This window comes from Passer montanus, unplaced genomic scaffold, assembly GCF_014805655.1.
Source record: "Passer montanus isolate IOZ18808 unplaced genomic scaffold, ASM1480565v1 scaffold69, whole genome shotgun sequence".
Classification (NCBI taxonomy): domain Eukaryota; kingdom Metazoa; phylum Chordata; class Aves; order Passeriformes; family Passeridae; genus Passer; species Passer montanus.
In genome coordinates, this window is record NW_024372036.1 from 4423077 (window position 1) to 4567255 (window position 144179).

The window sequence follows — 144179 nt, forward strand, 5'->3', positions numbered from 1 at the left end:
AAATAAAATAAAATAAAATAAAATAAAATAAATAAAAATAACGGGCAAACATCTCTGCTTGATATTGTGGGCTGGTTGAGTCCTGTGTTGCCCAGAGGAGCAAGATGTTGTTATCCCCACCCATCCCAGGGGCTGGAGCTGTGGGGGCTGCCTGTGGTGGGGGTGGCAGGGCATGGACTGACAGCCCAGGCTCATCCTGCTCCCAGCCTGGAGCAGCCTGAGGTGAAAAAGGGCTGAAGGAATGAGGGCAGGCAGGAGGAAGTCACTCGCTGCAGAGGGTGTTTCATTTACCTTCTCCTACAGCTGCATTCAGTTCCTTCCTTGGGGAGCACTGCAGAGACCTCTGTACATGGGAAAAATAAGGAAATAAGGGAATGGGATGGAAAAATTGGAACCTTTTGAGTGGAGCAGCCTCTGCAGAAAGCGTTTGGATAGTCCAGTCCCTCTCCAGCAGGCAGGAGGAATCAGCTGCCAGAAGATGCCAACGAAAAGATGGAAAAGATGCTTCCCAGAGTGCTTCCACAGTGCCCAGTACCTCCCTGGCTGGGCTGGCCAGAGGAAACCAGAGAGGCAGGAGCTGTGGGAGCAGCAGCCTGTGCAGAATAACCACCCCTGGGAAAACGAGAGCAGTTCAGGGGCACAAAGATTGCAGCTGCCACCCTGCCCTGACACAGCTCCTGCCTCAGGCGCTTCTCCTGCAGGGCTTGTGCAGGCCCAGCTCCCACTGTGTCTGTGGGACACAGCCATCCCTGCAGGGGGCTGACAGACCCTCAGAGATCCTGCAGGCCTCCTGTGGTGCTGGGGGACACGAGGGGACCAAAGTGCAGCTGCCCTGCAGAGGCCACAGAGCTGCCAAGGGTGACCTTGACAGGACACCTGGAGCTGGGGCCTGGAGCAGGTCCTGCCCTGCTGCCATCCCACCCAGCTCCCCATGGACACCAGCTCATCCTCCAGCACCCCCCCTGCTCTGCTCAGCACCTGCTGTGCCCATTTGGATGTCCAAGCTCATCTTTGGTTGAGTTTCAGCACTCAGGGAAATTAAAGGCATGGCTGAATCCAGCTGGAATTAACCTGCTGAGGGCCAGAAAATCTGGTAGGGAGCCAGTTGGTGGCCATGTGTGTGTCCAAGCAGGCACCATCCCCTGGGGTTTGGGCTCTGTGGCCTGCCTGAGTCCTTTCTTCACCTCGAGGTGTCAAGGTTAATTCCTGCTTTTCCACACCATGGAACATGGGCAAGACACAGCCACACCCCTGGTGTTTTGCAGCAGCTTCTCTCCATGTGTGGGACAGAACCACTGAGGCTGGCAGGGACATGAGGAGCTCAGAGTAGATTTCCCTCAAGAGAAAACAGGCATCCCAAAAAAGCTGGTTATGCCTGTGCAGTGGGAGGCAACACCAAAAACATGACCTGATCATCCCTAATTTCTGACCAGTCCCCAAACTGCCTCACCTTTTTTTTTCTGTTGTTGTTATTTTAAAGGATTCAACATGTTTCCCTGCAGATGTTTTCCCTCTTGAATTCTTGAGCTCTACCCCAAATTGTTCTCATCTTTCCCACCTCAGACTGTAACTGTACCTCTCTAATCTGTGCAGAGATTTCTGGGGGCTTTTTCAGAGGTTACACAGCTGTGCTGTGCCAGAGCTTGGCCTTGCGTCCTTGCCTTGAACACAGGCAGCTGAGCTCCCTGGGGAGGCTGCAGAGACTGGAGTGCTTGTGTTATGGTGTGGGGATTTTGGGAGTGACAACCAAGCCTGTAAAACCATGGTTTGCTCCTCATGTCATACAGATGGGCACTGCCCCGACTCTTATTGCCTTGGGGGTGACAAGGCAATGCCCACAGCTGTTACCCATCATTTTTGCTGCTCCTCAGGAGCTATATGACATGCAAAACTGGTGTTTGCTGAGTGAAATTTGAGCACAGGTATTTCTTCAAATTGCTAAAAGTGACACCATTCCTGTGCTACATGTATTATTCTCAATTTTGGGCTGGGTTTCTTCCATCGGGAGACACACACAGTCCTGTTTTCTCCTTGCTTCTTCTTTGATCCCCTTCAGGACAAAGAGCAGTGATGGACTTGATCTCCCCAGAGCCTTTATCTAAACTGGAATGGTGGTGTGAGGCATCCACAGGTGTTGCATGGCTTTTCAAAGCCTGTCAGCCCTTCTCATGGACGAGCAGCAGTGCTGACTGGTTCTGGATGTCAGAGAGGGCTCCTGTTCCTTGAAAAACAGGCTCCATTCTTCAGAGAAGGCAAAAGGTGTTTTGTGCAAGAAGTTTCTTTCTGAAGAGAGGAGAAGACACACCCAGAGCCAGACACACACAGCTGAAGTGGCAGCATCAGTCCCACCCCAATGAGAAAACTCTCCTGAGTGATTTCCAAAATCAGTGTATTTTGGTTTTGTTGTTTATCTCCAGTGCTTTTCCTAAATTCCAGCACTGTAAGAAGCAGGAAGTCTGTGGTGTTATTACTCAGATTACCTAGTGTAACTTTCCTTGGCTCAGCAATCAGTGATCTCGGCCACTGCAAGTTCAATAGGGGATCAGAGGCACCAGTCAGTGAAAGCCTCCCAACATTTTTGTTGGAACAAAATTGCAAACCTTTATATCACTAAAATAATTTACAGATTGCACACAACGCTGGTAAATAAGAGTATCAATTTCATGTCTGACAGGTCACCTTCCAAAGGACTAAACCTCTGCTGCAGAGGGATAGAGATGGTTTTCAAGTGGTTATTCCTGTCTCTTTCTTTTATGAAAACTGCCTATTTTGTGGCCAAGTGGCACAAAAGCAAAATAATTTGGAAGAGTTATTTTAAAGCTGAAATCAGGTTTTCAGAAAATCTATCTCCCAGTCTTCCAGTAGGTACAAGGTTTTTATAAAGAGGATTATCATCACTTGCTCATCATGTCCATCAAAACAAGAACAAGAACAAATCAGATTTGAAGTAAAGAAGATTTAGGACAGCAAATACAGAAAACTTCCTAATGATGGGAATCATCCAGCACTGGAAGACAACCCAGGAATGCCCTTATATGCCCTTGACTAAAATCTGTATTGTTGCACAGAGGGATTTAAATTGCTAAATCACAATGACATAAGAACCTTTATTTAATCCTGGCATCTGCTATATTTGTAACTGGAATGTTTTATTCAGTCTTTTTTATTTATTTTTTTTAGATCCTGTATTAGTATGCCAATGAATTGTGTAAAGCAACGAGTGGCATTTGCAGTATCTCACTGTGATCTAGAAAAGAGGTGGGGAAGCAACATTTCAAGGTGACACAAAGTTATGTAGGTTAGGCTGAGCCAATGGAGAGAAAAGAATTCCCAGGAGTTTTGTCCAGTCTGAGCATGAAGGCAGTGGGACAATAAAGCTATGTTGGTTCTCATCTATGCAAAATCATGCCCAACAGATGGAGTGACCTGAAGCCCTCTGCACAGTGCTTGGCCCTAAATACAGACAGCAAAGTCAGGGACAGACTGAAAAGTCAGGGAAATTCACCTGGAAGCTCAGTGTAAACCAGTGGTCAAATCACAAACAGGGTGTTGGGGGATATTTGGAGTGGAATAGAAAACAGGTTCAATGTTGTGACATTTCAGTGCCACGAGTGATTCCACTGGAACAGTGGATCTGGTTCTGGTCAGCCTAATGCTCTGCAGAGACCTGCTCAGAAGAGCTGATTTAGCTTAAGGAGCTTACTCAGATCTCTCTGCAGACAGGAAGGGGCTCTGGCTCTCTCCTAGGGGATATTTTAAGGATCTCAGGGTAGGTGACTGTTCTCCAGCACCCTTCAGAACAACCAGGGTTTCTCCCTTAAAACAGGGACAGCCCTTTCTCTGTCAAGACACAGAAATGTAAGGCATGATTCATGAAAATTGTGAGAGAAGTTGGGGGGAAAAAACCCGAAATGAAAAGTGAGGAAGCTGATTTACACAGGGAGCAATCAGAACTGTACAAGCTAAGAAAACCAAGAGCAGGTAGACCTGGCACTTCTGAGTTTTTTAATAGTAAGACAGCAAAACCCCCCCAGTGACACAGAGGCAGGGGATGAGAGGAGAGGAAGGCTGCTCTACACAATGAGGGGATGAATTTTCACTGCCTTGACAGCCTTGCAGGATTAAAGAAAATATCATTCTCTCCTCAACTGATGGGACAACCAGCAGTGTGCTGGAAGGGCTGAAGCAGCTCCCGGGCTTGGGTTGCTGCACATCAGATCACAACTTCACTTAATGTTGAAGCTGGACTCTCTCCTTTACCCTTCTTTACCAAAAAGCAGTTTAATCACTGGGTACCTCCTCACACAGATTCTGTGCTTCTTCCCACCATGTCTGGCCCAGCTACCTCCAGAGACAAAATATCCCACCCTCTAGGTATTCCTGTGATCTCTTCACCCAGTTCTGAGTGAGAACACAGTTAGCTGTACAGAAGGAAAAGGGGACACAGGGACAAGCCTGAATGTACACCTTGGAGCAAATGACAAGCCAGATTGCCATGAGTGAAAGGCCATCCATCCCTTCACCTTTCCAGGCTCCTGCCAGGCCCTAACTGCAGAGATACACCAAGATATCCTGGGTGAGAAACAATGCACACACTCATTTACAACATCCCACTGACCCTATTGTTTCTAATTCCCTGGCGTCACAATTCCCTGCCTCTTTTAACAGAAGCACTAGATTTGTTCCCTTGTAGTCTTCTTTAGAAAGGGCACTGAGCTTTCTGAGCTTCTCAGCATCATCTGCTGATTTTAATTCTTCCCTTGTTTTCCCTTTTTGTTACTAAAAAAATACCCTGAAAGTGCCTTATTGGTATAAGCAAAGAATAGGAAAAGTATTTTATTTTGTGCTTTAGACTTTCTGATTTTGTATCTGTATGCTCATGCTGAGCTATTTTTTTACATTCATTTTTAGATATTTGACCTAGTTTCTATGTTCTGTACTCTCCCTTCTTGCACTTGAGATCATAGAAGAGCTTGTGATTTCACAGATATCTCCTACTGCATTTCGTATCCTTTTTACACACTGGGATATTTTGTGATTCTGCTGCTACAGTATTTGCTTTGTTTATTTATTTATTTACTTTTAATGAACCAGCAACTCATTCTGGAACTCCTTTCTTCCATGGATTTGATTCCCACAGGAATTTATCCTCTGTATTGTCTGCTGCCTTCAAGCCCTTTGCCTTGAGGTTGATGTTATCCTCGCCACATTCCCTGAGGCTTACAAATCCTGTTACTCTCACTGACACTGTCCTTCACTTTCACATTCCCAAGTTATTTCCCGTGGTAAGAACTCCAGGATCCCCACCTGGGAAGCTGCTTTCTGTGCTGCTGCCTGGCCAAATGCTGGTGACACCCACCAAGGGCTGTGCCCTACTTTATCCTGTCCTTCAGAACTAGCAGGGTGGTCAAAGACCCCCTCAAACCAACTAGCTCTGTCTCTTTATTGTTTTTGTTTTTGTTTTTTTTCAAATATCTGTTATCTGCTCAAGAGTGTGTCTCCCCTCTCTGAATTTCTTAGTTAGGGGTAAGAGGCAGAATGCAATGGATGTGATTTTTTGCTGCATTATTTCCTGCTACCATTTCGAGATCAGGTTTATCACGCTCCACACTCTCTGTCTGAGAAGGGATGTCTGTGTCTGCTTTTTCCTCACCAGTTCCTATTTCTCCAGTTCAGTTCACTGCTTTCCACTTCTCCCTGCTGCCCACAGCCTCATGCAGAGCCTGCAGAGCATCCTGGTGGGAGGGGAGGGCATTGCCCTGGCAGTCCCTGACCCTTCCCTGCTTTAGAGCTGCACAGGGCAGTGAGTGCCTCTTCACAAGCAAGACCTCTAAGGGAGATTACTTCACCCTTCCAAAAAGTCACATAAATTAGGCAGTAAAATTTTGCCCAAACCAGCAACCATGACTTGACTATCAGGACTATTTTATTTCCCCTTTCTTTAATAGGCAGCTTTTCTTCTTGAACATAGACCGCTCAAAATTTGATGCTGAGATCACTCAGTTCAGTCTGATTCGATCTTGTCATCTTCACTATGAACTGTCCCTACAATTTGAAACAGAAACATCACAGCTGCATTAAATACCAATAAAATTATGTGCAAATACAAAGATTAACTCATTCTAACTTGATTTTTCACAGCATGATCCAGTCCTCCTCATCCACATAAAAATTATTCAGCCGCAAAAGGCCCTTGAGCATAGCATGACATTTACAGCATCTCTGAGTGTTTCTTGTTTGTTTCTCATAAATTTCCTTTGGTAATAACTTAGTCACTCAGCAACACTCTACAGCACACACATACATTACATGATTATCTCATATTTTATACAACACACGTTAAAGTAATTAATTTTCCCTGGCAAATGTCATACCAGTTAGTTCATCGTTAGGAGCCAAATATTTGTGCAACCATTTGTTACAAATATATGCACAACCACAGAACACTTCAGCTCCCTGGTATTTATTAAGTGTAATTTAAAGGGACACTGTCGAGGCTGCTACAGTCTCAACTTTCACTATAGTTTTTGTTCCAGTTGAAATTCTCTTAAATATTGAACCTCTACTCATTTATTTATTTGTGGACTAACCTTGCTACAGCATTTAGCACACAAAAATAAATATGGTCTTGCTGTGGTGTGGAATGTGCTAGTGACCAGCAAATGTCTGGCATGGCAGAAGGGTTTCTTCTTTCTTCTTTATCCTTTCACTGACAGGATCTGGAGTTTGGCCTATCTGTAAGGTAGCAACGTAGCAAAATAGGTACCTCGTTCATAAAAAGAACTGATATTAATCACAAGCTCAAAATGAACTCTAGGTGAAGATATTTCTCTGTGCTATCACAGGTTGCCTCCAAACAAAGAGACAAAACCCCACCAGGACATCAGCTCTGATTTCAGTGGATGGGAGCCAAGTTAGCCATGAAGCATCAAGATCAGTTGCCTTGAAAAATGTTACAAGGGCATGAAACCACCTCTGATATATAGTGAAGTCTGCTTCTCCCATCCCTGAAATTAGGTCTTACCCATACTCCTCACACGCTGATACAAAAGCAAAGCCCTTCAAAGTGCATTTAGAGAGAGGAAGAGCAGCAGTGGAGCTGTGCAGAGGGAAATTGTGCTCAGAGACTCGGCAGGCTGAGCCAGACGTCTCCATTCAAGCTAACAGCCCAATAAATCCTATTCCCTGCAGATCACTTATTCTTCAGCACGTTCAATCAACAGGTTTGGAAAGGAGGACCCGACACTTTTCTCACTTATTTTGGCCTTCTATGAGAAAAGCAGCAGTGAAGAAAAGAAGCAGAACAAGTGGGAATGAGAAGGGCCAGGAGGAAGCACAAACCTAAGAAAGCAGGAAGGCAGGGGAAAGAAATATTGAAAAGAAATATTGAGAAGAGATAGCAGAGGAAAGCAGAGATGAGAGTAACTGGAACAGTGCAGCACATTGGTGAGAGAGAGTTCTTTCAGGTTATTGTGCATTGCTGCTTTTTATTCAAGGAAGACAAACTCGGACTGGAACAGGCAGAGAAAAAAGCAGAGCTGGGAGTTCAGGAGAAACATGAACTATCACACAGGCAGCGTGCCAAAAAGTCTGCTTCACTAAACTTGGCCAAAAGCTGAAGGGAGATGTGATTGCTATCTACCATTATGCAAGGAGAAGGCATTGGATGGCAAAAAAAAAAAGGTACATTATTCAAAGGACAATGCCAAAACAAGGATCAAAAGGATCTGTTTCCCAAGAGTGCCCTTAGGCTGGAAGTTAGAATAAAGTCCTAATCAGCAAAGGAATTAGGTTTGGGGTAAACCTCAGTTCCTAACCCATTCATAATTGACTGATGTCAGGCACTCTTGGGAAGCTGGTATTGACCAAGGCTTTTGATCCACACAGATGACCCAGCTACCATTAAGACAGAGCTTGATTAAGAAACGATTTCTGGTGTAGTGCCTGCAATTGCCAATATCTTGGTCTCTGTGACAGAGGGGATTACAGTCACTGCTGTTCTGCTATTATCCTGGCAGGCTTCACCAATTTTGAGACCACTTCCTGGAAACCCAAAATCCACTTGCTGCTTTGATAACTTATACTGCCTTAATTTTTTTTCCTACGGACAATGAGCTATCGTATCTGAAGGAGAATGGATGAATTCTCAAAGCAGCTTTGATCTGTCCTAGATCCTCAAAGCAGTCTGCAAGAATAGCTTGAAAGCTTTTTATTTAAAATAAGTGTCATTTCCTCCCCTCTCATTTTGATTGAAATAGATGATGAATGCAGGGCAAATTGTAATGTAAGCTTGATCATGAAAGCAAGTATAATTCTAAGCCAGCCTTGATCAATAGCAGTTTCTGGTAATTGACTGTAATCTATCTATCTATTTATTTATTGCCATGGGAATTTTAAATATTGCTGGTGGGGGTTTTTTGTTGTTTTATCCATCAGCTACCAAGATGAAGCTTGAAGATGGAGGATGGGAGAAGAGGGAGGAATTGATCAGTGATGCAGCCTCAGCTGATGGTGTATCCTCAAGGCAACTTACAAGACTTGGGGTAATGCTGACAGAATTTTCCTAGGCAGAAGGGAGCAGACTGGCAAATCTGGCTGAACAGAGCCAGGGCTGGGGTTTCTTAGGGCTTGAAGTGCCTCCTTGGCTGGATGAGAGAGTTTTTTTAATGGAGAGTCAGGCTACTGGCAAGTTACACCCCTGGTGGAAAGGAGGGAAGGTGTATTAACCCTTCTGCTGAGCAAAACTCCTCATTTCTGTCAGAAAAACAGTGTGAAAGTCAGGAAATGTTTGACCTGCATAAGTTCAGTCCCATTAACATCCCAAACAGGTCAGGAGTGAAGGAAGGAAAATAAATCCAGTCAGGAGGGTAATAGCTGCCTCCCTCCTTCCCTCATTTCTGTCAGAAAAACAGCGTGAGAGGAAAGTCAGGAAATGTTTGACCTGCATAAGTTCAGTCCCATTAACATCCCAAACAGGTCAGGAGTGAAGGAAGGAAAATAAATCCAGTCAGGAGGGTAATAGCTGCCTCCCTCCTTTGTTGTCCCCAGGAGAGCAGCTCCCCATTCGTTCTGCAGGGTGTGACAAGGATCTGGGTGCTGCCCTTGAGTGACAGCAGCACTTCCCTGACTTCCATGGGACTGTCTGGGCTGTGAGAGTCACTGTGCCTCCCTGCCTGGGGCTTTGTGTTCCCAAGTGATTTGTCCTCACCCTAGAAGTGATGTTATCTGGAGGGAGGAAGGCTGCTTGGCTCCTGCAGAGGTGACACACAACTGGGAGGCCTCAGCTGCACTTTGAAGTGTGGTTTCATTGCTGCCAAGCTCCATGTTCATACTTCATTCCCATCACTTGTCTTACTTACAAGTTTTTCCAACTCTTCCCATTTAATACTGCATGCTGTATTAAATGCATGTCTATAGCTTAATTGAGAGAGAAAAAAAAATCTGCATTCTGCTCTGAATTAAATTAGAGGCTTTTCTGTCAGGTTCATTTTACCAGTGAGCCTGCATCTCAAATCAGCCCACATAAGGAGGGTGAAGAGGAGCTGAACAGCTACTCCCTGATTCAGATCTCACTGAATATATGCAGCGGGGGCAACTCAAAGGTATCTACCAGGCCCAGAATATTTTTTATTTCCTGTACTTTCAGAAGTGTGGGGGACTTGGGGAAGTGGCCCCTCATAGTCTCCCTGACTTCCATGACACGGAAGTGAGGCTGATTGCAAATATCCCCTGAGAAGCTCACACCTTATGTAAAGGAGCTGGGTATCAGATGAGTAGGAACTTCAAAACACTTCAAACAGAAGCAGCAAAGTGGAACTTTCCCACTGAGCTTGTTCTGTGAGACAGAGCACTTCTTCCATCAAGTTTCCAGAGGCTGAGAAGTTTATGGGATGGGGTGATGGGGATGGGGACACAAGGACAGGAAAACCAGCCTGTGCAGGGCTCCTCACAGCCAGGCTGTGCCAGGCAGCACCTGAGGGGATGCTGTGCCTGCATCCCTCATCCCTGCCCAATGCCTCTGTCCCCAAAGGGCATGGCACACCTCACTGAGGGGCTCATGTGCAAATGGAGCAGGCTGAACAGGCTGAATCGGAGCAATTGCCCCTGGAAAGGTCATTCCAGCTAAGGAAACCTTCCACTGAGACCCAAATGGCTGTAACTGTTTTTCTGGTCTCCTCTCTCCCATGGCATTACCATGAGGAAAAGGTTTCGGGCCATGAGATGTGGAAATTCACCCTGGGGCAGGAAGCAGCTGCAGGAATGATGCACCAAGTATCCCTGTGGTACATGGCCAGCACAGATCCATGGCCACAAAGGTGCTGGATTTTCCCTGTGTGGATTGTATGCAGCACTCCACAGCTGTGATATCAACACAGTTTTCTGGCCATGGAGAATTATCTTCATGGGCTATATGTTCACTGACTGGTAAAAACAAAAGGAATGAGGTAACAGAAGACACAGGAAAACAAAGAATGAGCATTTCTAGGACTGTTCACTGAAGGTAGCAGCTGACCACAGTGCACCACAATGAACAGCCACACTGGGGTTTTCCCTCCTTCCCCAGCACGAGCTGGCCACAGGCAGGGCTGTGTTTGATTCCCCCAATTCAATCCTCTCCCTGACTTCTGCAATGCCTCTTACAGCATTCAATATTTTTTCTAAGACAGGCCTAAGGAAAGGGGTATTAATATGTAGTTATTTTCCATTCTTAATTTCTGGCACCTGATTAAGTGTATGCCACAGTACAATTTTGGTTCAGGTTTTAGTGTGCTGTATGATGATCCAGGTAGGGTCATAATTCACCTTAAACTGGGAAGCCTGGGAACAATCTGATTTTGGGCAGCCCAGCCTTAACATGGCCTGTAAAACCAGCCCCAGGAAGAGGATAAGTCACACATATGACAGAAGCAGAGACATATTTTCACAGACAAGCAACACTAAACTATGCTGATTTTAGTCTAACCTTCCTGGTTTCCTCTTATTTCTAAATTTTCCTGTTCTAAACTGACAGAACTTGGTCAGACCTGGCCTTTCACTCAGACAAATGCACTAAGCCTGGAGCCTGCAGCATTTACTCAGAGTGAAAGCCAATATATATTTTTTTTTAATTAAGCCTCTTTGGAAAGTTTTGAGTGGCTCACTTTACAATATGTACTCCCCTACTCATTTCAAGTTTGCCAGTAAAACTCAATCTCAACACAAAGAGACTATAATAGCTGTCTTTTTATCACAAAGACAGCATTTTCCATGTTTTCCCCAGCTTTAGCTTCCCTCCTGCTTTTTCTCTTCTTTGAACTGCACAACTAATGCAGTCCTATGTACCACTATCATCTGCAGAGTAGTCAGAACACATGGTTAATTTACCACTGCCAACTGCTTACTGTTGTCATTAACAATCTTCATTTAATAAAAAGCTTTTATCAAAATTGGTTTTCCTGGAGTACTTTCATTTTTCCTAGAAAAGGCATTAAAATTAATTTGTTTTCACTCAGTTTGTACTACTAAGTGAATACAGCAAGGAACAAAAAAGATAAACATGTGAGAGAAACCCCAAAGAGAAGGTAATGTAGAAAGAAGCAATTGTGTTCTAAAGTAGATTATACTATTTTTTTTTTTTCATTTGAAAGAAAACAAAAATGATTGAAGACTGGTAGAAAACATCAAATTGCAGTGGTGGTTTGGTGCACAAGGAAGATGCTCCCCTTCTCCACAACCCCCTGTGGCTTCTTTACTGGGGGAGGCAGAGGTGCAGAAAAAAATGACCTGAGGGTTTAGGGACAATTCACAGGATTTTCTGCTGAAAATGCACCAGGCTCTACTGACACTCTGCATTTCACTGACCTTCCTCCAGCAAGGCTCCTGTTTCCTTTGCAGGTTTTTCACATGCAGCCTCTGTCCCTACTGCCTGAAACCTTGGAGCAACAGTTTATTATTGATACCAGAGGGCATTTTAAGACATTTCAACCACCCTGTTATGCAATGAGCCACAAAATTGGAGATACCAATGCCTTCCTTCCTTCCTTCCTTCCTTCCTTCCTTCCTTCCTTCCTTCCTTCCACAAAACAACCCCAAAATAAAAAATAATTTCCCCATAAATGACAGGTTTGGAAATCAGAACATTTTTTTGGTGAAATTCCAATTCAGGGAGTGAATTGTGCACAAATGCTCCCTGGGGACTGGATGGGGAGTCTCTCCCAGGCTTGCTCAGACTGAACACATCTCCCATGCTGTTCCACGAGCCTCTGGTTGGGGGAGGAGGGATGACACATTATGGGAATTTCATGGTCTGATGCATCATAGAGTATGAAATATGGCAGGGGAGATCCACTCCATCCATGAGAATAAGGACATTCAGCAGCTGAACTACAGCTCCTCTGAGACAGGGTGATGGCAGATCAGAATATTTCAGGTTTTTTAGTTATTTTATCCATAAACTAATTTTTCTGTAAAAAGTAGTCTAATTAAAAAAACCAAAACCGTATTAATGAACAGCTTTATGTAAAATGGAGGAACACAGCACGGCTGCTGTTCTCTGGAACTGGCTTTGGAAGTGATCTGGAATGCATCTTCCCTTATTAACAAGGAAAATGTTACTTCCATTAAAGAAAAACAACCCTTCCCCCCACCAGCCATCCGTGAGAAACTCTCACTGTATTTTCTGTTTGAAATTTAAATTTTTGCGTAATACCGCCCACTGTATGAAATGAATGTGATTAAAATGATGGTTTCTCTAATTTTCAATTAAAATATATTTTAAATGTTTACCTTTCCACACTAAATGCAAATGCAGATGTGTGGTACAGTGCTGGGAAACCAGAAGGTGGAAACCCACTGACCCAGTTTCCCCATCCCAGTGGGCTAAAATGCAAAAAACCAAACAAAAAGCTATAAAAACATCCCACCTCCCCCTCCCCCTAGCCTGACAGGGCCCCAGAGTAAAATGTGCTGTGTAAAAGTCACAAAACGAAAACCATTAAAAATTAATTGGTGCAGAAAATGGCAAACGCAGCGGGATTTGTCCCATCTGTGACCCCAGTTCCAGAGGTATTTGGGGGGCTCCCTGTCCAGAGAAGTCACTGCTCCTCACCAGGTGAGGTAAATTTTCACAGAATCCTTTAGGCTGGAAAAGATCTCTGAGATTGAGTCTGACTTGTCACCAATCACCATGGTGTCACCCAGCCCATGGCCCTGAGTGCCACATCCAGGGTGACTCCACCACCTCCCTGGGCATCCCATTCCAATGTCTAATCACCATCCATGAAAAAATTCCTTCTGATGTCCAGCCTAAACCTCCCCTGGGTCTGCTTTAGACCATGTCCTCTCTCCTGTCACTTGTCCCCTGGGAGAAGAGCCTGGCCCCCACCTGGCCACAGCCTCCTGGCCTCCCGCCGGGCCAGCAGGTGGGGGCGAGGCGGCCCCGGGTGCGCCGAGCTGCCCCGGCCCCGGCGGCCGGTGAGGGCGCTGTGCCGCAGGACGGGGCGAGCCCAGGCCACGGCTGCGCCGGGGGAGGTGCAGGCCGGAGCCCAGGAGGAGTTTCTGCACGGAAAGGCTGATTAGACAGCGGGGTGGGCTGCCCAGGGAGGCGGTGCAGTCACCGTCCCTGGGTGACACAGTCATGATCCTGGTGTGGCACTCATGGCCATGGTCCAGGTGACACGATGGTGATCCTGGTGTGGCACTCATGGCCATGGTCTGGGTGACACAGTCATGATCCTGGTGTGGCACTCAGGGCCATGGTCGGTGACATGGTGGTGATCGGTCACAGGTTGGACTCAGTGATCTCAGAGATCTTTTCCAACCTCATGGTTCTGTAATCTGGCAACTGCTTTGGGATATTTTGAGCTCTTGGCGCAGCTCTAACAGAACAAAGCAGAGACAGATACCCTCTACATCAGTAACCAAAAAGGCTTTGCCAGAGAGGGCAGCGACAGAAATGCTGATGTGCTGTTTCAAGGTTTCCAATACTATTAATGCAGGCTAAATAGACAGGATGGTGATTTTATCACAGCAAACGTAAGAGGAGGCTGCCATCACTACTTCAAAAAATTTAATCAAGAATAGTTAGGAATTCACTGAGCACACTCTAATGTGAAGCAGTGCAGGGGGTGGGGCAGAGTTAGTGCACAGCACTCTAGCTGGTGCCTTCGGGAGACAAATGAAACAAATGAAACAGTGTATTTTAACATTGTTAATAATGTTAAAACACCTGGAAGAGAATCTGTCATTTTCACACCATAAACATGTTGTGGCCAAGGTTTCCCATAGAACGTGTCAATGCCCCATTGCTGGAAGTGTTCAAGCCAGGTTGAGTGCAGCTCTGAGCAGTCTGGTCTGGAGGAAGGTGTCCCTACCCATGAAAAGAGGCTTGGAACTGAATGATCTCTAAGGTCTCTTACAGCACAGGCCTTTATGATTCTAAGATAGACACAAGACAGGTAGACACAAAGCTGCCAGGTACAGGGAGCATGAAGTTGTGTAGAAATATGTGGACTCCCAGCCTCACTCTGTGTGTCAGCACTGCACACGTGTGTGCAAATATGGGGCCTCTTACAAGCCCAGCCTAGAGACAGGGAGGATCTTCTTCCCTGGAAACAGCTGGATGCTGGTGTTTCAGAAGGGGTACAAAAAAAAGGTCTGGTGGTGAATACTCAGTCTCTATCTGAATTGAGATTTGTTTTGTTGAGGGTTGGTTGTGTGTGTAACTCTTGAGGTGGCTGCTGAGTGAGTGTGGTGGAATTGCTGAATTGAGATTTGCTTTGTTGAGGATTGGTTGTGTGTAACTCTTGAGGTGGCTGCTGAGTGAGTGTGGTGGAATAGGTGTGTGCCATTGGTACCTGCTGGCTGGAAGCAGAATAGCTCAGCTCAGGGATATCTGTGGCTTTTTTGTTCTCCAAACATCAATTTAACTTAATTAATTTAATAACTTCACATGCTTGGGAAGGGTTACTAACAGTGTGGAGCACCCCATGCTGAAGTGCACACAGTGAGTATGTTATGAGAACTAAAGGTGTGAAAGCTGTCACAAAGTGCCACAAGACAACATTATAAAACCATGGTTAGACCCTTGTTAGGGCTCCAGGTTGTTCTTGTGTCAGTCCTTGAGACAGTGGAGTTAATAATGACAACTCACCTCCACAAATGAGAGGCTGAAAATAACACATTTAAAGGAGAAAAAAGGTGTCACTGCTATAGATAAATTGAAAAGAAAATGTTTCCACCTGTTAGGGCCGTGAGCATCACCATCAACACCTCTTACTGCCCAGAAACAACAGTGGCAAAGCATTCCCTGAAGGAGGATGCACAGGGGACAGGGGATTCTTGTTCCTATCAGCCCTTGGTTTATAATTATGGGTATTAATTCCACTCATTGCTGTTCAAGCTCCTAGTGAAATTCTCTTGTCTCTGCTCCTAATGCTTCCACCTGCCTCATCTGTAGACCCACAAAAGGCATGGAAGGGGAGTGCGTGTGTTCTGTCTACCTTGGATGTGTTTAATAAGGTGGCTGGGCTGCTTCCAGAAAATCAGAGCCTTAAGGTAGTGTTCAAAATCAAAATTAGAGTAGTTTGTGTACACAGAAGTACATTCATCAAAAAAACCCTCCACGTCTTTTAAATCAGAAGTCCAAAGATCAGCTGCTCATCAGCAGTGCTTGAGTTTTTTGTTTGTGAGTGATGAGGAAATGTAACAACACAGGTATTTTGGGCATGTGATGGAAACACAGCATATAAAAGGTTTGCTTTGTTACTGCAAGACAAAGTTTGTGCATTTGGAGCCTGGACTGTGTCAGGGATGGCACTGGTTGCAACACAACTACTCCATTTATTGGTGTTCCTTGTCTGCCTCCTGTTCTCAAAAGCAGCTGCTCCTTCTGATACTGCGTTGGTGTCCTTGCCTGTGTCAGGAGCTAAGGAGGAGGGTGACAAACCCGTATTCATATAGGTCAGATTTGCCAAGTGCTGGCTGACCAGTGTGTTTTCCTTCCTGATGTTTGAAATCCCTCTCAGAGAGAAAATTCTGTGCAACAGTTCTCCATGGCATTTCTTAGAGAATTGGACAATAAGTTTATAGATCTCAGGGGGAAACTACATCCTTGAAAAACTTGCAAAAAATTCTGTTGCAAGCTTTAGTGGCACAGCAGAAATTCCATATCTTCCTTGTTTATTGCAGCAGCTTGGAATTGCCCTCAACTGTGCTACTGTGGCTGTCTCTGTGTTTCCTGCCTGAAATACTTTCTGCTGCTCTGTAACCCACAAATAAGAACGTTAGTTTTTCTTGACCAAGAACATTTCCCAACCTCTTTATAAGTAATTGTGTCTGCTGTTCTTTCTTCTTTCCCTGAACCCCTTCTGCTACCTCCTGCCTCTCAGCCTTGCTTCCCCAGATCTCCCCCAATCCCAAATCTTCCTGTAGCTGCCCCTTGTGGCTGCATTTTGGGCCCTTTCCTTTATCCATCTTTTTGTCTTCTCCCAGGCAGTAAGAGCAGGCCAGAATCACAGAATGGTTTGGGTTGGAAGAGACCTTTAAAGGTTATGCAGGCTATGAGCAGAACACCTTCTGCTAGATCAGGTTACTCAGGGCAACCTGACCTTGAATATTTTTAGGAATGGGGCATCCACCACCTCTCTGGGGTGCCTGTCCCAATGTTTCACCACCATCATTGTTAAAAATTTCCTTCTCATACCTAACCTGCATCAGCTCTCTTTTCACTTAAAGCTACAACCCCTTGTCCTGTTGCAACAGGCTCTGCTAAAAAGTCTGTCCCTGTTATTCTTATACTCCCCCTTGAAGAAAGGTCACAGTAAATTCTCCCTGGATGCTTCTCTTCTCTGGGCTGAATAACCCAACTCTCTCAGCCTGTCCTTATAGGAGAGGTGCTCCAGGCCCTGCTAATTTTTCTGGAGCTCCTCTGGATCTGCTGCAATAGATCCATGCCTTTCCTGTACTGATCCACACTTATTGGTGTTGATGCACCTTGTTTTGTGATGTTTTTGAAGTGGCATCAGAGTTGCTGGCAACAATGTCTTAGGGTGTTCCTGCTTTGCCAGTACCACTTAAGCCCTGAACATCCTGAGACCTCTGCAGCAAGCAGGGGGTGATAAAAGAGTTGGAAATCAGTCACATGAATTTGACTGGCACAGTGTGTAGCATTTGCATTTATTTCTGTCACTTAGCCAGGAGACTTCATCAGCAGCTAGACTAGTTCAGAAGTGCCACAGTTCATCCTGATACAGGGTTTGAGCAGGACATCCAGGGCGCAGCTGCTGTTCCCAAGGTGGGAATTACAGATGGATACTGGGTACAGAGCTGTGCTGCCACTCCTGCATAGCTCCCTGTGGGATTGAGTTAAAAACGTGGCTTCTGAGAGCTCACTGAGGGCTCTCCCATCACTCCAGCTGCTGTGCTGGAAGGTTTCCAGCTGTGTTTGGTTCAGCTGGAATGTGCAGCTCCCTGGGGAGTTTGCTGTGACTATTCCAGAGCAAGACGGAGCGAGCACGAGGCAGCGTTCCCCGAGGACTGCAGGGGCTGAGTTTGCAGAGCCAAGAGCTGCAGTCAGAGAACCCTGACCTTTGTATTAGTCACTCTTGAGTGCATCCTCAATATTTTTCAGGCTCACCACACAGAAAATGTCCAGCTTTGTTCAGCAGACCCACGGCCTGTTCAGTTGAGCTGCATTAGCACAGCAGACACATTCAAGCTTTCCCTGCTCTCTGAAAGCTTTCTGTTAGAAGTCATTCAATGTGGAGGTGAATGATGAATGATGAATGATGTTCTGTCACTATTTTAGGCCGGATGTGGTCTGAGTTCATTAGCTGAAGTTTCCTAAATGTGATTTGTCCCTTTTGTGATCCTCAACTATAACTAATCTTTTTTTAAAACTTTCTATTTTTGTTGTTGTTGTTCTGTTGTTTGGTTGTTGGTTTTTTTTTTAAGATATACCTGTACAGATTTTGAGAAGGGATTGTTTTGTCTATGGATCTAGATGCTTTTTAGAAGAAGGGGATAAGTAATTATGTGATTGGGAATCTCAAATAGTCTTTTTGTCAAACCCTAAAAAGTTACAGGAATGACACAAAAGATTCTTAACAGAATTGAAGCTGTTTCATTATATATTTTTCATATAAAATTTTAAGGATGTTGTGATTTTAGCCCTAAATTCTGGAAATTCCAGCAGGGTTATTCCTGGATTACTTTGATGAGCACTTGGCCATACTTTTGCTGCTAAACCCCGAGGACATATGAACAGCAAATGCTTCTAGAAGAAGTTTTGAGAACATGAAAAGCTTTCCTTTGCTCAGGAAAACTGCCACCCTCACTGTGCTTCGCTAACTGTGCCTTTCTCCCTAACACATGCTTTGGTAATAGAGGGAAAATAATTAAATACTTGCTGTGCCAGAAAGTGGATCTGTTCTGTAGCAAGTTCAGTTTAAATCAGATGTTTCTGCCTAGAAAATCCCCTTTTAAAATTCAGCTTGACTGTAGTTATTGTGCATTTGAACTGATAAATGCAGAAAGCTCCCTTCCTTTCTGACTTCTCCCCAGCTCTTTCTGAGCCTATAGAGGAGCAAAATTATTTAAAAAAGAAACAAAAGAACAAAGAGAAGATCAGTAGCACCCAAAGGAGAGAGAAGGAACCATCCCAAGTGCAGATGTGCAAAGGTGCCAGCCCCTGTCAGTGCCTGGCTGTTCCAATCCCAGGAGAGCCCCTGTCCTCTCTTCTTGTGGGAGAGGTGGGATGACCACATGGAGCTCTGCTTCTGATGCCTTCAGTGCTCACACTGAGGCATGGCATTTTATGTCACAGCTCACAAATCTGTGCTGATATAAAATATTTAATTTTGGGCATAATTCCTGAAAATGTGACTGGTTAAATTCCTGGCTTGAGCAATGCTCTGTGATGGGGGCCATGAGCTCCTAGTCTGCATACAAGCATTTCCTTTTATTGGTTTTCTCTTTTATTCAGTAACTTTTGTTCTTGAGTTATATCTTGAGGAGAAATTTTCTGTTTCCTTTGTATTATTCTTTAAATTATGATACTTTCTGCATGCTCTTTTATTCACCTTTGTTCAGAAGGTGAATAATTGCTAATAAGAATTGCTTACCTTTAAAGTATCTTTTTGGGGATGTGTTCTCATAGCTCTGATTGTTTCTGACCCCAGTATGTGAACCTTATTCCTTTGCAATAACTGTTTGAAAGGGTACTGGCTAGCTCAGCTTTTTTAAACCTAAGCAAGGGTATAGCCATTGATTATCATGGTATTAAAAAGAATGATTTGTAAAAATAGTAAGTATTCTTTTTCATACTGCTGCCCTTGCAAAAGTGGTGTGCAAAAGGATTTTAAGCAAGGTTAAGCTAAAGCAGTGACTGGGCTGTTCATGTCAGCAGCTCTCTGTCTTGAGCCATTGGATTTGGAGCACCTGGAGGCAGGTGAGCAGTTCAGACTGTGACCCCAGTGTGCAGGAACAGATTTGTGTTGATAATTCTGTGCCATGAGGCTGGTTCCCTGCCTTTCAATTCCTGACTCTTTCATGCTGGCAGAATGAAATAACTGCTTGAGTTTTGCTGTTTCACTGCTTGCGCTTGTTCCCAGGACTGCTCTGCTGGGTGTATGTTGTGTTATCTTGGAGCACTTGAATGTTGCCATCATGAAAAAAGATTATTTGTACCATTTTATGATTTATGATATTAACTTAGAACTCTCTACACCTTTTGGGGGAGTAGTGGTTTACACATATGAATATGATAATCAGTGATGCCCAGTCTTCCAAATGGAGTGGGGAGGCATTTTTTCCCCACTGATACTTTACTGACATGCTGCTCTGGTGCTGCTGTGAAAAATTTTGGTGTCCAACCTTTTCCCTTACCTTTGATTTTCTCACCCCTAACATCAGTTCCCTCTTCAGCCTCATCTTCCCTCATGTTCCCCCAGCCCCAGGCCAAGGGAGGGCACAGCTCCCATGGCCTCTCCCTTAATGGGCATGCCAGGGTGCAGTGGCCCTCTCTGCTTTCCCAGATAAAATATTTTGAGGATTTGAGAGGGCAAGAAAGAGAAGAATAGCAGAGTGAGAGTAGCTAAGTCAGGATTGTTGTTCATGGAAGGAAGTGGAGTTTTCCATTGGAATTTTCTATTTCCCTGTCCTCGTCTGTGAGACTGATGTGTGGGGTCATGGGGGAATTGCTGCCCATGGGGGAATTGCTGCCCAAGCCCAGCTCACACCAGCTGCTTCTGGCCAGCTTATTAGGAGGGACATTCCCAGAGAGAGGAGTGATATTTATGTGAGCCCAGAAGCTTTCTGTGTCACTTGAAGACTGGCTCCAGCCCCAGTCAAGAAATTCAAGTGGGCAAGATGGTTTTCTTTGCTGTTGGTTGTTCCTATATTTTTAAGCGCTCCATCTTTAATTGCCTGAAAAATTAGTAATAATACAGAGGAGTCACTACAGAGACCTTCTTTTAAAATACTCCCAGATGAAATAAATGTCTGCCTTTATATTCAGGTCCAGCCTCCTAAAATTCAAGTGTATTCACTGGTACAGAGGAATTTATTTGCACTCAGGGATGCAAGTGTAAATAAGATCTTTGACATGAGTAAGGAGAGCAGGCTGTTCTCTGAGTGCTGCTGAACTGTTTCCATTTGTCCTCTGGAGAGCTGTAGGAAAGGCCTTTCCCCTTTACCTTTTACAACAGTTCTTGGGGGTGATTTGATTCTTTCTCTATCAAATACCTCAATCCTTATTGCAGGGAAGGAGTGTTGGGGGGGGTAAACATCTGGTTCCATCCAGTCTCTCATCCTAGGTAAATTATTGGGATATTATTCCATTTTTGTCTATAAGACTGGCGAATTGGCCACTGGAAAATGTCACTTCACTTGCAGCATTCCAGTTGTTACAGGTTTTTAGAGTCTGCATTAAAAGTAAATACAAAGAAACTTTTGCATGATTAATCCTCCTCGCCTGAATGGTCAGCTATCATGGACTTAAAAACAAAAATATGGATTTTTTTTTTCTCTTTTTCTTCTGCACTTTTACAGATTGGGGGAGAAAAGTTCCACAGATCACAGATCTGTGGGTACAGCAATAATGTTCGGAGGCTGTTTGAAGATAAACCTGGAATAGGAGGTGAGCTGTTACCTGGCCAGACCCTGCAAATTACCAACAGTGTGTTTCCTGAAGCAATAGGAAGTGCTCCTCCTGCTTGGATAGCATTTGACAAGACAGGTATGTAGAAATTATTTTTTTTTTAATGAATAGCTACAATATAACAGAGTATAATGATGAAATTCCATTAGTTAGATATTTGAGAAGATTATTTTGTGCATGCAAAAAAAGCTCCTTGTTAGACAAAAAGAGTGGTAGTGGGTATTTATTTTTCATTATATTAATGTATTGTACAATTAATATAAATATATGTCATGCCATACAACAATATATAAAAGTGTTTCTGTACTGGGATACATCTCCTACAGGATTTAACAAAAATAAGGGGGTGGGAAGCATATTTCTTTTTAGTGAAAATGATGACAGTAAGGGAATTATTTGGCAAGCTGGTAAGAATGAATGTCAAGTAAACCCCAGTCCAGAAGAAAGTGTGTCTGGGCACTTGGGAATCATTAAACTCAGTGGAGTGCTACATCTTGGGATTCACTCATGCCATCATACTTGTATGCTCAAAGTCCTGTTGACTTCTGGACTTCTGTATGATTTGTTATTGTATAATTTTGTATGTTTGATACAGACACAGAAATTTAAAATCAGGGTTTGTTTTTTTGTTTATTTTTGGGGTTTTTTTGGTTTTTTTTGTTTTGTTTTGGTTTGTGGTTTTTTTTTTGTTGTTGTTTATTGCAAGAATTTAGTGACACCTTTTAAGTTAAAGAGTTATCAAATAACTGTAACCTGTGATGACAGGAATTTTGTAGCACATTGTCATTGCTTGCTGTGTTTAAATTCACATTAAATTCTACTTAGAGATGTTTTATTTCTAAAGCAAAAACCCTACAATCAGGGAAGGAAAATGATCCAGAGAAAGGAATCATTCAGCAGATCTCAGAAATGTTGCATGACTAAATGATTATGGTATTTAAATATTGGGAAGAAAGGCAAATCTCATAATTTTTGCTTTAAAAGAGAAGCCATGCAGGTAATTGGAGTACAATTACACATTCATTTTTGGCAGAGCAGAACAACAACAAGAAAATGTAAGGTTTGAAGAGCTCACGTGCCTTTGGTTGGCCTTGCCTTTGAGATCCCTGGAATTGCTGACAGAGCAACAAGCTTGGGTATGACCTGGTCCAGTGTGCCCAGGTGTTAAAGCTTCAGCCAGACCTGGACTTGTTTTTCCTACTCCCTTCCTGGAACAAGGAGGCTGTGCTGCCACCTCAGGCCTTGGATCCAAGCCTATGGAATCAGAGGGGTTCAGTAGGAGACAGAGGGACCGTCCAGTGAGCACCAAGTCCTGGCCTTGGCTGGTGAGAGGAGCTTGCTGGCCTTTGGCCATTCCTGATCTAATCCATGTGTGCATCCACAGGGCAGTCCAGGACAGGAGTTTGCAGGTTCAGAACTGGCCTCTGGAGGGCTCATGTGCTTGTACTAATGGCAGTTTGTTGCAGGATACTCACTATCCAAGTAATTTAGCTTCCCCAGTTAAGAGCCAGGAATGCAGCTCTGTCCTCCAGCGCTGCAGTTTGGGACTCAGCAGAATGCACTTAATGAATAAAGGTTTGAGTAGGTGTTTATCTTTTGAAATGTAAGCTGCTTTCTTACCACTTTGGCTGTTAACTTTCAGTAGTACCATAGCAACTGGAAGAAGGACAGGCATAAAACTTCATTGTTAAGTAAGCTGAGAAGTAGTCTTTGTGCTTTCACTTGCCTAATAGGAAGCAGGTGTAAATTTAATTTCTTCTATGATTAAGTACACACACAAGGCATCCTGGGCTTTGGAATGATATTTATAATTTGACTGCCACAGGTGCCAGGGAAACTTTGTGGCACTTTGCAAAGTGTTACAGAGTTTATTCAATATTTGTTATTTTTGGTTTTCATAGGTAACATTTAATTTTTTAAGGAGTGGGATGGGAACTTTGTAGTTCTGTACTGCAGATGAGTCTCCAGTTAGGAAGTGTTACATTTTGAGTATTTTTAAGACTAACTTTGCTCCAAAATGAAAAGTAAGTAATCTTCATTTCTGTTCCTTCCCTCCTCACACTTCCCGAATCATCTGCTTTGATCTGCAAAATTTCAGTTGGTTGCTGCATATATTTCAGTCACACACTAGCATGCTGATACGAGTATAAAGAGAATAAAATGTGAGTGTAAAAGAACCTCCACAAACTCCTCAAATGGGATAAACCAGGGCATGGGTGTGTGCTCAGAGAAAAAAATAAATCCAGTGTATTAAGGATGTGATTGGGCTTGGAGTTCTGTGCAAACAGACTGCTTTGCCTAGCTGGTGTCTCACGAGACAACAGTTCTCAGAAGAGATCATTGACAAAATTAAGAACAATTAGTGATGAAGCAGAGCTCTTGAAGAGTATTCTAGTGGGACTGGCAGAATAGGGACAAGAGGGTGCAGAAGTTTCCATGTTTTGAGTGATTTCATGGGTTATCAGCAGCTGGGCCAGGAATGAAATCCTGATCCTTGCCAGCTGAAGCCCAGGATGTTCAGACTGGGATACAGTGGTTCTGTCATAGCACCTTTTATGTCCCCTGGAGTGTTCAAGAGACTTATACAGGGCTCCTGGTCATTCCAGAATGGCAGCTGGAGGCCAGGAAGGATCATTTGGTCACCCAAAATGGCACTCTGCACAGTGTTTAGACAAATGGAAAGAAGAAGAGATGTTGCAGGCTGATAGTTTGTGTTGCCTCTGTTGTATGTCAGGTGTTTTGTCTAGTGTTTTGTGTTTGATACATGAAACAGTGAAATCAACAGTTTAAAATGTGGGCAAGTATTAATTTTTAAATTTATTTTTAAGTCTGTATGTTGTTCAGAAACTTGCATGTTGTACTAATTAAACAAACTATAAATGAGTTTTCTAGATTCCTTTATGTGAAGATCTAATGCCATCAGTTTTAGCAGGTAATGGTTATGTAATTTGATTATAATTTAAATTTTATTTCTCTAGTGGTGGAGGGTCACAGTGCAGGAGAGTTGATGCCAAAAATGTGTCTGTCACTCTGTTCAATGTTTGCTGAAAATCAGTGGGATCTGAGCCTTTGAAATAATTTCTGGAAACAGAATTATTCTCATCTTGCACTTAACCTGCCTGAGAGAAGGGAATGTGACTGAGAAGTCTGAGCAGGACACAAGGTTGGCTGTTCTTGTGTGCCCCTGGGCAGGCTGCTACTTCTCTCTTCCCAGATGTAGAAAAGGAGGTTGTTCTTGTCCACGAGGTGTTATAAAATCTCTGGATGACAGAGTACTCATGAGTACTCCATGAGTACTCATGGAGGTGCTTTGAGATTCCCAAAGGCTTGTGCAAAAGGAGTGCAGACTATTAACCAGTGTGTTCTGCCATGCAGGGAGCTCAGCTTATTAGATTCAAACATATCCAACTCATGGTCTGCTAGATGCTTGTTGAAACATAGGGAATGGCTAAACTGTCTTTTTTTCAATGCTTCAGGTTGTCTGATGAATCAATAGTAAAGGTAATTGCATTTATTAAATATAACTAGTGTGGAAAATTAAGTATAAATTAACAGTCATTTGACTCAAATGTGTTGGGGAGACAGGATGGAAACCTCTTTTAATGAATGCCTTCCTGCACATACTTACCAAAGCAAGCATCCTGATAGATAATGCCCTGGGAAGTAGATACATCTCTCATGTTCCCTTAACATTGGTGTTGGTGGTTAAAAACTGATGCCAAGAAGTGCCAAATTTGTGCAATGGTGTCTGAGTTTGAGCTGGGATCTCCAGGTATGAGGGCCAGTGAGTACCTACCCTGTGAAGGAGGGGTTTTTTTGCATTATTGCTGTTACAAGAGACCATGAAGAGAAGTTGCTGCACTCTGTGAGATTTCCCCACTCACTGAACTGCAGAACCAGGGAAATTTTGAAATGCCAACATCGCACAGCTGTAAATGCCTCCTGAAAAATATAATTTCTATTTGATAGTCTTCAGTACCATTCATTTGAACATTTGCAGGATCTGCTTAAAAAGAACTCTTTCCACTTACCTTGATGGTAAAGCCATTGCTGTCATCATGCACTGTATTTTCTAGTAATTCATAGAATAGCAGTCTAAAATTTGCTTCAGTACCTAGGCAGCTCATTGTGTTATCAGAAATGCTTTGTTTGGAAGATTTTCCAAGCAACCTGCTGATAGTTTTGTATTTGATTTATTTCTTTACTTTAGAGTTCCATCTCTGCTTACATGTTGTGATAATAAAAATGCCAAGCAAAGAATTTTATATTTATGTGCTTTAATGTGAATTTCTGTTCTTACATTTCTGAGAAATAAATCTACCTCCTGAAATCCATACATTTAGTTACTTATGACCTTTACAAGTTTATTTGACATATTTTGCAAAAGCATTGGAGATTTTGCTGCTTTATATTTATTTATTGTTTTTCATAGGTGTTGTGTTTTTATGCCTATTTTGAAGAAGAAGTGCCTGAAAAAAATCAAGAGCTGTATAGAATCAGACACTGTAAAATATATTTCTACCCTGAAGATGATACAATTCAAGTGATTGAGCCTGTAGTGAAAGACAGTGGCATAAATCAAGGTATCTGTTTTTATTGGCACCTTTTTTCCTCCCCTTTATATCTCTCTTCTCTGCAGTCTTGGTCCATTCCAAAGGATATATAATAAGCTAAAATGGGGTGTAAGTGCACAGGTATAATTGTCTTTTCTTGTTACAGATCATGATGTGAACTTTTTTATTGTATTAGGTTCTCAATATGTGGGTTTTGTAAGGCTGGAACCTCTCCCATACTCAAACATACATTTTTTTCCTCTAATAATGTAGTTTGAAATCATGGTGGTAAGGTCTTTGTCAGTGTTGTGTCAGTCCTGCAAAAACAATTTGTGTTCTAGATCTCCATTCCTGAGCCTGGCTCATCCCCTCTTGGCACTGACAGGGAGTTCTGTGGCAGCAGCTCTGTAATTGGTCATGAGCTACTTCAGTGTCTCTGCCATTATTGAATACAAGAGTCTTCTGTGCCTCTGGCTTTTGGTTCTTTTATGATTAAAGTGCTTCTTGGCACAGTAATTCTTCCTTGATGCCTTTTAAGTTGAGGAGCTGCCTTGCCTCAGTGTCACAGCCCTGCTCTGGGACCAGCCTGAGGACTTCAGGAGGAGGGTTTGCTGTGCTGATTTACTGGGGTATTACTGGACTTGGTTTATATTAAGAAAATGTGATCTAGCAGTCAACATCCTGTTGCAGAGGGGGAACACAGCTGCTGCCTCTTGGTGTTTATGGGTCACTGCCAGAATTAAAAGTTTTCAAGGGATATAATCCAGAGAAGCAGGATGTCTTGGGATGACTGCACCTCCCAGTCCCCAAAGATGTTTTGTACATTTTATACATTCTTAGTACAGCAATTTTCAAAAATAAGTTAACCATTTAACTACCCTATTCTTTTCCCAGATCAGCAGATGCTATCAAATTTCTTTGTCTGCAGAATATGATCATATTTAAAGGTGTTATGTGCATCATTACTGTTAGGACAAATTGCCTGTGAATCCCTTAAAGTGGTATTTCAGGCACTGCTGTTCCTGTGTTGAGTTGTTCACAGAATATGATCATATTTAAAGGTGTTAAGTGCATCATTACTGTTAGGACTGGGATAAAATTGCCTGTGAATCCCTTAAAATGGTATTTCAGGCACTGCTGTTCCTGTGTTGAGTTGTTCCTGCCAGAAGTTTTGTAGGCTCATCAACAGGGATTTTGAATGCAACAAAACCTCATCCTACTCCTATCTGGACACGTGCTTTTTCATGTGAAGAAAATAATGTTGGAGCTCTTTCCCTTACCCACAGCCTGCACCCATATGTAAGATGTGGGAGACATCATCATTTCCTTGACTTGTGTGCCCCAAGTGTGGGAGCAGCTGCTTCTGGGGTTTGTAGCTTAGAGGAAATGTCCACTGACAAAGGAAGTACAGAGAGTCAGAGGTGATGCCTTTGAGAGAGAAGGTGGAAGCCACATTCTTTAGAGCAGGATAAAGCAAATTCAAAGCTGATTCCTTTGAAGGAGTTGTTTTCATTGTTTTTGTACTATGGGTTGTGCAGGCTGCCTCTTCAGCCCTAATGTTCCTGGCAGTCTAGTCCTGTTCTTTTGGTGACAGGAAGGCTACAATTTCCTCCTGTTTCCTTGGTTATATCTTGTGTTAATGGTTGTTGGAGTCACGTTTGATACTAGACCTAAAATTAACTGAATAGTATTAGAGAGAAAGAAGAATTTTCTCAATCTTCCATGCAAGGATGTTTTGAAAGTCTCTATGAGATTTTCTGAGTATTTCATGTGGGTTAAATATATATATATGCAACATATTTACCTGATGGATTAAAAAAAAATGTTCTAGGATCTCCAAAGTGTATTAATTTATTTGTTACCGATTCCTGGGCTGGTAAGGGAGCTCTGTGTATTGGTTATATTTAGAAAGGAAGAAAAACTGTAGATTGAAAGGCCCAAGGACTATTTGGAATGTGTTTGGGCTTCACAGTTGATGCATAGATACGGAGCCTATACTTTATCATAAACATCTACATAAATATTCTTGTTGTCCTAGAAATTAATATGATGTGGTGTGAAAGAGGTGATGGAGACACCCATCAGAGGATTCTCTACTCACATGCACTTGGAGTTTGACCTCATGCTCCATAACTGAAGACCAATGACAAAGTTATTATGTTAAAGCTCTAAATACTTGTTGTTGAATACATGCAAAAGCAATTTCTTAAAAATACATACTAAATAATGAACTGCTAATCTTATAATTTTCAACAAAGTATTGTCCCATTTCCTCTTTTAATATCATTCTGTCTATCTATCTATCTATCTATCTTACATTGTTTAAATTTTTTTTTCCTGACTGGGAATTTTTAAGCCCAAGAACAACAGGAGTGAAACTGTGTTGCCATTTTCAACAAAGTATTGTCCCATTTCCTTTTAATATAATTCTGTCTATCTATCTGTCTATCTTACATTGTTTAAATTTTTTTATCCTGACTGGGAATTTTTAAGCCCAAGAACAACAGGAGTGGAACAAACTGTGTTGTGAAGCTGGTAAACTGAAGCACAAAGGAATGAAAATCTTACCCATAATCTTACAGAAAAGGTCATAACAGGGTGAGGAGCTGAACTGAGCTGAAGTTCAGGATCTTGACCATTATGCTGCTCTCTGCACATCTGCTGAAATACAGCTTTTCAGTTAATTAAAATTCCAGGGATTTGTAGAGGAGAGTTCATCTGTAGGAGAGCTTGGGCTGCTAAAAGGCAAACTGCACTGAACAAAAGAGCACAGGTGCCTGAAGAAAAATGTGTGAGGACATCAGGAGCAGGATGGGCTCGGTCTGTGTGAAGAATTGGAGAGTTGCAGTGCCAGGAAATGGGTTGTGTAAAGGAACAGCAAAAACCAGTGATGGGTAAAGTAGAATTGAACTGTTGAAGGCAGAAGGTGCTGGTCACATTAACTTGGATGTTTGCCCTATCAAAAAAGATCTAAACCTGACAGCTGGGATGGCTGTTTTAGGGAGGCTTCTTGGAGAGAAGGTAGAGCTGTGACAGGGTAGATCAAGGATATCTTTGGTTAATGCCTCAAGGCCATGGGATTACCAATGCTTGTGCCATAACCCACAAATGACACTTTGATTGTCTGGGAATGGTGGGATTGGAGAAATGCAGTAGTTTCCCATTGCACTCTTGTAGTGCTTGTGGTTTTGTGGAAAGAAATTTGGACATGCTTACAGACTGCAGGAAGATCTGGTGAAGGAACAGTGGTCAAAGAAGTTAGAAGAATTTCTAAATTGAATTATGATTTTACAAAAGTAAAACAAATTGGCTTCAGAGAAAAAAAGTAAGAAAAAGTGTTTTTACCATTGATCAAAATCTCAAAGTAATGAAGTAAATGATCTGTGGGAAATGTTTCAGTGACTTTAAAAACTGCTTTGTGAAATTGGCTGCTGTTCTTGGACATTAATTTGGGCTTACAAGGTTGCTACTAAATAGCTGAAATTTAAACTTATTTAATTTTGGATACTGCCTTGCTATTTAGCAAATATCAGAAACATTGGAAGAAGTCTGTACTGAGGAGGGAATGCAGAGACCTTGAACTTGAGAAACCAGAATCAAAGCAAGAAACAGCAGGAAAATCACAGTGCACAAGGCCCAAGTCAAGATAAGGAGAAAAGGACAGTAAACTTGACCACATAACAAACTCCAAATGCTTCTTCCACAGCCAGAATGATAATTACTCTTTCAGTATATAAAAAAAAATAAAATTCTCCCATAGAGAGCCAGACTATGTATGGCAGTTGCAAGTGTTTTGTACATATAATTCCCAGTTAACAGGACTGTGGCTGGCTGATACTGTCTTATCAAAAGGTCATTTCTGTTCCTGTGGGGATGACTGTAGCTTCCAGTGCAATCCAGACCCTGCAAGCCAGAGCAGAGTGGAGCAGCTGGCTGGTTTCCCCAAGGTCAGCCAGCTGAAAAAGAGAGTGGAGCTGCCTCCTGGCTGGGTTCCCAAGGCTGGCTGGCTGAAGAGGAAAGTACAAGTGGGAAAGTGAAGTTGCATCAGCTCCTCCAATATAACAGATTATCTAAGAGTTTAAGCCTCCCCCAAGGCCTTGAAATAATTGTGATTTTGCCATATTTGATGGTGGCCAAATCATGACCTTGCTATGTTCTGGAAGGGTGAGTAAGTGAATGTAAGAAGCCTCCTTGTTTATTGGGATTAATTCTTTGTGTTGCAAGAATAATAGCGGTGGCTTCTCCTCCTTTCTGTGAAGCAAAGTGTGTACAAACTTCAGGTGTTACTCATTCCTCTCCTCTCTCTAATGCACTCTTGAGCTGTGCAGAGTCAGAGAGCTGTGCTGAGGAAATTCTGGATACCATTTAATATCTTCTGCAGAGAAGAGAAACAGCAGACACCAAACCATTTTCTGCCCAGCTTCCTTGTCAAAAGGCCTTCACTGCTAGTGAGATCTCCTCAAGCAGCTGCTGGGGTTGCCAAATCACCCAAAGCCCCAAGACCAAAGAAGATATGCTACAAATTATGGTGTGGGAGCTCAGTGACACCACCACTGTCAGAGAAAAGCAGTACCTCAACTCCCTTTCCAAGAGCACAGTAGAGCAGAGCCTTAGTCTGACCAGATGCAAATATTTGGTGCAGTAGAATGTCCTGCTCAATAAACTGACAACCAAAGAACCATCAGGATTCTGTATGTCCTGCTCAATAAACTGACAACCAAAGAACCATCAGGATTCTGTATGTCCTGCTCAATAAACTGACAACCAAAGAACCATGAGGATTCAATTCATTCTGAGCAACCTGAAAACTGCACAATCAGATGCTCCTTTAACATCTTGCAACAAATTTCTAGACGAAATGTATTATTTTCCAGAAGGAAGAACAATTTTAAAATGATGAGACCTAACCCCAGCTGATCAGGTTTTATTAAATTTCAAATTCAGCATTATGAAATGTACCCTCTACAAACCCAAAGCCCCAAGAGCAAAGAAGATATGCTGCAAATTATGGTGTGGGAGCTTAGTGCCACCACCACAAGAGCACAGTAGAGCAGAGCCTTAGTCTGACCAGATGCAAATATTTGGTGCAGTAGAATGTCCTGCTCAATAAACTGACAACCAAAGAACCATCAGGATTCTGTATGTCCTGCTCAATAAACTGACAACCAAAGAACCATGAGGATTCAATTCATTCTGAGCAACCTGAAAACTGCACAATCAGATGCTCCTTTAACATCTTGCAACAAATTTCTAGACGAAATGTATTATTTTCCAGAAGGAAGAACAATTTTAAAATGATGAGACCTAACCCCAGCTGATCAGGTTTTATTAAATTTCAAATTCAGCATTATGAAATGTACCCTCTACATGTGTACATGAGGCACAGTGATACCTAATAAAAGCAAAGGATAGCTACAGATAATATCTTTACAAGACATTTTCTATTAGGAAAGAAATTCTTCTCCCTCAGAACAAAATGGATATGTGTCTTTCATCCTTAAAAGTGATATGAAAAACAAGCTGAGGCTGATTCACCAAACCTGAAGTGAATATAATCTCTGAAAACACCTCATATTAGAAAATCATCAACCATTACATCTTAGTTAGAGTGATGATTCAACAGGATTTGCATGCTCTGACTTACCCCATTATCTGTTGATTGACCTAAGAATTAGCCAAGATCAGGTAAAATATTTTAAAGTATATGTTTTTTTTTAAATCTAATGCAATGCAGTTTTACATCCCATTAAAATGTGCTACATCCCACATTTTCTAACATCTTTCCTGAGGATACATCCTAAATAGAGGTATAATATGCTAAAGCAGATAGAAGTTCAAGTTTATTTTACAGTCAAAAGTCAGTAATCAGAATGTTGGATTCAGTAGATGTGAAACATCAGGATGATGAATGGGTCTTAAATAATTATTTTAATGGGAACATAAAGTAAATCTGCTTTGTTGCTTTATTCCCCTGAAAAATTAAGGATTTATTTTCATTGTAGGAATTAGAACTTAACAAACAACTCTGATAATTTAGTAAAGAATGGTATTTCATACAAATTAGTCTATAGGGAAATAAAGTGAACAATAAAGAATTTCCATGGACTAACCTAGGAACAAAGCCCTTCAAACACCAAAGCACACAGAGGTATCTTTCTCCCATCTGCTCTCTCTCTCTCTTTATCCCCTCTCTTCCCCAGACCCCTTAAGTTGGTTCTAAAATTCCTGTAAGTTATTTCTAAAATATTTACGGTATCCCTAAATCACTGAGGTTGGGAGGGATACCTTAAGATTTCCTAGTCCATGCCCCTGCTCCAAGCAGAATCAGCTGGAACCAGATGCCCAGGGCCATGTCCTTTTGGGTTTCTTTGAGAATGGAGACTTTGTAACCCTTTGGAGAGCCTGTTCCAGTGTTTGATCACTCTCACAGTAAAAAAGTGGGTTTGTGTGCTCAGCTGGAATTTCGTGTCTTTTAATTTGCTGTCATCCTGCCAGTGGGCACCATGGAGAAGAGCCTGGCTCCATCTTCTTCATTCCCTCACATCAGGTATCTGTAAACTTTGATAGGTTTTCCCCACCTCGAGTCATCTCTGTTCCAGACTGAACAGACCCAGCCCTCTCAACCTTTCCTCATTTGAAAGGTGCTCCAGTCTCTTGCTCACAAGCAGTGAGTACTTTTGAAGCATCACCCAATCCATCAGTGTATTTGAGAGTTTCCAGCTGATAGGCCAAGAGCAGTTTCTTTGTCTTTTAATGTCTTTTAATCATCAAAAGGTGATTAAATTCAATGCTCTCAGGAAAACAGTCCTTTCATTTAAAGACTATGAATAAGAAAATTGAAGTATTTGATTACTTTGTCAAAGTTAAAATATCTCTCTTTTTTCTCCTCTCTCCTCTCCTTTCTTTCTCTTTTGGATAATGTTCCTTTTAGACTGGGTTGTGAGGTTGTGGCACTCTTTGCTTCAGACCAGCAATCAGCCCAACTCACCTCTCTTGTCTCTACTTTCCATGTGCTCCTTGAGGTAGCTCAGTTCAATATCCCTTGATAATTCATACTTTTTTCCCTGCTAAAGCAGGTTTTTCTTCTCTAAACCTAGTTCTGTCAGGATGTTTAGAGCAAATATTGTTTACTAATGAATTTACTCTGTTTTTCAGGAACTATTATTCGACGGCACCAGATTCCACTTCCACCTCCTCATGAGGATCAGTTCTATACTATGTATCATTTCAATATCAACACAGAAATAACCCTTTATGGCCGAAAATATAAGATTATAGATTGTGACCTGTACACAAAAAATTTCCTGAGGAAAATAGGAATCAGACTAAATCCTCCTGCAAGCCGTCCAGACGACCCATACACCACAGAGAGGCAAAAGGTCAGGAGGGGCAGCAGTGCTCAAAACTTGATTTGAGGAAAACTTGATTTGAATGCATATTACTTATATGCATTACATATGTTATTTCTTTAATATCAAATAGAAAGTAGCTATTTCAATATAGTAAATCTCAAGAGAAAACTTGGATTAAAGAATTTTGGTATGTGCCTCATACTATAGACATAATTTTCTCTGGATGTGTTTGCATATCTTTTAAAACAGAATAAAATTAATTAGGAAAAATAATATAACCCTTTAAGTACTAAACTGAAAATAAAAGAAAGATGTACCTATTACACATTCTACTGTGATTTACATGTTCTATTAGGATTTTGCTTGAGCTAATCTAATGATAATAAACACTTTTAAAGTGTTTAAAGGAAGATAGAATTGGAATTGTGGTTCCAGCCCACCCATGGCTTCCTGCAGACTCCTTTCTTCTATTCATATGCAGCTTTCATCTCTACTCCATGTTTTTAACAGCTCTTTACATGTGTAAAGCAAATTCTTCTGCCTCTTTCATCTGTACTCCAACATGTTTTTAACAGCTCTTTACATGTGTAAAGCAAATTCTTCTGCCATACAGAACCCAGTGTTCTGCAGTTTTAAGACTTGAGAGGTTTTATTTGCCTCCCTCTTTTGTAAGTGTATGGGATCACATATACACAAACACACACCTCCAGAAGTCTCACTCACAACTCCTAGATTCTATGTGGATTTCCCTTTGCAGGATTGGTTGTTTGTTTTTTTTTAATTTTTTCCCCCTCTGGGAATAGTAATAGGAATGATGTTTTCTGTTGGGAATAATGACAAGTTTCTTTCAGTTCTGTTTTTCTTGATTAATATGAGTGCAAATGGCACTTGACCTGGCTCTCAGGACTCTTGGCCCACCACATGCAGCCTGTTGTGACAGATCCAGCCTGGTCCTCTGAAAGCAGCAAATATTCCCTGTGCCTGTGGCATCCTCAGTACTCCCAGTGAGAAAACTGCTGTGGGCCTCAGCAGCAGTAATGGAAGGTGCCTGTGACTGAGATGTGTAGGACAATCTCTGTGTCTCTGAGGCACTCTCAGGCCAACAAGTTGATTTCTCTTCATTCATGCTGCTGGGCTTGTGCAGTCCCCAGTGAAAAGCAGCATTTGTAACACATCTGGTTCTGTGTTGTGGTGACTCAGCCTGGCCGTGGGTTTCTTTTCCCTTACTCAGCCCCTGTAGGTAACAGCTGTGTATATAAACACATGCTGAGTTGTCTTGATGCTGTCAGGCTGTGTCATGTGTATGATACTGCATAACACACTTAGGTTTTAATATTTTTTTTAACAACAAGCAAAACATTCAAGAATTGGGCATATCAATCCCTAAAGAGAATGGAGAGGGAAAAAAGGTTTGAGAAATAAGATCTTCAGAAGACAAAAAATTACAAAAACTATGTCTTCTTGTTCTCAGTTGTTGAGAAATTCCAGAAAAGTTATTTAGCAGATTCTGGCTGCCTTATGCTTTCACTTTTCTGTGAAAAAATTACCACCTAATTTGTGGAAGGTAATTTTTTTTTGATTGCTCTGGGCTACTTTGAGCAAAATTAAATTGGTTTTCACTGGACTCCTAGTACATGGCCAGAAAATGAAGATATGAAGGAAGGTAAGGAATGGGATAGGATAGAAAATGAGGCCAGTGGAAAGTGCAGGAAACCATTCAGACTCATATTTCACAGAATTACAGAAGCATTTAGGTTAGAAAAGACCTCTGAGATCATCAAGTCCAACCTGTAACCAATCCCCACCTTGTCACCCAGACCAGATCACTGAGTGTCTCATCCATGTGTTCCTTGGACACCTCCAGGGATGGGGCCCCCACCCTTCCCTGGGCATCCCCTTCCAATGCTTAAGAACCCTTTCCATGAAGAAATTCCTCCTGTATTGTTTGAGATGGTATTCCGTGGATGACAATGGGATTACCTGGTTCTGTGGCTGTGTTTTCTTGCCTATTGCATCTTCAAGGGTCAATATGGAGGAAAGAGAGCACTGGGAAGGTAAATAACTTGGTTCTGCTCTCTTTATTTTAAGATTTGATGCTCTGAAAGAATGGGCCTTTTGCCTCTCAAATTTTTAAGGCCAGAAGGTGTGTTAGTGTATAAAGAGAAATTTAGACAACAATATAAACTCTCCACAGTCAACATTGTTTTCTGTTCAGACAGTTCAGCTCACATTGTCTCATCAATGTCTGTCACAATTCTTCTTTGGAAGCAATTTTGTAGATGAGAAGGATTATCTTGTCCCTTTTAATGCACTTTGGTCATGTGGATTTGGACTTATGAAAAACACTCTGTTCAGGTGTTTTTTATTTATAGAAGTGAACTAACAGTATAGAAATGCAGTCCTTGGACTGGATGATCATCCTGGGACCCAGTTTAACCCAGTGCTACTGGTTTTGCAGGAACCATGACTGCAGGAAGCACCTTGTCACATCAGCTGGAATGTATCTTTAGTTGAACATTTGCTGTTCCTTATCAGACATATGGGTGTGTTTTGAGAGGAGAATAAACACACCCAGTACCTGCCAACTGTGTAGCGTGAACCAAAAGTTAAAAATCTATGTTTTAAAGCTGAATAACAGAAAATACCAAAGGGAAAAGAATAAATTGATTCTTTACACCACATTATCTGTAAGAAATCATTTTTAAGGGAGTAAATCAGGAAGAGTGATGCTATTTGGTGTTCTAGTCATCTGATTACCACAGGCAGTTTCTTGAAAATATGAGCTATGCTGTAAATAATTTAACAATTCTCTGATCTAGAGGACCTCATTGCAAAAAAAACAAGGATTAAAACCAATCCAAAATTGTTTAATGTTTTTTTATGAGGGAAGATCAACATTGTAAATACTTCTCTGATAATGGCATACATCATATTTCATATATTAAAATGGTGTGGTGTCATTGGAAAATCCTAAAGCCATGTCCTAAGGTTAGACAGCACCATGCAGTTGTGATCCTGTTTTTAGGAGTAAATAATTAAAAATACATTTCTCTTAATTTCTCCTTTACCAGAGATATCTGGAGAGCACGAATCCTTTTCACCCTTATGAGCGCTTTGACACTTTGAAACAATTTCTGGAGTTTGATGGACAAGTTTTGGGGTTTTCTTGTGTGTGGAATGACCCAGAATCACAGCTCTCTGACCCACGGGAACTTGTTCTTCGCTATTATTTGTCTGATGACACTATTGATATAAGAGAAATTTTACCATCAAACTCAGGCCGGGATGTAGTTCCATTTTTCCTCAAAAGAGATAAGCTTCCAAAGGTGAGCAATGAAAATTTCAAATTCTTCCACTAGTTAAGAAAAGTTGAATGCCTTGATTTGGACATCCTGCATTAGAATTGTAATGATATTTAGAAATTTTTTTATAGTATTAATCATAATTGCATGATTTAGGTTTTGCACACATACTCATGTAATAAATTAATAAGTGATGGAAAAATATCTTTAGGCATGTCATGCTTAAACTAAAAGGAGCATTTAGTCACAGACATGTCTGATGATTTTCTTTTTCCTATATTAATGTATTAAGGTAACTGTATTAATAAAACTCTGCAATAATGGAAGACAAGAAAATTAATATTGAGAAACTTATGTAAAACTGAGGTAAATTCAGATTTGATCTATGACTTACATTTGCAGCCTTTGGAAAAGTCAGTTTTAGTATTCTATAACATGACCTCTTCATAGCAGATCTGGTGTGATTTCTTAAAATTGAGTTTCTGGGTTAGGGATATTAAGCAAAGCCAATTAAAATCAATAAGAACCCATCAATAAGCTTTCTTGGGCATTAATCATGAGAAAGGCTCCACTCAGAGAAATCTTCAAAGGGTTTGTATCCTCTGTAACCTATTATGATTATAAAATTACTGATTTGGATACACTTCTGTATCACTCCTGACAGATCCTGATGATAGCTTAATATCAGCCAACAGATGGAATAAAATACTGGGAGTAATTTCCTCCTTTCCTTCTAGCACTGATAATCTATTTGTGATACCAGAGATGTACATGAGATTTTATAATAAAAACCTACCAGCAAAATATTACACTTTTCTCACTTTGTGAGTCCTGTGTTCTGAGATGCTGATTTAGCAGTGGCTCTGTGATATCAGACCACTTCAACCACAGAGGTGCATGTTGTAATTTTAAGGACTGGATTTTTCCTCTGAGAAAGGAAACATTTTCCATGTTGAGAATGGCAGCAGAGGAATCAAAAGTTGAGGGGTCAGGAGAGGTGGTAAGACAAAGTAACTAATTTTGATTACCCTGCATCAGCAGTTTATTCATAATTTTAAAAAAATGTGACATAAATATATATTAAGTTTGATATTACTGGGATAAATTAGTTCTGTAATTTTAAAACCAACAATAGAAATAAAAACACATCTTTGCCAACAAAATCATGCTGACTTGAATCTCCTGTGTTTGTGTAGTGGATAGGACCAATACTGGATGGCTCTTTGCATGTTTTTATAATTATTACCAATCAAAATAATATCCTTTAGAGCAGATGTTGACAATGATGTGGTACTTTGGGTATGCTGACCTTTGCTTTCTGTTTGCTTCCAAGAGAAAAGAGACTTTACCCTTGGAGAGAGAGTAAGATTCTGAATGCTGCTTCTGACATATATACATTCTGGCTTCTGGAATATACACTTTTGGCTTTTAGGTTTGGTAGTAGAATCTTAGAATTTAATAAAAAATCTCCCAGAAAATACTTCAATAACATGCAATGTATAGCAAACCTGCTTGTTCTAAGGTAGCAGAATTCTCTTTCTTCACTGTCACCCATATTTCTGAAGAGTTGGTCTCTTTCCTTGCAGAATGCTCCTGCTGCTCTATATCATCCAGGCACCATCACCAATTACACTCTGCTCAATGTGTTGGGAAAGTCAGAAAGAAACAAAAGCTATTACATTCGGGATGTTCTGCAGGTCAGAAATTATTGAGTGCCTCCAGCTGTTGAATATCTTTATCATAGTTTTTGTAATTTCTATGGTTGTTATCCTCTGCAACAAAGAAGTTATTTATAAAATTATGTTGTCACTAGAGAGTAGCTCAAATGAGAGCTACTGAGATTTACTGTATGTAAATCCCACATTTGTAAAAGTGAAGGAGCTTAACTTGGGGTGAAATACACTTACCAATGGACTCCAAAGGTTGTTAAATCTCAAACACTAAATGACCTGGGTTTTAACAAATATAGTGTGATTCAGAGGTTTGTGGAACTGCTGTATAAATGTTCATTCTTTTATTAGACAGGAGCAGTGCGTCCGGAATTTTACAAAGACAGTGACTTGAAAATAGGGGCAGTAATTAATGTTTGGGGAAGGCAAATATTACTCTGCGATTGTGATGAATTCACTAAAGAACATTACAGGAAAAAGTATGGAATTGGTAAGTAGTGATCATTATCCTTTACTTATGAGCATTTTTATACTTCTGAATTTAGCAGAACTGTCTTCAAATTTTATTACTGACAAAACATGTTCATTAAAACCTTTAGCAATAACAATCTGTAGTAGGCTGTTAGCAGCAAAGCAGTAATTTTGCAGGTAACCCAGAAGGGCTTTCTTATACATCGCTCCCTTCAAAACTAGCACATAATGTATGTGTTCTGCTCCTAATGCCTCTATTTGAAAACTACAATGACAAAATAGTCAAATGGATAGACTGGCATTTCTTCTTCTCTCCTTTCCCCTCCCCTTCCAATAGATGTGTTTGCAGTCAGAAAATAATAAAGAGCATGTAGTAAGTGGGTAAGTAGGATGAGCTCAATTATTCCCCCTTATATTTCATTTTATATGGATGTCAGAATCCTCACATAATAAGATTTTTTGACATGACAGTTTTAGTCTATCACATCATTGGTTTTTACAATGCAGTTTTGTGTATTCTGGACCATTAGAGTGTGTATCTTGTGAAGTTTCAGTACTAAATTCTAGAAACATTTAGCAACTATGTCCATTATGGAAAAGCATTTTGGAAATGAATAACAATAGAGGCTTTCATTTATCTGTCTTTGAATGTCTCCAGTCAGACTTGCTAATAGTTCCACCATGGACATCTTCTTGCAAAAATGACTTAGTTATTTTCTGTCAGTTTATTCATTCAATAAATATAGCTGACATCTGACTATTCAGAGATGGTTGGAAGAATCTTGCTATGGCCTTTCCCTGCCACTGTGAAATAAAGCACCTGAGCAGACAATTTCTGTTACCTTGTGATCAGATAGATGTGTGTGTGTATCAGAGAATTCGGGAAATTAAATGGTGTAGCATTGCCATTCAAACTCTAGATTTATTATTTGGCAAAATATTTCTCATTAGGACTTTCTCAGTAATACCTTGGCATGTCTGCACCAAAGTAAACCTGATCTTGCCAGTGTGTGAGGAAGCCATGTTCAGTAACCATGGTAACACCCGAGCAGACTATTTCTGTTACCTTGTGATCAGGTAGATGTGTGTGTGTATCAGAGCTTGTCTGCTGCATTGGGGGATTGAAATGGTGTAGCATTGCCATTCAAACACTAGATTTATTATTTGGCAAAATATTTCTCATTAGGACTTTCTCAGTAATACCTTGGCATGTCTGCACCAAAGTAAACCTGATCTTGCCAGTGTGTGAGGAAGCCATGTTCAGTAACCATGGTATTACCTGTAATAATAGCAAATTTAACTCTAGAGATGCAAAATAGGGGGTTCTGCTCTGGGAATTTCTTCAGCCAAGACCACTGCTGCTTTTTGGCAGCAATATCCTCTGTCTGAGCAAATTATCCTGAACAGAGAATGGGGATTTCTTACTCAGGGCAGGCAATAAATGAAATGCAGCTGACCATCCTGGATCAAACAAGCAGTGCAACCAAGTGATACACAAATGCAAAGGCCCTCCCCCTCCTCTAATGCTGGCTCAGTAATTACTGCTTATGTCTCTGGATGTTAAAAGTTAGGTGGTTTGCAAGTTAGGGGAATTCAGAAGTTGCTGATGTGCAGAATTCTGGAGAACTGTAGGTGGTCTAGTCTGTTCTTTTCTGCAGTAAACGAGATTTCTTTGCCTCCTGAGGTATTTTGTCCTAACCTCATAGTTAAAAATGCTGCTTGAAAGCTACTCTGAGGCTGGTTTGTGTAAAGTGAGAGAGTAAATTTTTTCTCTTATCTCTGTTGGACTTGGGGAACAACTGCTCAATACTCTCTTTTAATAACCTTGTACATATCTGAACATTATTCCAATACAAAACCTTACTCCCCTGCCCCCATCCCAGGGCATTTGCTGCTAAGGGAAAACATTTCAGTCTTTCTTCATAGTCCATTCTTTTCTATCTCTGATAATTTTTCTCAGTGCTCTCTCCAGTTTCTCTGCCTTGTTGACACCAAACACACAAAGATGTGCTCTAGCTGAGACCTTTGGGAAACTGGGAAGTGTTTTACACATACCTTTAAGGATATATGATGGCAGAGACTCTGGCTGACATGGAAAACCATCCATCTTGATGCAACCTGTCTTGTTCACAGACAATACTTTCCTAGAGCTAAGGGATTCACACATTTGGCTGTAAAATTCTTTCCTGCTTTCCCCACAAGGATTAAAAAAATGTAGGTATGACTTTTTAACTGGAAGGAACCAGGACTAAAATCAGGAGACCAGGGTAGGTTTTGGTTAAAAGCAGGTTTTTAGAGAGAATTAGTGAGTGTTCACTCTTAGTGATTTACACATTTTGTGTGTGTCTATGGATGTACAAGGTACTCTCAGTGGACTCAGTCCCACAAAGTGCTCAGAATTCCACTCCCATCCAATTAAAACTGGAATGGACTTAATTGCAGTTCCAGTCCAGGGAGACCATTTACTTGAGCAAGAGTAAGCAAGTAGATAAATTAGTACTTACATCAAGGCACAGTACTCAGCACCTCATGGCACCAATCCAGCTGTTTTGTTATTGTGTTTTTATATTACTCCCCTTCAATTTATACTCTTCTGCCAAAGCCATTAAAGAAGACATTTATTTTTGAGTCTGCAGTTTCAGCACAAGTTGCTTGCCCACAGAATTTGCCTTTTAGGAGAATGAAAAGTAGTTTAGATTTCTCTTGAAGAACGTGATATATTTCTAATGTGGGGTTTGCCTATTTTAATATGTTTGTGAAAAGCAGAGTTTTTGCATGAATGAGTGTAACTAATGCTCTTTAGTAGGAAGCTGATGGCATTACTGTCACCTAGAATACTATGAATGCAAGAGAAAATGCATTAATGTGTGAAGTTACCTGTCCACACTTGCTAGTGCAGCCTCAGAGGAGGAGAAAAAGACTCTGTAGCCATGTAGGTGTTGTGGTCACCCTGGTGAAATGGGAAGCAGGCTGATGTGCAGCAGGGGGAAGCTGGTACTTGTCCTTCTCACTTAATACAATATCTTAGCACAGAGTATAAAGTATTCTTTCTTAAATAACAGATTACTCAAGATGGAACAAAACCAGGAAAATCTGGTTTCCTACAGCTTTTTCTTCTCTGTCCCAGCACCTCCCAAGCCTGGCCGTTGAGGCTTTTCAGAGCACCGTGCAATCCCTCTCCTGTGCCGGCTCTCCACCCCTCCCACCCCCTCATTTCTCAGGCTCCGGCCCTGACCCGCTGCCGGGGCAGGGCCGAGTGCTGCTGGCCAGGCAGCTGCTCAGGATAACGGGGATAGCAGCTGGCTCCTTGCTTTCCCCTCAGCGGGGCACTAAAGCCTGCTGCCAATTTTCACTAGGCTCGGCAGAGGTCAGTGTCTCTGGTGTTTAACCTCTCCACTACGCGTGGTGGAGACTGAGCAGCAGCTTCTGAATATACTTGTGAATATATATATTCCTCCTTTTCGCCCAGGTAACAGTAATAATCATTAACTAGTACTGTAAATGGAGAATTTCTTTGATGTCCATCTGTTTCAAGATGGACATGTTCTGTGAGCATTTTCTTTGAATCAGGATAAAGACTGTTTCAAGATGGACATGTTCTGTGAGCACTAGGTTTTCTTTATTCCTGCATGTAAAAGTTGTGGATGTAGTTTTTTTTTGCCTTCTTATTTTACTTCTTACCTGAGTTGCGAAGCAGACTGTCGCTAGAAGGTCTCAGCTGTTTGTCATACATCTTCTCTGATATAGTCATTATTCCTGCATGTAAAAGTTCTTATTTTCTTCTTATTTTACTTCTTACCCGACTTGCGAAGCAGACTGTTGCTAGAAGGTCTCAGCTGTTTGTCATACATCTTCTCTGATATATTGAGAACACTATGCTAACTGCCATCTCCCAGGTTATCACCACCTCTTTATATTGTCCAGGTCTAGTGGGATTTCTCTTTCCTGTTCCTGGCTTTAATGCTCAGAGGTGCCTGTCCTCTTCCTCTGAAGGTAGAATTTCTTTCCTGCTTATAAATCCTGATATTCAGTATAGTTATCATTCTAATCCAAAGTATGTAGCACTTGGCTCTTCCTTGAAATATGGTCTTATCTAACTCATGAGGGTTTTCCTGCAGTTCTTCAATGAGGGCAGAAGGTAATCTTACATTCTATACCAAAATCTCAGAATATATATTGAAATGGAAAGCTGACACACTCATTCAAACTGGTTTAATGCTGCCTCTCTGGCAACAAATTCTTCATGAGGAATTTAGTTTTTCTTACTAAGAAGGCTTTGCTATCTTCAGATTGTTTATATGCTAAAGATGTGGCTGGAACTGTTTTGATTCTTGCTGTTCCCAGTGCTTGTTCCAATCTCACTCAGGCTTTGAAGTTGTGAGAAATCTACAAGTATGTGGTCCATGCTTGATAAATGAGGTGAAATAACCCCCCAAGTTACTGCAGTAGCAAGGGATGAAAATATACATGGCAAAAATACCTGTGCTATTCTTTCTGGAAGTAAAATTTGTAATCCCAGACTTTCATTTTACCTTTACCCACTGTAAATTTACTCTGAAAATGTTACAGCCTGGAAGAAGTGAGAATTGATTCCTTTTCCAGACTGGACAGAGGTAATTTTCTTAAACACCAGTGATCACCTTGAGAAAAGTGCATTTTGTATGTAAGTGCCAGCTGTCTGTCTGACTCTGCCCTAATGCTGTGTGGCAGAGCAAAGATGAAATGAGTTTTGAGCTTGGGTAGCTGGCTTTTCACAAGTTCCAGAAATGAGTTTTTTGACTAGTTTTGTAACCTGTATTTTTCCATGGTAATTTCTTTCTGAATTCCCTCATTCACAGGAGAGAATATGAATATATAATCCTTTAAAATCCTGGAAAATATAGGTGACACAAGGCTGGATGTTTGTATTTTTCTATTTAGTGAACCTAGACAGGTGAGGGTTGGTCTCTTAGGTAGCAAGTGACAGGACAATATGAAACAGCCTCAGAGGAGGTTTATATTGGATATTAGGAACCATTTCCTGACTGAAAGGGTTGTCAAGCTAGAGCAGACTGTCCAGGAAAGCAGTGGAGTGGAGTCACCATCTCTGGAAGTGTTAAAAAAATTTGTAGATGTGGCACTGAGGGATATGGTTGAGTGGTAGACCTGACAGTGCTGGGTGATGTCAGAGGTCTTTTCTGAAAGTAGTAATTCTATGAATGACACAAGTTAATTTTACTTCAGGGATGAGCTGGCAACCAAAGGGCTGAACTTCCCTTTGGATTTTACTTATTCCAAGCTTCACTTGAGAGGTATTCAACACATCCCCCAGGGATAAAACATTATTCCTCTTAATTTACAATTTCCTTCTAGTTTATAAATCTAATTTTCGTCCACATGTTCTAAAGTTTACAAAAGGGGAAATGCTTCAGCCTGTCTTGATTAATGCCTTATGCATGGGTGTGAATGTGCAGACTGTGACCGTGTAAACACAGGCCTCCTGTCCTCTGCTGCCAGGATCCCGTGAAAGTGCCCGAGGAGGGAGGGGTACCTGGTACCCGCTTCTGGCAGGATCTGTGACACCTGAGCGGAGAGGCGGGGCTCGTGTCTGCCAAAATGCGCGGTTCCATGATTCCCGATTAAAAACGAGCGCTCGGGCTGAGGAGCGGCGTCCGCCGCCGCCGCCACCGGGTGGCGCTGTGGGAGCGCCGAGCCGCCGCTCCCGGCGCGGGACCCGGGAAACCAGCGGGAAACCAGCGGGAATTCACTGGGAATCCAGCCGGGAAACCAGCGGGAATTCACTGGGAATCCAGCCGGGAATCCAGCGGGGATTCAGTGGGCATCCAGCCGGGAATCTCGCCGGCGGATCCTGTGCGCTGCCTGCGGCGCTCAGCACCTGTAGGCATCGGGGTTTGCGCTCCTGCTCCGTCTATGCCGATTTGCAGGCTCCCTGTTTATGCTATCGGGAATTGCCTGTATCAAGCACACGCTGTGAAAATGTGGTGTTTTGGTCACAAACGGTGCTTAGAAAATAGGGGATGTCATACAGTTTAATGGGAGTCTCATGAGGTTTAATAAGAACAATTTCAAGGCGCTGCACCTGGGCTGGGGCAATCCCCAGTATTGGTGCAGGCTGTGGGATGGGCAGATCCAGAGCATCCAGGCAGAGAAGGATTTGGGGGTGCCCTGGCCGTGTGCCCTCTCAGACCAGAGGTCAAGGGTGTGCTGGGCTGTATCCAAAGCACTGTGGGCAGCAGGGGAGGGGAGGATTGTGCCTCTCTGCTCCACTCTTCTGAGACTCCACCTGCAGTGCTGCACCCAGCCCTGGGGTCCCAGGACATGGTCCTGTTGGGGAGTCTAGGAGAGGCACCAAGCTGATCAGAGGGAAGGAGCACCTCTCCTATGGTCAATGTCTTGGAGGATTGGGCAGCTCAGAAGGCTTTGGGATGACCTAAATGTGGCCTTCCAGTACCTCTCCTATGGGCAATGGCTTGGAGAATTGGGCAGTTCAGAAGGCTTTGGGATGACCTAAGTGTGGCCTTCCAGTACCTGAAGAGAACAGACATGAAAAATGGAGAGAGACTATACAAGGGACGGGAGTGACAGGACAAGGGAGAACGGCTTCACACTGAAATAGAGAGAGTGTGCTGAGGTCAGATATTAGGAGGAAGTTCTGGGCTGTGAGGGTGGTGAGGCACTGGAACAGATTGTCCCAAGAAATCTCAGATGCCCCATCCAGAGCAGGTCCAGAGAAAGGCAACAGAGCTGGGGAAGGATCTGGAACACAAATCCTGTGAGGAGTGACTGAGGGAGCTGGGGGTGTTCATCCTGGAGAAAAAGAGGCTCTGGGGTGACCTTATCACTCCCTACAACTCCCTGAAAGGAGGTTGGAGCCAGGTGGGGCTGGGCTCTTCTCCCAGGCAACCAGTGACAGGTTGAGAGGCCACAGTCTAAAGCTGCTCCAGGGGAGGTTTGGGTTGGACATTAGGAAGACATTCTTCACAGAAAGGGTGATTACACATGGGAATAGGCTGCCCAGGGAGGCAGTGGAATCACCACCAGGTTTTTAAGGAAAGACAGAACATGGCATTCAGTGCCATGGTCTGATTGACAAGGTGGTGTTTGGTCATAGGTTGGACTTGATGATCTCAGATGATCTAATTTAATCTATTTGATTCCTAGAGTTGTTCAAGGCCAGGCTGGGTGGAGCTCTGAGCAACCTCTAGTGGAAGTTGCCCTTATCATGGCAGTGGAGTGGAATGAGGTGATCTTTAAGGTCCCTTCCAGCCCAAAGCATTCTATGATCCTATGAGTCTGTGATTTTGGTGCATGTTTAAACACACATACTCTTTCATGGTGAAACTTACTTTGAAGATCTCCGAATGGTCTTTCTTTGGGCTTGGCTTTTTTGCTTCTGAGTCCCAGAAGGGGCACATGTAGTTTTTATGGAGAAGAATGCTGGTGTAGTTTTGCAAAACCCTTTTTGACTGATTCAGGTGAAAGTATCAGGTTTTTTAGTCAGACCATGTTCTTCTGAGAGGTAAAGGCTAAAGGAGAGCTCATTTTTTACAGGCTAAAGAAAAATTCTGACATTTGAATGCTTGTTTTATTTTTCAACTCACACTGCTGTTAGGCAAGTCAGATTTTAGGTTGTGCTTTGATCTTCTGATATAGCCATGTTGAAAACATTTTAATCACAAACCAGTTCAGTGTTCAAAGTGACAGCAGTTTTGTCACCCTCCTCTATTTGCACTGAAACCCATACTACAAGTTTAGGTTATCCATCTCCCTTCAGTTCTGGGTAGAAAAGTTAAGTTTTAAAGAAAAAAAAAACAACCTTTATTTCATGGGATGCATTTTTATACACTGTTCTTATATCTCTTATATTCCTCTGACCTGAGGCAGACCCTGTGCTGAGCAGACCTCCCGAGGTCCTGTCCAACCTGAGTTATCCTGTGTTCCTGTGGCTCTTTTCTTCCTTTGCCTCAGATCTGCCCATTTGCTTTCTCCCATAAGTTCCTTATTTTCCTCTCACCTTCCCATTTTCCATGAACCTCATTTCAGCAGCAGACTGAGCTCTGTGGAGTTTTATGTGACCACACTGGAAGCTGTCCTGCAGCAGAAGGGCAGTGCAGGGGTGCAGCAAGGGGCCAAATGGACAAGGTTTTCACCAAGAGAGAAGTAATGAGAATCAGGGAAGCAGCACTTTTGGGAGGTACCTCTGTGGGAATTGAGTGCAGGTCCCTGGCCAGATGTGCCTCTGCTGAGTCAGGACAGCTCCTGCTGTGTACCTGGGATAGTCAGGACCACTGATCACTGCAAGGCAAGACTTGAGCCTGGGCAAAATGAGAAAAAACAAAGCTTCCCAAAACTCTGGATATAGTGAGTTGTGGGCTGAAGTTATTGGCTTTAGTGTACCGAAGACTTTTAATATATGTATGCTTTAAGTAATGAATAACATTTTATTCATTTATGGGTTTTTTTCCCTCTAGCCAAAAGCACAGGGCAGGAAACTCATAGGACAGTTATTTACTTAATCATGTTGTCTCAAAGGATGAAACTGAAAAATTAATTTAGAATTTTTAATTTACTATTTTATCCCATTTTGAAACTGTATTTGTCTTTCCTTTTGTCTGTGTATCTTAATGATATTTTTCAAACATTTTGAGATTATAGATGAAATCCTGAAACCCTTGAACAAATAATTTTGCTGTTGGCTCTGTGGAGTCATTTTTTACCCTGTAACAGTAGGAAGGATCCTGTTTTGACTTTGATCTGTGGTCTGTTACAGAAGTAGGCTAATAACTATTCATATTGGAAGTTTAAATCCTTGGTAAAATGCCTTCATCACCAGTAACAAATAAGTCTTCCTCTCTTTGCTGCAGTGGATTTCACCCCAATTCAGTATAAGACTCCACCACCTCCAAAACCAGAAAAAATTATTCCTCCTTATAATGGATTTGGTTCTGAAGAAGATTCTTTGAGCTCCTGTAAAGGTGTGGTTATCCAGACTGCTCATAAGGATTACAGGCAATTCCTGCTGAAAGACAGGTATTTTGTGTGAAAATCTATTTCAGTTTTTTAAATTATGTATTTTTGTGAAGGAGATAAATGTTATGTGGGGATGTCATTTTTTTCAGCAAAATATACAGCTCATCAGACTTTCAAGGGACAGGTGCACGAGGCCTGGGTCAGTGACATGGTATTCCAATTTTCTGCAAACTCTGCAAAATTTCTCTTTGTAGAAGGCAAATATTATGACTCTTCCATCCTCTACCTCCTTCCCTCTGCTGTCTTCAGTGGGAGTTTGACAGAAAGCTTAGTCCAGGCATTAGTCAGAAATTTTGGATGATCAAGCAGACCAACACAGATTTGTTTTTGTTTGACTTTCTGATACTTACTTTTTTTTTTTTTAAATCTGCTGAATTTAATGCAGTTTACTGTAGCACTACTAAAGCTTTAACACTTTACTTTCTATTGTGAAATGGTTTGTTAGGCTGCCGTTGTTGAAGCCAAAGCAAAAAAGCAAAGTCTCCTGTTACAGATTCACCTGGAGAACCTTTGTAAAAGACGAAAGCAGTTAGAAAAGGTTTGGGCTTATATTGATAGTGTGTATACAGACACTGCAAATTATTTAAAACACAATCACTTAATAAATATCTAGCTAGTAAGGTCATCTGGTGGACCTGAATTTGTGGAAGATAATCCTTGTATGAATTGCTATTCAGAATTTGCTTTGAAAATAGACATACCTAAATGTGTTTTTCCTTTAAAAATTTTCTGGAAAGTAACTTCAGGCTTGATTTGCAACTCAACTTGAATAAAAATTAATTCCAGACCTGTGGCAGAGAAGTAATTTTCCCCTGAAAATTATTCCTTTCTCTCTGACTGACTCTATCTGGTTCTGTTAATTTAAGCTGAAAATGATTTTTGACAAAGTAGTGAATCTTGTGCCATTTTCCTTCTTGGTGCAGTAATAACACAATTAATGTATGTTACAAAACTCAGGAGAAGGCATCTCTTAGGGGTGAAAACTTTTCTCACACTGTTTTTGATTTCTTACCTGTTCCTTTGCTTGTTTAGGTATGGCATGGACAGCAAGATCCTGCGCTATGCGGCGAAACTCATCACGGACATCGCCGTGGACAAGGATCGTAAATTCATGATTTCCTTCTTCCTGAGTGATGACACCATTTCCATTTTCGAATATACAGAGAGAAACTCAGGTAACAGGTGGCAATGTCTCTGATCAGCCCCAGTTCCCCTGCTCCTTTGGTTGGACTTTGCAGTAAACATTGTGGCCAGACTCAGCAGTAGCAGAAGCAGGGATATGGATTTTTAAATGCAGTGGGAATTACATCAGCAGGCCTGCTGCATTATCTTGCATAGCTGGATGTCATAGTAATTCATGATCCTCCTCACTCAGGCTTACATTGTTCATTGCATGACAGTTCTTCACAATATCCTTTGGGAACTGCAAGTGTAATGCCTTAGAACTTTTATTACATTTTAATTTGAAAATCTGACCTTTAAATGTTTGCTTTTGTTGTGGATAACATACAGGAAAAGTATTGTAACTGATGATAAATAGGGACAGGAAATACAAGACGTCAAGAATGAAAGATTAAATCCTTTGTTTTGCAAAATTGTGTTATGAAATCTATACAGCATCCATTGTATAGAAGCAGCTCATGAAAGCCAAACAGCTGTGACACTTTCTAACATACTTTACCATTAATTATGGAGTGCTGAGCATTTAAAGAGGGAAGATTGCCCTCTGCTAGAGTCTGGATGTGTGTTTGTGTACAATACTGAACTGTATTCCAAGAGCCAAGCCGACAGTATTGAAGTGACAAATAAATGCTTTGTTACTTCTCAGTTCCTTGGCCACATTTATCCTATTGCTGGAGCATGGTGGCCAAATGTTGACATGTTTAAGTTCTTTTGGCCTCTGTTGTCTGTTTTAGGCTGTCTCCAGCTGAGGATATGAAGGGTTTTGTTATTTTCAAGCATCTTTTTATTTTCCTGAAGTGTCTTGTGGCCGGATGGAAGGACACAGCAGTGGGAAGGATGTCAGGAAGTCATTCTGTAGTTCAGAGAGATGGGGGAGCTTTGGCTAAGTATGACCCTGGTGGAGAGATTGTCTTTCTGTGAAGCCCACTAAACATCTTCAGCAACAGTTTCACAGCAGTTAACATCCTGAAGTGTCTTTTCAATCCAGAGAACCTCTGATGACATCTCTGCTTGTATCCAGCCATATTATGAGTAATAATAAATAGGACCCTCAACCCCAACTAAAATACAAGCAATTCTCTGTGAAGTGTTTTGATAACGTATAAGAGTACCTGCTTAGGACTTGGATGAGCATTCCCAGTTAATTCTGCTCCACTACAGCATCAAGATTTAGCACTTTTATGGCAGCAGTGTCTTGTTTTCAATAATTTATCCACTTCCTGGGATCCAGTGGCCTGAAACTTATGCAACTTCTTTTGTTGCAGCTAAATACACACACACACACACACACTCTTATGTATATATTTAATATGTAGTGCTGCTGTGAGGCTCAAGAGCAGCTCAGTTCTCCACCACTCAATGACATGTCTGATTGGCATTTTTTATGTCCAGAGACATAAAGGGTGCTAGAGGTACAGCTACACTGTTAAATTGAAGAAGTCCAGGGAACAGTTTGAATCTTGGACTTCAAGCATGTGTACTGCCTGTTCAGTCATTTCTACTTCTTCTTTGCACCATTTCAACTAAACAAGGCCCCAGAGAGCCTTGAACATACAGTAATAATAAGCTGTGACTCCAGATTTATCCTGCAGCACCCAGAGAAGAGTCAAACCACGCACTGCAAAGCAGATGTGGTCAGCTGGTCAAGCCATCAGCAGCATGAGAGCCAGACCAGAGGTTGCTGCCTGCCTTCCTTTTATTTTGGAATGAGAATATGTGCTGGGATTTTATCTGGGAGTCCACTGAACACTGCTGGTCAAATAAAATGTGAAACAATACATGGGCAAATTTGCCCATTAATAATAACAAATGCTTCAAGGCACATGTGAAAGGCATGTGTCTGTAAGTGGACTTTTAACTTCCCTGGGTTGTTAGAATGGATGGAGTAGCTGACTTTTAGAGTGGTAGAAAGGTGAAATAAAAGGATGTGGCTGAGAACTGGCCACTGGAGAATTTAGTGAGAACAGCATTGAAAAGGCAAGGAATGTCATGGAGGAGGTAGAGCAACAGTTGGAAAGGGGCCTGGGTCTGCTCAAGTTTGTTTGTTCCCACCTTCCTTTTCTTTCTACTTCTTTTCTCTCACTATCCCTCCCTCATTTTAGTCATGTCTGAAGGAAAAGTGAATGAGTTTCTTCAATGTTAAGAATGAGAAGGCTTTGTAGAGGTTGGGTAATAGTGGCTAAGAAAAAGGAGTAAGGTATCCAAAATTACAACCTGGCCATCCCTTTTGTGCACAGGTTCAGAGGGCTGAAATGTTACCTTTTTATTTACATGAACTGGTATGCTTCAAATCCCAGTGCTTCAAATCCCAGTGCTAAAAGGGAAGTAGTAAGTTGCTCTTAGTTTTCTTGCTTCAGAATCCTGAAGGTTTCAGAGAAGTACTTCACTCTAATATTAGTAAAACTGAAACTCTATGAAATTCACAGGGCTGGACATCTTGAAGCACTTCTTGAGATGGGGATCAAAGCCTGAGAACTTTGGCTCCCTATGAAGAAGATCACAACCCCTTTTTTACTCAGTGTAAGACCCAGCCAACAGCTGTACAAACACCTGCAAACTCTGATCTGATCTTAATGGAAGAGGGTCTTTCGTGGTGGTGTTTATTTTGTGCTTTGAGCCTGGCTTTTGTAGATTTCCATCAAAACTCCTTATCAGGTTTCAGTGTAAAATCTCTAACTTAATGACATATTTTCAGTCATTTTTCTTTATACCACTTGTAATGTATTAACCTGTAACATTTAAAAAACCATTATGGGACAGAAGTAGGTTTGCAATATAAGTGCACAATTGCGGGGAAATAAAGAAGCAAGAGTGAATTTCCAGTCTTACAGAGACCTATTAAATATTAAAAAAAGTTGCCAGGATTAGATAACCTAAAAATGTCTTATTTGTTTTTATAGCTGGGTGAAAAGGAATGTGTTAACATTAGAGTCACATTAATGATTTGAATTGTTTTTTTGATTCAAGCAAGATCTGATGATTACCATAGTGGAGGGATTTTTTTTGTCTTTTATGGTGCTAATAAAGCAATTAAGACAGACGTCTGCTCCAAACTCTGGTTTAATAAGTAGTTTGGGTTTCACACTAATTTATAATTTTGTCTATAAAAGGCATTTGATTACACTGTTCTTCAGCCTTTTTTTACTGGACTTGCATCAGTACCTGGAATTAAGGCGTCACTAAATGTTACTAAAGGAAGATTTTGGCTTTTGGCTTGGAAGCTGAAGTATCAACAGGAAGCAAACCCCAGAGTTGTTGTAGGGCACAAATCCCAATGAAACTAAACACATGACAGAAAGATTTCCAGAAAGCTTAGTACATGCAATGCAGTCCTATGGTACACCAGAAGTTAATACAGGAAGGTGAAATGTTCCCTTTAACATCTTACCCACCCTTGAGTACATTGTGCAGTTTCTAGTGACACAAATGAAATCATTATACTGTGAAAAGGAGCCATGTGACATATCCACCTCACAAAGCAAAGAGCAGATCCCAGTTAAATTGCATTGGCAGAACAATGTGTGGAAGACAGTATCATGTCACTCCTACGTCTTTAAAAAAGTTTCAAAAGCCCTTTAAAGGATGTTAGAATTAAAGTACATCAGAATTCACAACCTTTGTAGAGCTGCACTCGCTTAAGTGTTGTTTTTTATTTTCCTTTTTCTGCTTTGAACAGTTCAGGGATAATTGCCTGCATCTTACTCTTTGGATCTTAGGTTTCTCAAGGGCCAGTTCCAAGGCTGGTGACAGGGTTATGGGAACGATTTGAAGAGGCACATTTCTGTCCCATTTTAAAGAAAAGCAAAGCAGGGAAGGTGTTTGGCAGGCATTCAAATGAGACATGTCACAGAATGCACACAATGTCACTGTTGCTGTGGACACTGGCAGAGACAGTCCTTTTAGCAGTGACAGGGAGGGGAAGAGAGTGTTCTGAGACAGGAAAGTGGAGAACAAAATGTGGTATTTAAATACAAATAATCTGGTTTGGGGTGTCTTTTTGCTGATGGCTTGGAGGTTTTTTGTGTGCATGTGTTTTGTTTTTTTTCCAAGTAAAGCTATAATTAATTATTTTTAATTCTATTCCCATAGGGATAGCTGGTGGGAAGTTCCTGGAAAGAAGTCGCATTAAGAAGCCTGGGCAGGAACTCTTTAAGAGTGAGCCATCTGAATACTACAATGCTCAGGATCTGTTTGTTGGAGCCAGAGTTTGTTTCCATGGTCACAACTTCATTTTGGTGGATGCTGATGAATACACGTTCAACTACATGGAGAAGAATGCAAATGAGGTGAAGCAGGCTCTTGTTAATTTCTGTTATCTCTCAGGACTGTGGATTATCCATATATTTTTCAGAATTATTTATACTGCTTCCTCAGCCAAGTCTCTCAGCCCAGTGCTCTCTGTCTAGCAATGGATTTAGGGAATGCCAGCTGGGAGTGCAGGCAAGTCTGGCCACTCTTTACTGTCCATTCCCTTTTCCTTTTTCAGAATCCACTCAGTCTTCATTAGGGGTTGTCACAAGGGATATCCATGCCTATTCCTTCTTGGGGCTGTTCATGAGCATCTTGTCCCTGAGCTGATCTAACCCTTGCTGAACCTACAGATACTGCCAGCTTCCACAACTTTCTGTGGCATTAGGCTGAAAAGTTCACTGCCTGCTATGAAAATCAAATATCTGATAGAAGAAGTATGTTTTATCTGTTTTAAACCAGCCTCCCACTAGTTTCAAGGCCATTTCTAATGAGGTTTGGGAATGATCCCATTCACCATATGAACCACCTTTATAATTTTGTAAATCTAAGACATTCTTCCCCCTCAGCCTAATCCTGTGCAGTAACAGTCTCACCCTTCTTAGTCTGTCCTTGCAAAGTAACTGTGAGATGAGACTGGAACAGTGTTCAGTACTCAACATGTAGACACATCCAATTTAGTCTTACTGATGAGGCTATTTTATGTCCTAATATGATTTTTTTGGGTTCATACACATTTTTCTACCAAACCATTTCCTTTGTAATATTAGAAGTTCATATCCCAGTAAGGAATTCAAGCTTACAGTGTTTATTGAATTTTACTGTCTTTTCTTGTTTCCTTCAGAGGGAATAAATTGTGAGCTGGGGTGCCTCTGCTGCTTTATACTTTAGCAGAATGGTGCAATTTTTGTAAATGTGGATTAGCACCATCTGCCTTCCCTGGAACAACAAGGAAGATTTGCAAAATACTTGTGGATGTAAAATGCTAAGGCTGCTAAAAGCTTAAAGCAGTAGCATACAAAGTTGAAGCCTCAAAAATGCAATCCAGTGTGTTTCTTTCCTGCTGAATGGTTTCTCCTCCTGGTAGAATCAAAACCAAAATTTTCTCCAAAATCCAGAGATCATCTTTAGATTGATTCTTTGGAATGTTTTTTGCATTGATTTTCCTGGATCAAATGGATGAGACTTTAGTTTTCCAGACTAAATGACTGTATAGTATCAAAATAAAATCTACAAAATGGAGAGGCAACACTGAAAATATAACTTTAGTTTTCCAGACTGAATGACTGGAATAGTCATAGTATCAAAATAAAATCTACAAAATGGAGAGGCAACACTGAAAATATGTCCTTAAAGTGAATTTTGAAATGTTCTTTGCACAATTAAGGCTTTAATGCAGCTGGTAGGAAAAAAAAGGTTGATTCTCCCAGAGGTAGGTGCTTCACTAAGACGCAACACTGAAAATGTGTCCTTAAAGTGAATTTTGAAATGTTCTTTGCACAATTAAGGCTTTAATGCAGCTGGTAGAAAAAAAGGTTGATTCTCCCAGAGGTAGGTGCTTCACTCACATCCTTACACTAGAGCTCCAGAAGTTTGCCTCAGTTCCTCAGGGGATCACCTACTCAAATCACAACAACTTCAGCAGTTACTAGAGAAGATCAGAGCTGGAAGATTGTTTAGAAAAAAGGGGAAACAATATAAATATGGCTGTTTGTTAGTTGTTTCTAAAATTAGAAAACAAATAATTTTCCTTCTGAAGACAAGAAATTTCCTTCCAGCAGAATACATTAATGTGTTTTCTAAAACTGGTAAAAGAAATCTGTATGGAATGTTTCTTCATGGAAATTGCCATTTTGACCAGTTCTATAGGCATATGGTGATTTAGATGAATTTAGATGATTTAGGTAATCATAGTGCACGTAAATATTGAAATATTGAAAATGCATTTGAAACCATCCAAGAGAGTTGGCAAGCTTTAGTTTTGTGTTTCAGAATTATACTTATTGTATTGTTTTTATGTAAAAGGGAGAGAAAAATCAGAGTCTTGTAATTTTGATTGCCACCTTTACTGAAAGTAACTTCAAGGACCTAGTTTAAAACTTTTCAGCACTTCTGGTTTATTTTTCAATTTGAGTGAAAAAAAAAATTATTTAGAAAGTGTAGATTTGCTTGCAAAACAGAACAGGTCTGTTGTGCACAGTCCTACTGGTATTATCCAGGTTTGGGGAGGACTGTTTCAAACAAGGCATCACTGGAAGGGAATTCAGCATCTCTGAAATGTATCTATTGCTCTAACTTTGCTGTGTGCTGCAGCACAAACTTAGAAAGGGATTTTACTTCCACTGAATTCAGCATAATAATCTCTGAGTTAAGCAAGGCAGTCAAACCAAACTAGACTGTGGCTAGAAACATGTCAGGAGTTACATGAGAAGGGGGAAAGCTGGTGAAATTATTGCCGTGCTGTTCGGACACTCAATGCCTATGTGGGTGTTTGGAATATGCAGTTTAGGAAAAAAGATGTAAAAATAGCTGTTTTAATAATGTAAAGAATTATTAAATGCTCTTAAATATTCAGAACACTTTGTCCATCCTGAAACACTCTGCTCTCTGAACCCTTCTGCTCAGTCTTTTCTCCCTGTTCCTTACTTGAGCAGCAGAAGGCTGTGTGCTTATGCCCCAACAGTGACATCTTGGAGAGGGGCCTGGAAAAGCTGCTGCCTCTAAAACTCTGATTGCAGGCCCAGCTGCTCCAAGTACTGCCTTGCAGGGCATTGTCTGCCAGGGCTGCACCTGGGCTTTTGGCAGAGGCAGAAATTGTCTTCTCCAATTCTGAGAAAAACCCACAAGAGATGATGTATTGATTAAACTTGGATCAATTTGTACTGCTCTGGCAGTGCCATAGGGACTTTAAATACCCTTTTCTAGATCACTTTGAACAAACAAAGCTGTAGACACACTTCAGCACAGTTGGGGCTGAGGCCTGATTTTTATGTACTGGTCCTTAATACTAGTCATACCAAGTTTCAAATAATTGCTATTGGAAGAAATGGGAGAAAAGTATTTTCAGGCAGTTCATTGTGCTTTTTAAGCTAGACAGAGCATGACAGATATGAGGACATAGCAGATAATCATACTTGAAGTCACCCCCAATTTAATGACTTAATACTTCTATGTTTTATATTAAAAATGAGTATAGCAAATAAATCTTTGCTAGAGCACTAACACAATCTGAATATAGATTGAAAGCCTTAGTGCTTCAGTTCTTTTTAGTCTGAGTTCAAATTTATTTTAATGGTCTATTTAGGAAGAAATAAACATTTAAGCGTTTTTATACACAACAGGTAAAATTGGTTCCTAAAAAATTTCCAATGTGTTGTTTCTGAGTATGCAAGACAATGTAGTCCAAAATGAATGAGTCTATTTGTTGGAACCTTTCTGGAGCCAATGGTGAAAAATTAGCTTTAACATTGTGAAATTTATGACTTGAGAATTCAGTGAGGTGCACCAACATAAAATGAGGACCAAGTTATTAGAACTGTACTTTAAATGTTTCTACTTCTGCTTTAAAAATGCAATGTTTCAAGCAAAAGTGGATGTTCTTTTATGTAGCTACACTAAACTTTCTGAAAATGCACCATCTGATGATTTTTGTTTAATTGTTTATACTCTTGATAGTCTTACTGAGATTCCCATGGGCTCATTTCTCCAGCCTGGACAGGTCCCTCTGGATGGCATCCTATCCTTCAGGTCTTTATAATCTTATAATCTTTATAATCTTTATCATTTTACTTTTCTCTTTTAAGTTCCCCATGGCTGATTTTTGTGTCATCCTCAACAAACTGAAGAGCATGACAGAATCTCATGCCAAAGAAATCAGAAAGACATTTGCTGCTGCTGACCCTGAGCATACCAATGTGATTGGGTATGACACTTTCAGGTAAGACAGTGGGTTTGGGGTTTCAATATTTAATAAAGGCACATTCCCCCAGAAAGTATAAAGCATGACTGGGTTTTGATGCTTTCTGTAGCTGACAAGTGGCATAGATTTGTTTTGCATTTGCTTGGAGATTATGTGTGAAAAAGAAAGTAAATCCATGTTGCAGGGGAAAAAAAAACAATAGTTTCAAGTAAGCTGAAAAGCACAAGAGAAATATCTACTTTTTATGGAGCTGACACAGAGTTGTGAGGAAGGGCACAAGTCAGCAGTAATATATATGCTGAAAGATAAAGAAAAGTCCATCCTGAGAGTCAAACAGTAGTTTTGAAATTCAAGTAGGAATGTTCAAGTTGCCTCCTGAAAATGGTGTTTGCATTTTGAACATTGGTAAAGGAGACAGTCTTTACAGAACTGAGGTGTATTGAAATTATAGAAGGCAGTGCTAAGCATGTTTAAAAAGGATTGGAAAGCAGTAGTGAGAACCATAATTAATACTTGGGTTTTAATTTAAGCCTAGATAAAGGGAGGAGAAATCTGGATTCTGGCAATGATCCAGATATGGCAATGGGCATACTTGTAAGAGGAAATAATGTTCAAATACAAACTGATTTCAGTTTATCCCACAGCCAGAATACTTGAGAGTATGAACTGTGTTGGGCACAGTACTGGTAAGGATAATGGTGTGAAGCAGAGGAGAAAACTTTGCTTAGAAGCGTTTGGTTTTCACAGAAGTAATACACTGTCTATTTAGGAACTGTCATAATAACTAAGGCATGTAAGTAGATGAATATTGCATGGAATGTCATCTCCATAGGAATGCCAACCAAGGCAGGAATTGCTTCTGAAATATCTCAGAAGAGAAATAGATCAGCAGAAGGTTCTTTCAGCAATTCAAAGTGAAAGTAGTGAGAAATTAAAACAAGCTAGTCTTCAGAAATGAAAAATAAGTGATTTAAAGGTAGGATTTAAACTAAAAGAGGCCACAGTTTTTGGCAGCTTTTGGTCAAAATATTTCTGAACTCAGATATTTTACTCAGCAGAAGTGAGATTTTGAATTGCTAATTGCATTAAGAGGGAAGATGTTATTACTTGAATAAGAAGAGAGAAAATTGAAAGTTTATGTTTAATAGGAGAAAGTTCCTGGCACCTGGAAAATGTTTTTAATTTATGTACAAGGTAACTATTTAAAATTTAAAAAATACTGTTCTAGTTCAAATTATGAAATAATCACTTGCAAAACTTTGTGCATGCACTAAAAGCAACTCAAAGGTTTGGAACATTTGTATGATAGAATCAGGGACCCAAACTTTTAGAAGGGATGATTGTGATTTTAAATGGCAGGGAAAGGTTTTTATTTTATCCAGAAGAGGCTCAGTTGGGTGTAAATTTAATCATGGACATAATCTGTGCAGCTGTGAACAGCTCAGTGGTTTAATTTAGGGTGGTGCTATTCTGTGACATGGAGAGAGATATGTCTGATCACATGGAATGAAGGGACTTGGTTTCAGCCACAAAAAATGCAGGAGCCCTCTCCATGAGCAGGAAATCTGGGGAACCCAAATAATCAGGGTTTTCTGGGGCTCAGTGCTCATCTGGGCCAGTCTCAACACCCTCTAATGGTCCCCATCCCTCCCATGGGGGAAGGCTGGGGTCTAACAGGGGATGTTCACACTGCCAGAGGAAGAATTTGCCTCTAAGGAACCTTGAACATTTGTGCTCTATAGTGATCGTAGGTTTTGTTTCTGTTCGTTTGTGTTACATCCAGTAATCTAAAGGTTCTCATTATTATTATCTGTGAATCTTATTTTAGAATGAAAGAAGCATTTTTAGTGACAAAAACAAGAGCACTTTACATCTATGAAAATTCCAAGATACTTTTATGTGAATAGAATATTTTTTCTTTCCGTTTCTTATTGTGTACATCTCTGTTTATTTTTAATCTGCTGTGATATTTGATTACTATAACTAACAGCAAATGATTATTTTTAGTGCAGGCAATTATCTGTATGACAGCTTCAATGATAATACTCTTTCCTTATCTTAAGTACAGCTGAGGTTTTACTCAGCTCTGAATTTGGCTGTTCAGATTTCTTCTTTTCTACCTATGTAATTTTATATAACCTGCATGTAAAACTACATCTATAAGTATGATGTAGTGAAGAGAATTGTGATTATACAATTTACTTTAACTGCTTTCAGAACCCAAATCTTCACTACTTCATCCAGGAAATAAAAATGTCATGTACACTGAAGCTGTCCCCTAAGCTATCATTAGAACTATTGAAATCCTTGTTAAAAAGAGAATTAAAAAATCCTTAAAACTTAGATGCCTGTGCATCACAGAGCCCTATCCAGGCTGTTTTTTCTCATAAGCTACTGGCAAGACTGTTTGCTGTTAGAGACAAAGAACCATGTGGGTCTAACAAAGATGCCTATCTTCAATTCAGCTTGAGAAGCAGCTCTCTTGAGCAATTAATTATGATTCTTCTTTCGTGATAAATTCAGATTGAAATCTGTCTTATTCTTCTAGAACAAAAAAAGAAGTAAAACAAGAGATAGCTAAGCTGTGGGAACAATTATTGGAGCTTGTTTTTTTTTTGGTCAGGGAGAGTTTAAACGTTGTTCTGTTTGTGAGCCTTGGGTCTTATTCATTAGACCCTCACAATCCCTAAAATATTCTTTAATTCCCATGTGAAATAATTTTATCTGTGGGTTTTAGTGATTTGATTGTCACTGACTGGATTGAGAAAATAAAAGACTTTTAAAATCCTGACAGCGGAAAAGTCTGTGCCATGTATGGAAATCCAGTCTGTGGAAATGGCTGATGTTATCTGAGCCCCCAGCTCTGCCAGCCCAAGCACTGGAGTGCCAGGCTTATCAGGCAGCATTGTCCTCTGTGTGTGCAGTGGTTTTTATTGCAGGCTGCTGGAAGGAGGCTCCAGCTTTCACTGGATCTCTGAATGCTGCTGCAATATAAATAATAATATCCAGTAAGTGGAAAAATAATACTGACAAGATAATGACAATATTAGTAGATGGACCAGGTCTTGGTCATTGAGTTTGTGTAATCTCAAATAAAGTTTGCTACTGTCAACAACTTGTCACTTCCTTGTATTTATTTCCTGCCACTGCAAATAAAAGATTATTCTGATTAATTTAATATGAAAAAAGAAGCATTTGAATCCAAGTAGACACTCTACAGTATTTAACCTTTCTTTGATAGTTGTGTAAGTGCAATCATGTTACATGAAGTGATGCTTTCCTTTGAACAGGACCACACAAGCCTCTGAGAGGAAGCAAGTGAAACTATGTTTCTTTCAAACTTTTCTTGTTAAAAGTTTGCAGATTTGGAAGGGTCCTAAATTTCTGTGCTTTCAGTTCACATGTGGATGTTAAGGAGATCCCTCATCAGATTAATTAAACAATTCAAGTATTCTCCAGGCAGCCATTTAGCTCTTGTGTCAGAACTTTGTGCATCACTACTAATTTCTTCCATTTGTTTTCAAGGATTGGAGTTTAATCACTGATTCAGTGTCCTCATGGGTATCACAGGGTACAGCACTAATTGCACCAGCAATTATGGTGAAGTTTATTCTTAGTGCAGTTTATCCAGAAGTACTATATATAATTAATTTAATTTTGACTAAACACATAAGCCTATGCTGATGCTTGATTGTTAAAAAACCTGGTTGAACATGAGTGCACCAGAGGCAGATGTTTGGGATCATAGAGCCAATGTAGTTACAGTAATCCAGATTTGACAAGAGAGCTTGCAACAGCTGAGGGTGCTGACATTGTCCCATCAGATGGATCTCAGGAAAATTTCTTCTTCCGTGGGCTGGGCTGAATTGTCTGAGCAGCACAAACAGATGTGGGAGAGCACATCCCAGGCTCATCCTTGCATGGGATCTGATTTTCCACTTACAACATCCAAGTGTAAGCTGCTCTTGCTGCTGCCTCCTGTCTTACATTCTTGCCAGGGGGAATTTTGGTTGATTTGGAACTTTGTTGATTTGGAACTTTGGTGATTTGGTGTAATTCTCTGTATGGTATCACCGGTAAAACATTTCAGTCGTGGTTAGGGTGTATTTTTGTATATACAGACAGCTACTGAGGAAATTTGGACATCCTCCCCCAAAATTAGTGATTATTATTGATTTTAACTTATTTACTTAAAACTAATGTAAGCTGTGGTTTTTGTGCACAGAAATTGGATAGTCAGTGTCGCTGGTGGAGGATTTACAGAACACGAAATTATGACTCTTGGGCGTCATTATGGCATCAGAGATGACAGTGAAACAGACCTGCTCCACCTCCTTTCAGTGGCTCAAGACAAACTAAAAAGAAATGCCTTTGAATATTTTGAACAACTGATTACAGTGTTTTCATACAACGACCGAGAAAAGTAAGTCTCCTCTCTTTATCCCAAACTGATATTTGAGAAGCTCTTGTAAATCCACCTACTTTCTGGTTGTTGCTGAGCAAATAGTATATTGTGGCCAAAGAATATTATGTGTAATGTTAAGCCTCTCTCAGCACTTGACAATAGACAAGAAGAGGACAGCCTTTTTGTCTCTTTTGTATTTTGTACATGGGCTTTTTATTGTAGATGCTGTACTGAACATTCTGTGACATCAGATACCAGTTCATGGGCAAAACACAGGATTTGAAATCAAAGAGGAGAAATAGTGATTTAAGGGGGAAAATAAAAGAAAGAATTTGGATTCTTTATGTGACTCATTTGCCCTTTTTGTTCTCTGATGTCACAGATAAAGACTCATAGAGAATCACTGAGATCTCAGTATGAGAAAGACTACAATGTGGCCTTCAAGTTTCTCAGCTTTGTAATAACAAAATTTCATACAACTTTGTTGTCTTTTTCTCTATCCTGATATTCCTCACACATTTTCCTATGCACAGAAACATTCACTTGAAATAAACCTGGAAAGTACCTAATGTATGTTCCTATCCCTCTCTTCTTATGTGCAGGTGTGGATTGTTGCCCTATGAGACCTGCAGGACTATTTTCAAATCCTTTAAGTTGCCGCTTCCTGATGATCTTCTAGAAACTTTACTGGCCAGGTAACTCAAGGGCAGATAGGATGACCTGCATGCATTGGTGCAAACCAATGCTAAATATCTACTGCAGACTCAAATCTTCAGAATTTGTCATTTATCTAATATGAATAATTTCATGATGTAGATTTTGTCCCGACGCACACAGACTTTTCTATTTATAGAATATTTATAATCAACTGAGATGCATCCATCTTAGCAACTTCTCTTCATTTTGCCTGGCATAGTAAATCATCTGGGGTTTGGCAGAATTCTGTGGAATTCATCTTTCCAGAGTCAGTTACTGGTACTTATCATTTTCAGTAAAAGTCACTGCTTTTTTTGCTTTAGTTCCTGTGTATAAATGTGAGGTAAAAACAATAATCTTATGAAAACACGTTGTGTGAGTTCCAAGGACCACACTAACATGGATACAATGAAGTGTCTTTATCAAGTTGACAGCATCAATAGTAAACAAAATTGTTTTGCTACTCCTGTTAATCTCACCTGAAACATATTTTATTGTCATTTTTTAAAAAGGAAAAGGAGTGTTGGCATGGCTTTGGTAGTTTTCCATGTCACATTTAGCTTTTTTGAGAAATTGCTTTGCTAGCTGTTTTAATGGGAATAGAAGTGAGAAGAACTAGTGAATTTAGTGCACTTGTATTAAAGATCAGAGCTCAGAGTAAGCTGTGGTGCTCTGAACACTCATGTCTTGTTGAGTTTGGTTTTCCTGGTCAGATTTTCTGGTAATAGGTTTAAGTGCATACTTGCTGGTTTCTTCTTTTCCTTGAGGGAAATCCTTAAATCACTTGTTTTGTCTGTGCTTTCAGAGTGTGTTAAAAACAGGAACAGGTCTTGTCTTCTGTCATGTTTAGATGCTTTCAGGTAAATATACTTCTTGATTTCAGGAGGAGTTGCAAATTAAGCATCTGGGTTTAGTAAATAATGAAAAGACCTTTGTCAGGCAGAAATGTGGAATCCATTTTGATAAAGCTTCTTTGTACTGCTGTTCATCACTTGTGACACTGAGTTATAAGCATTAGTCTTCAGAAATGTCTGAATTTTAACAGTAATCTACAACTGACATTTCAGAACTCCCACCAAGCTGCCCAACACAATTGTTGAAGGACAATTGACTTCCCATGTGAGACAAGAGGTTCACACAGATTCCATTTCTTAAGGACTGAGCTTGGATAGATGCACAACAAGGCACTGGAAGTTTTCCTTTATGTACTCACTCAGCTCTGATAAGAAGCAGACAAGCCTGACACATCCTGGGCTCTAGGGACATGTTTATTGTTTGTGAATTTATACCAGGGAAAGCTTCTGTGCCCTGATCCTCTACTTTCCTAAGGAGTGAGTGTAGGCAGTTAAAAAGAAAAAGCCCAGTACACTATAATAAAAATTAGAGATAAGCTTAGAACACAGGGAGGAGATCAAGGGCTGGATTTCACCCAACTTTAGCAAGGTACCCATGACAGCTGGATGAGGTTTCAGCTGCTGTAGGTTCTTTCTGTAGGTGGTGGTGGAGAGAGTTACCTCCTCAGCCTGCATCAGAGCTGCATTTCCAAATTCCCATTCATTTTCCTTTTCTAAAGGGGCTGAGGCCGGCCTGTGTTACAGATTTCTGTATGAGAAAGGTAAATGAGAGTGGTGTGAAGCTGGGCCTCAGAAATCAGTGTGGGAAGTGCTTCACTTGACAGAGAGCTTTGTGTAAGGCACTTCTAAGTTACAGCATCTGCTGCTTCAAAAGTGGCAGTTTAGGTGGTGTCATCACAGCACTGCAGGTAATGAGGAATTGTCACATTCTTCATCAGTGTGCAAGTGGCACTGCTTGGGAAGTTTGTTGTTTTATGAGGGTGCAGAGCCAGGGAAATATTTTTTAACTCTGTTTAATAGGACTTAATATCCAGTAGTGTGTAAATCGAAGAGTTGAGTCATCTTAATGAGATTTAAACTCTTCATTTATGTCTGCTATCTGTAGGTTTTTCAACACTGAAGAATAATGAAGCAGGCAGGTTTATTGTTAAAGAAGAACAGTTTCATTCCTGGGGAGTTTGCAATTCAGTGTGGCCAAGTTTGTCAACAGTATTCCAGTATTCTTTCCTTGTTTCTTTTTCTTTTTTTTTTTTTTTAATGAGGGAACCATGTAGTTTTGTGTCTAAAACAAGTGGTGCTCCTACTCTCTGAATCTTTATTTATTAAGGAAGAAAGTGGTACAATAAAAGTTGCTGGACTGATTCCACAAAATCAGTATATATAGCTAATGCACTAGCTGGACCCCATTCAGCTATAAAATGATGCTGGACAATGTGATCAGATAATAGTTGAAGGCTGAAGCTCTGTGTTTATTCAGCTTTGCTATCTGAGATTAGGTGGCAAAGACTTTCTCCAGGACTTAATGACTCTATTTTTCCATTTTGAAAGGTAGTACTCTTAAAGTATTTATTATTTACATTTGTAAATTGTACTGCAATGATCTGTCACTTATTACAAGCAGGGATGGGACTAGAAATTACTGTCTAGTTTTGTGGTCACCTCCAAATGACCCAGGACTTTGTTTACTGTACCCAAAGGCCACTCAATTACCATGGAGTGAAGGGAGACTTAACACAAAAATTGGGGTTTCATAAGACCTTTTCATATTGTCCATCTAGTGTGCATTTATATTTTTAATTGTGGGGTGTTGAAATAGGAGGATTTAGGTACCCAAAAATGTGAGCATTTTTCCAATTTACCTGAGCTGGCATGTTAAAAAGTATTTGCTTTTCCATCAGCATTTTCTCACTTACTTTTTTAATCACAGAACAATACAGAATTTAATCACATTGTATTTAGCAATGCAGACAGTACACAGTTGCTTCTGCCAGAAAACTACAGTGGTCATTGTAAACATGTCTTTAAATTTATGCAGGCATAATTAACAATTACAGTTTGTTTAGTAAATAAATTTTGCAAAGTGCTTAAGTAATGAGTTTAGGGGGTTTTTCTGTTATTTTTATTTTCTGCAATGCTAAATTGATGCTAACAAGGACTTAAAAAGGACTTATAAATCCCTGGAGGGTTTATAAACAGGTGGTAACTAAGGAAGGGAAAACATGAGAGGAGAAAGAATGGATGACAAGTTTACAAGCATTACATGTTTATTATTCTGCATTAATTCAGTTGTTAATTGTAGGCCTCTAGTTTTTTAATTTATGTTTTTAATTTTTCTGTTCAAAGTAGCTGAGTAGTTTTTCACCTCTCTACACTGCTGGGGGGATGATGTTTGAAAGGTGCTTGTTGTTTTGAAAAGGAGAATCTCCAGTCCCTCAGGTAGCAGTGCCTGATGGCAGAGGGTCCTACACGGTGATCCCAGGTCTCAAATCACTTCCAGGTCAGGCCAGGCCACTTCTGCCTGCTCACCTTTCCCCAGGATTGTGGCTGTGTAATAGTCTTTTTTACCTGGTTTCCTACCTGTAGTATTTTTTTTAGGGCTGACCTTTTTCTTTCAGGAAGAAACCCTCTTTTCCTGCTACAGCAAATGTCCAGTAGCAGGAGCAGCAGTGGAAATGATCATGAGATCTTTCTCCTGCTGTCTTTTTATTACCTTTGATGCCTGAGGCACCATTGTAATGTCATTTGTGATTAAAAGGAGCTCTAGAATTCATATTTTAATCTCTTAAGAAAGATTATTGCTGTTACTCAGTTTGCTGAGGAGCTATTGGTTCAATTCATGGTTGTTCAAGACGTGAGTAAATGTAGTATAAATATAAATTAAAAAAAGGAGATAGTAGCCATTATTCATTTAATAGTGACTTGTGGTCTTGCTGGTTTAAATCGTTTAATTATGAGCAGTTTATGACAATTGAGTTGTACACCTGTGGCAATTTGGTCCCTGTAGAACTGTGCTGCACAGAGAGTATCTAACAGGCTGAAGAATCCCAACATTTTCTTTAAGGTTAAAGCAGCAGATGCTTCTGCTCTGTTATTATCAGATTAACTTGTTAATAAATGTTGTTTGAAACAAAGAAATAAAAAACCCCTCTGAATGCACATTAAAATTTCATATAAATCTTTGGTGTATAGATTTCTTGATGGGAAAGAAAAACTTATTAGTAAGTAACTTACTCACCAAAGCATCCTCAGGAATGATCTTAATGTGATTTGACCAGATTTTTCACCTACCTGGAGTATTTAATTATGCATGTATTTTTATAAGCAGAAGTGTGTGATTATTTCTGTAATGATAAAGAAAATAAAAAGCTCTGCAAACTGTGATAGGGATGGAGGAGTGACTTTTATAGTCTAAAATCCCATACATTGGTGAAGTAACAGGGAAAAACTGAAGAGAAGGGTGGTTTAAAGCTATCTTTGCTGCATCTTCTTGATAAGACAAATCTAATTTCCTTTTCTGAAGAGCACTGTCTCAGCATTATTAACTCCAGCCACTGAAATGTATGACATCTCTGTCCTAATAATGCACAAATTGATAACATCTCCTCTGTCCATCTGGATGCTCTGTGCCAAATCTCTAGTGTCTGCTTTTAGTAGATTGATACAATAAGTCACAGCAGTAAAAAGATCTAAAGAGTAGATTGTTTTCTCTTTCTGGGTTATTCTGAAGTAGTATTTTAAGATGCTTTCTGTAGCTATTTAATGATGAGATTTAGGAATCCCATTTCCTCTGCTCATGTTAAAATTCTTGGTTATAGATAATTTCAAACCCATATTGTCATCTCAGCTCACTAGTGCTGTCACATCAAATTACTTTTCTCCTTGTAAATGTTTGTCAAAAGCAGAAGCAATGGTTTCCTCAGCTTTGGTGCCTCAACAAAAATTTTAAGTAGTTACACACCTTCACTTGTTCTTTGCTTAAAAATCCTGCTTATACATAATGTAAAAATCCTGCTTATACAGCTCAGCATCTTGGTGGTAGAATTAATCTTTTCACTTTTCACAATGAGCAAAAGGTAACTACATAATAGTAGAAGGAAAATAATTTGTCCTAATTGTTCTGAAATTCCAATCTGTCTGCCATTATTTTCCCAAGAGATATAAGCTTTTTGATTATCTTACTATATCTCATGCAAAACTTGTCTTTCCTATTGCCACCTACAAAAAAAAACCAATCAAAAACTCTGAAACTAACAATCCACTGGAAGTGAGAATGGAAGTTTTCTTGTGTATTGGATATATTCCCCAAAAGTAAAGCTTTGTGGAAATGTTAACTTGCGTGTGAACTGTGGTGAAGAAGCAGCCTGTCATAGGAGGGTTTCTCATGGCAGTGGTTCAGGCTCCATTTAATTCTGGTAGCAGTAGCATTCTTTTCTGACTTTGCTTTCATCTTCAGCATAACTCACTGTACTTAACATTCCAGTTTATCACTGCTATCTCTGTTTATGGCTCTCAGTATATTTTATTGTTATCTTTCCTGCTGACTATTAAATGAAAGGTGTGGGGGGAGGAGAAGGAAAGGATGGTTTGCAGTTTATTGCAGTTTATTTTTGTCACCAGATCTATTTCTCCTCTGGTATTGTTTTCCAAGTTTGTGCTGTAAATTCTCCCTTAATGTGCCTTCATGCTTAATTTTTGTTAGAACCCTCTGTAGTGATTGAAGGGTTTTGAGGCCTGTGTTTTGTGCACTGCTATTTCATTAAGGACAAGGCAAAATGATTTCCTGCAATACTTGTTTCCTGTGCAGTAGTTTTTGCCTCACCATATGGCAGAGCAGAATTGTTTAACCTGGTGTCTCCCACCAGGTAAGAGATATTGAGACTTGCTGGGTGTCTGTCTTTCTCCATGGACCCCAGTGAAGCACAGACAGTTCCAGGCTATGTTTTTGTGCCCAAACTGGGTCCCTTTTGCAGGTGGGAGGTGTTGGGTGAGACAGGTGTCCTTCAGAAGCTGCCAGTGCTGTATTTATGGCAGAGCATTCCAGCTGTTCTTTTCAAGCTTCACCCCAAAGGTGTCTCTCAACATTTGGCTGGTGGCACTGAAAGAACAGTGCTTCCCGAGAATCCCCTGAGTGTTCTGCTGGACTGGGGACTTCTATTTCTGAAGCTGCTTCATCCAAATCAATGGCAGAAGGATGAAGTGATTATAAATGTATTCCTATGTGACTTATTAGTGCAGGGTAAAGATTTTAGAAATCTGAAGGAGGGAAATAGCATTTTCCACATGTACCTATAGACCTGTAGACCTTAGCTGGCAGCATATATGTCTTCTGGCATATATACCTTCTGGCAGCATTTATATGCATTGAGGGGACAGCCACAACTGATAAAAATATATCCATTTATACATAGAAATAAAGAACAATGTCATAAACCTGCTACCAAATGATTTTAAAATCTGGCTATTATTTGATATCTTAGCGAGCTGTCTGTTTGTCAATTGCAAATTGATCCCAAGGTGTGTGCAAACAGCATTCTTGAAAGATTACTTATTTTCAGGAGAGGATTGTAGAAGTCATAATAGAGCAGGTCAGTTGTGTTACAGCACAGGTTTCCTGTGTCTTCTCTTTCCTGTGTTTTCTGTTTCTTTTCTACACAAAGGAAGCGTACACTGATCATCCCAACTCTATGTTTGTCAAAAGCTGTGAGATCAGTGTTGGAAAAGGTTGGGCCGTGCTTCAAAACTAAAATAAAAATAGTTGAAATGAAGTAAAGCTTGAAGGAGTTGAGTTTTACTATAAAAGATAATAATAAAGTGTAAGAATATAGAAAAGAATATATAATATAGATGTTCCTGACATTTTGTACTTTTTTTTCACTCCTGCCAGTGTTTGGGAATAAAGTAGTATAAAAGTTATTATCCCAAAGGCAATGATTAGTATGCTGTAGATAACATGACATAACTTTGTTAAAAATTCTCTTTAACCTTGAGTCATCTTATGGATATTCTGCTCAGGTTTGAAGATAACCAAAAGCAAGTGGACTATAGAAACTTTGTTCATGCACTGAACTGGAGAGAGAATCAAATCCGTGCTTTTGTGGAGGAAAAGGAGCAACCCAAGGTAAAACTAGGGTCTCAATATGATTTTTCCAACTTTAACGTGACTGTCTTAGCCAACACACACTACAATATTTTTTCCTATTTGTGTATTTGTACCTGTTTTCTTTAAGCAATTATTTTTAATAGATTTAATAGGGAGGTTTAGGGTGAAGCAGAGAAGTCAAACAGGGATGAGGAGGTGCCTAGTAGGTATCACATCTTTGGGACATTTTATAGAAGAAAAAAGAGAAGGAGATGCAGGTGTACTTATCCATGGACAATGGGCATGAGTACTCCTTCCCCCACAAATATCTTTGTCACATGTCAGATGATCTGTTCACTTGCTGAGGTAGACAGAAAATACTTTAAGCTCCACTGACACATATGCAGAAAATAGCTCTGCATTTTGTATAACTCCTCAGAAACCTGTACATAGCACCCCACATCTCTGGTGGATGTACACAGAGAGAACTGATGGATCAACTTTGTTTATCTTCAGCCTGCTACTTAGGGAAAAAAAATGCAGTATCAACAAACTGCAGAGACTAATCTGGTCTTGCCATCTTGTGCTGAGTGGAACTTTTAAAAATAGAAGGTCCATAAGGCAATTATGCTGAATTTTAAATACTTTGTAACAAATAAATCAAAAGACTTCTGCCAACACATCATTTTGCTGTTCTAGCCTGGCCAATGTGTTGTACAGAATGTGTTTAATTGTGTTCAGACCATTTAGAAACACAGCATTCCTTTAAATTCAAGTTCACTCATGGCATAGTTTAAACCAGTATTCCTCAGGCACTGTGCTCCTGACTCCTCACTCCTGCCTGCCTTACCAAGACCTTGTTCTGTAGCATCTCAGACTGTTGGTGGTGTCTAATGAGGGCTGTTGGTTTGCTCTGCTTTCCATGGCTGATTATTTTTGCTTTGTTTTTTGAAGGATTTTTCTGTCTTGTACAGATAAAATCAAAACTCTTCCATGTGTTTTATATAGCAGTCCTGAGGATCATGGTATGAATTAGGCTTTGTTGAGGGTGTATTGTTTGTTTTTATAGATGAATTCTGTGCTTAAGCAATAATTAAATATTTAATATTTTAACAATGGTAACTACAAAATGGAAAAAAAAAATCAGGGACAGGAAAAGTTTTAAATTTTGTTCAGCTTTAGAATTCAATTGTCATTCTGTGTAAGGTTTACCATAAATGAATAGCAGTATTTTGAGGCTACAGTACCTGTATTTGACAGATAGATTTCAGCAGCAGAGTTGTGCTTGTTTTAGCTGGCTTTCTTTTTTATTCCTTCTCTTTATCTCATTATTTTGTATGATTTTTGGTGTGGAGACATAGAGGGCTTTCAAGAATTTGAAGTATAAGCATTTTAATGAAGAAAATGTAGCATTATTTAATTTAAAAATGTCTGCAAAAGGGCTAGTGATAGAAAATATTTTAATAAAATATTTTGAAACATTGATAAGACTGTGCATGTTGTAATCTTTTAAGAAGATGTCCTATATGAAGACCCAGTTTTTCACAGATTTGTCTGTGGAATTGAAGCAGCTCATTCAAACTTATGTTGACCAGCTTGTAATGATTCCTGTTTTCATTATTTTGTACTAAGATATTCTTTGGGTTACTAATTTCAGAGGGAAAATATCTGGAACCAACTACCACGATCCCCTCCCGTGACTGGGATCAGATACCCTCCTCTTCTGGATGATCTCTTTGGAAAGGAAGAATAATCTCATCTGTGCAAGGCACTGATTTAACATTGGTGCTTCAGCTCTGAAGATTACTTAGAAAGATACCAAAAACATTTCTTGTATAATAAGAAAAAAAGCAGATACAGGTTTTATTGCATTTAATTTCTTGTTCCAACAGAGATGTATACTTGTGTTTTTGGAACTCTTTCTAAATCAACAGCACTCTGTCACACTCATACAAACATAATTAAAGCTAGATCCTCTAATCTCTGCCTGGCTGAATGGAGAATTTGTGAGTATTGAGAAATCTTTGAGTCAAACACTGCAAAATCTGACTGACCCTGCATTGTTCTGAGAACAAACCTTGTTGGATGACCTCTTAGAACTGGGTTTGACTGTGTTAGCACAACAATGCCATTCCACTCACATTTCCTCCCCTGCTCTGCAGCTCTTATCTGTGGTTTTGCTCTATCCCCGTGGTGATGCTCAAGTGCTGTTCATGTCAGAGTTGGTTATTTTGTGGAGGAAATGCCAGCAAGGTTTTTGCACACTATAAAGCTGTTCTGGTATCAGAGATAATTATAGCCTTCCAAAGTGGAAGCAAATGTTTTGCAGGCACGGCACAGAAGCTGTCAGTTCTTGCTTTTTGTTTTATATGTGACTCAGGTTAGTCCCACCCAGCTTTCCTTGGGTGGGACATGTCTGAAGAGAAGGGATTTCAGGGCAATTTCAGTGTGCAGCCTTCTTGCAGCAGCAATGTACTTGCCCTTTGAAAATTCGCTGATGCCGTTCTCTTTCTCCATGGCTTGATAGAGTTCCTGTTAGCATTTTGTATCTTTTTTAGCTTATGCCACCTCAAAGCCATGATTAGATCTGGATTTACTTTGTGCTTTTGTGAGTGGAGTAATTACCCCACTCTGAGGAATGGAAGAGCTGAGGTGAAGGTGGAGCTGATTCATCCACGAGATTCCACTGGGGAAGGGGAAGAGTGTGAGCCAGTGCACCTCTTCTGGGGCTTGGGAAGACTTAGAACCCTGCTTTTTTCTTTAATTTGAAATTACAGATTTGAGGAGGAATTGTTTGATGTAGAAAGATGAGGATTCAATGTATCTAAATCCCCAAATTGAGGGAGAGACAATAGTAATTTTCTGGAAACTTGGAGATCCCCCTTACAATTACGATTCTATATAGAAATACCTTCCTACACCTTTGCATGATAATGTGAATGAAATTCTTATTCTTTTTGTACCATATGGTAAAATACAAGGCTTTTGAAAGCCCTTTGTCTTTTTTTGCAGTGAAAAAGGTCTTGAGACCTTTTGCTGCTGCTGAGGAGGGGTAGCAATAAAATGGGCAAAGAGTATCTGTATCCAGAGGCTCAAAGTGAAAAAGGCAAAAAACCTAAAGTGCTCCAAGCTGTAGAAAAGTCTATGAATTGCTTTTTGATCCAAAAGAGGAAAATTCCTTATATTCCTTATATGACAAGAAATATCTGACCACAGGGACAGTGCCAGAATCCAAAACAACAATTTGTGTTTGAAGCCAATTTGGTGAAAGCTGGATATATTTATAACATGTCACCAAGACTGAGATTGATGCTAAATGAATGCAGTTTTCCTTGTAAATTTTTAATGTTCCCAAGACTTCAGAAGGATTTTTTTCAGTTGTGGAAATCTTGTACAGCTGAGGGTTTCCAAGGAAAGGGGACTCTGAGAACTTCTCAAGTAGCTTCTAGAGAAGATAAATTCACTTTAGTTTATTTCTTTTATGTGTATGAGAAAAAACCAGCATTTTTAAAAGAAAAAAAATTCAAGAAATATAATATTTTATAATTTAATGTGGAACCATGTTCATAGGTCTGTTCAGTCATAGTTTGGTCTTGTCTGCACTGGTCAAGAAACGGGAATATAAACTGGAATCAGTGCAGAGAAGAGCTGGAGAGGTGACCAAGAGAATGGAGATAAGAAAGGTGACTGAAGGAACATAATTTATTTAATGTAATAAAATAAAGGCTCAGATTGAATTAATCTCCTTTCTCTCTGTAATTACATTGTTGCCAGGTGAAGAAAATTATCTGGTTCAGGTAAGAACATTGGTAGTCTTAAGGAAAAAATGGGTGTAATTTACCATGAATAAATTAAATCTGGACAACAGAAGGTGGTTTCTCACTTCTAAAACAACGAGGGTCTCAAACTGCCTTCCAAGACTGATGTACTCAGTTTTAAGGTTTAGATGGGTTCATCTGATGATGGTAATTTTAGGAGGCTTATGATACCATTCTGAATTATTAGTCTCAATTCTGGTTTTCCCTTTTTCCCATGCATCTTGCATAACCCTGAGAAACACAAAACAATCTCCTAGGAGAGGGCAGACAGGGCCTGAAAAATATTTTCATTGCTTGTCACTGTGCTCAGTGTGTCATACACTGTGGTCCAACATGCTATAAACACTTTTCACCAGGTTTTCTCTCTTACAAGCAGCAGTGCTTCCAGAATGGAAAGCCCTGGCCAACGAGCAGCCCAATAATCCTCTTTGTATAATGTGACTTACAGCATATGCTGCCCAGAATATTTCAACCTCTCCTCTAATCCTGCCACCAGCTTCTTCTCTCTTTTCACATTGCTGATGAGGGGCCTGAATGAAGACAATACCACGGGGTTATGTTTCCAGATGGCAGGAGGCCACGGCTTTAAAGCACGCCTGGCACAGAGGGCAGGCAGCCCCCACAGGTGCCATTAATCTCAGCCCTGGATCTCTGCAGGGCAGCCAAGGGTATCTCCTTTCCTCAAATATCTGCACTGGCCCGGCAGGAGCACGGGGATTCACGTTACAGCCCCGCTCACTGCCCTGTGTGCTCAGTGTTAATGTTTGCTTCCTCAGCCTGGCATTTGGGAAGAGGAGGCTCCAAGTTCTCTGGGATAGCTGCTGGCAAGGAAATGGCTGCAAACAGGTTGGCTCAGGGTGCCTGGGCTGGCACCTGCAGTTGGTTCCCCTCGGATTTGGGGCATCTGCTGTGGGCAAAACTCGGGTGTTCCTCACCAGGCACATATTTTCTTCGTCATGCAGCAGCTACTGTATTTTTCCAGGCAGAGCCACTTGCACCAAGATCAGGCAGATGTCCATCTGCATAAATGAAAGGATGAAACTCGTCCTGCATTTGTTCCTCATGTGCTGGTGTGAGTTCATCCCACTTCATGGAAAAAGTTTGGGCTCAGTTGGCTCCTGTGTCTGCTCTCTCTGTTTTGTCCTTTTAGCCCAGAAGACATCGCTGCCTCCCAAAGGAAAACTTGCTGTGGGAAAGCTGCGGGGATCCTAATTCCACAATAACCAAAATTCTGGATGTTTTCATCACTTGACTGCATCCAGAGAACAGCAATCCTTGTATCATTAGCAGTAATTCACCAGGTGTGTGCTTGCTGCGCCCTTCTAAGTGTTTCTGTGGTTCAATATATGGAACTAATAGAAGAATTTTCCAGCTTTTAACATTTTGTAGTCCAGTGTCATGGAGGGAAACATCAGTTCTTTAAGCATTAATGTCCTGTACCCTCAGTAACTGAACTATTGTATGATTACTTGCAGAATATCTTTGTTTTCAAGGCCATTTAACCATCAAGCTGCAGTACAATGAGAAAGACAGAATAGTGGCTTGTTTGTGAAGAATTTACAATATCAGAAGGAAAAAAGTATCACAATTTGAGCTCAATTGATTTTTAAAATTATTTTTACGTTTTAGAGGGCAGTATAGGTAAAATTTAAGAGAAAACTATCTGGAAAAAAGACTTTTTAAAAGTTACTCTTTGCTCTAAATCAATTTCTTCTTGTAGTTTGTTTCAGGGAGTGACTCAGACCCAGTCAAAAGCAGAATTTCTGATTTGGGCAATGGTCAAAGAAGCCAGAGAGAGGTCTGCGGGAAGGTCCATGTCCCTGCCAGTTTCCAATGTAAAGTTTAAAACTAGGAAGCATAACCAAGATTAGGAAGTTAATATATCTATAATATATTAAGGTTATGGATTGATTATATGAACTCTTCCTCTTCACATTTCTCTGGTCATTTCTGAATCATCTGGAAGTTTCTTCTGGTATGTATTACACACAAATGAATGAGCTATCCTCATCTGCCCTTCACCCCAGCCATCTGTCCTCTCTGCTCTCCTCTTTCATCAGGGTAGTTTCATATTTAGAACCATGAACAAAGAGAAGTAAAGGAGCTGATTCACAAACCTGCCCGAAATCTGATGCACATCCCTGGCAGGCAGCATGGTGGGATGGTCTGTAACAGCACAAAATTCACTGTATCACCTGACAGCACTTGAGAAACTCCCACTTCCAAAGCAAATCTGTCAGGATGGCATTGCCTTGGAGGACTAGAGGAAGACCCTTTGCTGTGCTGCTGGAGGGACAAGGCCACCTCCAAATTAGAATGTCTCTGGGTGACACTCATGTCCCCTGCTCTCAGATGGCAGCAGTGCAGGTGTCTGCACCTGCCCTGACTCTCTGGAACCCTCACTGCTGATGGAAGGGAAAGCAGCACCTCTGGGCAGTGAGCAGCCCACAGGGATGTTCAGAGGATGCCTGATCTCCCTGCCCATCCCTCTGCACCAACTGAAGGCATTGGAACAACCAGCTGAATGCAGATGTTTGCATTGCTGCTGGGGGAGTGAGTGCCACCCTTGGGGTCCACTGGCATTGTGACAGGAGCTCCGAGGCCAAGCAGGGTGACCTTGGCTGCTCCCTGCCCGTGGGCAGGTTGTGGATGGTGTGTAGGATGGGGCAGCTGTGGACAGTGTGGGCTGAGCAGGGTGGAATGGGCAGAGTCCATGAGACCAGGAGTCCAAGCTTGACGTGCACAGGATGTCTCTCCTGGGATATTCTGGAGCTCAGGATGAGCAGATTCAGGGCTGTGTTTACCAGGTGGATCTGACTGTGCTTGGGCTTGACTCTGCCTGGTGGGTCTTGCTCAAACTTCACCCCAGCTGGGTAAACAGGAGTATCTGGGTTGATTTAAATGCAACTACAATTTCTTTTGTTGGAACTCTCTGAGAATCTAATTTAGCCAAGTCTTTAAGCGTGTGCATAAGGCTGTCCTGTTTGTTCAAAGCCACCCGAGTGTGTGCAGGCAGCTCACTAAAATCTGTCACACAAAGCACTGCTGGAAATGCTTTCCTAACAAAGAGAAATCCCTAATTTGTGGCATTTAGGAATTAAATCATTGTAATAACCCCACTTCCCCCCAGCCATATAAGAAGGTAGCAGTGAAAGGAGGTGATATAGAACAGTCTGGACATGTTTATAGGCTATATATTGTGTGTTGTTATTGCAGTTTTTCTACAATATAAGCCAGCAATTAGCAATTAAATTCCCATTATGGGATCATGTTGGTAATTGAGATAAACTGTAACTGTGTAACTGTTTTAAGCCTTTCTTTTAACTAACCCAAATACTATAGTACTTTTATAATTTAGAGATAATATTCCCATTAGTAGAGTTTATGACTCAATAAACAGCTCCCACAAGTTCATAAAAGCCAAAACTGTAAACACCAGGACTATTAATGCAATAGAAATTCTGTGCCTCCCTCTTCTCTTGGTGGTCTGGATAGAGCAAAGGGAAATGCTATCACAGAAAAAAATCCCAACATTTATTTTGGCTACATAAATATAAATGAATTGTCTTAAAACCCATCTGGAAATTTCTTCTCCTCCCCATGTCCCAGGTGGTCTGGCAACAATGATGCATTCTGCTTTTGTCTGCAGGCAAGGGCAGGAGCTCCCATCATTTACATGAAGGGATTGCATTTGAAAGCCTGGTGGTGTCTTTACCCTGCCTCTCCCTCGGGAGAAATAGGAACAAAATCTTCTCTAGAATTGGGTTTCAGTGTCGTTTTCTATTATTATTGTTATTACATTTATAATTGTTTTAAAGGAAAATCCTCACTGGAGTGCCTAGAGTCCACAGTTTTTGAACATCTCTCCTGCTGGCATTTTTTTTTCTTTTTTTTGACAGCTAAATGAATTTTAGGAAATTCGCCTGGACATTTATACAATCAGAGCTTTTGTAGGTCAAGCCTCTTTCCATTTAGGTCTGGGGGCAGTGACTAATTTAACTATTTTCAATAAAAAATGAGCATTATTCTTTGTCCCAGAGAACATCATTTTGCATCATGTAAGGCTCTGTTCTACTTAGCAAATCCTTGTGCAAGGAACCACCTCTATCTGGCATCTTGCTTTGCTGCTGAAGGACATTTCTTTCTGTGTTGTTAAAATCACATTGCTCAATCTCATCAAAATGCAGGAAGTTTTTATTTTTCTCACTCACCATCTGGGTGGAAGTGGTTGTGAAAAGCTGGAGGAACACACAGAGCCACTGCTCCCGCACTCCCTCTCCCAGTAGGTAACTCACCCTGGGATGGAACACACGGTTTCCATCTGTTTTGCCATTGCATCAGGCCTCCTGTTCCAGCCACTTTTGTTGTGAGAGTTTGTTTCCAGTGTAAGCATCTCAAGTGACTGCTGGGATTCGTGTCTATCACCTCACTGCTGCTGGATTCCTGACCTTTACACTTACAAGGGAGTTTGGCTTTCAGAACCCCAGGAAAGCTCAAAGAGGCAGAAACTCAGACATTTTGTCCTGCAAGGCCTGGTAAGGAGTGAGCAAATGGTCTCTCTTAGGCTTCCTGGCATTTCTATTTCACCGGCCTTCCTGAAGTTTCAAGTTTCCATAACAATGGTATCAAACAGAGAGGGCACTCCATCGGGAATGTGCCTGCCTTCCTCTCACTGGTAGTATCCCATGAACTCTCTTCCCCCAGCCAATTCTCGAGAATCCATTTAAACACTCCCCAGTAAAGTTTCACGGCATCCCAGCAGGTTCAGAGATGCCCCTTTGACTCCCTGTTGGCCCCTTTGACTCCCTGTTGTCAGGCACAGAATGAAGACAACACAAGACCCGAAGCAAATCAAGTATGTGAATTAGAAAGACTCGGCAACCTAATGAAGCAAAATTCCTTTTTGAAGGCAAACAATCATCAAGGACCTGAGCTGTCACTCCAGAGGCCCCAGCAGTTTCACCATTGATTTCTGTGAAACAGAGGAGCAGATTTCCTGTGGGAACAAGGCTTGGTTTTACTTTCAGGGAAAGGGCAATTGCTTTTCTGCATTCCTACCCTTGCACACAAAACCCCTGACTTGTTTTGGGATAGCCCACATGCTTCAGCTGCACCAGCCCAGGTCCCAGGACTGGGTCAGATCACACCTCAAAATTCAGTATTGCAGATTTTTAGGTGTGGGGGTTTGTGACAGATTCACTTGTCCCCTTAACCAAACTAGTGGTTGGCTCCAGAGGAGGTAAAGCCCTAAGCCATAACTGGGCCCAGAGGAGTGGAGGAGTCTCCAGTTCCAACCTGTCCTCTGAAAACCCACCAAGGAGCAGGGTGAGAGGCTTGTCCTTTGAAGTCTGCAGGTGACTGTGGCTCTTGTTGGCCCTCAGGTCCCTCTGTGCAGCTCAGGAGCCGATGTGGGACTGTTTTCCCAAAGCAAACCCAGCAATTGCAGGATTGCCTCCACACCAAGGAGAGGCCTCAGCTTTTGGACCATTCTTTTCCCTCCTGGGCTGTTCCTCTCAGTGGCACAAACCTTACCCTTTCCCTGGGTAAGAGGCAGCACTGTCTTTCTTGGGGGTAAGCATGGTAATCACTGAACAGAGAGAGACATGGCTCTGTCCCAGGATTTTCCTGGGAAGCTGTGAGAAGCTGTGAGAAAGCTCAGACAAAAAGAGAAACAATTCTTATCTCCATTTGCTGCACCTGTTGTTGTGCACATGTGGAATGTGTTAAGGAGATTGTTTACCAAAGGGTGGTTCCTTAATTGGAAAGATGGTGTTTGGATGGATTGACCAATTGGATCCACGTGTGTGTGTGATGACTGTCTGGCAAGGGTGATGAGTTTTTCTTAATATTTATTAATATAATATAGTGGAGTAGCAATAAAGCAATTGATGAGCCTTCTGCAATCATGGAGTCAATGCACATTATTCCCAGTTCAGGGGATTGTTGCTACAAGAGGTGAGGGTGAGTGCACAGTCTTCCTCCTGCTCCCTCAGCTGAGGGTTTCAGATGCTCTGGTCCTTTTGAGCCCTGCCCTGCAGAGCCCCAGACCGAGCTTTTCCTGGCACATGGCACTGGTGGCCCATGGAGAGCTATGGAAAGCACGAGTGGCATGAGCATTAACACCAGGCAAGCAGGGGCAAGAGCTGCACCACTGATGTGTGGATGCTGATGAACACTTCCCTCCCCTCGTAATCTTTTTATAAGATTGTACCACTGGTGGTATTTGAGGCATCTCTGGCTCAGTGTGCCAAAGGCCTCTCCTCTTGCAGGAGGTAAGCTATAAATCATAAATCAAGAGACATTTTTTTGGATTTAATATTGCTAATTTAATACACGTCAGTGATGCTGACCATGCATCAACTAAAGAAAGCAATCAGTTTTCCACCTCTGGGGAACATTTTCAGAATGTTTAAGGTCCAAAAGCTGGATCCCATGTTTCTGGAACAGGAGGTTTTCAGCACAGGTGAGCAAAAATAATTTTCAGGATGATACAGTATAAAGCTGCATTTATCTCAGGAGTTTAACTAATAAATAATGTACTATTGCCAATAGATTTAAAGTATGATGCCATCTGTGTGCCTAAATGTTCAAACCATTCTTGAATGAAATGGTAACTGTCTTTCTGAAGGGTAATAATGCAAGAGTCAGCATAAAAGGTTTGCCTTGTTCTGGACTGCATCAGTTAAAATGATGGCAGTAAGCAGAAGAAAGATGGGTTTATTAGGACAGTAATGGGATTGTTGCCTCTTCCCTCCTCCTGCTTGCATCACTCACTGTATCTGCCATGGGTGATGCAGGGAAAATGGGGACCCCCGAGTCTGCCAGGAAAGCAAGGGGGGGTTGCAATGGGATGTATTGTTTTTCCAGGAGTTTGTTTTAGGAATGATGAGCAAGAAGGACTGGGAAGGACTGGCTGCAAAGAGATGATTATAGTTGGGTGAGTAAGCCTTGGCTCACCCTCTGGGAACTCACAGCCACTGCTTCAAGAAAATCAGATGGCCAAAGGTGACTCATTAGACAGCATGTGCTGGAATTGCACTGATGTAGTGGTGAGAAGGATCAGGAATGGAAAGTGAAAGGGACAATCAACAGTTATTTTAACAAAAATGAAATTAAGTTTTTTTATTATTATTATTTTCATGAGGTTGCTATGCTCTCAGAACCTCTGTTCACAGCTGTTGCTGTCCCTTATCCAGAGTAGTTTTCAACACAAGGTGAAAGCCACATTGTGAGTTGGGCACTGGCTGGTGTGACCAAGGAGGGCTCAGTCTCTGCCAGGCTGCACTTGCCATTCAAGTGGCAAAGATTTCAGTCTGGGTTTTTTTTCAGTTTGTGAGAGTGATGCTGTAATGTTGGCCTGGTGGAAACACTGCTGTACACAGTTGCTAGGGAAACATCTTCAAGTTCATTTTTCTTTGAGTTTTGTCATTCAACTCACAACATTGCTGTAATTATTCTTTTAAAAGTGGGACGTGGGAGCCATGAAGAGGTGCCAGTCACTGATGTAAGAGCTGGCATTGACCAAACACTCTGGCTTGAATCTCACCAAGGGTCTCAGGGTCAGCAGAGAGGTTTCTGCAGGTGCTGGAGGGGTGTGGGAAGCAAAACAGCTTCAACATGAATTTGAATAATGTGTGGAGAAACCCCTCCAATTATGCCTGCAGCAATGAGTCAAGTTCAAGCTTATATGAGTGAGATGTCTGGCTAGACTTTGTATTTACATTTCAGTAGCCTTTTCTTCTGACAGTGATGCCCCTTGTCTTGCTAATGAGTCTGCTAAAAGTGTATTGGTGGGCTCTGTAATGAAAGGAAATGTGACAGGATTTGTTGACACAATGCCCAAAACGGATCGGAAAATTCTCCTCTCAAGAGGAAAGGAAATGACAAGACTTTTTCAATTATTCTACTTTGAGTGTTATTAAAATCACCCCTGATCAGACGTCACAGAGGTGGTGATGGTTGTCCTAAACACAAACCTTTGTGGAAGAGGCTTCTTAAAATGGGTGCATCTCCCAAACATTTGTATGTCTAAACTGTACCCTGAAGGGATAATCAGGCACAAAATCACTCATCCCTCTGTGGGGATTGAGTTGGGGACTCATTTTCTGATGGACAGTTCTAGGAATTGCTTTGTGAGCAGAGGCAAAGCAGAGATTTTGGAAAATCAACTACACTCTTGGTATGACCCCACTGTAATGCCTGTTTGTCAGCAAAGCTGCTCCTGGAGCCTGTTGTCTCTGCACAGACACAGTGGGAGCTGGGTTGTGACCCAGGTCCTGCCCTGGAGGTACATCCAACAAAAGTCAGGAAGAGCTCCCCAGCTGTGAGCTGAAGTGGCACACTGAGATCAGCACAGCAACCTGAGGTGAAATCCTGACTCCCTGAAGCCCTGAATAGCTCCTTCTCCAGTGTCCTCATCTTCCCCTCTTTCCTTTTGGCTCAGGTAATGTCTTCAGAGGCCACAGGACTTCCCATCTGGGCTCTTCTGTGTGTTTTGTCTTCCCTGAGGGCCCAGTGTCCTGCACTGGGTGATGATGTGCAGAGAGGGGACACAAGGAAGGCCATGCAGGCTTGGTGACAAAGCCAGAGCCATGCAGGAGGGTGACAAACTCTGGGCCATGAGCTGCTCCTGGCAGGCTTGACCATTTCTCCTGCTCCTGTCCTTGGTATCCTGCACAGCCACAGGCTGCCAAGCCCAGGGAGGCTTTTTTGGAGTGAGGTGGGGTCCTGGGCTTCAGGAGAGAAAGGAGAATGATGCCATACCAGCTCTCTCATCCCCCACCCCCGCTTTGATGGAAAGTTGGGTCAGTATTGTTTTTGTTTCTGCTTCTTTCTCCCTTGCCAAAGAAATCATTGTGACTAACTCCTCATCATACGTGTTCAACAGTGTTTCTGGGATCAGGTCCTCCTCATGAAAACAAAAATAATCCCTCTTGTTTCTCCTCCCAGCTATCCTGTAACATACGTAAGTGTTCAAGGAAGCCAGGAATGTATTTTAATTCGGATCATTATTAATAAGTTCAGGAGCTATGAGTTTTCCTCTCTTCATTCAAAATGAATTATGGCTTGGAGAAAAATATATCCATCTTACAAAGTTTTAATCCAAAGGGACACCTCCTAATTAAATTAACCAGCAAAAAGGAAATACTTGTAATAAGGGTGCAAGATAAATATTTGTATCGTGCACATTCTAATTTATCACAGCCTTAAAAGAGTCCATAAGGTTTGTTTTTCTTCACTGCAGTGTGATGCACTCAGATCTCGTTCTCATTTATGAATTAGTGTGTGTCACATGGGACACCCCCCCATGGGCTGGGGCATTGGCCTGCCAGTGATATATTGCAGCTGGGAGAGTGAAGATGAGTAGTCCTCAAACTCAGGCCCTAAATTTAACATTACCCAGAGACAACCAGAGCCCTGAACTGACTCAGGGCTAGAGGCAAAGCTGCACAGCCCTGATGTGTTATCTCGTGGGATTGCACACTGCAGTGGTGCTGCCAATTTTGAGGGAGCGAGGGGAAAGCACCTACACTTCCTCCCTTAATCTGCTTTTATTTGCCTGGGTGGTACCATGGTATACTCACTGAAGCCCTGGGTGGGCAAAAGGTTTAAGTGGGAGCCTATTTTTAAGGCAGCTGATAGGTTGCATTAATTGCACAGGCAGTGCTCTCATATTTGTAGCTGTGTTCATGATTAAATATTGATGCCTTCGCTGCTATAGGTAACTTCTACATATTTGGGTTTTATTTAGTAGTTTTCGGGAAAAAAATACCCAAATCACAACTCCTGCACATATGCATTTGTTTGTGCATTTCTCCTCTCCTGTGTCTGCATGAATACTCATGGAGTATTTTGCATACTCACACATGTGCTGGGGTGTACAGGACACACAGACACATCCAATATAGAATTTCATATTTTTACCCAATGTTATACATCTGACTACATTTTAAAAGTATGCAAATTTCTGGTTTGCAAAACTGGGAATAATCAGGCTGAAGGAAAATATGCTAAAGTATCAATAAACATATACAATTATTCCAGGAATTGACTGTGCACAGGGAAAGGTCTGATTTAGACTAGAGTGGAATAATTTCAGTTGGAAGGGACCTACAAAGTCCAATTGCCTGTCCACCTCAGGGCTGACCAAAAGTTAAATCATATTGTTGAGGACATTGTCTGAATGTCCCTTGGACACTTACAGGCTTGAGGCATCAACCACTGCACCAATATTTCTGAAATTTTAGAGGCAAGACAATACTAGTGCATTTCCCAGTGTAGGAGGGCTCTAATTATGAACTCAGATCATAGCATTAATTGCAGATGCTGAAACAATGTGACAATGTCTGGATGTTCAGTTGGTGTCTTGTGTTGTGTTTGATCCACGAGAGATTACAGGAGTGAAAATTGTCAATGCAAAATTGGAGTTTACAGGGGAAAATTTTCCATGCATTTTCCAGAAATCGATGCTTTATTCAAGAAAAATGAAAACTTTCTAAGTGTTTTAATTGTGGGTATACTTTGGCCCAGTTTGTGGAAGAAGCTGCAATTTTAACAGGAAAATTAGCACAGATAATTGAATATTCCTTTGTCTACAGGGAATATTTGTTTTCCTTTTAATTATTAATAAAACCTCACCTTTGAACATTTTATTCCATATATAAGAACTATACATAGAAATAATACAAGAATGAACCTAAGAACTACAAACTAATGTGCTGACCTTCTATACAAGTCAGGGAATTGAAAATTGTATCATACATTAGAACTGGCAGACATGGATGGATCCTGTGTGCATGAGAGAGATGGTGGCAAGAAAGAAATGTTGCTTTTACTGGGGAGATCCAGGCTGTTCAAATCTGCTGGCAGGCTTTGCAGAGGTCAGTGAGGATGTGCCTCAGCAAGGCATCACTGATAAAGCACATCCAGCTTTCCAAAATTGGCACTTTGACCCAGGCACACTGGGGAGCCAAACTGTGGATGAAAAAGGGCTGAAGTTCTCTCATGGATCTGCTTCAGTCCAGAAAACAGTGTGGATGTGTGTGGTATACTCCAATGGGTTAATTAAATGTCTGTAAGATGGGATGAGCAGTGGATTAATGACATTTGTGGAAGGTGCAGGACTTCAGAACTGCCAACAGCCAAGAATTGCAGGAGGATCTCACTCACTCCCAGCTGAGTGACTGGGAGATCAAATACCAGTAGAAAACCAGTGCTGGGAAAAGCAAAATAATGAAACAGAGGAGAAGTGACAAAATGACCACAGCTCAGCCAGCAGCTGGCAGTCAGCACCCTGCTGCCTTTTAGAAAAGAATTTGGAATATTGGTAGAAAATTCTCTGAAAGCAGAGTTCTGATACTCAGCAATGGAAGGGGAAAAATAGGCAAATTAAGCACTGGATACTACCAGGGCAGGAAATTGTCATATGAATCATAAACCCAAGCCATGCCATGCTTCAACCACCCTAAAAGGGATAGGGGGGAGCCAGAGGTAGAGAGAAAATTAAAACAAGAACAAGGAGGCTGTGACCAAGATTGCACGAGAGGGGGTGATGGAACAGCTTATGAAAAAGGCCTGTTCAGGGGAAAAAAAGCTCTTCAGTCTTTCTCAAAGTAAGAACAAAGAGCCTCCCAAGGACATGACCAGGTTTAAACAGAGGGTGAGGATTTGCTGATTTCACAGCGCAGCTGCCTCGTGCCGGTGCCCCCACCACAATATTCTGCAAAGGCCAAGAGGGCAGAGAGGCTCCAAATTGGGCAGGTTCAGAGAGAACCAGGCTGTTGGTGACTGTCAAACACAGCACTGCAGCTCCAGCTCAGGAATCCTGGTGATCATGGAGTGGTGGGAGCACAGCGGGGACACCAGGAAAGGCCCCATGGCACTGGTGCTGTTTCCTCTTTGCTGTGCTCTGAGCATCTGCTACCAGCCATGGTCAGAAACAGGATCCAGGGTTGGACCAACCCTTGTTCTGACCTCAGAGAGCAGCTCTTGTGTCCCTCTGTCTCACCAAGAACTACAGATGTGCTGTGCTGATTTCTGAATAAAATAAAATAAAACAGTCTAACTCTAAATAAACGGAATGTTCTCCTTGAACTTAAAAAACAAAACAACAAAAAGCCCCAAAATAAAACCAAGACAATGTTTATACTGGGAAATGTGCATTTTTGTCTTCCTGGATAACTCAAAAACAGCTGTAGGGGTTTTGTTCAGACTCCCCCTCTCCAAAGTTCACTTTTAGGTTGAGACAAATGTTTTCAGTGCCAAAGAAGACATTTGAAGAAGACCGTAAATGAGAGAAAACAGAGTTAAGATGCAAATGGAGTTTTGCTGCAACCTTAACCAGAAATCTCATGATTTACAGTCATTTCTGTAACATTTGCTTATCTTCAAGGAGAGGAGGGCTCCGGTTTAGCGGAAGCTGTGTTTTACCAGGGGGATAAACAATGGTCTTACTGAATAACCAGCATTTCCCAATGTTGTCTCGTGAAGATTTCAGGAAAAATCTCCTCAGAATAATGCTCTTGATTCTAGGGAGGAGAGATTTGAAAGAAAACATTAGACCTGATAGCACTTAAGCAGGGCTGGGACAGGCCCTGTGCATGTCACAAGAACCTAAGGAAATCTGGAACTAATCTTGGTGGCAGGCCCAGCGGGGGATTTTGCCTTAAGTAAAGACAGGATTGCCCAACATTTCCCATTATAATCTCTTGCTTATGCTTTCTCATAACATTGGCAAGCTTTAGCTCTTTAGACTAGTATTATGTACACTGGATATCTTTGCCTAGCTTAGAAGTTTGGGAAAATGTCAGTGCAAATGGAAACTTCTGAGGAGCAGGAGAGAAAAGAAGCAGAAATGGGGGTTTACAACCCACCTGCCAGCGTGTTCCTGTAAAAGTTATGAAGTCCCTGTGGAGATGTGGGATGGACTTGAAACCTGGGAAGAGTTTTCTTGGTGTCACCACAAAAGCTAGTTGTCATTTAGAAACACGATCCTCTAAAATCCCATTTTCACATGCCCAGAGATGAGCAGAGAGGCTGCCAATGCATCAGCAGAACTGGCAATGCTCCTATCCCATTATACCATTCCTGGGTGGTGGGCACTGTGCCAGAGGGGAGGAATTATCCTGAACAGTTTTTCTGGGGGGTAGGATGACCCTCAGTGCTTGGTTTGGCTCTTCCAGGTAACTGGAAGGTGATTTTGTAAGAGCAACAGTGGTGTGATTTCAGGCCTTGATGCATGAGGGAGTGCTGGAACAGAATGTGCAACCTTAGCAAGGCTGGATTTCAAGGACAAACTCCCAGAACTTCAAGAATTCCCAGCACTCTTCCATCTTCCAGGTGGAGTCAGTGTGGTTCTCCAGTGTCAGAGGCAAGACTGTGTGCTAGCAGGCAGGTCCTCCCCCTCTGAAGGGGAGATGAGAAATGACCAAAGGTGATAAGTACCAAAAAGCTGTTGACATGTGCTTAGGACTCTGGGAGACAATGTAGGAAATTTGCGTTTCCTGCTCTGCCAGAGGCACATTTGATGAAGCAGCCACAATATATATGTGCAGAAGGTTTGAATGAAGGGTCATTATATGTTGAATTAACTGTATTGCAAGAACATTAAAGAAAACAAGAGCAGGAGAAACTCTTCAATCCATGAGAGGATTTGTGTGATGCCTCAGAAAACCAGATCTCCGTGTTAGCAGGAGGCCTATCATTCTTGTGGGGTCATTGGAAGAGACCCAGGGCCTTTTGCACTCTGCATGTGCAGCATAAAATAGCTTTGCATTTGCTTGATCTTTTCCATTATATTATACAACCTTGAAGAAAGAAAAGCAAGCCTCGAATTTGTGATTTATGGCTTGATATTTACTTGCTGTATCCGGGTGCGAGACCTAGTCCAAGAAACAAAAAGAGACCATGAGCCCAGAACGAAAAATACACGCTTAAGGACTAAATGTATTTTTCTTGGAGCACAGTCCCAGTGAGCTCTGCTTGGAAAGCCGACCGCCTGCTCACCCTGCCAGGGTTTCCAAGTTCAGCTTCCACGCTGAAGTCTCCCTCTCTCAACACTCCTTGCACTTGGCTCAGCAGACCTCAACCCCCGTCCTCGCTGCTCCTTGTGGAGGAGATCCCTGCACCCCTCGGCTGGGCTGAGAAAACCCCTTTTTAATAAATTAACACAGTGTGATGGGATGAGGGAGCATCTGGTGCTCCCAGCCCTGATTTATTTCTGCAGGAGCACACAAAGCTTCGAGTGATAAATTATTGAGAGTCAATGGGCCCTTGGAGAACAGGGCTGTGATGAATAGAGAGCAGTTGGCATCCCACATAACCGTGGGTCCCAGAGGGCTACCTAGGGAGAGGGTAAGGGGAAAGAAAAGGCCAAAGCCTTTGAAGGATACAGCTGTTGGGAAAGTCTTCCTTTCAGTGAGATGTTACTTTTATTTTTAACGCCTTTTTCAGCAGTGGGAAATGGGGTTAGGAATCCTCTAGGGATAAACAGCAACCATTAAACCCATACCTGCAGCCTGGTCTGACACAGGACAACAATGAAGCTGAGTGTTGACCTACCTCAGTGAATTTTTCATTAAGGACATCAGGGGCTCATTTAAAAGATGTTGCAGTTACCAGAGCTGTCTTTTGCCACTTCCAAGGCAGAGGAATCCACAGTCGTGTCTCACCACCAAAGAGGCCACAATGTGCTTGTTTGGTATGAAAAACAGAATTATTTTAGAGTCAGTGTTTAAAGACACAAGAACAAAGGCCAGATAATGTAAACATTACCTGATTGCCCTGCTTGTGTGACGCTTTCACAAGGAGCAGTGGAAAAACCCCTGATGCCTTTCCTTTGTGACCCTGGATATTGTGGTCATAGGGAAAAATTCCCCAGGTGTGGGGAGGTGGTGACAGGGATCACTGCAGGGGACTGCTGGGTGGCACTGGGGCAGGAAATCACTCCCTGTGCCTCCATCCCATCACCTGGCAGCCCGGTGCAGAAAAAACCATCACTGATCATGCGAGGCCAGTTGGCAGAAGGTTTGTTGCACCTCAGGTTGTGAGAGCAGCCTTTTCCAAGCCTGTACATATCACGAGCTTCACTACGCCCTCTGAAGCAAAATACACCCATATCTGGCATGCAGGGTGTGAGAGCTGAAATGAGCCTGGTGCCCAGAAGTGAGAGGATTGATCCAGAAGGAGAGCTAAAAAGGGCAGTGCACTGGACACTGACCTCCCCTGTCTGACTCCAACTTTTCACTGGATTTCCCTTCAGGACAGCATGGAGGAACCTGTTCTTGGACATCTGGAGCATCCTCGTGCAAGCACTTTGAAAATCTTAAGCTGCCTCAGCCTGTCAAACCTTCTGAGTTATCTGTATTATAGCTGGCAGACAGGTTATATCCCACACTAGTGATAACCTCACTTTGGCTTGAAAATTTTCATTTTAGTTGTCACAGAAGCTTTCAAATGCTACATCTTCCTGGCTGCTTTCTGCTTTCACACACTTGAATTTGGGGGAGTTTTTCACATGCACAGCCACCGCAGTGAAAAAAAAAAAAGAAAAAAAAAGAGTAAAACATTTTGGTGTTTATTTTCTCTTGTTTGCATCTGCAGCTGGTCACATGTGACAGCATTTTGGCTGATGAAATTTAGCTCTGTGTCCTAACCTGAGTCACTGCATCTGCTGTGGAGTCTGGAGTAGACAAACCTCTACAACTCCTCTGGAGGGCTTCACAGCCCAGGCTGGGCTCTGGGCAGGCAGGGGTCAATTCAGGCTGCCTCTGCTGTTTCAGGCTTTACCCATTTCTATTTACACCCTTAGCACTATTTTTCTGCAGCTATCACAAGGGAATGGCTTCTGAGCTGCCCCTAGAAAGGTGCGTATAACTCACCAATGTCAGGACATTTTGGTGCCCATTTAAAATCTTCCTCATTTCCTCTCACTCTCCCTAAATTTCACAGTTCCCAGGGTCTGAAGTGACAATAAAGTCTGAATAACTTCTGGCAGTCTATTTGCTTTGCCAGCCCTCTGCATGCACTGACTCTCCTCCTGGGCTGGGAGACACCATCAGGGGGTCCACCACGATGCATCTACTCTGCTCATTCATCACTTTTATCAGAGTTAAACCAGTGGTTTTCATTAGTGCGCTGCATGAAAGAAAAACACAGCACAGATATGTCATTTAATGTATTAATTAGAATTAATTCACGTCTAATGTTACCAATAGTGTCCTTCCTAGAGCATGAAAACAAAACATTTGTTCTTTTTAATGGAACATTTTTTCCCCTTTGCTTCCCACGTGAAGAGGGGTTTAGTATCATCATTCCCACTCCTGTATTCCATATGTAACTCCACATCAGATCCTGAGGTATTTCATCTCTTACCTGGCAGGGTCAGTTTAACGTATCAAAATCAGCCTGGCTTGCATCTGCTTTGCAGATCATCACTGGCATACTTTAAAAATTGTTATAAGTCTATAACAATGCTCTTCTCCCCTCCCCCAGTGCTCCAGTAATGTCAAGATTTATTGAATCTGAAGGTCCAGTTGTGACCTTGGCTCCCACTCACTAAGTCTGAACCGCTGGGGTCCATAAATCTTTGTGTGCTGTTCAATTTATAGAAGTGAACATCTGCTTATCATACAATATTTAAGTTGCAGGTGTATTCCACCAGTAAAATAAACACATGGGCTCAGCTGCCTGGGCTATAGGACATGAGGCAGATGTTGATGGGATGGGGATGGTTTTGCCTGTTGGGAGAGCCCTGACCATTGGCAGAGCTGCTGTGTGGTGAGGTGGCTCTCAGGACTCTGCATGCCTGAGAAGTGAGGATGGCACAGCTTTAACCCCAAAACTCAGCCTAATCCTGCTTGAGAGCAGTGCCTGAGATGCACACAAATCACACAAGGGAAAAACTCCTGTCTTCCTGCCTCTCCTACGTCTGGTGGGAAAGGCATCAGCCCACGTCAGGATGGTTCTGCACAACCTGGGGAATGAGGCAGAGCAGTGGCTCTGTTCCTTCACTCACGTGCTGAAAAATACAGTGCACCAGAGAACCCTGTCTCAGAGCATGCACGGAGAGGGAGAGGCCTACAAACACCTGAATATGATGAGAGAGGCTGAAAACTCCTGCTGCACAGTGTAAGCTTTCATTGCTGACCCCAAATCATTGGAAAGACAGAACCAGAGGAGCAGAAAATATCCACTGTGAGTGAAAAGAAGAAAAGAGGAGGTGAACAAATATAATATAATATAATTATAATTAGCAAATATAATTATAATTAGCAAATATATAATTATAATAAGCAAATATAATCAGAGGGTCAGTGGTGGCTGAGCTGGGAAATAGAAAGGCAGCAGAAAACCAAGGTGCCTTTGTGTGACCCCTAGGAGATGACAGGACACAGGATTTTTGACAAGAGCTGAAGAAGACAGAGGAGACAGCAGTTCCACAACAAAAAGAGGGAGATGTGACAGTGACATCACCCAACTCCTCTGCTCTTCCCATGAGTTGCACACTCACACTGTACACAGAAGTGCCACTCCAAGCAGTGCTTGGTGAGGAGCTGAGCTCAGAGTGGTGAGGAGCTGAGCTCAGAGTGTTGTGGGCACACACAGAGGCTGGAGCAACATTTCTGGTTGCCTTCCATCCCAAGAGCTGGCAGGGAGAGAGCTTTCCTCCTATTTTGCCCAAGAGACTCCTTCTAAAGGGCTTTGGCCCAGTGCAGGGTGAAGTGTCAGTTGCAGGCAGGTAGTAAAAGTGCCTTTGGGCATGAAGCATTTTAAAAAGCGTGTTTGCATTTAAAAAAGTGCTCGTGCTCCCTTTGTGAGAGGAAGAGCCCCTCTGGCAGAAGCCCAGCTCCCACATGGGGCTCTCTCCTCCCTGTGAGCAGCTGCCTGGGGAGGGAAGCAGCCACACAACGTGGCATGGGCTGGGTGAGCAGCTGGGCAGGGAGTGCCACGGGCCATGGGGCTGTGCCAGCAGCGAGCTGGCACCCAGCTCAGGGGCCCTGCTCTGCAGGAGGACAAAGGAGGAGCAGCACTGCAATATTTCCAGGGCAGACCCTCTTCTGTCCAGGCACGCGGTTGGATGCTGTCCTTCTCCCTGCTCACTCCTCTCTTGATGCTCCAGGGTGTCCATGTGGCCCTGGAGCAGCCTGTGGCACTGCTGGAGAGTCTCTTCACAGCCTTGCACAGAAAATGGGAATTCACTAACTGGGCATGAGTTGAAGTGGTGAAAGATGTATTTTCCATGGGTTTTGTCCCTGTCCCTGCTGCCAGAGCTGTGCTCATGAGCCTGTTCTGCACATGTTGGAGGGTGACCAGCTCAGATCGTTGTTGCCCACAAAGGGCAATAGTTAATAGTTAACAATAACAAAGCACCTGAAGAAAAAATATTATGAAATATTGTAGCTGTACTTCAATAAAAACATCTATTAATACATTTCAAGACCTTCCACAATTGTTTTCTCCTCCCTCCAGGGTAGCCTAACCCCAGCCATAATTTAGCATGAGGCATGAATATCTTCACTTATTGTACCCATAAAAGAAGAAAATTGGGAATTTGCTCAGACTGCCAGGAATCTGGAATTTGTTGATGAATGGACATTTGGCTGAACATAGTGAATTCCCAGCTAATTGAAAGCAGATAATGAAATAATGCATTTACCTTGAAAAACATAATTTTCTTAATAAATAATTGAAATGGCATTCTTCTGACAGATGAAATAAGAAAAAAATAATAAATAAATTCAGGATTAATTCCTGTCCTATATATTATAGCGTACTTTAGTCATACCTGATGAGGAGATTAAAAACCATAAATCTTTTTTTTTCAGCACAGTGCCAGAGAGTGCTTTGGTCTAGAAAATGCAAGGGCCATCCTGTTCAGGGGAGTGTAGTTTCAGTTATCATGAGCCTATGCTTCTGTCTCCAAATATCATACCTAGGGAGAAGAATGCAGAGGCCAGGGGAAAAAACAACCTTGGAAAAATGTATTGGGCATCCAACATGATCACAAATACTTGAATTAGCGTATCTGTTGGTGTTCACCCTTCTCATCTCCTCATCTTTGGGGTGGGCCAGCAAACCTGTTTCGCATTGCACTGGTGGGATTCTGTGGCCAGGAATTACCCTTCAGTCAAGGAGCAATGATTTTCAGCTGAAGGCAAGCTAATGGCTGAAAACATGTCAGCTTGAAACACTTGCAGATGATGTGATCACACCCTCCATTTTAAGGAAAATATTAGCAAAGGATCCAAATAAGAACATATGGGTCCAAATACCCCAGTCTGGGTAGGGCTATGACTTGGAAACCCTTCTGGATCTAGAAGTAGGATCCTCCCATATTTATGCAACAGGACAAAATTAAACTGCAGAACTGAAGAACTGAGCTCCAAAGTGTGGAGCTTACAAAATGCAAAGGTGGATTTTTTAAAATAGATTTAGCTTGACAGTAATAATTTCTTGTCAGGTTGTGGTTTGAGTGGAACACAATGTTCCCAAAGAGACATGAAACCTGACAAATTTTAATCTGCTAAACTGCAAAACTTGGCTATCCTAATTGGAAGCGTTATTAATCTGGGTTAAGTTTGGAATTATTTTTCAATGAATTTGCAGCAGGTTGTGGTTTTGGGCAAAAGCCATGGAAAACTTGGTAGTTACACAGATTTTTAATGGGAATAAGGAGAAAACCACAGTGATTTTGCTTGAGTTGTGATTTAGAACTTTAGACTTGGTCAAATTGATGGGCTGCGAGGCCATGTGAAATAAAAGAACAAGTCTTGTAAATGGAAACTTCCCCAAGTGCAGCAGATCTACTCACAGAGGTGCTTCCTCTCAGATCAGTTCATGAGCTTTAAGCACAAAAACATGTCCAGCTTCTTCCTAAAATCAGTGGGCAAGATGTCCTGCAAGGCCACAAAAGGAGCTGAGGAGTACGAAGAAAGGGGATGAATTGTTTTGAACCTCTACCTTCCTTGCTACTAAATCTTCACTGGTTTTCACCTGTTAAATCTCTGCCTTGAGAAAATTTCTGTGTGGTCAAGACAAAATTAAAAGAACAACTACTGAAAAGCTTAACATTGAGTACACATGGTTGCACTACCTAAGACATCTTATTTTGTTAGTCTGTAAGAGAATCTCTGGTGAAAGCAAAGAGAAGCTTTGGGAATGTTTGAGCACTCTAAGGTGTAGAACAGGGTTTTCCCTGTTCTCTCAGTGGTGAGACAGTCTGATGGTTGAAAGATCCACTGAAGGAATATGCCACTATTGCCACTCTGCCACTCTATTTTCTCAGATTTTTGGGGGGTTAGTATAGACCTTAGGGCCTTCTTGAATGATCTTCATTGTAATACAGCCCATAGAACCTACATCAGTTTCTCCAAAGTCAGCTTTAAATTCTCCGTATCTATGTTTTAGAATACTTTTTCCCCCCTTTTTTTAATTTAAGAAACACTCCAGGTTTTATTAGAAACTGATTAATTACAAGCTAACAAGTATTGGTAAGTACTTCTGGCAGTTAATTATTTTCCCCTCTGAAGAACAATGTCTTATTTCCATCAGAATGAATCTATCCATCATAAGACCATGAGACTTGTTAAACCTTTGTCCAAGAAGTGAAGGACTTCGTCTTTGGGCAAGTTCTGCTGTCTGTGCAGCCGTAACTCATTAGCATCATGTCGTCCCTGAGCCTTCCTTTGGACATGTCACACAAATTTAGCTCTTGAATCTCTCAGAATAAGGCATGTTTCCTTAACCAAGTTAGTGTGTAGTGTGCTTTTTGTCTAAATCCCCTCTTTTTTTTTTTTTTTTTTTCCCTTTCTGAACACCAAAACAACTGTAAGAGCCATCACACCACTGTGAAACACAGCAGATACCTGCTCCATGGTGGACCCTGCTTTGCACAGCCAAAAGCTGTCTTGGCCCCTTCAGACCCTGAGCTGAAGTTTGCTCTGACTTCCTACCAGGATCTGGAGATCTCTGCAGAATCACCAATCCACTCCCTTGGCAAGCCTGGCCTGCTTTGTTCTCCCTGATTGTGCTCTGCCAGAGCCAGGGGGCAAACGGGCTCTGCCATTCACCAGTCCCTGTCTCTCTCTCTTTCTTGCCCTCAGCAGGGAACAGTTAAACAGTGATGAGCCAAGAACCCTGCTCATGAAACTGGACAATTCCCCAAAGACAGTTTTATCTGAGGTAAAATAGTCCAGTTGGTAAAATAGTCCAACAGTATCAGATCTATCACCTTTACTTGTTCATGTCCCAGCATTATATGGTTATTTTGATAGGGTCTGTTTTTGATAAGCTCATGATAATTTCAATGTAATTCTATTTTCCCCCTGTAATTCTTAAGAGAGTTCCCAAATAACCATTCTGTTATTTTGTTCAGATTGGTGTCAGGCTGACAAGTCTATATTTATTCACATCATCCTAGTTACTGTGTTTAAATGCTGGCACAACTTTATCTTTGCTTCACATCTGTAACTTCTCTAGTGTTCCAAGACTTATTCAAAATCAGCAGCAGGGGTTCAGTGAATATCTTTCCCTTTTGGATGCAAATTATTCAGGAACTGCCAATTAAAAATTTCCAAGTTTAGAAAGCATTGTTATAAAAGAAAGGCTTGTTTTTCTTACATAAGATGCCGTGCATTATCTGGCTTTTTCCCAAACAGAAGTGGGAAATATTTACTCATAATTTTTACTGCTTTGGGTTTATTATTGACAGTTTTAGCCAATAGACTTTGTCCATTTGGAAGCAATCTGATACCTTTTTATTGATCACATTTGTAGCTAACATACTTTTAAAACTCTGCTTACCATGGATGTCTACATTTGTCCTTTTCTTACCATGATGCTAAAATTTACAGCCTGTAATTCATAGTCATTCCCACCAATTTACTCAATATTTTTTATTAGTGACTTCTCTGGACTTAGGTCTTTAGTACAGGTTCTCAACTGACTATACATCAGAGAATGCACTCCAGAATGTTTGTTCCCAAGTTGCTAGAAATTTGGAAACAGGCCAAAACTCTTCTCACCAACAGTGCAAGTTCTCCTCAGATGGTGCTCAGCTGATCCTCCTGAAATACCCAATAAAGATTGATTGAAACATTCCAGCCATGGGAATCTTGATTTCAGTCATGGTGACCAGATCAAACTTGTGTTTCCAAAGGAATAAAAATTACTCCCAATTCACTCTATGAGCAATTACAGATTTTTTTTTAAATTTTTTTTTTCCGGTCTTTCTGATTTGATGCTAAATGAATGGTTGGATCTTGTCTTGCCTGTCACTCCTCTGCTCCAGTGAGTCAGAGAGGTCAGTCCCTTCCTGAGACAAGCTCCCCATCCCACCACAGCCCCTGCACCAGAGAACAGAGCCAGCCAAACCACAATGTCATGACAGCTGCTCTTGGTATTTTAAAATGGCAGTGGTGGTTTTGCTTATGAAATAAAATTTCTAGCTGTTTCTCACGTAACACAGGAGACACCCTGTCTCAGTGCAGATTGAATTATTATAATGAAGCAATCATCCTTTTACTGCAAGTCTACCCAAGTGATAAACAGAAACAATACACAGCTGAAATATTGGCTGACTCCCTCCAAAAAGTCCCCTCAGGTCTTTAAAAAGATGTGGAAAAATAGTCTAGGTTAGGCCAATGTTCAGCAATAATTAGGGTAAAGAAGAGAAACATGAAGTCATTCTTCTTTGAGTGGATTCTCATTCATCCTATTTATTAGGATTATCTGAAGGTATTCATGTTGATTTAATGGGAATGTATAATTTATCAAAATCTCAACTTTAATTTCTTGTTGATATTCACTGCTGGGTGAAAAACACAGAAAGAATAATACAACTTGAAATTATCAAATGCTTATTCTGCATTTTGTACCTACAAAGGTTGGATGGTAGTGGTGAGGCTGAGCCTGGTCATCTTAAGAATAATTTTCTAGAATAAATCCAGTTGGGGTTCATGGTTTGCACGTGGGCACTCAAGGCTCAAATAAACCCAGGGGAGGATTTATCTCACCTGGTTTTAGGAAGCTGGAAGGAAACTTTTATATCATCGGTGGAGAATGGCAGATTTGTCAGGGGTCTCACTTTTCCTTTCCTGTAACAGATGCCCACACAGGTGTCCACAGAGCCTTTGGTTTTAATTAACCATGATTGTTTATTCACAACAGCCCCAAACTCTGTTGGTCCCCTCAACAGGACTGTCCCAGGAGCAGAATCCTGCCCAAGCTGGGTGAGGGGGGCAGGGAGCAGGTCTGAGCCAGCTCATCGTTTTGTGCTGAAAATGTGATTTGATCCTCTTACATTTCAGAGTTTGAGAGACAACAGTGGAATTCCCACAGCTCTTCCCTTCCAAATGTCCTGCCAGACTTGGAATGCTCTTCAGCAATTTGGGAAGGTATTAGACTTGCAAATCAATTTATTACTTTGACTTTGGCATTCTCATTAGGGCCCTGGCTGTACATCTGAACTGTTACCCCAGCTCAGTTTACCTTCTTGTAAACTTCACTGATATGTGAAGTGTTGGATGGGTCCTTTCTGAAACATATTGTCCTATTAAAACACATTTAAAGAGTCTTGTAAACCCTGGAGATTAACCCCAATGTTTATAGAGAGTTATAGATGCTAATTCTTGCATATTTGTCATTCCAAAGCATGGCCTGGTGGCAAACATTCTTCCTACACCACAGCATTTGCATCACTGGGATTTGTCCATGCTCTGATCCTTCAGGACAGAGAAAAGAGATGGTGGGAAAGTGAGGAATATGGGCATTTGCCATCCTAGACTACATTAGCTGGTCATAAAACCTTAGCTAGCTCATAGCAGGAGACTGGGAAAGAGAAGGATCATCCCCAGAGGATAGTTTTAATTAAAAACCTACTGATAAGAGATGGTCTCATCCTGAAGAAGAAATGGAATTTTCTCTTTCAAACTTTGTTAATGTTCCTGTTTTGGAGCACCTTTGTGTATGATCTCTCCCCATTGCCTTGCAAAAACACTGAGTTGGCAGCAGCAACTCCACAAACCTTCAGCTTCCTCACCAGCTGTGTCTTAATCTGCCCAGAACTCACCAGTTTCCTCTCTTCTAAGGATGGAAGATTTTTAACATCTGAAAGCTTCTGTCTGGTGGCAAAATAGTAGATAAAACAGTGACAGATTCAACTGTTTGGGGTATATTGGTATAACTGTAGGGAAATATGTCCTGTGTGATCATAGAAATATGTATGTCTACAGGTTTTGTATGTGTTGTATGTGTATGTATATATATATATATATGTATATATATGTGTATAAAAATACACAATTCTACACACACGAAGAATTTGGCATATATTTTTATGGCCAGCACAAATCGGAGCAAATTCAATTTGTCTGAGTTAAACCTTTACAATATCTCCATAAAGCTAACCCTGGCGACTTTTTTTGAGGAACAGAAAGCACATTTTGGGTGCTATAACTTCTTCAGGAGACAGCAGATGTATCAATTGTGACACAGAGGAGTCACAGCTAGCTCAAGAATTTCAGCCTTATGGATAGATGGGCTTTATGGGGAGAACTGACATTGGAAAGAGAGACCACTATGGAAGGAGACATGATGATGATGATGATGATGATTGATGATGATGGTGATGATGATGATGGAGGAAAGATAACACAGCTCTGTCCAAGCACTTTGTGAACAGCTGCTGTCCAGAAACGTTGTGAGGGGTACAAAGAACTCCATTCCCGATGTTGATTATCCTACTTTGAGGAGAACAGGTCTTTATAATTTTGGTGGTCTTTTTCTTCATGCTTAATTTGTTAGATAAACAGATGCCTTCAATAAATCAACTGGATTTATTATCTATTTAATTTGACAGTCTTCTGGATCCCAAATTTTGGCTGACCACTGTGACTAAGATGAGTGAAGTAGATGGAAATTAATCATCCTCAGGCTAGCCATCTCAAATCCAATTTTTTTCTTTTTGATGAAGATTCTTTTTAAGCTCAAATGAAAAGAAAACGTTCTCTATACAACTGGGAAGCCAAGAGGAAATTACAGGACAATTAAAGGAAAGGTGCTCATGCAGTCTCTTGTTGCTACTTAAAAAAGCTGTGTTAACAATTTGTCAGCAAAAATTAGTCTGATAAATCTCATAGATATATATTTTTTTTTTCTTCTTTTTAATGCATGTCCACAAGAGCTCAGTATTTTGAAAACCTACATTAATCAACAATATTTTCTGAATAACTTTTCAACAATATTTCTTACTGTTATGGCCTAGAGCAGGCCACATTGAATAGTAGATGCATTGGTTGTGTGTTTCATTATGTTTCACACATTTGCTCTCTGCCTAAGGAAGTTCAGCTCAAAAAATCAGGTTTCTAGTGATCTTATCTCTTACCCAGGTATATCTGTGATGTAACACAGTGAAAGATGCACTCACCTGTCTAAAAAAAAATTATGTGCAACATAGATGGTAAAAAATACGTACTCCTTTTGGATTTTGGAGCATGCTGGGGCTCTGGGTTTCTAGTAACAGTTAAATCTTTGGGAGCTCCTTCCCTTAATCCCTGTGCTGTGTCCAGCCTCAATAAACAGATATGACTAAGAGAGGGCAGCCTGTGAGCAACAATTCAAACCCCAGCACGCTTTTCTATCTGTTTGTTTAGTTGTTTTTTACAGTAATTAAGTTCTCCTGTTAACAGTTGTGTGGGCACTGCATGGAAATTTTACTGATAATGCTTGAATTTCACCTCTTGCCCTTCCTCAACATCTCATTCAGGAAACTTGCCTTGTGTGGGAGCAGTTCTGTGTCCTGCTAATCCAAGAGCACAGGTCAGAGTGAAAATGAAGCCATAACATAAAGACAGTTTGGCCTTAGGATGACTAAGGAATTTGAGTTTGTTATCTCAAATAGCTAAAACTCGAGAAGCCAAAATTACTTCATCTTGGAGCAGTGTAGAGTTGGATGAAGACAGCTCCTCCACAGGCAGAGAAGAGGGAAGGCTCTCCTTATAAAATTTATTAATTTCATGACTGACACGGGATGGGTGATAGCTTCAAATAACAAATCCAGTCCCTGCATTTCCTTGTGGGAGCAGACTGCAGCAGCTGATCCTGCAGCAGGGTGTGGACCAGGGAGCTGCCTGCCTTTCCCAGGGCTGTGCAGGATCCTTGCAGGCACCACAGCTTGGGCCCTGGGGCTGCCAAAGCAGAGCCAAGGGTGCGCTGGGTGTGTGACCCTGACTAGACACAGTCCCTCCACCCAAGGAGAGGAAAGCTATTTAACTGGCAAAGGGGTCAGTAACAAAAGCCTGGCAAGTTTTGCTCATATTTTGGGAGTCATAGTGGCCCCCTCAGCGTTTGTGTCTCCACTGTTTATCTCAGTAGAGTAAATTTAGACCTTTATTTTTCAACATATATTATGTGCAGGCTCCTATGCTCTGCCTGAGCTGGAATTCCTTCCATGGTCGCAGCAGTGGGCAAGGGTGGTCATGGAAATTATTTCAGTCTCACTCCTTGAGCATGTCCAGAGGGAGGGGAAAAGTTTCCAGGTTGCTTTGTGGCCTTGCTCTGCAAAGGCCTTGGGACAAGGTTCTGGGCAGCAGGAATCAGGCTGTCAACATTACAGGGAGAAAACAAAACTTCAGGATTTCCCAGCTGCTAACAAATACACCCTGACTCTTCTGGTTTCTTTCTTCCTTAATGGAGAAAGGAGAAGGCGCTGTTGATTTGGTCTGCAATGAAGATTAATAGGAAAGACACCCGAACACTGAGTGTGTAACAAGATAAAGCAACTTGCAGTCGCTGAGTTTGGTCTGGGTGAATGAGCCCTTGATTGTGCAGCTACCTCAAAACATGGTGTGAGTGCCAGTGCAAACAGTTTGTCATGAAGCCTTGGGAGACACTTGGGAGACACATTCCTAATAAACAGAGGCTCCCTCTCCTCTGCTGTTAGGGAGGGACCCTCTGGAAGGACATTCAGTCCCATGGCAGAGGGTGGAGAGCAATGGCAGACCCTGAGAATTCTGCCTGTCCTTGAGACCACCAGGAGCCAGAAAGGCCAGATGAGATTCCTGTTGGGATCAGAGGCTCTTTGTGGAATCCAAGACTGCAGCACCACCAAGGGAATAAAAAGTGGCAGCCTCAAGTGAGACTAGGCCTCTCTGCCTTTCTGCTTGCGAGGCAATTGAGGCGACAACACCACCACAGAGACAACCACCAGCTCATTGTTTGCTAATTACTTGCTGCCCCAAGCAATTGCTCTTTGCAATTAAACTGTGGCTCTTTCTCCCTCGCTGGAGCTTGTGGTGCAGGGCTTTATCTGGTTGGGCTGCCATGGGATGACTTGACTTTAGCGTTTGTAGCACCTTCAGCCTCCCAGGGTGGAATGGCTTGGCCTGGGCTGCCCACAGCTGCTCCTCTGCTCCACTTGGGAACTCCTCTGGAAGGGCAGGGCTGGAGGGATGAGCAAGTCAGCTTGTCTGGGGTGACCCCTGGATGGTGTTTCCCTGCTTGGATGAGCACAGGGGGAGAAAGAAAGTGAAGATCATGGGAAAGTGGTGAGAACCACCCTCAACGAGCCAATTGTACTCCAACTTTCCCCCTTGGATTGTGTCAGGTGCCTCTTTCAAAAACCTTAACTCACACTGTTAGGAGTTTAATTTTAGGTTCTTGCCTCCCACATATGGCTTTTATACTGTGGGAAGGCTTCAGACATATCACACTTAATCACTGTTTATCCTTACTCATTTTCTTGCCATGCTGGTTATTTGTTTTTAATCAAGAACAACTTTTTCTGTGTCATGCCTTCATCCAGCTAAATGATAATGTGCAGTTCTGCTCCAAGAAGCCACTATGTCTTGCTGCATCATTTCAAAGCAGGGCTTGCTGAGTTGGGTAACAATATGCCTTTTTCTTTTGCAACCCTGGGGCAGCTGGCACAATTCAGAGGCAGTAAAATAAATTATTTCTTATTTTTCGCCTTGTCCAAAGACTTAGAACATAAATTTCCTATCTCTGGCCACCTGTGTGGCATTTTGGGGATGTAGGACTTTTCCTAGGAGAGGAGAAAGAACAGAAAGAAACCTGTTTGAGTGGCACTGTCTGTCTCTTAATTAGGAAAACCACAGCGAGTGAAAGCTTGGCCCTCCAGAAGATAGCAAGAGCTTTGCTGCAGATTTTCATAAAACCAGGATTAAACTCACCCGCTTTTAACACTAATATAGCAAATTTTGCATTTAACATATCTGGCATGTTTGTCATTGAATTTACTAGTAGCCCAAGTGGGATATTTGGTCTGAGAGATAGTAAACTCAGAGCCACAACCAAATTCCACTGGGGAGCCAATGCTCTCATACCATAGCTGACATTGCCAAGGCAGAAGGATGTGGATACAAATGCAGTTTTAGCTCTGTAAACCTTGGATTCAAATTGGAGGAAGAACTGGATTAAAGGAAAATACATTCTTGTGTCCCATAGAGTCATTGAAACCATGATGGAGATAAAGGAAAATGCTTGTCCACAATATGTGTTAATAAAAACATGAGTTTGCAGGGTGTTAGGGGAAATAACTTCTATGAAAACAGCTCTGCAAAAAGATAACAAAAAGAGATTTTTTTTTTCCTTTTTTTTCTTTTGTTCAGCCATCACATTTTAATCTGCTTCTTTACTTCCACTGGCTATTTCCAGGAACGTGAGTTGTTTGGGAATACCTGTCACACACATCACGTATTTTTCATGTCAGAATCACCACTAGGAGATATCATTACGTTGTTGAGCATTCATTTTTATCTGTTAGTGAAAGAGATGAGTGGATGAATCTATGTTCCCAGCAGAGCTGCCTGGGTGGGATGGACACCCTGTACACACACCAGCATTTTAAAACTTCTTATCTTTCACCTTCTTATTTTTGCCTAAAAAATACCCTGCAAAAAGTGCATATTCTGGATAGATCAAGGGTTGGGTGAGACACAACCATATCTAATTACTCTTGAACCCTTCCCCTCTCACAGACATCACCCTCCAAGCCTCAGCTTTTAACATCAGCCTTGCTCTGGTTTATAAATAATTTATTTTTTCTTTGTGGCCAAGTTTTACAGCACCTGCACTGATGCTGCAGAGTTCCTTCTCTACTCCTGGAAGCATCAGCTTAGACAAGAGTGGCCAAGAGGGCAAAGCTGGAGTACAGTGCTGTGGGCAGAGGACAGGGCACACAGGGGCTGCTGCTTCACTCAGCCAGAGGCACAAGGACAAGTTTTAGCTGGTCTCTGTGTAACCCTTGGGAGAGCAAAGCCCTGGCCTGAGCCTTTTTATCTTCTTGGGGCCCAAAGCCTTGGCACTGCCTCAGTTCTCATGTGGTTTCTGGAGCTGCCAAATCAAAAAATCACTTTCATCTTGCATTCCTGGAAGGTGCTGCCTTCGTGGGGCAGCTGGAAAAGTGGTGGCATTACAAAAGCCAGAGTGACCACAGGGCAGCTCTAAGGGAGGAGATGCTCAGGCAGATGGTTTGCTCTTCACTGGGCCAGAAATGCTCCCCTGCTGAAGAGATATCCCAGTGTCACTCCAATCTGTCTCCTGTTCTGGTGACAGTTTTGATTTTGATTTCTGTCAGTGCTCACATAAGTCAGTGACTATTTCTTTATGGAAATAACCATTAAGGACTGAAACCATCTGACCCTTCTAGAATAAAGATGAGGTCTGATTTTTTTTTTCGGACAGAGACAGAAAGCACATCTTTGGACTTGGATCTTCTTGTACATCATTAGCTGAAGGAGCTATAATCCTAGGCTAAAATAAAATATCTTTCTCAAGTCTTCTTTAAGTTTATCTTACTTTTCAGTCAGGTACTGAAGAAGCAAAACAAAGCAAAGCAGCTCATAAATCCAAACACTTTTCCCATCTTACTAAAGTTTTGTGCCAGAATTTCTTTTATATATAAATGTACATACATGCTCTGTCTGAAACACCCATAATTGCTAGAAAACAGGGAGGCTTTGAAGGATTAAAACAGAGCATTGGACCTGCAAATAAAGATTGGATAATTAGGGATTTTTTCAATTCATTGACAGCACTGAAACAATTAAACCACCGTTTCTTTCAGGTTGCCCCAAAAATGAGAATATTCAAAGTGTTTTAGATTAATCAAAGAGCAGGGAAAAAAAAAGTAACTGGAAAAAAATTACTTTTTGTGCCTGAAATTAAACATTACAAGTACTTAACTGAAACTGGAACTGTGTTTTCAGACATGAAAGCATAGCATTTCATCCTTAAAATATGAATATTTAATTATTTTTTTCACTTTGTCAGGATTTTTTAGTCTTATTTATCTGACCAGTCCAAGGCAACATTGGGCATAAATTAGAACTTATTCTTGTAAATCTGTGCCAGCATTTTCCAGGAAATAAACTATAGCTGTAAACAACATTCCTCTGTCCAGCCAGAAACTATGATGTTACCTGCTTCTAATTTGTATGACAAGTGTGATTCACCAATGACATGCAACTCTTTGGAAATGATCATAAATTCTCAGCCTTATGGGAGACCCTTAGCTTTTCATCCTCCTACAGTAATATTGTACTGAAGAGAAGATAGATGATACTGGTCTCTGCCACCTCCTTGGGAGATGCTTTTTCCCTGAACTCCATCCCCCATGCAGTTATGTGAATCATGGAATTTGCTAGGGCTGCCTGGCATGATTTAGATTATAGACTCAAGTGAACAAGTTCTTGAATGTTGTAATCAACCAGCATTTTTTAATGCTGGGAAATCTTCCATCTCACAATGGGCTCTTATTTAAAATTCTATATATGACAGATTTTACTCCAGTCCTGAGGTTACACAGAAAGCTTTTGAAAATGCATGTTATTTTACATGCTAATGTTTTATGTGCAGCACATATTCCAAGTAATTTTCTGTGCAGACTTGTGGTAACACTGCATTGACTTCAGGAGCACTTCCTTAGACCAATGTCCACGGATGTTGAAGAGCCAGAGCTTCCCTATCCATGACAGCTGCCTTGCATTTGAGAGCCAGTATGGGAACAGAAGGCTCATATAATGGAGAAATGAGATATCTACCAATTTCATAACTCTTAATGACAAATTAATGCACATCAAGTGGGGCAGAGCCTCAGTTTCTGAATATTGGGCCCTAATATTGAGCAATTTTTTGGTTTGTGTTTCTTCTGTACAGCATACTGTGAAGTTCAAAATGTAATACAACAAAGCAAACCCACTGAGCCTGGAGCAACTGCAGAGTTTCATAACCCAGAACATGAACACAGTGGGATGCTGCCAGGCCTGTCAAAGCTGCTGTCCAGACTCCCAGCTCCTGGTGAGTTAAAGGCTGTACCTCCATCAATGGAAATGAGGACTTTGTGAGAGTCAGAATTTGCATTAATCAGAATAGCTGAGACATTTCTCTGGTTATTTCATTTGATCTCTACCTTCCACGGACACGTCTGCTCAAGCTGAAGAGTATTCCTTGGACTAGGAAGCCCACAATTCTTTTTGTTTCTTGGTATTGTCTCACAGGACTATCTTCCTGGACAAAATGGAGGAGGATTTTCAAAGGGTTGCTTTAAAATCTTTTCTTTGCTGGAGACTGTGTACAACCCCAGGAAACAAACTCAGGGGAGGGCTGGGGGAAAGAGCAGACATTAAAAGCACTGTCATATGCTTCTCCTCTGTTCTCAGAAAGCCTGGTTGTATGCACTGCTTGAGGAAGAAGTCATGGGGGTGTGGGCAGGGGGGGTATCTTTTAGTTCCCTGAGGAAACAACTTCCCCCTGTCCTTCTCCAAGTTGGAATTGGACCCTTCCAAGAGAATCCAAAGCGATGCACAGTCCCAGAAGATGTGCTAGCAGTAAAATACAAGGCTTTGCACAACTCAGCAGACATGCATTAAATCATGTCCTTTGATGGGAAAGACATTTCTACCCTGGGTAAGATCCCAGTGCTGCAGATTTACTGCTCAGTTGGGGTGGGTTTGTGGAACGTCCTGAGTATTCTGGTATGAGCTGTGCTGTGGAGGTGGGGAAGGTTTACACCTGCCTAGGGCTGGACCACTCTTAGAGAGTAGTGGAACTCTCTAATGTGATCCAATCCTGGACTACAGAGGACAACTACTCAGAAAATTAGTCTGAAAACAAAAAGTTGATGGAAAATCCACAAATCAATAAAAAAATTCCTCTTCAGTTCCAGAATCGGTCTTGAATCATTTATCACAAAGCTTCTTTCACCAGGAGAGGTGTATGGGTGAGGGAAGACTGAAGGGCAGTGTAAAAGCAGCCAAGGTGCAGCTTGTGAGTAAGAAAATCCCTGGACACGTTGGTCTGTACAGTGCAGCACCAGCCAAATAATGACAGCATGCTCTTGTTGTCATGGCCTGCAAAGCAAACAAAGTTCATGGTCACCTTGTGATTTTTCAAAAAAGACCCAGTCAGAGAGGGCTGTCATGTGAAGCACAGGAAAGGTGAGTGAGATTTTGGTTTTTCAAAGGCAAGCAAGCCAAATTTTGTCAACTGCCAGAGACACATGTGATCTTCCCCTCACCCTCCCACCCCAAAATGAGTGGTACTTGGCAGAGATAACCCCAGACTGTATTGCTGGGAGGGAGATACCCTGCCCTCACCCTCCAGACTGATGTCTGTTCATAGGAAGACAGTCCTGGACAAGGGCAACACCCTCCAGCTCAACCCCTCTCAGCTGACAGGTTCACTCTTTTCATGGAGATTACCTGTAGATAACTTTTGCTTCACATTCAGAAATTATTTGCCGTTGTCTTTGTTAGTTTTGTGGTGGTGGTGGTTTGGTTTGATTCAGCTTTTTGTGGGTTTGGGGATTTTTGGGGATTTTTTTTTTGGTTGGTTGTTATTTGTTGTTGTTGGTTTTGATTTTGGTTTTTTTTTGTTTGTTTGTTGATTTTTTTGTTGTTTTGTTTTTTTGTTTTGTTTTGTTTTGTTTTTTTGCAGGAGAGCGTTCTTGCTGCACTCCTGCCCAGCCACACCAGGGTGCCATGTGGCAGAAGACAGACTGACAGCAGGGTCCTGTCCTTCCCACCCTGCATGCCCAAAGCCCATCACAGCATCCTCAGGGCCTCAGCATTTCAAGGAAACCATACATTAAATGCACACCACAGGACTCAGTGTTCTTTGCTCCTTTCACCAGAAGTATCAGCTCAAACCAGGTTTCCACAGAAGGTGGTAGCTCTGGTGGGTTTGGATCTTGGGCAGGAAGAGGGTGAGACTATGGAGCAGTGGCCCGGGAGGTCAGCAAGCCCCCGTGTATTTGCCTTGTCTTTGGCAAGTTTGTTCCCAAGCCTGTTTGTTCCCAAGCATTTTGGACCAGTTCCCCTCTTCTGTGCCTGATGTCTCTCACAGATCACCAGTGTAGCTGCCCCATGCCAGCAACCCCATGAATTTCCTAATTTAATATTGTTCTGTGTATTATTTATGGCGGAATCCTTTTCCCAGCCTAAACAAATTACTCCTTCATCCTTTCCCCATAAATAATGCATTTCAGTCCCTCGCAGCTCCTCTTGCTCCTCTTCCCTATATGTTCCCATCTGCCCAAATTCTCTGCAGAGCCTGGTGCCAAGGTCTGGGCCCAGGGCTGCTCCTCAGGGTCCTTCAAAGCAGAGCAGAGTGGAGTAATTGTTTACAGCACTTGCTGGCATGTCCCAGAATGACATTTGCCTTTTCCCCAACAATATCACATTGTCAATTCATGCTCGATCCCCGCTTTTCTCTGGTGCCCAGACTGGTTTGTGCAGCAGCCCAGTCCATCTGCCCAGCCTGGCCTTCTTCTGGGCACCTGAGTTATCCTTCCTGAATGCTGCCCTCCCACCGAGTTTCACCCTGCTGATTTTAGATCCATTTTATTTTATCTTATCAGGGCTGTTTTGAATTCCAGTTTTATCTGTGAAATTGCTGCTCAGACCTCTCCAGCCTTATGCTGTTGGAAATCTTTCTGAAGCCAAGATATACCACCTCCACAGCATACCCTTACCCACCAGCCCTGTGACCCTGCCAGAGGAGGAAATTCACTTGGTTTGACACAACTTGCTCTTCACAAATCCACGCCAGCTGTTTTCCTTGCCTTTATGCTCTCAGAGTCCCTGACTGATTGTCAATAATTCAGCTGAGTATTTTTCATGGTGTTGAGCTTCCACTGACTGTTTTACCACTGTCCATGTGGACTTTCTCTTCTTTTCCAAAGCCAGGTACAGTGCTTTTCCCCTTGGTTAGTGAATCCCACATCTCAAAACTCATTCACACCTGACTTTTTGGAAGCACTCTTCCTGGGATTGCCAGGAGTACTCAAGGGGTACGTGGCCAGTCCTGTAGGTAGATCAACATACCCTCACTAACCAGCTTTGAATGAGCTGTGTGTTCCTAAAAAGCAGTTTGCTGCTTTCCAAAACACTGCAAAAATGATGTCACAGAAAGAAATGCTACTGCAAATTAGTCAAGTCAAAAACTTCTGTGTAATTCTGTGAACTGAATTTGTCCCACAAGAGGTGGGCTCTGTGTACAGGTCTGGGAGTGATCTCTGAGCTGACCAGCAGAGTCACTGTCTGCCTTGCTGTATTTTTTGAAAGTCTCATAGGAAGACAGCTCAAAAAGCCTCCCCCCAAGCTCATAAAACCCCTCACAAAACAACAACAAAAACCCACTAACCAAAAAAATGCAATATCCTCTCATTCACCTCTGTCTTAAAGAATTTTCTATTGGAGTTCTCCCCATTCCTTTGAGATTCACTCCTGAGTTTTCTGAATTTGGGAATGACGTAACTTCCTTAATCTTAGCTTGGTCCCCCAGCCACCTAATCCTGTGCTACTTGCACCTACCCACATGACCTTAATCCCTGTGCAATACCTTTCACAGGCACCTTCTTTAAAGATAAACATATGTTACAATAACAGTAAAATAACACATTACTCTCACAGCCCTTCACACTTGTTAACACTCATCTGGATCTATGCAACCTCAGTTTTACATTTACAATTTTATTTCCATAAATTTTAAATCCATACCTGGGCTGTGGGATTTAATCACAGGTAACTAATGGCTTTCTTTATGAATCTTATTGTTGGTGCACTTTAGTGTAGTGCAGAGTACAAAGTGTAAGAGAAAATTTCTTTCCTGGGGACCATATGGTAAAAGAATAAAGCTCTGACTTAATGCCCTTGCTTTGCAGAGTAGCACAGTCAACAAACCCCTATTAGATCATGGGATAAATATTGACAAGTTCCAGAGTATTGTTTCAGCCCGTTGCTATAGTAATTTGAAATTTTGTTCTATGAGCCATATAAAAAAGGGGATGAAACAACACATTAGTATTTAATTATTCCCAAATTTGCTGCTCTGGTACCACTCAAACCAGAATCACCTGCATTTGAAAGAAAAGTGGGATGCGGGCATTTCTAGGCCAAATTGCTCTGTGTAGGCTTTCATCCTGGAAATTATTTATTCATATTAATGGAGAAGAGCAGGCTTTTCCCTGGTCTTTAAGCCACTGATTTAAGGTTCACAACTCCAAACCAGATGACGCTGCCTATTTTTGGAACCACGTGAGTTTATAATTTCATATGAAGGATAAGTGCTTTATTGGGAAGTCACAGAAGGGCAAGGGGTCATGTTGTGAGTTTCTATGAGCAGCGAGCGCCGAGGCACTCAGGCACAGGGCAGGAAGGCATGTATCATCCATAATGCATGGGCTGCCCCTCTGCAGTCTTCCTGTGGTGTGAAAAGATGCTGTGAGGGCATCAGGGAACAGCAGAGACAAAGGTCAGGAACCAGGGCAAGCCTGAAGGGACCAGATCAATTGTAGGATGTGACATGGGATCAAGCAGCTCTTATCCAAGTTGCTTCTTCATAGCTGTAGCAACTGTGTGATGCTCATGTCCCTTGGCAGGACCTGACAAACTGACCAGTACCATTTTTAACTTATGCATTTCCTTCCAAACCCACAGTAAATCACAGTGGAATATTCTGAGACTGCTTCAGTCCCCTCCTGCTCATACAAGTTACTACAAAGTGTGTGCAATTTGAGAAGAAGCTTCTTTTGCACTTTCTCTGAAGTAGGCAATATTCTTTAGCGCTTCTGTATTTTAACTGCTACCTTTATAACAGGTTAGAGGCGTCCTGCTAGATTGTTTCTAAGGATTTTATAGTTGCTCTTTCTTAACATAAGCTCAGCATTTTGTAATGCCAAGGCTCTGGAAGGGAAAGGAAAATGCTTTTCAGTCTGTGGAACACAACACGTTGTGCTGGACTGTGAGGCAGCAGATGGGTGGTCTGTGGATGGATAAAAAAGTAAGAAAATCAAAGCATTCCCTTATACATCTGACAAACAAATAAACTGGAGGTGGGGTACAGGAGAAACAGCACTGAAGATCAGCTGCATTTGGCTGCAGAGGAAAAGCAAACTGGCAGCACGACACAAGCTGTCCTTGATTTCTTTTTTGCAAGAGGAGGCATATTTTTTGGAATGAGGAATGCTGAGCAGCCCTGTTGAGCAGTATGGGGCACACAGCTGCATGGAGTTATGGAGGCTGCAACACCACCGTGTGAAATATGGTAAATGTCTAAATGTCTGGGGACAGTACAATTGCTGTCGTGCCTTTGAATTGGCACCATGCTGCAAATTATTAAATAGATGTCTGCCTGCTCTGGAGGTCCTGCTAAGAGCTTTTGGTGCCCAACACTTGTAAAAGTTATCTTTGTCAGATTGTGCTAGACAGGATTTGTCACTGGTGAGTTTTGGGACCCTTGGCACACCTTGTGACATTTTGCAAAACCAACCAACCCTGGAAGAGTTAAATCTTTCCAGTGCCTGGGTCCAGCCTTTCTCCAAGGTTTCCCCCTTCAGAAAGAGGCAGCTGGCCCCCTGCCCACAGCTTGTTTGGCAGAAAAGGGGTTCCTTTCTTTGCTGAGGACATGGCCCAGGAGTTGTGAGGGAGCCCAGCCTGGCACTGCCCTGCCTGGCAGCGAGGTTCTCACGGCTCTGGGGACTGCTGCTGTGCTGACAGCTCCAGAGATCCACTGGATGACATTTTCCTTTTTTCCTTTTCTTTCTTTTTTTCCTCCTTGCAGTCCTCCTGGCAGGTACAAATCTATTCATGTCTTGTTAAGCCTGATTTTTCACAAGGAAGTGTTTTGTCCCCTCCTGGTCTTACAGGGATCACCCAGAAATGAGCAAGTGGAAGGAAAGGGGAGCAAACCTCTGCTCTCACCCTGAGGGATCATCACAAAGACCCTTGAGATGCTCTCCACAAAGCTGAATTTCATGCAAAACGGGTAAAGAGAACTCAAATGGTCTTATTTGCATCTGCACCTCATTTGTGAAGTGCCACGTTTCAGGTGCAATTGGAAGGTTTGGGATCAGTTTTTAAAATGATCTGCCCTGAAGCACTGCTTGGGCTGCTGGCAAAATCCCTGGCTCAGTGATGGGGCCAACAAATGCTCTTGTACACTCATTAGCTTTCACAAAGGCAGGGCAGCACACACAGCACTCATCTGGGTCCTGGCACAAAGTTTCTAAATGCTCAAAAGTTCAAAATTCTAGGTTTTTTTTTTTTTTCATAAGTAAGTTTTCTGGCAGTAGCAGGTGCTACTCCAGCCTGGAACTGAGGTAATTTGTGTCTCTCTCTCATTTTTCCACAGGAAGCAATAGCCAACAATTCCATTCAGCAACACCTACAACCTTCAGCTCCATGTGCTCTTGACTGCCTTGCCTGCAAAAGCCATCTGGGGAGTTTTCCAGATGCAAATCTGCAAATTTATCCACTTACCTACAACACAGAGCCACCCTGAGGCTCTGCACAGTTGCAGAGGAGCTGTCTCTGAACCCTCCACAGAAATGCCCAAGGTACATCAACTATCCATAGGCTTTTTTAAGAGCTTCCTGTGGTTTTTGTGATAATGTGAACTTTATGGACCAAACTCTCTGTTGGTGTAAAACAAGAGAGTGCTGAGGTCCTGGTTAACCAAAACTAGTTGTGCACATCAAAGGACTCAGATCACTGAGGACAGTTGTTTTTCTGTCACTCAGCATAAATTGGACAGAATTCAGTTCTGCTGTGCTCTGCTGGATGCTGTTGTCCCTTGAAGCTTAAAGCTTCAAGTGTCATCACTCTTGGCTGTAAGGAGGAACCCAGAGGGGGTGGCACCACCTGCTCAGTGTTTTTTGCTGACAAACTAAAGTGAAAGACCCCTCATTTTGGAGCCACAATCCCTGTGCTTCCCTTGCAGCTTGCTAAAGTGGAGTGGCAAAGACAGACATTGCAGGTCCTCATCTCTCCAAGTGTGAGAGTTCTTTTCCCCTAAGTCCAACAGGAATTTTCTCATCTCCAGGAAACCAGGAGTTGTCATAGCTGCAAATTTTGGGTGCAGGAAAAAGAAGAACATTCTCCACTAAAAATCAGCACTGTTGGGCAGGTAGAGCCATGGGGCAGCACTTTGCAGATGCCACTGGCAGCATCAGTGAGAATTAGTGGAAAATCTGTATCACTTTGTGAAGCAATAGCTTGAATATGGAGCAAGAAAAATGATACTTAAGGAAGCTGTGCTTTACGAATGAGAGAAAAATATGTTTCAAAAAGAAGTGCTCCAAAAAAAGTGTGAATTAAGTAACTAAGAGGAAAATTCAACTAAGTCCCACAGGAAAAACATATTTGGACACCCTTAGCTCATAGCACACCCAAAGAAATCTTGCAAGTGTTAGTATTCTCCAGATATGAGAATTTTTTTTTTGTTTGTTTTTAGCATGAATTCTTTGTAATCCAAGGATAGTCTCTGCAGTGCCCCTGTAGGGAACTGTAATTCTATATATGATATTTGTGGGTTTAGGGAGGGAACAGAAGCAGGTAAGTGCTCTCTAGAGAAAAGGCTCTTGTGAAAAGTGACCCTGTAAAACTGAGATGCTCTCTAATAACCACGAGCTGTTGGAGGGTCTGAGCATTGGACAGGGCTGGAGGCAGGTATGCATAAGCAAACATGAAAACAGATATGGAACCAGATAATATTTATTTTGCTTAGTCCTTAGTAGAGTAGTATTCCTGAGAGTAACTGGAGCACCAGGTCTCAGGTGCATTTCAGGGAAGCTGTTCCTGCAGCACAGGCTGTGCCAAAGAGGCACACAGCCTCAGGAATGCAGCTGGCCTGTCACTGCATGGGAAGCATGGACATGGGAATGGGCATGGTGGGAAGAGCAGCCACTGCCATGGGTGCCACAAGGCACAGCCAGTGCAGCCAAACTCCTGGAGGAGGGATGAGGTTCACTATGGTGCAAGGAATGGGAGCAGGGAGTTTGTCCCAGCTCTCAGAGTCACAATTTGCTTTCCATCCTGAATTTTTTGTTAAGATGTCTGTCAGCGTCTACCCAATCTGAGTGTATCTTTCATTTCTCATTCAGCACAGGCTGGTGGGCACAAGAAGCACCTGGACTCTGCTCCTTGTGGCCTAAGGAAGAAGGTGTGTGGCACTCGTGTGACGTGTTTTTCCCCACCAGTATTCCCTGGTCACCTCATCATGGGGTGAAGGGCTCAAGAACATTGTGAAATCTTTCATTAGACCAGCTGAAATACAACCCCCCCCCAAAAAAAAAATCAAAAACCTGACAGTTATATTGGTGGACACACAGCTCTCACCTCATGACTCAGAAACCAGCAGCAGCATCTTCCAAACAGGAAGCCAAAACACAGGTGAGTGACAATAATTCTTTGTTCAACATAGTTGTGCCAGATGACCAGCCAGCTTTAGAGAAAAGGGGTGGTTACAGTCTGTGACCAGATGAGGGTTTAGCAAGAGGAAGTTGATAACAGGTCCATTTCTTCAGAAAAAGCAGGGGGAAATGTGTTGGCAGGCAGCCCACATGGAATGAGCTTTATTCAGCCAGACAGAAGGAAGATCAAAGTAGACCTTAAGTAAATGGACTTTGTTGAGTCCATAATTTCTTTTTTCTACTCTAGTAGATTTGAGCATTTTGCTTTCCAGTGTTGCCTTTTGGAGTTGTATCAGAAGTCACTTTTCAGGATGGTCCTTTGAGACATCAGTGAGAACAGCTGGTGAAAAATATCCTCTAAATGGTGGCTGGGTGCTCTGGTCCTTTATTGAGTGTCCAGCAGAGTTCACTCCAGCACATGTTGTCCAGCTGCATGGTTTCCATCAGTCCTGTGGTGTGTGCCAGGTTTCATGGGGAGCATGGGAGGCTCCCTGGATTGCAGTGGGGCTGCTTGGGGGGCAGTGTGACAGTGGCTGCAAGAAATGGGTTTACAGTCTATTTATTTTCTGCTTGTTGCTGTTCATTTTTTTTGAGGGCAGGTTCATTTTGTTTTACTTCTGGTTATGAGTTTGTTGATGGTGGCAGTTATTTAAAAGTTAGAAAGTTGCTGTGGGAAATTTCTTTCAAAACACATGGCATTCTGTTGCTGGTTTTAGTTACTTGATGATTTTCCATTTGGATCCCATTAGGGTTTAGTATGTGAAACATGAGGGATAGAGGCAGTCGGTTGGCTTGGATTTCTGCACTGAACCAGGCTTCTGGTTCCACACAGAATAAGCTAAGTTGGAAGAAACCCGTCAGAACCATCAAGTCCAGCTCCTGGCCCAGCACAGGGCATCCAGGGAGTCACATCATGTACCTGAGAGCATTGTCCAAACACTTCCTGAGCTCTGCCAGGCTGGTGCTGTGACCACTGCCCTGGGGAGCCTGCTCCAGTGTTCAACCACACTCAGGGTGAAAAACTTTTTCCTGATATCCAATCTTAACCTCCCCTGACTCAGATCCATGCCACTTCCTCAAGCCCTCATGAAAGCAAGTGCCATCATTGCTCTCCTCCAAGTGGCCAGTGGCCCCTGAGAGCCTTCTTTAAGCCACAGCAGTGTCATATCTTTTGAATATATTTGGTTACAAGTTCAGTGGCAATATCTGTGTTGATCTGCAGGCATGCTTGTATATGGAAGATTTAGGGTCTCACTTCACCAATGATAGTGTCCCTGAAGTTAATAGAGGTGTAAGAATATCTCAGAGACAGCTTGATGGCATTGTTGACTGAATTTGTGATGGGAACTGAAAATGAAATACAGGCTTCCAATCCAGCTGGTGAGCATGTGATTTCTGAATGTTGATTAAAACATAGGCTTGGTGACATGGTTATTTATAAAGAAAAATCTTATGTGAAGTTGGTTTATAAAGAAGTTAGAATCTTTTGGGGTAAACTGGGTTCCTGCAGCCTAAATTTATTGAAAGAAAAAATTGGCGGAGTCAGAGATGCAGTGGGTGAGTTCGGTGGTGTGTTTGAGTTGGGAATTGTGGGTATATTTTATTTTGTAGGTCCTTAAGAGAGGCTGCAACACTCTTACTGGGGATGTAGTTGCACAGACAGTTCTTGGCTGTGGCAGCATGAATGGTGCTAATTTGAGGTGCTTCATTTTATGCAGACCACGGGAAAAATCCAAAAATCCTCTGCTTTCTGAGTGAGGAAGGGCTGAGGATGATTTCTCTTCCTTGTGATAATTCATCAGGAAATCTGGAAGCAGTTGATCTGCCAAAGTTGGGGGAGGGGATGGATTTTTTCTTTGGCTCAGGAGAGCAAAAGCACTGAATTTAGGATTGTTGTCTCAGTGCAACCTTTGTGTGCTTCAGGGCTTCCCAAACTCTGCAGCCAGGCAGCCTCTGCCAGCAGCCAGGCTCCAGAGCTACGTGTGCATGCATTCAAAGAGCTCCTGCTCTGCCCACTGCCTGAACCCCCACGTCTCCCCCTCTTTTCCATTCAGATCCTCCCACCCAGGAAGAAGTTGCTGCACGGCTGAGGAGTTGCCCTGGCAGGGAGCTCGGGGGATGTACTGGGATTTTCGGTCATGTTATTCTGACTTGGGGAGCTGTTTGTCCTCCTTCAGTATTCCAGGCAGCCAGCCTGAAAAGAAGTTCTGATCCTGTGCTGCAGGCCAATTGTGTTCACAAAGATCTCTTTGTTGCACCCGTGTCTGTGGCATTGTTCCTCTCCAACAAAACTCCCCTGCCAAAGCCCTGATGCGCTTGGCTCTGAAAGTGCCAGGCTGGTAAGGCAAGGGGTGAATTCCTGCTCATTCACCCCATCCTGCCTCCTGCATCCTTCTGCCCTGCAGCTTTCTACTCTCTCAGGCCATGATGGGTGGGAGAATGCAGGCAGGACGTGGTGGTTTATCCTCCTTGCAGCCTGTGTGTTACACAGACCCCACATTATCAAATGTGCAGAAGTCCTGATCTCCAGTCAGGTTTGCACAGAACCATGGAGTCACTGAGGTTGGAAAAAGGCCTCTAGGATCATAAGCCCAGCTGTCAACCTAGAACCACCACCATGTTCACCACTAAACCATGTCCTCAAGTGCCACATCCACACATTTGGAACCCTTCCAGTGATTCTACCACTTTCCTTGGGCAGCCTGTTCTGATGCATAACAACCCTTTCTGTGGAGAAATTGTTCATAATATCTAACAAAAACCTCCCCCAGTACAACCTGATGTCTCCTTTCAGGTAGTTGTAGAGCATATTGAGGTCTCCCCTCAGCCTCTAGGTTTGCCCTCTGTCAGACCCAGCAGCTGGTTTCTGAGTAGATGATGGTGAATTGGTTTTCAGAATCAGGGCTGGTCCCTCAGCCTGTGGGGAACAGGAGCACTGAGCTCTGCATCATACAGGGGTTTTTAATGCCCATGTGGAGGGATTCTTGGTGTATGTATAAACCACAGTGCCAGACAGCTGGGAGCACTTGGCAGATTTTTAATCTAATGCACCCATTTCTGTCCACTGGAATAGGACACAGGACAATGGAGGCTGCAATCCCAGCACAGCTTCAATCTCAGCACAGCTGTACCCCTGAGTTCCTGCTGCTGGAACCTTTACCTGGATTGCCAAATAATATTGTTTTTTTTCTTGTCAACTTGCCCTGTACTCCTTCATGTATTCACTACTACACTTTTCACTACTTTTGAGGAAAATCTGGAGCTTTTTGCAATCAGTATTTCTATGCAAACTGACTTGTATTTCATAACAGGAGGCGTTATAGGGAGGGAACCCAGGTAGGGAACAGTAAAGACCTTCACCCTTTCTACCTCACACACCTGTGAGCCAGATGTAAACAGCTGCATGGTAGGTGTCATTTGTGATCCAGACTTAATACAAACCATGCTAAGGATTGGCTACAAATAGTTCATTAAAAAAAAATAAAAAAGGCAAAATGCATAGCACAGGTAAGTAGCACCTCTTTTCTTATTTCACCTTTCCTTTTATCTTATTTGCTTTCATATCTCTGCTATGGAGGACACTCTTGTGTGGTGGGATGAATAGCAGCTGAATTTCATTAGTGTGGCCTGGGTGTATTAAATTGCTTAAATAAACATTTGAGCAATATGCACATTCTAAACATTTGTTTAAGTTCTTACCTGAGCAGGAATACTTCACTGCTATTACTTACCTGCACCAACCCCAGTGACTAACCTGGCAGACTGGCTGGTTCTCTCTTTGATATTTCATTTGGTGCATGTAAAATTTCCTAATCCAAGAGTTTCTAGCAGCAAATCCCTTTAAATATTGCAAGGGCATTGCCTTACAGCAAAGCACCTTCTGAAAACTCCTCCATGTAAGGATAATGGACTTGTTGTTTTTGAGATATCAGAGCTGCAGTTGCCCTTGTTCAGCCCTCCACTCTGGATTTTCACTGCTTGCTTCCCACTAAATTTTCTGTTTTTGAATGGCTTGGATTGATATAAGAACCCTTTAATTTATGTTTACTTTAAACTTGCAACTTCTTGCCCTATCCAAAGAATGTTGATAGTAACTGTAGGGAGTGCACTGACTGTTTTCCAATAATCCATGTTCCTTTGCTGGAAACTTTAACAAATATATTGATTTTCAATCTGGATCATGATATTTTATCATCTCACATTTTACAATGTTACATTCCAGACAGCAACAGTTTGATTCTCCTGTTATTATGAGCTATTCATATTTTTATTAGGCTGCTGAATAGTTCATGCTGTGTCAGATCATGCTGGTTTCTCTGTAGTAGTTGCATTATAAAGCCCTAAGGAAACATATTCTGTATAACAGGCCTGGCTCAGACTGGGTGTTAAATCTATGTTATAAAACAGTTTGCACTTTATTCTCTGCATTTCTCTTCTTTGCATTTCTTTCCCCTTCCTTCCTTCCTTCCTTCTTTCCTTCCTTCCTTCCTTCTTTCCTTCCTTCCTTCCTTCTTTCCTTCCTTCCTTCCTTCTTTCCTTCCTTCCTTCCTTCTTTCCTTCCTTCCTTCCTTCTTTCCTTCCTTCCTTCCTTCTTTCCTTCCTTCCTTCCTTCTTTCCTTCCTTCCTTCCTTCTTTCCTTCCTTCCTTCCTTCCTCTCCCTCCCACTTCTCACTTGATCCATGTCTGACTCAACAGTTTTCATTCTCCATACAGAATGGGAATTCTCAGGAAAAAGAACTTGAGTCTGTTCTCAGCATCAGCAACAGTTGCAGAAATGAACTTGTAGCCACGTGAGGCAGGGTCAGAAGTAAATTACAATAAAGGCAAGCTCAATACTCTGCTTCTGCAAGGCAGTCTCAGATACCTTTGAGATACCTTAAGAAAGTGAAGTGCTTTTAAGGAGATTTTAGTGCTTTTCTAATCAGATCTCAGTAAAGCACTGCAGACTTGATACTTACAGTCAATTGCTTCATGTTTACTTTATAAAACAAACAGCAGCCAAGATCTGGTATCCTTAATTGTACCCTCGCTAAAAATTGAAGATGCAAATAAACACAAATCTAGAGATAACAAGAACATGCCTATCAGGTAGGTTTGCACATGAACATAGACCTATGGAAACTGGTCAGCACAGAAGGGAAGAGCTGGAAATTTTGTCAACGCTCTCTTTAATCAGGAGATTAATTAGTTGTGGTGGTCTCCTGCATGGTGTGTGTTCCTGGCCATCCCCACCTGATGTTGTTTCCATAGCATCCCTTTGACAGGTCCTGCAGAGGTGGGGAGAGACTGGAGTCAAGTGTGTGCTGGTACTATCGCACATAAACATGATTTACTTAATCTTCAAATGTCAAAAGAAAATGTAGAAATGTCAGGCTTGGCTGGCAGTAGCAGTTTGTAGGTTGGACACTCGAAAATTAGAGATTCAGTAAGTACAAGACTATTATTTAGCCTTGTTTGCTCCTAGTATCTCCCTGCTCTTTTCCCAAGCACTTCTCTTTCCAATCAAGTCACAATTTGAATCATTTTTGTTCTGGTTCCAGGAAGATTTAAGAACAACTTCAGACTTTAGTAGAAAGCAAGAAATGTGGCTTGGACTTTTTTTCCTGTAAACAAATTTGCAGAACAGTAGCAGGATAATCTTATTTATAAGGACATAACAGAAAACGGAAGATGACATTTAAACATGTTTAGTGTCTGGGCAAATTTATAACATGAAAAAATCACTTTGGCTTTCTTTGAAGTTCTTGCATTAAGACAGTTGTTTGCTACTGAGGGAATAAAAAAATGTGGAAGGGGTGATAGATGTGTTGGTTTTCCCCATCAGAAACACGACTGAAAAATATTTTTAATTTGGAAAGCAAACAAGAAAAACCTTGACTTTGCAGGGTTGAGAAACCCTTGCTACCAGTTTCTGGCACTGTACTTGAATCTAAATGAGGAGTGAACCTTGCATTAATTGCAGCAGCACCTCTTTGGTCTGTCTGAAAGACAGTGCCCCACAAACATGCCATGTCTATAAAGGAATGGAAGAGCAGGATCCTGATGCCTTGCATGTCATGAGGGGATGTGCATGGAGCCTCCCAGTGCAGTGACTGCAAAGTGCTGCTGGGACTGCCCCACCCTGACACTGCAGCCCCCAAGCCCTTTCCACCAGATTCCTCTGGCAACAAACACTGCTTTTCCCTCTGCCCATTTTTTAATGAGGCCCCTGCCCACCTGGAATCTGACAATGAACAGAAGGATTTTGGTTTCCCTTTGGGAGTGGGATGGCACCTCTGGACCATCTGAGGGACCTGGATGTGGTGATGTCCATGAGTGGGAACTGGAACTCATCTTTCCTGACAATGTCCCTGCTCATCCCTGTGCGTCTGGGAGGGTGCTGGGGTGTTGCTGCTAATGGAGTTCTTCACCTGAAGATCTGAAAATTAATCACATATTGACTGGTGGGTTTAGCTCTTATCTTTAGATTTCTGGTCATTTGTACACATGAGGCTGACCAGACAGGTTTCTTCTAGATCTTCTGGATCCTTTTATTTTTCATTTGGTAGCACTGTATTGTCTACAGGCATTCTTTTCATTTAAGGCCATATAAATGAAGTCACTGCACAGCTCCTGAAAAGAGTCGTGTATTTGGGAGAAAACCTATTTTATTAAGTCTGTCATAAATTAAAGATATTTGTGCCTGCGTCTACAGTTACAACATTTTTTTTTTGCTTCCTGTTCTCTTATGTGATTCTTTTATGTCAGACAAGATGGTAATGTACATAAATTATATTTTATATAGTCTGTCAAGCTTCATAGCAGGTGGTGCTTTGTCTTACTACACCATAGATGGAATGCTTTGAGATCAAAGCATATCTTACTGCACAGGAGGATGCCAAGAGACTCTCTCCTTCATGACAGGTGATAAATGATTTCAACATTTGAGCAAGGTGGCTGCCTTTACCTGGAAAATCAGAATTGGCAATGGTAATTAAAGAAACTGCTCATATAGAGACATCAATGCTTGAGTGTTATGAGCAGTCTGAGACTGCTGTGTGGATCAGGGATGTTCATCAATTCATTACAGACTGGATGGGTAGAGCTGGCCTCCAGCTCTGCAGACCAGGCCATTAAAATAAATGTGTTTGATTTACAACTACAGACAATCTGAATTGCTATTTTACTATTGCAAAACTCCAGAGGAGATAAATTGTGCTTTCTAATGACATCATTTTCTACAGGAAAGTACAGCATAAATGCAAATGAAATGTTCTGTGAAAAATGTAATAATCTCAGAAAAAACACAACTCAAATAATTAGAAAAACTAAGTCATCAAACCATGATATTGCATTTCCATATCAGAAGGCTTGATTTTATTTATTTATTTAAATAATTTTTTAAATTTATTTTGAGAATTTCTTCTCTGAAGAAGCAAAACCCATTTCATTTGGAGTTCACTATTTGATTCTCTTAATTCAGTAAGGAATTGTGCCATGATACAACACATCTTACTGCAATCACAGAGTGTGGCTGTGCTGCAGCAGGCAGAGGTGCACCCAGCCAGAATCCTGCTTGGTTTTTATTTATTTATAAATAAAAATAAGGCTTGATTTTATTTATTTATTTAAATATTTTTAAAAAAATTTATTTTGAGAATTTCTGCTCTGAAGAAGCAAAACCATTTCATTTGGAGTTCACTATTTGATTCTCTTAATTCAGTAAGCATTGTGCCATGGTACAACACATCCTCCTGCAATCACAGAGCCCTGAGTGTGGCTGTGCTGCAGCAGGCAGAGGTGCACCCAGCCAGAACCCTGCTCCACACTGACTAGCAGTGGATGCTGGTGGTGAGGAGCAGCCAGGCTCGGGGAGAGGGCAGTTCCTGGGAGCAGCCTCGTGGTTTGGAGCCTTTGCAGGGTGCAGCACCAGGGTTGGTGTTGGTGCTGCCCTGCCGTGGTGGCAAAGTCCTCCTGCCCTCAGCAGTTTCTGAGGGGCTGGGCACCAGGACTTCTCACTGCTGTGGAAGTTGCAGTCTGGATCTGGAAGCTGCAATTCACCCCCAGTAATGCCAGGAGAGAGATCTGGATGAAGAAAGGAGGACAGGGATTTCTCCTGCCTGTAGACAGCTTTAGAAGACACAGTTCCAGAGATGCTGGTGTCTTGTCTACACTACAGCTCCTCATGCTCCACGTGGTTGAACGGGCTTGATCTACTTCCAGTGTGGCCCTACAGCCTCAACTCCCACTTCAGAAGCACCAGAAAGGTGAGTTTGCATGGCTGTTCACAGGTGGCAGATCTGAGGACAGGCAGATCAGGCACACAGGAGCTGCAGCTGTGCTAGCAGGGACCAAGGTGCACTGACTGTGTGCACAGCTCCCACAGCCTTCCTGGTACCATGGTCTGCTCTGTGCCATTAAAATGATTGGTCTTGTTGGTTATGAGTGCATCTCTCTTTTGACAACTAATTTTGAAGAACTGTCGTTTTATAAGTGAGAACATTGAAAATGAAAGAGAAAAAAACCCCAGTTCCTACCGATTGATCATCCCTTTTCTGTGTCCAACAACAGCACAGTAAACTGGAGGTACATGCAGGTACCATATTCCCACTCTCCAGGTACATGCAGGTACCATATTCCCAGTCTCCAGAGGGTTTTAGGAAGCTCAGAGCACAGACATGATTCCTCCCCAAAATTACCATGAGAAATCAGCATCCTACAGTACTGTGTTTTAAGCATTGAAACAATGCAAATGCACCATCCCATTAAGTGGATTTATTAGATCAGTAAGTATTGAAAATACCAAATACAATCACTGTATGGCTGGAAGGGGAAATTTAGCGCTGGTGTGAATTTAGGAGCTCACTGATGAAATTCATGTTAGGCCTCCAGTTTTGCTTAAACAAGTTAAGCCTGGCTGCTTAAACTTGCAGAGTGGCCTGTTGAAATGGAAGGAGTGAGCTCAAGTGGATGAGTCCATCCCGTTCCAAAGCAACACTGCAGTTATCCCAAAGAGATGTTCCAGGCTGGTAGATGACTGTGACCAAAACCAAAGCTTACAGAAGCTGCAGCTACCCAGACTCAGTGCAGCCAAAGGAAGGTACAACTGAGGAGGGGATAAAGCACCCACAACTTCTTTGGGCAATATATTCTAATGCCTCAACACCTTCACAGCAAAGAATTTCCTTCTAATATATAATCTAATCCTACCTTCTTTTAGTTTAAAGCCATCACCCCTTGTCCTATCCCTATATGCCCTTTTGAAAGTTCCTTTCCAGCTTAAATCTCTTTTCAGGCACTGAAAGGTGTGGATAGATAGAATGTAGGAGAATAGAGATAGTGGTGAAGGTAATCTCACCCCTAAGGAGGAGTTACAGCTGTGCTAATTATCAAGAATGAAGAACAAGGCTGCCCTTAATAGGCCACAGCTGGATCCAGTTAGGAGGGGTATTGTAAAAGAGTAGGTTGGCTGGTTAAGATGGAGTTTGTTGGCTGTGTTGGGGAGGAGAAGAAGGGGTTAGTGCTGTGAGGAGCTGCCTGTGAGATATCACCAAGAAGGTAGGAAAGCTTTGCAACAAGATGGCAATAGAAAGGCTGCAATAAGTTTGGAGCCTTCTCTTCTCCAGGTTGAACAATCCCAATTCATTCAGCCTTTTCTCCTGTGAGAGGTGTTCCATCCCTCTTACCATCTTCATGTCCCTCCTCTGGACTCTCACTGGAGACCAGAGCCCTCCTGGTTGTGTCAGGTGTTGTATGTGCTGTCAGCTGTCTCCCAGAAGCCATTTCCTCTGGGCAGAGAGGAAAACTTGCCCTGTTCACATAATGACTTAATTTTCCTTATTTGCAAGGAAGCAACATTTCTTCCTGTGGATGGATGTGGAGTGTGTCCAGGGCTGAATTTCACCCTGGACCACTGATTCTCACAGCAGTGTGCTTTGAACCTCACCCTGGGCTGGGGGTTCCAGGCTCCAGCCACCCCTGTGGAGATGGGGACATTGAGGTGTTTTTGTGCTCTCTTCTGCAGTTTAAGGAGTCCCCTGGCAATTTCTGCTGTTGTGACCCAGTGTGCTCACTCTGGGGGTGAGACCAAAGATGTGACATTTTAAAAATCTCTGACATTATTATGAACTCTCTCTTTCTTTTGCCTTTATCTCCTTCAGTGAGGAACAGTCCTCCTGAGCCCTTTCTTCTCTTCCCTTATGCTGCCTGCAGCTTTTCTCTCAGTGCTTGTAACCCTGTCAGACCCTTATCAGCTTGTGCAGCTCTGTCCATCTGAAAATTGATTATTACCATTTGCCTATGGCTGGTTGTCCTTTTATCTTGCCCCCCAGTATTTTTCATGGCTCCTGTAAATAAGCCCCTTGCCTCTAATGGTGCTGTCACCATCCTCCTCTCCCATGCTGTGCACCACAGGTTCATGTGGATTCTTTCCCAGAAAAGGTAATCTGTTGTTACTCTTTTCCCAAATGCTGGGCTCAGTTGTGGCTTGCCAGGGGATGTGCAGGATATGTGGTTTTCAGTGTCTCCCACTGCAGCAGACTGGGCTTTGCCTCCCATTTCAGGGCTCTTTTCAGTCTCTGTGCATCCCTGCATCAGCCTCAGCCTGTTCTGATTGACTTCCTTTGCTTGGGAAATCCTTGCTCCAGAGTTAATTCTGCTTCTTGCAGTAGCCTCCAAGTTCTAACCCAGACAGTAATTCCAAGAGAGGCTCTTGCCAGGGGTGTGTTCCTGAAGCTCCTGGAGCTGTGCTGTAGCTTTGGCTCTGCTAAGTGAGAAAAAACTTTCCTGTTCCTAGCCTCTGTTTGATAACCTCTTATTTGTCTTTTTAGATTTCAGATGAAGGACAGGACTCACATTTCTACAACGATTTCTTTGCCCAGCAGAGCTGAAGATTATTTGGAGCCTGCAAACTTTCCTGTTCCTAGCCTCTGTCTTATTTGTCTTTTTAGATTTCAGATGAAGGACAGGACTCACATTTCTACAACGATTTCTTTGCCCAGCAGAGCTGAAGATTATTTGGAGCCTCCAATGAATGGCTCTTTCTCCTGCCTCTTCTGCCTTTGTCTTGCAAACTCTCTCAGCCTTTACCATGATCACTCTCAGTACACCACAGTTTATACCCTTTTCTGGTATCCTTTTCAACTCCAGCATGCTTCAGCCCTGCCAGGAATTTTTGCACCTCTGATCTCACACAAAGAATGTTTCAGTTTGTTTTGACCCTGAGGCTGGGTGCAGATGCTCTTGCTACCCTCAAAAATCCTTCTGTTGTCTCACTTACCAGAGCCCAAATAGCAGCTCAAGGAGGATGGTGGATGCTTTGGATTTCCATCACCTGGCACCTTTCTGTGCCCCAGGAACTTGACCAGCTGTGGAGAGTGAATGGCTTTTCTCCTGGGGTCCTTGGTCATGCACAGCCCTGGGGCTGCAGAGCGGCTCTCCTTGTAGAGAGGAATCCAAATCCCTCTTTTCCAAAGGTAATAATGAGGCAGTGGTTTAAAGTGCTTTTCTTAAGCTCAAAGGTACCTAAATTTATATCTGTATGAGTCTTTAATCTCTTTCTTTACCTGAAGCCTGCCTCTGATTTATATTTGCAGTTTAAGGCATATTCTATTTTAGAAAGATATTTCTGCTTCTTTTCAGAAAAAAAACCAAAATCATAAAAAAATGCATAAGATGCCAAAGCTTTACTCACACCAAAACCCATAACAAGGTCTATTTAATTCCTTATTCTAGGCTAATGTTCTGGTGGAATAATTAAATTCTAATGTCCTTTCAGACTGAATAAAGGGCAGTACCCTGAGGAACTTCAGAGAGCTTCACCTCTGCTGTGGACACCAAGAGTCAAAGCATCCAGCTGCCAAGGACCAGGCAGTGGTGGCACCAGATTTGCCCCTGGTGCAAGGTCACAGCTTAGAGCAAAAGCCACAGAGCATTGCTGGCTTTCATTAGGTGAGGATCTAGCCCCTGGGCTGGCTCATTCCACTGGCTGAATTGCATCATTCTGCAATTTTGGTGTCTGCCAGCATGGGCCCAGTATTGCCTTGAGGCCAGCTCCTTGTGCCCATGTGTGGGCACGTCCTTGTGGCTCTGCTTCCACCTCCTCCAGGAGTTCCTCCAGGATCACAAGGACTGGTGTGTGCACAAGGACTGGACACCAGCATGGATTTCAGTGCAATTTGTGCTAAAAAATTGCTCACTTCTGGCTCTGTCCAGTAGGTGGGATATTTGACAGGGAGCCTGGTGAAGTCAGGATTTCGTTGAATTGGCCAAAATGACCAAATGTCTGAAGAGCTACCTGCAAAGAGGCATTAAAATGCACAGGTTTGCAGCTGGGGGTGCAGTCTGAGCATCTGACCATTCCACTATAATGACTTTCGTCCTAATAATAACTTAAATGGTTTCTTAAACATTAACTTGAACTTGCTCAAGGGAATGGCCTTTCTTTCCTTATAATAATTTCACATGAAGTACAGCATGAACGTTGGAGGGTAACTGGAGTTAATGTCAATTATGAATCACCAATTTCCTGCTCTAAATAGCATTTCTTCTCAGAAATTTCCCATATGATGAGTTGCCCTGCAGATATAACCCAAACTGGCTAGCGGAGACTGAATTTCATTTGGGGCTTCCTTTTAAAACATGAGGTGTTGCACAGGGAGTGGCCACAAAATCCTGAGTCATAGACAAATGATTTCATTTTAATTTTTCATGGTACATAACATAGGAAAACATCTTCTCCACTTTGCTTATTGCATTTTTACTGCAAGAAAAGAATATTGTGTGGGTGTTGGCAGGAGGCTGCAATAAAATAAGGTTGCTATTGTTAGTAGCTGTCTGTAACTTGCCAGGTCAGTTTTACAGCTCCAAGCAAATTTATGGGTAGTTTTTTTGTCATTATGGCAATGTTGTTCAAACCACAATCATACTTGATGTTATCCTGAGGAAGGCAATGATGCTTTTCTCAACTGAGTGGAGATATTCCTGCTACCTTAGAGTTTTCTCCATCTTGTGCAAAGCATCCTGGAAATGAGGCTGCAGTTTGATGCTCAGTGACATGCAAGACTCAAAGGGGCCCTCAGGATGTGACCCTTGCTGAGGGAAGCTACTTCAAACCACATTTAGAGTCCTTAACCACCAGTTGTATTCATACAAAACTTCCAGCTCTGCCACTGGGTAGTGTTTAGGACTTTCTGCAAACTCAGATTTCTTGAGAAACACTGAAGACAGGAATCAGCAGAAATGTTATTGTTTGTGGTTTGGGATAGTGGGGAAGAGAGATCAGTGTTGATGCCCAAGGTGCACCCCACATCACCCACTTGGGGACATGGAGATGCAAACACTGGAGAAATTTCCACATGCAAGCTTCCACGTTCTTTGGTGCTCTGATAAACATCTGACACACCACAAGTTTTCACAGAGAGATCCTTTCTCTCTCTATCAGGTGCAAGACATATGCTGCAAATTGCTCACTGCACATCAGGTGTCATTATCCCACAGTGTTTGATGCAAAACTTTCCCTGCAGCCTTGGAAAAAGGTGTGATATTTAACACTGACCTATGTGAAACTGGAGACTTTTAGCTGGTAGGTTAAGCACCTACTGCACATGCTTATAAGATAATTTGAAACAACCTTGAAGGTGGAATTCATCTGCCTTAACCAAGGTGTTCAACAGCTGGATGACTAAATCAAGCTGACTCTTGGCTCCTTTTGTTATTAATAAACAACAGATACTGCCAAAAGGGAGCTCCACCTCCCATCAGGAGCAAAATGAGCAGCCCTTCAGGCAGTACCTGTTTGTGGTTCCCACTGACAGAGAGAGGAGCCCAGCTGGGATGGAGGCAGCTGCCTTCAGGAAGGGTGGATAAACCTCATAAGTGCCTGCAGAACTGTTGGTCTATGTTGTTGAAATTCAGGAAAACACAGCAGCTTTCCTCTTTCTCCATTAGGCATAAAGTAGTGGCAGAGGACACCAGAGAGGCACAGCCAGTCACTCCAAAGGGGATGGGACAAGGATCAGGGTGACAACAGAATCTTCCAGGGAAAAGGCACTCCACCTTTCAGCACCCTGAAGATATTTTTACTCTCTAATTTACAAGTTTCTCATAGAATTGAGCTGTTTTTTGTCTCTTAACCCTGATGTTAGTGTCTCCCTGCAGCTTTTCATCCAGCTGCTCAAATTAAATCCATTTTAACAGCAAGGCTGAGATCTCACAAAGAAAACTAAGTTTCTGGACAATTTCTTGGACATGTGAGGAGATGTGGGGCTTGGGCAGGAATGTTGCACCCTATTGCTGTCCTGCAAATTGCAGCCTGAGGAGGCAAGAAGCCACAGAATGTGTTTGCTATTCAGTGAGAGCGTGCTGCCCCACAGGATGTGTTTGCTATTCAGTGAGTGTGCTGTTCCTTGCTCAGCCAGCAGTCTTGTAGGGGCTTTAAAAGCAGTTGAAAAAAATGTGAGAGTGAGCAAAGGGCAAAGAGTTTAAACCCACATAATCAAGAGATGGGGGGGATCAAGGAGCTGATAGTTAAGTCAGGGAAAACCTGAGTGGGTAACCATGAGGGACATGAGGAAAAAAATGTAAGAATCTAGGTTTCTTCACTTGTCCTGTACAAACTGGGGCTCCTGGTGAGTGCAGGGCAGCATGGCTGTGGCTTTGTGTGCCTGAACCACTCATGAAAACCTTCCCATGCCACAGCATCACCCGCCTCAGACATGGCCCCAACGCTGTTCATCCAGGATCTCCCCTGGCACACAGCATTGCCAGGCTCCTCACTGGTCTGTTTAAAGCACTGATAGTCCACAGTAATCTGTGCCTTGTGGGCAGCACACTGCTGAGGAGGTGACCCTACCTGGCCAACTGCTTCTTCCTGCTGGAGCAGCCAGGGGACACCAACTTCTGCTCCTCTTGCAGCTGCATTTTCAAGTCAGCCTAAAGGCTAAGTACTGTCCACAGGCAATATGTCTCTCTGTCTCAAAATTAATAAGCATATAATTTAGACCTAATTTTCACAGACTTCTCCATAGCAGCCTTATCCCCAGATGACAGGAGCCTTGCTGTAATAACAGCATTTGTGTGAATTACTGAATAAACATTTCCATTTACTGTTTCTTAACAGCACACAGTCATTAATACATACAAACATTGAAAAAAGAGACCGATTTAGTTTACAGAAGATTATGTGTGTTTAGGTGTTTAAATATCCTTGCATAACAAATTTGAGATAAAGCACCATGGGGAGAAAGATGAAAAGCTTTGAGTGTCTAAACAGACTTCTGTGCCACCTGCTCCTTCATTGCTGTAAGTGGTTATGTAGTTTTATTTATTTGGAATATTATTTGCCTAATATTTTTTGTTATCATTAAAATGATAGAAAAATACTTTCTGTAAGAATTCTGAGTACCTTCTACATATACAAAGTGTAAATTCATAATATGAGTACTACATTTTTTGTTGCTGCAGATTGCCATTACAATGCTTTCAGCTCCTCCTACATTCACAACTATGAGAGGAATACTGATGGCCAATCCCCAAATATAAACCCTCCTTCATCAATTCAATAATGGAACAAAGCATGGCCTTTCCCTGAACTGCATTCCTGTGCATCCCACTCCCTCCAACTGCTTCCAGCAAAGGCTGCAATGTCTGTGCCTGTGTGTGAGTGTGTATCTACACTTAAAGGTTGTCCTTGTGCTCCTTTCCTGGTCTTTGCAGACACAACCAGCACAGATACCAAGCAATGCTGTTCTGACAGATTTTGATGATTTTGAGGTCTGTTACCTGCTGTCTCAGAATGTCAAAATTTCCCGGGGGAGGCTACAAAGTGGCAGCACTGGAAAATCCTTAAGATGAAAATGAAATATTGTGTTTTCTGCACAAGTCTGAATGCATTTCACAACACATGCATGATGGAGAGGTGAAATCCTGCTCCCTTGAAGAAGGAACGTGGGCTTGATGATGCCAACAGGGCAAACGTTTGGGTCCCATTGAACTGCAGCCAGTGGTAGTTCAGTGCTTTTCTGAGGACAAACATCAGTCTTGTAGGTCATGTAGTGGTGGTGGAATAAAGAATAGGATCTCTAGCTCTTCCAAACTACATCCTGAGACTACAAGGAAGGGATTTATCTTACCTGATTCTCTATTAAAAAAAAAAAAAAAAGTTCAACTGAGTCACCAGAATATTTATGGTTGTTTACAGAGAGTAAAACTGCTATTGATGTCAATCTGAATTGGGCCTGTACTGGAAGTAATTTGGAATGGAAAGTCTACATTTGCTTCTGGAAGAGCCTAAATTTAGTTTTCAGGCCAATACTTCTACGTGAGATAAGCCTCTTTTGAAGGGAACTCAGATCAGAACTGATGGGAGCAGAATACCTTAAATCTTCTGGAAATATTATCTTATATCTGGGGTCATCTCAGATGTCTAGTGGTCTTTGAAAACTGAGCTCTGAGCTCCTGTTCTTTCTGCTTTTATTTGTTTCTTCAAAATGTCTGGTTTTATGGGTGGGATTAAGGCACAGCATTTGAGAGAGGCTAAAGATTTATGAGCAGCTATGAAAAAGTTATGGACCACAGTGTTCTTGAGTTGGGGGGAGGCTACATTTAATGTTTCTACTTTTGAGCTTGTGATCATGTGCAAGTTCATTCAGAATGCCACAAATGAGAGTGTCAGTTTATAAGTCACCAAGCTGTGCAGTCAATTAATTGCTGATTAACTTCCACTGGCTGCCAAACAGAGTCTGGGAGCTGAAGATAAAAAAATTGGAAGTCACTTTTGCTGATTTTCCTGTATTAAGGGTTTGTGTTGTGGTAGCAAACTGCTGAGCACTACATCTCAAAAATACCACTGTTTGAGGAATTATTGATAATTGTTTAGTATGCTTAGTACCCCACAAAAAAAAAAAGTACAGATATTGTCACCTGCAGATGACACAAAGATAAGAAGCGTAAGTGGTGCCAGAAAAAAACCCTAAAGCAGCATTTTCAGTGAGGAGCACGAGTAGGATATCTACTGTCTCCTGGAGGATTTCATCCAGAAGCTACTTTGTCTTGCACATGGGAGGTTCTTAGGGAAAGCAACCAGCGTATTTAAATCACTTTATTGCCAGAGGACAAAGACAGACAGCACAGCAGTACAATGACAAATAGCCTTCATTTTAAAGGAGGGTGTTGGCTAAATTAAAAAAGGTTCCTGTGTGTAGTGTCTCTGTTTAGGGTGGGAGCTGTGCCAGAGCAGCAGTCTCAGCCTGTGGTTGCACTGAGGTGAAGGTGCTGCTGGGCTTTGCCACCACCCACGCTGGGTGCCCTCAGTGGCATCTGCAGGGAAACACAGAGCTGGGACACGTTTGGTCAGGGAGAGAAACACAAGGTTGGCTCAAGAGGCAAAACAATGTAAACACTGAATATGAAGGGAGAAATGTGCAGCAAAACTGACATCCTAAGAATTTTGGTCCTAAGTGAGTTGTTTGTTCATCCCACAATTCAAACCTGGCTGTGCAGCAAAGCAAGCCAAAGAAAGTTTCCTTTATTGTTTCCATGATGCCTACTCATCTAAAAGCCATCTCCCTTTTAGATTATTCTATTTCTAATGAATAATTCCCATCTGTTCTTTGATCTTATACCACATAAGACATTTAGCTAATAACATCATCCATCAAATACCAACTTGTCTTTAGAGTTCAAACACAATTGACACAGAGCCCTGTCCATCTGCTGGCCAGAACAGATCCAGCTTATGAATGGCCAGCTATGTTGCCTATTTTTTAATTAACCAGCTTAGGTCTGTCCTTCACACAATCCTGCAGGATGACTAGGGGGCACTCCACAGGGAAGTGAAACACCCTTCTCTGCAGGGAAGAGGGTTTGGTGCATCCAGAACTGTGATGTGTTGTAAGTGATGTTTTCCAGTGGATGGAGACTGCCTTCAGCCTCTCAGAACTTTTTAAAAATTTTTTTCCTATTTTTTTTTCATTTTTTTGCATACACCCATAATATTTTATGAAATATTTTAAGGATAACTTCTTTCAAACTTGGCCTTCGTCAGAGAAAGGTGTCGTCAGAGAAAGGTGTGTAAAGTAGAAAGACAATGTTTTCTTCTCTGAGTAAAATTCTGAATTTATTTGACAGAAACTTCAGCAGGGGAATTGCAGATTTACAGAGAAGTATTTATATAGAAAATGCTTGCCTGCTTACCCAACTGAAGAGCCAGGGAATGTCAGATGATTTAGTTGACCAATTGTGGTGAAGCAGCATATCTTGAATTAAGGATATCTGAGATCAATCACAGTTTAAAAAAGCCTAAGAAAAACTGGTCAGAAAAAAAAGGAGATTAATGAGTAATCCAGGGAGCAGGTAGTTTTTCTATGGATATTTTCCAAGTGCAAACAGTTATCAAATTCTTTAAATCATTACTGTCAGATTTTTCACTTTGCTCCATTACCTTGCTTCTCAGTGGTTTGCTTTATCTTGCACATGGTCCATTTGTTTAGGAAGGAATTTGATTCAGGATTTATATTCCACTGGTTTACACATGCCACAGCGTCCTTATCTCCAGATCTGAAACAATAACAGCAATTAAAACAGCGCCTACATTTCCTTCTATTTCCTGGCTTGCCAGTAATAAGAAGTCCCTGCAGAGGGAAGCTTGGCTGGTGGTGTTTTGTGATTTCTCAGATAACAAGAGCTTCACATTTCTGTGGAATTCCCATTTGCCAGCGAGCTGCTGCTGCTGCTGCCCTGATTGATATATGACTGCAATGGCACTTTTCCATTTGACATTCCCCCTCTCTCCCTCTCTCTCCCTCTCTCCCTTAAACAACAGCCCTAACTTTTGTGTGTTGCAAATATAAAAGACAAGCCATGTGACGGGGGGGACAGAGGAACAAAAGCATTTGGAAGTAACAGGACCTCTTTCAGCTCTCCAAAGGGTTTGAGGGAAGGAAGGAGTGGTGCATTTTCCAAAGGTAAGCATGCAAATAAGAGATTCCTACAGATTTTGAGTGTTACACGGACTTAAACGGTGTGCTTAATCTCTTTATCTGACATGTTCTCCTTGTACTGTTTTTTTTAAATTAAACTGTGTTTAAATGGAATCAGCACAGCTCTAGTCCCTGTGTCTCCTTATTCTTGTGTCCTTATCTGAAGGTTGCCTTTATGTGGTCAAATAGGTGGCCCAGGGTGCTTCTGAGCAACTTGGTTAAACACCTATTCTTGCGAGCATGCTGAGCTCCGGTCTGCAGCTCAGTGCTGGCCATAGCTTGTGGCTCGGGACTGAGTGGACATGCTGGTCTCAGCCCTGAATTCCCCGAGAGAGCTCTGGTATGGCCAGCACCCCCTTTGTGCCCCTGCAACAGGGCTCTGCGAGCACGGGCAAGCCTGCTGCTTTAAAGCTGGACTGTTTACTTCTGTCACTACTTACGCCTGCTGTTCTCTTGCCAGTCATCCTCTGGAGCGCTCAGAATAATCTGAAACAACAGGCGATATTTATTTCTAACTTTGCGTCTCACGCTTCGCGGGAGCACTCGTAACTCGCACATTATTATTTATCCAAACTTCCGCAAGGCTTTCCAATGGACTGGTTGAGGACCAGGACAGATTTAGCACGCACTCTTCATGGGCTGGGAGCCGTGAGGAGAGCCCCGGGGTGCTTTGAGGGGTGTATCTGGGGGGTGGCACGGAGCGCTGCTGACACCGGAGGATGCTGCGCGACCCCGGACCGCCCGCTGAAGGAGAGAGGGAGGCTCTCCTCCGCTCCCGGCAGATCATTTCCCTGTGTGTCAGCGCCAGAGGCACGAGCATGACTGCTCTCTGTTTCCCTGGGACGAAGGAAGAGCTCCGCTGCCGTGGCCGGGTGTCAGGGTAGGGTGGCTGCGGGCTCGGGAGCGGACACTGCCCGGAGGAGCGAACTCCCGGCCGGGACCAGGTGAGTGAACGCATCTGTAAAACTTCAATGGGACCAGCAGCAGAGAGCAGAGTAACAAAGAAGACCAGTCTCAGGGCTGGGTTAGCTGCTGCTGCAGTGTCACACGCAGTGTGTACAGGGCGGGGGGAGATTTTCTTGTGACAAATCTGGATTTGCGAGGTGGGGTGTGTGTGCTCTGTGTGTGTGTGCACTGACTCTCGGGGGACTGCCAGGCAGATTTCTTATCCTGCCCTGCAAGTTCATTGAAATTTCTCTCATACCCTCCCTATAACACATCTTACTTGTTTCTGCCAGGGAGAGACAGCATGGCAAGTAACTCCTTAGGGTTTCTGCAGCTCTTTAGAGATTAAACAAATATTTTCTATATGCTACATGCTACTTACAGTTCCTAAAGTTTTATAACTGTGGCTGAGAGGAAGGAACTCTGCCTGTTGAAAAAGGACTGGCAAAAGGTTTTTTAAAACCAGTAATAGGACAAATTCACTTGAAGGCAAATGATTATTTAAAACCAACAGTGGGGACAAACTCACTTGAAATCTGTACTTTATTGCAAAGTTATTTTCTAATAGAAGCAATCCAGCTGCCTGGTGTGGCAGGCTGTGACAATCACAGTGCTGTTATTTGTTCCTCCTCTAAAGAATATAACTACATTTTAAGACCTGTACCTATTATCCCCACCGCCCCCCTCCCTTTTGAATTACTAATAATGCTCACTTTTGCTCTTGCTGTGGGACCTTACTCATATTTGTGAGTAATTATACACATGAATAATTTCCTGGACCTAAATAGAACTATTTGGTGAGTAACTACTTATCAGCTTGAATCAGGGATTCCCAATGTGACTTATATATACAGTGATATGCTCTTGCTGCTAATGAAATCTTATTTTGTATTCTAAAACAATGCTGTAAGATTTTCCAGTTAAAAACAAATGTGGAAGCAATAGGTATTTCAAGCTTACAAAGTAAAATTTGCAATTTGATTTAGGGACAGGGTATAATTAGGGGCTGCTGATGATTAGTTACAGGCTCATTTTGCTACCTGAGGGTGTCCCATGTAGGTTTCCTGGGTTTGTGCAGTGCCTGGTTTGGGCCAGATTAATGTGTGCTGATGCCTGGCCTTTGCAGAGCAGGATATTTGTTATGGACAGTCTTGGGTGCAGTTTGCAGTAGCAATACCCCAGGCAGCTCCTTTGGCATGACGGCTGATACCACAAAAGCCATCTTCCCCACTGGAAGCATCCCTCACTCACCTTTGAGGCTTGGTGGCATCTGCACATTCTTGCCTTCTTGCCTGGCCAGGGCTGCAGTCTCTCCTGCCCAGGTGGGAGGGAGATGAGCCACCTCCTTGGGAGCTCACACTGATGCCTGTGTTTGACAGGGAACCCTCCCGTGGTTGGCTTCATTTCCCATTTCTCCTGGGGCTGACTTTGCTCCCTTCCTGGCTTGTCAGCTCTCAGATGCACTAGGAAGTGCTCAGGATTGTCCTTGGAACTTGGAGAGAATTGACTATCTATGGTGAAAGCTTGCATGAAACCACTGAGACATTAATTTTTGCAACTTGTCTGGTGGATTGTTTGTTTAACTGAAAGAAAACAAAGTCCTCTCTTTCCCCCTCCCCACCTTCCAATCACTATTTTAATCACAATTATAAATATTTGATAGTTATATTTTAAGTATTCCAAATTTCTCTGTCTCATACTCCTGGAGAGACTTGTCCCTGTGAGTTTTAGAAAGGTTTTGCTACATGAGACTGTAGCCCCCTGTTATTTGAGCAATCCACCTCTGGAAGCCACATCAAAGAAAGACACCAAGTCCCTGTGGCAGCAGCTATGGAGTGACTTGCTGGGGCGAAGGATTTTTCCCTAACCCCATTCACTGAGCTCTCAGAGTCCTGAGGGTTTATAACCCTTCCAAAAACTCCTCAGAAATGAAACCCCTGTGACTGTAACCCCCCCATACACAACAGGCCCAGCTAAACTTTTGCCCTCTGTGATATCTTGTTCCCCCGGATCATTGTCGCTTGTGTAAACACGTGTTTCTTTTCATCAGTGTTAAGTGTTCTGCCTCTCAGCTCCCCTGCCCTTCTCCATGTCCTGGTATCTCAGGATGGGGTGAATAGCCATGTCCAGATCACCTTTTTTTCTGCTGCCTGACTTCACACTTGACAGTCCTTTTGCTGAAACTCAACTCAGTGGCAGGAGAATGGATTAGTAGGGTCAGGTTAGCTCAGGTGTCTGAGCCAAGAGAAACCCCATTTTGACTATGCTTCTGTGCATATAAAGAGAAGTTGCAGTCTCTGCTGGCTGTGATCAGCTGTTATTTCCTTTTTATATGTGTCAGTGTGGAACATATTAAAATTTCTCAGTAGTGGTATGTTAGGAATCCCTCTGATGCCCCACCTCTAACTTAGCAGAACAATAAAAGCAAGGTTGTAGTAAGCCTTTGAGCAGCTGGTCGTCTATATATTCCTCCTTTTCTCACATAATCTAATTCAAACTATTATCTGGGTAGCAGTGGCACTACCACTTCCAGACACCATCAGTCCTTGTCCTGTTTGCTGGAATTTCATTGTGTGGTATGGAGATCCTTTCAACTAGAGTGTAGCTTCTCTTCTGGTGTGAGAGCAGGGGGCTGCTGGTGCCATGGAGACACTGGTCCCAGGAATTCCTCCTCCTCATTGCTATTTTTCAGCTTCTCTTTGTTATTTTTCTAGCGGCATCAATCATTTTTACGGCTCACGCTTGTCACATTTTCGTGCTTGTTATTACTGAGCTGCAGACTGTGTCGGGCCGAGGCAGCACAGGTTACGTTGCCCTTTAAGACATGTTGGTTGAGGATCTGAGTTAATGCCTCAGCTCTGGTTTGGCAAAGGTTAAGCATACCATGGCAGTGACAATCACATTGCTGTCATAGCAGCACGGCTCAAAGGGAGTGGGACCTAGGGGAAAGCTGCTCCCCTTGTTAGAAGACACAGAATTGTTACCATGAGCCAAATATTTAGGTTCCCTAATTATCAGAGGATGAGGTATATGGATGGTGGCCTGAATGTTGCCTGTGTATAAAAGAGGAAAGGATTTTGCCCCTGGGGTCAGAAGAGAGGGAACATCCCCTTCAATCATGTGCTGTCTCCAGCATGCATAACACTCTCTGCTGGTCCCATTGGCAGGGATGTGTTTGCTTAATGTTAAAGAATAAAAAGACCCATTCCTACTCCTGCATCTATTGATAACTACAGGCCTCTGAGTTCACTGGAAAAGACAGAGAACAAAAACTGCCCACCTGCTTGTAACAAACTCCAACAGGTAGAGGACACATGCCTGAACGCCCTAGACCTCTCAGCAACTTGTAATTTGGCCAAGAGTAATTTTGCCTCCTGTTGGGTCATAAGACTGAAGTAGAGGTAATTACTGAAGCAAATCCTATAGCTAATGCTTGGCTGGGAACACTTGCAGTGTAGCCAGCAGCCACCCTTGCTGGTTTGCCTCCTGAGAGGGATAGGCAGCCCTAGACTGCTCAGCTCTGCACCTGGTGCTTCACCAAGGAGTAATCCCATCCAGCACCCTCTGGATGGATGACCAAGTGGAAAATTGTATTCCTCTGCTGTCTGAGACTCGAGACCATGACTACTCTGCTATTCAGTGAGGCACAAGAATAAGGAAAGAATCCAAGGCTGGCATCACCTCACCATTAAAAGGCTCTACTCCCTCATTAGAGAGATATCCCATGCATGCCCCTAATCAATCTATTTAAAGCTTCCTGGAAGCAGGAAAAGGAAAGAATAAAAATACAAGCACTCTTTTGTCCCCCAGCAGTTATTCTTTGGGAGTGCATTAAACCCTTTTCTCCGTGCTGGCTGTGCCTGTCTGCTGGCCGGGCGCCAGCCTGCAGTACCCACTGGAGTTTGTTATTTCAACTGCTGAGCAGGAAGGCACCTCCTGTTCCCCCTCTCCTAGTACCTGAAAGGCTGGAAATGTTCTTGGGAACTTCAAAAGCAGAGGGAAGTTCAGGCAGCTCAAGTGCCATTCAGCTGGATTTCTTCCACCTCATGCACCAGGTCCCCATGGCAGGAATATTTTTGGGGCCTTAAATGAGCCCAGGGAACCAGTCCCATGTGTGCTCATCCCACGTGTGCTGAGGCTCCCAGGGTGCTTCCATTATGTTTGCTGTAATTACCATGTTGCTTCTTATGCTTCACATACCATGGTCTTCCTATTTTTTTATTTTTTCTGTCTCCTGTCAGTCACAGGCATTCATCTCCTGAAATATTAAGACTTAAGGAAATTTCATAGTAAAAAATGGTTTCCAGGAGTTTTTCTCATCACAGCTTTAGCAGGACCAGAAGATGGACTTCTCTACCATGGACAACCATATAAAGAGGTTTAAATTTCCTTCTTTCAAGCCTGTGTTCCTTCTTGCTGCCTTTTTCCTTCCCCTCTCCTCTTGCCCACCAGCTGCTGCCAGCTCTGGCCAGGACCGTGTGTTGTTTGTGTAGCTTCTGTGCAGGCACACACTGCCCTGCTGTGTGATGCGTGGATGGAACTCCTGGACCATGGATGAAGACATTCCCCTTGGCATGGAAGAGGACAAGCTCCAGCACAGCTGGATGTCAGGAGAGCAAAACCTCTTAAGCACAACGAGACCTTGGGGAAACATTCACTTATTTAGAGCTGTAAGGGTCTCACTCAGTATTTGGTTTGGTATTTGCCTTGCCTCAGGATGGGAAGAAACCTGTTCAAATGTTATGTGGAGGTATTTCTCAGACAACTGGGGTTGCCTGTGCTCACCTGCTGCTGTCTGGCCACTCCGTGGCTCTGTCAGGTGTTTTGACAGGCAGCTGCAGAGTGAAGTGAGGATTTTTGATAGCATGCACAGGAGACCAGCTCCTACACTGCTGGCACAGAAATGACCACAGTAAAACAGCTAGATAAGAAGATGATCACATTTACAGAGCTAAAAGCTGGAACTGACAAAGGCTCTGAGGTGGTTCTACAGAAAGCAGGGTCAGACACAGCCTCTCATCTGCCTCTCCTACTCCATGAACTGTTTTTTGGAATGGCTCAGATTGTCACTGATTCAGTCCCCAGTGCTTCCCAAGCTGTTCCCAGGCATGGTGTGGATGGCTGCGTGGGCTGGGAGCCACCAGAGTGCTGTGGGTGCTGAAGGATCTTTGGGAACAGACCACGCTGCCTTTGTCATGGAGAATTCAACCCTACAGAACAAACCCTTGGGGAGCCTGACTGAGTAATTTGCCCATCACAGTTGTTTCCAGTCCAATCAAGACCTTGGAGAGTGAAGTTCCAAAATCCTTATCTTCCTGGAAAATCAAAACTTTTTAAAATTTGATAAAATTCTTGAGAAATCCATTTTTGTCTCATGAAGAACTTTGTGGAGCCTTTTTTCTCAGAACAGCAGCAGTGAATTGACACACACGCACATATATGTACATACGTGGTTAGTGACACTTTTTTAGGTCTGGAGTTTGGAGAAACTGAATAGTCTTGCAACTCTTCTGTTTACATAACAAATTCAGATTGAGGGAACCACATGGTAGGATCCAAGTAATTGTGTTTACTAAATGTGCACAGCATGCAAGGCCAGGCTTAAGTTATATACACACACTGCTGCTTCAACGGGATTTTGGCAGCCTCCAAAACACAAAAAGCATTAAGTGACTTAAATGGCACCCTCATCTTCAAGCAGGAGTCTCAAACACAGAAAATGCCCAGCAAATGAAGGCCAAGCTGAACACATATGCATGCCTAATATAAAATTTGAGAAAGTTCTTGAGAAATCCATTTTTGTCTCATGAAGAACTTTGTGGAGCCTTTTTTCTCAGAACAGCAGTGAATTGACACACATGCACATATATATACATACGTGGTTAGTGACACTTTTTTAGGTCTGGAGTTTGGAGAAACTGAATAGTCTTGCAACTCTTCTGTTTACATAACAAATTCAGATTGAGGGAACCACATGGTAGGATCCAAGTAATTGTGTTTACTAAATGTGCACAGCATGCAAGGCCAGGCTTAAGTTATATACACACACTGCTGCTTCAACGGGATTTTGGCAGCCTCCAAAACACAAAAAGCATTAAGTGACTTAAATGGCACCCTCATCTTCAAGCAGGAGTCTCAAACACAGAAAATGCCCAGCAAATGAAGGCCAAGCTGAACACATATGCATGCCTAATATGGGGGGCTCAGGGAACTAACTAGAAGTACACCATAAATGAGCTTTCCCACTGCTCCCTTCCCACCTCCCAGGGTAAAAACTGTGCAGATCCAATAGACCTAGGGAGAATTGCTCAGCTCTTTATTTTTTCCAAGACACATAGCAAAAAGGGAATTTCTGTTTACGTTCTCACAAAGTGACTGGTTAAATAATTCCAGATGATGGAATGTTCTTCTGTCCTCAAAGCAAAACAAAACCTTAGCCTTCACCACTCTCCAAATGATATTAAAACTATGATAAGAAATCATTATTATTCAGAAAGCAGTTAATGAGAGCGTGGATTTGGAAAAATAACCCTAACTTTGCACCCATGTCCATATGCAATGCAGTCTTAGACTGTTGTTAATACAGTTTTTCTTTGTGATGTCTTCTATTTTTCCATGAAGTTTTTAGGCTACCAGCTGTAGCAGTTTTAGGTAACAGCTGTAACAAGCCTTAGTGTGTTATGTCTCTATGAAATCCTGAAAACTAGGTATATGGAAAGGAAACGAAGCCATTGCTAACAAAATGTACTTCCCATATCCCAGTGAATTCTGAAAAAAAATGTGAAGTAGTGATTTTCATCCACTATTAGGCCATATATTTTTGTAGCAAATTTGCAGCCTGAGGATATAAAGTTACATTTGCATCTTTTTCTTTACAGGATGGTGTAAAGTGGGAGGGTTTAGGTTTCCTTTTGGTTAGCTTGGCAGACGAGCTATCTACCACAGGTTTTGCATGGAAAGAAAGTGAGGAAAAAACAGCTGAAATAGAAGAAAATCTGCTCCATGAATTTGCTGATTTTAATAAAAAAGGATATTTTCCAAATGAAACAAAATGTCATTGTAATGATGATTTATGAGCACTTGCTTCTGTTCTTTGGACAGAAGTATAGACTGGAAACTGCTTATGCCAATCCTGATAGCATGTGCTATCTAGGATTTTATAATTTCGGATACCATTTCAAAAGGAATGCAATTTTTAACTTAAAGAAATAATAATAATGCTAAGTTCAAGTGAAATGCCATTGCTCAATATCAGCTGGAAATGGAAAATATCATGCCAACGTACTTCATCATGGTGATGTACCTAAGTGAAAATATTTTGATTTTTTTTAACAGAATCAAAAATCTACACCTTAACTTCCATGTGTTCAATATTACTTTTCCTTCCATATATGTTATATATAGCATATGTGTTTGAAAAATGTATGTGCCTGCTTCCCATAGTTATGTCAGAAGATACACCTACACATTTCACCAGTATGTCTATAAACAACTGTAACCACTTATTTCACAAGAGATGGATCACACTTACAATGATTTTCTCTCTTTTTTCTTACAAATATGTGATACTTTTTACTTATTTCAAAGTATTGTTACCAAAACCTGCTACATTTCTTTCTTTGTGAAGTATCAGGGCAATTTTAAAAGGCTGTGGAAGTGTTAATACTTTTTGTGCTGTGCTTATCCTGGGGAAGGTACAGCCATGTTGCTTTTCTCACACTTTTCCCTGTGTCTTTCCAGCTTTCTCAGAGACTTTTCATGAGGCAGACTCTGTGTCATCCAATTATTTCCTGAAGAAAACTAGGCAGATAAGGCTTTGAAAACTGAGCCAGGACTTCAGATTTCTCTCACTGTATTAAATCACACTGATCAAAACCATGGAAAGATATAGAAGCACAGAATTAACAGTGGGACAGAGAGAATGGGAAATGGGGATCCCTGGGTGTAGTATCACATGAAATGAGACCGTCTAATATCAAGTAAATTTATTTGGACAGAGAGGGAATTACTGGGTGTGTAATAATGATTAACTATGTTGGAGGGAGACCTTGCCAAGCAGCATGTTTTGGTCAGCCTCTTTATAAAAAAGAATAGGAATGTAGGTAAAAGGTTAAACATGGAGAAAAAAATAGTGCATCCCTCCTCCCGTTAGCTAATCCTTGGGCATCATCTGCATGAACTGGAGTAGCAGAGTTCACTTCGGGGAGGGAGTCTGTCCCAGCTCCCATGACCCAGAGATTTCTCTCCTATGCTGCTGAAATGTTTGGAGGGGTATTTATTGACACGAATGAGACTGTGCATAATTGTATCTGAGATCCTAAGTGTTTAGTGTTGTTTGTTTAAGTTCTTTATACTGCAAAGCCATAGTATGTTTTTAATGCAGCATTTGCTGAGGAAAATATACCAGGTCATGTGTCAGACTCTGGGAGAAAAAATATATTGTCATTTAAATCCACAGTCACATAATTTTTCCTTTCCTGCTTAAGCACATGGATAATAGCCTGAAACAACAACAACAAAAATGTCTAATACACAGAGCATCTTTGTCTCTCTAACACGGAGAGCATCCCTAATAACATTTCTTCCCAGCATGAGACTTTGGCTGTCACATCAGCGCCATCCCAACTTGGATGAACTCTGGAAGTGTTTGTCACTCCTCTCACAGAAGTGGTGGAGGAGGTTATAAAGCAATATACAAATCATCAAGCACTCTGGTGGGGAGGCTGTTTGGGAGATGAGTATCAGTCAGTTTAGAGGACTGCCAGCAAACCAGAAAACAATTTTGAAAGAGGCTTGTATAAGGCAGTAAATGCACACATCAGCTCTTTAAATACTCAAGAGGCTCTGCCAGAGCATTTCTTTGTGAGTAGAGAACTGTTTTATCTTAAGTTTCTTCCGAAAGTCTTTGCACTTTTAACTGTACTGATGAGTATCCTTTGACTAGCCTTCATCGGGCTGTGTTTAGATGGATAATTCACAGCTCTTTCAAGTTATATCTGTTTGTAGTAAAAGTGAAATTAATCACCCAGTTGGGACTACGGGTTTGTGAGAAGGATCAAGGGACTGTGAAGAAGCAGCTGATGGAGATACTCTCCTTCCCCTGCAGGCACAAAGCTCTGGGCAACGTTTCAGGGGCTGTCCTGTACCTCTTTCCTGGAGAATCTCCTGATCTCCAACATGAAACTGAAATCCAGACGTCTGGGTAGATAACCATATGTCTCCACCTGAACATATTTCTTCCCAACAGATAGCTGGGATAGTACTTGGATATTATGGAATAATAAATGTATTTTTCAGATGCTGCTCTTTAATTAGTTGGGAAGACACTGACACCCAGAAAGTGCTGCCTGACAAGTAAGCAAACAAAGCCTGGATGTGTGTGCATGGGAATTTGGTACTCAAAGGTCAGGACAGTTCAGCCAGAGGCCTGGGTGGTTCCTCATGCAGTGCAGGTCGCTGGGAGACCACTTTGCTCATGGCTTGGCTCAGACCTTCAGCATCCCTCCACCCTGGGGATGTCCCTTGTCCCTGCAGCTGCAGGGCACGGCCAGGCAGACTCCAGAGCCACAGCTCAACCTGCCTCCAGCCTCTCCATGTGCTGCCTGGGCCAGACATTCCCATCTGTAACGTGGAAGGCAGCCAAGCTTTGCCCTTCTTTGACACTTTGAGTGGGTACACAGTCCTTTCGATTTGCAGGAATTTCTGATGGATTTCATCACCAAGTGGAAAAGAATGGCTTGCACCACTTGTGATGTTGAAAGTCAAAAGTCATTTAATCTCTCTTTAATGATAGAACAATGCTAACAATAACAAAGCCTTGACATCTCCTTCCTTAAGGCCATATTCCCTACCTACTGTGGGAATGATGCTCACTATGAACAGGTTTTTTGGATAGCACAGGTCCTGAGTGCCTTAATACTATTTATGTCTATTTTCTCTAGAGGTGTTTTTGCTCAGGATTGTGATTTATGTTGCTTTCATTCCAGCTGTGCGGGAGATTCTTTGATGGATTACAATCTCATCAGACTCCAATTTGAGAAGAAGAATGACAGCTCGGACACTTAAACCAGACTTTTCACCATCCTGGAAAGGAACTGGCTTCCAGAATTTGGAGGGTTTTTGATGCTCTACCTCCCTCTGCTGTTACCAGCGAGAAGTTCCTCGACAATGGGAAATCATGTACTCGCAGCTTCGATTTCCATGCTCTCGCTGCTGGTGATGATGGGAGACACAGACAGTAAAACAGAGAGCTCCTTCCTGATCGACTCCGACCCCAGCCGCTGTATGAGGCACCACTACGTCGACTCCATCAGCCACCCTCTCTACAAGTGCAGCTCCAAGGTAAGGCTGTTAAAAATAGGTTAGAAACTCTTGTAAAATAGTTGGTAATTGTTAAGCATGTACTAGTTTGGTTGTTATATTGTAAAGGGGGTTAAAAGGTTAATTATAAGAAATGTGGTACTCAATGTAGCGTATTACACCTAAGTAAAGTGCAGCACCCCCAAGCAAAATGACCTAGCCTGTAATGGGCCAATCAAGCGCCTTAAACCGTCATTCAAATGAAGGATCCAAAAAGAAACCAATCCAAAGGGACAAAAAACAGGATAAAAAAGGGACAAAAAACAGGATAAAAAGGGGAAGCTGTGCTGTTCCACCTGGAACATCGGGGACATCGCTGCTGAGGCAGCCCCAGCGCCGGCACTGCAGCATCCTCGGCGGGATCGCTCCTGCTTGCCCCAAGGACCCCTTTGCTCTCGGGTTTCTGTGTTCAGGATGACCCTGAGAATCCCTTTTTCCCAGCCCGATGGTTGAAGAAAGAGTCGGGATTCTTCGGCTCTAGTTCACAAGGGTGTTTATTGTCTCTTATCTAAAATATTTTTTCTCAGACATGCAGAGGTCTGATCTGCAGGTCTGTCAAGGGAACACTGCCTGCCCCTGGACTGGTGTCTACATTTTGTACTATGAATTACGTGTATTTTACTTATCATTATTTTCCAATACCTATCACCTGTGTTAGACAGTCTGTCTCTAAACCAATCTAAAAGTGCCAGCATCAACCAGAACATGGAGGTTAGGAAGGAGAAAGAAGGACAGGGAATGCCCAAATTCCTCCATCTTGGGACCCCAAACCCCCACATTCTAAAAATCCCAAAAATTCTACTTTTCACCCTATGATAACTTATGCTACTTAAACTTTTGGGACTTGTAATTCTTCATACAAAGTTGGTAATTTGCTCCATGGGTCAAAATCAGTCACAGGTGCCTTTGGCTGCATGCCAGGGTTTCAGAGCTCCCTGCCAGGGGCTCGAGCCATCCAGGACAGTCAGAGAGACATCCTGGGTTCCAACACCTTGCTTTAGGCCTTTTTATTACAATAAATGCTGAAATCACTTTAGTACTGGGAGTTTAGTTCCGTTTTTAACAAGACTCCCCTCACCTCCTCACAGCTTCGAGAGAAGGGTTGTTAAAATGAGCTATTCTAGGTGATTTTCTCTATGTGAAGTCCTATCTACCAGAATGTAACAGCAGAGACATGCAGATGTGAAGATGTCTTGTGAGTACATAAGAACTGGGACTGGAGATGAAGGCTCTTGACTCACTTTTCAACTTTTCAAAAGGAGAAATTCAAGATGATGGTAAAGCTTATGTGCAGTAAGTTACAAGATTGAAAGGAGCACATTTGGGATCTCAGCTGCTGGCCCCAAGGAGATGAGCTAGTTTGGAAATTTAGATTACCCCAGTCAGCCCATCCTTCAAACAAATGTTTAATTTGGAGCAAGTTCATAGCTATTATAGGTGAAGTGCTGAGATAAAGAACCAAACTGTAAAATGGCAATTACAAAATGGTTGTGAAGAA

The 144179-nt window shown here is 42.1% G+C and overlaps 2 protein-coding genes across 6 annotated transcripts in view; both read left to right on the forward strand.

Moving 5' to 3' along the window:
- The first annotated feature begins 13733 nt into the window (after positions 1-13733).
- Positions 13734-70878, forward strand: EFHC2 (EF-hand domain containing 2). The gene is made up of 15 exons (XM_039729330.1): positions 13734-13805; positions 21028-21211; positions 25567-25719; positions 32845-33068; positions 36113-36367; positions 37930-38040; positions 38365-38503; positions 47349-47514; positions 48547-48689; positions 52786-52982; positions 56748-56881; positions 61089-61286; positions 61871-61963; positions 68831-68936; positions 70555-70878. The coding sequence occupies exons 1-15, from the start codon at positions 13734-13736 to the stop codon at positions 70648-70650; spliced, it is 2271 nt and encodes a 756-aa protein (XP_039585264.1). The 3' UTR covers positions 70651-70878.
- Positions 70879-131285: 60407 nt separating this feature from the next.
- The window catches only part of LOC120511899 (norrin cystine knot growth factor NDP), a 20308-nt gene continuing 7414 nt past the window's right edge, over positions 131286-144179 (forward strand). The window contains exons 1-3 of one of the 5 annotated variants that reach the window (XM_039729542.1): positions 131301-131362; positions 141620-141676; positions 142309-142663. In XM_039729542.1, the coding sequence (XP_039585476.1) occupies positions 142445-142663 (219 nt within the window). In that variant the 5' untranslated portion in view covers positions 131301-131362; positions 141620-141676; positions 142309-142444. Of the gene's footprint in view, positions 131363-131700; positions 132322-141475; positions 141525-141619; positions 141677-142308; positions 142664-144179 lie in introns of those variants that run through there. The other 4 variants (XM_039729539.1, XM_039729540.1, XM_039729544.1 and 1 more) reach the window with 4 other exon arrangements.

Bases quoted from the DNA above. Each gene is read 5' to 3' on its own strand.
- EFHC2 (XM_039729330.1), top strand. From the start codon at position 13,734: ATGGTCGGTGACATGGTGGTGATCGGTCACAGGTTGGACTCAGTGATC. The intron at 13,806-21,027 runs GTTCTGTAATCT...GCACTTTTACAG, and splicing joins AGATCTTTTCCAACCTCATG to ATTGGGGGAGAAAAGTTCCA. The intron at 38,504-47,348 runs GTAAGTAGTGAT...TCTTTGCTGCAG, and splicing joins CAGGAAAAAGTATGGAATTG to TGGATTTCACCCCAATTCAG.